General features: G+C 34.1%; 16 protein-coding genes and 2 long non-coding RNA genes across 33 annotated transcripts; 4 read left to right on the forward strand and 14 right to left on the reverse strand.

Moving 5' to 3' along the window:
* The first annotated feature begins 18,390 nt into the window (after positions 1–18,390).
* Positions 18,391–19,397, forward strand: LOC120261810 (protein DMP6-like). The gene has a single exon (XM_039269804.1). It carries the CDS (start codon positions 18,569–18,571, stop codon positions 19,202–19,204), a length of 636 nt encoding a protein of 211 aa, XP_039125738.1. The 5' UTR covers positions 18,391–18,568; the 3' UTR covers positions 19,205–19,397.
* A 353-nt stretch (positions 19,398–19,750) lies between these two features.
* LOC120262166 (PP2A regulatory subunit TAP46) lies at positions 19,751–26,331 on the reverse strand. Its single transcript, XM_039270239.1, has 9 exons — positions 26,099–26,331; positions 25,886–26,008; positions 24,381–24,467; positions 24,171–24,275; positions 23,180–23,341; positions 21,972–22,007; positions 21,797–21,868; positions 21,019–21,299; positions 19,751–20,205 (listed from the first exon to the last, which is right to left on the reverse strand). Exons 1-9 carry the CDS (start codon positions 26,189–26,191, stop codon positions 19,971–19,973), a joined length of 1,194 nt encoding a protein of 397 aa, XP_039126173.1. The 5' UTR covers positions 26,192–26,331; the 3' UTR covers positions 19,751–19,970.
* A 945-nt stretch (positions 26,332–27,276) lies between these two features.
* LOC120260691 lies at positions 27,277–30,422 on the reverse strand. 4 transcript variants are annotated; one of them, XM_039268234.1, is made up of 5 exons: positions 30,303–30,422; positions 29,761–29,840; positions 27,844–27,916; positions 27,709–27,764; positions 27,277–27,617 (listed from the first exon to the last, which is right to left on the reverse strand). In XM_039268234.1, the coding sequence occupies exons 2-5, from the start codon at positions 29,829–29,831 to the stop codon at positions 27,509–27,511; spliced, it is 309 nt and encodes a 102-aa protein (XP_039124168.1). In that variant the 5' UTR covers positions 29,832–29,840; positions 30,303–30,422; the 3' UTR covers positions 27,277–27,508. The 4 variants fall into 4 exon arrangements, with proteins under 4 accessions (XP_039124168.1, XP_039124166.1, XP_039124167.1 ...); XM_039268232.1 differs by having other exon boundaries at positions 27,844–27,919; XM_039268233.1 differs by having other exon boundaries at positions 27,844–27,919; positions 29,761–29,867; positions 30,303–30,408.
* Positions 30,423–31,253: 831 nt separating this feature from the next.
* On the reverse strand, positions 31,254–34,234 carry LOC120260477 (protein kish-A-like). The gene is made up of 4 exons (XM_039267959.1): positions 34,064–34,234; positions 33,860–33,966; positions 32,252–32,286; positions 31,254–31,562 (listed from the first exon to the last, which is right to left on the reverse strand). Exons 1-4 carry the CDS (start codon positions 34,064–34,066, stop codon positions 31,489–31,491), a joined length of 219 nt encoding a protein of 72 aa, XP_039123893.1. The 5' UTR covers positions 34,067–34,234; the 3' UTR covers positions 31,254–31,488.
* A 987-nt stretch (positions 34,235–35,221) lies between these two features.
* LOC120260958 (protein KINESIN LIGHT CHAIN-RELATED 1) lies at positions 35,222–40,382 on the reverse strand. The gene is made up of 4 exons (XM_039268561.1): positions 40,289–40,382; positions 39,349–40,129; positions 37,770–38,678; positions 35,222–35,696 (listed from the first exon to the last, which is right to left on the reverse strand). The coding sequence occupies exons 1-4, from the start codon at positions 40,329–40,331 to the stop codon at positions 35,462–35,464; spliced, it is 1,968 nt and encodes a 655-aa protein (XP_039124495.1). The 5' UTR covers positions 40,332–40,382; the 3' UTR covers positions 35,222–35,461.
* Positions 40,383–44,787: 4,405 nt separating this feature from the next.
* On the reverse strand, positions 44,788–46,737 carry LOC120262507. 2 transcript variants are annotated; one of them, XM_039270643.1, is made up of 3 exons: positions 46,597–46,737; positions 46,439–46,500; positions 44,788–45,214 (listed from the first exon to the last, which is right to left on the reverse strand). In XM_039270643.1, the coding sequence occupies exons 1-3, from the start codon at positions 46,667–46,669 to the stop codon at positions 45,101–45,103; spliced, it is 249 nt and encodes an 82-aa protein (XP_039126577.1). In that variant the 5' UTR covers positions 46,670–46,737; the 3' UTR covers positions 44,788–45,100. The 2 variants fall into 2 exon arrangements, with proteins under 2 accessions (XP_039126577.1, XP_039126575.1); XM_039270641.1 differs by having other exon boundaries at positions 46,439–46,503; positions 46,597–46,695.
* A 2,062-nt stretch (positions 46,738–48,799) lies between these two features.
* LOC120260730 (probable 2-carboxy-D-arabinitol-1-phosphatase) lies at positions 48,800–52,833 on the reverse strand. Its single transcript, XM_039268288.1, has 7 exons — positions 52,707–52,833; positions 51,366–51,577; positions 49,953–50,072; positions 49,771–49,870; positions 49,545–49,684; positions 49,380–49,459; positions 48,800–49,225 (listed from the first exon to the last, which is right to left on the reverse strand). Exons 1-7 carry the CDS (start codon positions 52,828–52,830, stop codon positions 49,099–49,101), a joined length of 903 nt encoding a protein of 300 aa, XP_039124222.1. The 5' UTR covers positions 52,831–52,833; the 3' UTR covers positions 48,800–49,098.
* Positions 52,834–60,998: 8,165 nt separating this feature from the next.
* Positions 60,999–62,982, reverse strand: LOC120260748 (protein CUP-SHAPED COTYLEDON 2). The gene is made up of 3 exons (XM_039268306.1): positions 62,416–62,982; positions 62,021–62,304; positions 60,999–61,680 (listed from the first exon to the last, which is right to left on the reverse strand). The coding sequence occupies exons 1-3, from the start codon at positions 62,606–62,608 to the stop codon at positions 61,144–61,146; spliced, it is 1,014 nt and encodes a 337-aa protein (XP_039124240.1). The 5' UTR covers positions 62,609–62,982; the 3' UTR covers positions 60,999–61,143.
* Positions 62,983–69,279: 6,297 nt separating this feature from the next.
* Positions 69,280–70,133, reverse strand: LOC120262494. Its single transcript, XR_005536784.1, has 3 exons — positions 70,071–70,133; positions 69,719–69,857; positions 69,280–69,584 (listed from the first exon to the last, which is right to left on the reverse strand). It is a non-coding gene; the product is annotated as an uncharacterized LOC120262494 (long non-coding RNA).
* A 1,606-nt stretch (positions 70,134–71,739) lies between these two features.
* On the forward strand, positions 71,740–75,043 carry LOC120262493 (uncharacterized protein At4g28440-like). Its single transcript, XM_039270624.1, has 2 exons — positions 71,740–72,020; positions 74,554–75,043. The coding sequence occupies exons 1-2, from the start codon at positions 71,795–71,797 to the stop codon at positions 74,742–74,744; spliced, it is 417 nt and encodes a 138-aa protein (XP_039126558.1). The 5' UTR covers positions 71,740–71,794; the 3' UTR covers positions 74,745–75,043.
* Positions 75,044–75,384: 341 nt separating this feature from the next.
* LOC120262088 (trafficking protein particle complex subunit 5) lies at positions 75,385–81,517 on the reverse strand. The gene is made up of 8 exons (XM_039270143.1): positions 81,369–81,517; positions 81,186–81,274; positions 79,530–79,593; positions 77,562–77,639; positions 77,192–77,268; positions 77,038–77,104; positions 76,846–76,953; positions 75,385–75,800 (listed from the first exon to the last, which is right to left on the reverse strand). Exons 1-8 carry the CDS (start codon positions 81,438–81,440, stop codon positions 75,771–75,773), a joined length of 585 nt encoding a protein of 194 aa, XP_039126077.1. The 5' UTR covers positions 81,441–81,517; the 3' UTR covers positions 75,385–75,770.
* Positions 81,518–82,094: 577 nt separating this feature from the next.
* LOC120260911 (nuclear cap-binding protein subunit 2) lies at positions 82,095–88,332 on the reverse strand. Its single transcript, XM_039268496.1, has 8 exons — positions 88,197–88,332; positions 87,871–88,094; positions 85,934–86,072; positions 85,791–85,824; positions 84,248–84,346; positions 82,781–82,834; positions 82,493–82,623; positions 82,095–82,409 (listed from the first exon to the last, which is right to left on the reverse strand). The coding sequence occupies exons 1-8, from the start codon at positions 88,212–88,214 to the stop codon at positions 82,335–82,337; spliced, it is 774 nt and encodes a 257-aa protein (XP_039124430.1). The 5' UTR covers positions 88,215–88,332; the 3' UTR covers positions 82,095–82,334.
* Positions 88,333–89,991: 1,659 nt separating this feature from the next.
* Positions 89,992–91,483, forward strand: LOC120260910 (protein E6-like). The gene has a single exon (XM_039268495.1). The coding sequence runs from the start codon at positions 90,398–90,400 to the stop codon at positions 91,307–91,309; it is 912 nt and encodes a 303-aa protein (XP_039124429.1). The 5' UTR covers positions 89,992–90,397; the 3' UTR covers positions 91,310–91,483.
* Positions 91,484–98,722: 7,239 nt separating this feature from the next.
* On the forward strand, positions 98,723–99,597 carry LOC120261659 (protein E6-like). The gene has a single exon (XM_039269632.1). The coding sequence runs from the start codon at positions 98,753–98,755 to the stop codon at positions 99,515–99,517; it is 765 nt and encodes a 254-aa protein (XP_039125566.1). The 5' UTR covers positions 98,723–98,752; the 3' UTR covers positions 99,518–99,597.
* Positions 99,598–101,832: 2,235 nt separating this feature from the next.
* On the reverse strand, positions 101,833–102,382 carry LOC120262146 (signaling peptide TAXIMIN 2). The gene is made up of 2 exons (XM_039270212.1): positions 102,213–102,382; positions 101,833–102,085 (listed from the first exon to the last, which is right to left on the reverse strand). Exons 1-2 carry the CDS (start codon positions 102,308–102,310, stop codon positions 101,962–101,964), a joined length of 222 nt encoding a protein of 73 aa, XP_039126146.1. The 5' UTR covers positions 102,311–102,382; the 3' UTR covers positions 101,833–101,961.
* Positions 102,383–107,724: 5,342 nt separating this feature from the next.
* On the reverse strand, positions 107,725–110,936 carry LOC120262406 (probable transcription factor GLK1). Of its 2 annotated transcripts, XM_039270507.1 has the most exons (6): positions 110,232–110,934; positions 109,956–110,096; positions 109,537–109,860; positions 109,373–109,417; positions 109,186–109,284; positions 107,726–108,133 (listed from the first exon to the last, which is right to left on the reverse strand). In XM_039270507.1, exons 1-6 carry the CDS (start codon positions 110,646–110,648, stop codon positions 107,984–107,986), a joined length of 1,176 nt encoding a protein of 391 aa, XP_039126441.1. In that variant the 5' UTR covers positions 110,649–110,934; the 3' UTR covers positions 107,726–107,983. The 2 variants fall into 2 exon arrangements, with proteins under 2 accessions (XP_039126442.1, XP_039126441.1); XM_039270508.1 differs by lacking the exon at positions 109,373–109,417 and having other exon boundaries at positions 107,725–108,133; positions 110,232–110,936.
* A 2,166-nt stretch (positions 110,937–113,102) lies between these two features.
* Positions 113,103–117,307, reverse strand: LOC120262037 (protein TIC 62, chloroplastic-like). 11 transcript variants are annotated; one of them, XM_039270086.1, is made up of 12 exons: positions 117,289–117,307; positions 116,367–116,503; positions 116,044–116,147; positions 115,543–115,662; positions 114,942–115,010; positions 114,788–114,864; positions 114,505–114,637; positions 114,251–114,345; positions 114,049–114,171; positions 113,867–113,979; positions 113,495–113,577; positions 113,103–113,361 (listed from the first exon to the last, which is right to left on the reverse strand). In XM_039270086.1, the coding sequence occupies exons 7-12, from the start codon at positions 114,517–114,519 to the stop codon at positions 113,311–113,313; spliced, it is 480 nt and encodes a 159-aa protein (XP_039126020.1). In that variant the 5' UTR covers positions 114,520–114,637; positions 114,788–114,864; positions 114,942–115,010; positions 115,543–115,662; positions 116,044–116,147; positions 116,367–116,503; positions 117,289–117,307; the 3' UTR covers positions 113,103–113,310. The 11 variants fall into 11 exon arrangements, with proteins under 11 accessions (XP_039126020.1, XP_039126014.1, XP_039126019.1 ...); XM_039270080.1 differs by having other exon boundaries at positions 114,738–114,864; XM_039270085.1 differs by lacking the exon at positions 114,942–115,010.
* A 1,740-nt stretch (positions 117,308–119,047) lies between these two features.
* LOC120261874 lies at positions 119,048–119,698 on the reverse strand. Its single transcript, XR_005536653.1, has 4 exons — positions 119,595–119,698; positions 119,401–119,468; positions 119,241–119,317; positions 119,048–119,140 (listed from the first exon to the last, which is right to left on the reverse strand). It is a non-coding gene; the product is annotated as an uncharacterized LOC120261874 (long non-coding RNA).
* Between the last annotated feature and the right edge of the window lie 12,994 nt (positions 119,699–132,692).

The following is a 132,692-nucleotide window of genomic DNA, read 5'->3' on the forward strand; positions in this document are numbered from 1 at the left end:
ATCCGTTTGGTATTTAAATCGGTATTCTAATCTCGACTTGCATATCTCGACAGTAGGAATCTATTCGACCTTTGTGTCGATATGGAGTTAGGCGAGTCGGCGACGCAACAAAGTACCCGCTGCGTGCACGACACGCAAAACCCCACGCCAAAAAACAAGGAAGCGCCGATCTACCGCGTCACGTCATGCGGTTTATCGAGCAATTACGTGGGGTGAGAAGTTACGGCTACTGCAGACAGACGTTCCTTACCTCGGATTACGGTATGTTACCCGCATACTTAAGGAGGGAGGAGGTAGCGTCCCATGACAAAGGGGTCGCCATGCGAGGTTAAATTGCTTTTTTGAATAACATGTCTTGTATATCCGATTGTCGATTTTGTTTTCAAATGTAAATCTGGACAAATTCAATTCATTGTTTTCGTGTTCGAAGAACATGACTTGTATACCTTAATGTAAATTTTGTTTGTTTTGAATTGTAAAGCGGGTTAAATTCCATTCGGTTTTTATTTCATTGTTTAATTTTACGTTGTGCTTGTGTACATTTCACTTTCATTGTTTAAATATAGTATATATCGTTTAAACATCAGTTTTAAATATTTCAAATTACGGTGTACCCGTTTAAAATAACACTTTCTCTGTTTAAATGAATGCACTTATTGTTTAACTAAATATGGAAAGTTGCCCATCAATACACAATTCAATTCATCGTTTAAACATCGAGTTGAAATATTTCAAATTACGATCAGATCCGCTTTAAAAATAACAATGTCTCCGTGTAAATACATTCAATTCGTTATAAATACACAATGTTTCCGTCATCGCTTTGGGCTTTATTAACAATGCCTAGTCGGCGATAGCTTTCATTGCAAGATCGCCGATCGCGACCGGATCCTCGGCAGATGGTCGCAGATGTAACTCGCGGACATCAAACGCTGAGACTCGATCCTCTTTTCGTCTCAGGCCGCCCGGTCGCCTTTCTAGTCACGAAAGGATCGCGAACGAGCTCACGATTTCCGTCCCCGAAGGCCCTCGTCATCGTCGGGTATGGGGAATATAGCTTCCTTGTACGCCGCTTTGTAATTGTCGACGTGAAGTACCCGCTCATAAATCGATGTACGCTGGTGTCTGCTCGCATTACTTTGCCGCAAGCATGCTTTGCAAAGGGATACCATAAACTTGCCACCTTCGATACGAACAAGTTCTCGATGGCGAGATCCACGGAGTTCGTCGCATTGGTCGATCACTTGTAACGATCATCGACACAACGACCAACACGAAGATTTCGGCTCGTCCCTCAACAATGATCTCTAACTTCGAATGTATGTCCGGGCATAAGTAGGTCTCCCATTTGGTCGCTGCTCACGCCGTTACATAACATGCGCATCAACTCGAACACGGCAAATAAGGTTAAACAAAGAGCGTGATGGTTAAATAATTCATCAACATGTTTAAACATTATTGTAATTAAATAAACGAAATGATTAATATTTAAAAATCGTAAAAGTGTAATTAAACAAAGATTGAGAATGTTTAAAGGGTAATACAAAAATGTTAAGTGTAAATCAACATTCGCAGACCTTATGGAGTCGACCATTTTCGCCACCCGTAAATGACGAGCTTCCTTGATCCAAGCATTGAACGACTCGCGACGCTCGAATACATCTCACCCCAACGATCACCTCCCGAATGATAATTCGACCAATGTGCCATATCCGATTTATTAATCAACCCGAAATGATGAGCTTGGGGTGATACTGGCTGCAGCTCATTCACGGTATCATCGAAATCTTTTAGCCGTGGATGCCCACGCAATCGTGAAGCATATAGACCAGCACTCCTCCCTCAATCGCCTTCCCAAGTCCGACATCGCTTTCATAAAAATTGGCCTCCAAATGTCGAAGACGATGACGCATGTGGCGAAGAAGGAAGACTCTGCAATTGCGCTCACAAGGCCCTCGACCTCGTCTCGACACGAAGGTAATTATCTCATGATAATCTCCACCCCTCGTATAAGGCATCGCCCTAACTTAGATACTGAACCAGTCCAATCGCATCGGGTCTCGTTGTCGACTATACCAAGGCGACGTGGAAAAACCATTATACTATCTTTCCCCTGCACCCAGAGAGTGTACCCGATATTTTCCAAGGAGGTGGGTACCATCGAGAAAAAGCAGCCGCCTCGCAAGCCCTCTGAATCCCACAATACACGCTACCGAAAGAAAAGAATGCACGCTTTAAAACGATCACCGTCTCTCTCCACGATCGCAACGCCGCCGGATTTGTCTCGACCCACCTTATCCACATACCAAAAGCAAACAATCATAGTCGGAGATGTCACCGCCGTCGAGGACCACCCGGGCATGCTCTTTTCCCAACCAAGCTCGCTTGTATGGTATGTGGACACCATGTTCCCCGCAACATGTCCTTCCGAATGTCGATGGCCTCTGCATAAGGGACGGTCCTCGAGCTTTCGAATCACTCGCGCTAACCCATTTTTCGACGCTTTCGGATGCGAGCCGAACCTACGCCACCACCGCAAGTGTGTGACGGGTTGATTGTCTTGATTCAGAAAGTATTTTTGTTATACTCTTTTGATGCACGAAGGCGCTTAACGACAACCATCGCAGCAGATTCCACTACCACCCGATGTCGCTCTTTATGAATTTGAAGTCAAAAATTCCTTTTGATTGCGACGATTTCAAGCACATCCCCGAAAATGTTCGACACTCGCCAAAACGCTGACCAATATCCAACGACAACACTTCAGAATGATCCGGACGAGGAAGCGAAGACATCCCACACCGTCGGTGGTCACCATGGGGATGAATGGGAGCACTCGCAGAATCCGAATTCCCGCCAACACTTCACCAAAATGAAAAGATCAATATGTTAAGCGGAGAATACAATGTTTAAGCGATAATGACAATAGTTAAACGTTAAATTAAATACTTAAACAATTAACTAATAACGTAAAGGACTAGTACAATATGTTAACCAGATGATTTTGACATATTTAAACAATAACGACCCTGCATAACCCGGAATAATTAAAAAGAAAAAGGAACTTACAACGAGTAAACCTCGCTTTTCATTAGGATTCGAGCAATAGCACATTTTTCCGCCTCGACGACAAGATCAACTACTAAAGACATTTGAAGATGGAGTGGACGTGACACATCCTACGGAAGTCAACATCGCTTTCTATCAGGGCAAAACCGCTTTTATATCCATCTCGGTGTGATGAACTTAACCCTCGATAGAGAAACTTGAGACCCCATCGCTCACATATCTCGACTAACACCAATTCCCAAGAAGTTCGAGTCAGTGAACATTAGCACTCTTCCCTCCCCGTTGAATCTAGCAATACCACAAAAACTCTCCATAATATATCGGTCGAAAACCAAATCGTATGAAAACCAAATGAAATGAAGAACAAAACGAAGACGACGTAAGAAGAAGTAGAAGATGTAAAGAACAAAGCGAAAGTCAAATGAATCGCAAACAAAAAAAGCGCACTAGCTTGTACGTACAGAGGTTAGACTAGACGTGATGTGATTGGGCGGTATTTTTCCCTCCATCCCAAGGGCAAAAGGGAAATATATGTCATTGTCGCGAGGAAGACATGTTGTCATCGTTCGAATGAAAGTTCTCAACTCAACACGAGTCTCTGTGTAAACGCCAAGCTTTTTATGTTTAAACAGATACATATAGTGTTTAAAATAACGGTTAAGTGTTTAACTAAAGTCTATATCATGTAAATAATATGTTATTGTTTAAATTGAATGCTTTTCATCGACATCGCGTTGCTAGATGGGTACCTCCCGGGTCACTCGCTTTAAACATATTTACGTATTTTTCTTAAACACCGTTGTCATTGTTTAAAGAGTAACTTGAGTATTGTTTAACTTTTTCTATTGTTTACAATGACGCTTTTTGTTTCCCACATTGTTTTTACTAGGTCTCCGCTTTAAATTTCGTAAGTTCACAAATCAAATCGATTGTTTCGCTTTTATTTATAAAATATTTACAACATTTACAACATTTACAAAAGATTTACAACATTTACTAACATTTACAACGTCCCGCTCGGGACTTTGGACACTCACGACTCGACCCTCGATAACGAAAACAAGTGTCCATGACATTCGAACGCTCACGACGGCTGCATAAGAAGCGCATCAACTCGAACCCGCAAAACGTATCAACATTAAAAAAAGGTTAAACAACACACATTCATGAAAAACGACTATTAATCAATGTGTCGCGGTAGGACTTAAACGACGATCCCGATAGTTAAACACGTAAGCTAATAGTTGTACAATCGACGTAATTTTCTTAAACGCTAACGTAGAAAGTCTCAGTGGTAAATGTCAACCTCGTCTTAAAGGATGTTTCACGATCTCCCTCCTCTAGAATCCTCCGCAATCACGCAATACGTGAAAAACTTTCTTTTCATACCCAAGTCGAAATGCTCTCTTAATTGCTTTCCCGCTCATCCACATCACTGGAGAATCCTCCGCATTCGAGCAATTATGAGAGGACTTCGACTGGGCAGAAAAAGATAGTTTAACTAGTTCGATGATTACGGCTAATCGATTCTCAAGATAAGGGAAGAAGGCTCACGAAAACATCCTTTCGAGATAGAGTGGTCAGTCTACGGGAAGAGGGAGGAAGAGGAGGAGGAGGAGGAGGAGGATGATGAGGACGACGAGGAGTGGTCTGTCCATGGGGAGTGGTTCTTCCCGGTTATTTATGGTGCGAAGTCCACAAGCAGTCGACTCTTCGTATCCGAGAAAAAGTTAAACGCGACAAAGTGCCGACATCGATCGATGAGAACGAACTCTGTTCGGAAATTTATGTTATCGCGATAAGAATTAATGCCGCCATTAATCTTACGCACGGATACCATAACCTCCACCGCCACGCCACATGCCAACAATTCGGATCAAACGAAAAAGATCACCGCTTTACGCAGAGACTTTGAGAATTTACACGCTATGAATAGTTATACATGTAAAGATAATGTTAAACTGAGATGGGAAGTATTAAACGGATATGATAATTATTAAACATATTAGTAAAAATATTTAAACGGATAATAGAAAAATAGTTAAACATTATTTAAAAATATACAAATAGATAACCATAAATCGAGAAGAACTTTTACAACGAAATAAACTCGTCAGAATTATCGTTCTTCTCGCCGTAATACAACTTTACAACCATAAACGAGAAGACTGATCAACGGCACATGCTCGCCTCGACAATAAAAATCGACTACGACTCATTTGAAGATGAAGTGCACTTGACCAATCCGATGGAAATCAATTTCATTTTCCGCTCGAAACCGATTTATATATTTCTGTATGATAATGAGGAGAACAACAAGATGTAATGTAACTCCTTGCCATTTTCTATCAGAAACCAAGCAGAAAAGTCCTTCAAAAGGCCGAATACGATGTGATTTGGCGCTTTCCTTTCCCACCATTTTTCGTGGCCAAAAATGGGATTTCACAACACTGGACCCATTTGAAGTGAAATCGTAGGGGGTAAAAGGGAAGTTAAACACTAACGGAAGGGCTGTCCGTGGTGTGTAAAAGTAGGAGGGGGTTTTTGGGAAGTTTTGAAAATTACGAGGGGTGAACAGTAATTTCCCTTATTTATATTACTAAAACATATACTAATAATGACCATTCATGTCCATTTACATAGTATTTAAAAATCATTCAAGTTATAAATAAAGGTAAATTTTAATAGTTCTTAATCCATGCATGTTTTAATGATGTAAATAAGTGCAAAAAGATAAACTCATGTTTATATTAAGGAAGTCAATCATTTTGGCCTTCTTTTTTTTTGTAAATAGTTTAAATTATAGGGAACTAAAATATTACAACTCAACTCACAAGTCCCCAGTTGATAAAGAGACAAACCACAATATACTTTAATAAATATTTTCTTATTATTTATTATTTGATCTTTCACCCAAAAAATTCTATACTAAAATATTTTTTTAAAAAAATAAAAAATCTAACCCTCAAATTTCACTTTGCAATTTCTAGAGTGAAATTTTTACTATGAAATGAAGGGAGTCCATCCTTTAATTTTTAACTCAGAAAAAAAAATTAAATAAACCACTACTATTTTATTGCAAAAATGACTGAATTAACTTTATTATTTATAAATATAAGAACTTATGCATCATAATTATCAATATATTTTTTATAAAAATTATATTTATTTATAAAAGCCAACAAAATATTTACTTGCAATTTTTACAAAAAATATCATTTTTTCAGTGTCTCAATAATAAATGAAAAGAAAAAATTAGTTTTGTTTTGTACATAATTTTTAATGAATTTTCATATTAAAGTTATTAAAATGAAATATACAAATAAATGTTATATATATATTGAATTTTTTACAAGGTTATTCAAGGAAAAGAAAAGAAAAATAACCTGGTTAAATAGATGAAGTTGATAGAGAGAATCCATGATATAATCAACCCATCTTTTTTTTCTAGTCCTTGAAATTTGAAAACTGATGTCAAGTCTACTAGTCATGTGGAAACTAAAATTTAATGGAGGAGAATACCAGTCAGGTCCACTCCATTGTATGTGACTTTGAAAGCTCTTAGTCTGCACATGTTTTATAGATTTTGGTGACTCCCACTGTTGAGTTGATTTTTATATTTGACTCTTGGGCCAATGTTTGTAACTTTGTGTGGGGTCACTCTTATCCCAACTTATTCCAAACACCACGTTTTTTCACAGCAATTGTTTTTTATTTTTATTTTTTTCTATTTCTAATTTAATTAATTAATATTTTATTTTTATGTAGAATGTTTATGTGTTTACTGTAAATATAGATTTATATAGAGTGATGGCATATATTTATTAAGATAGTATGATTATACTTGTGTAATATCTTAACACAATTTATCCATATTTTTATCAAAATAATAATTATTAATATTTTAAATAATATTTATAAAAAAAAATTTAGCAATTTATATAATAAAAATTTCCATACAAAATATAATTATATTAATAAACCTCCATCAATTTGGAGGATTTCATATAAAGGTGTTAATAAACATAGATAGAAGTGCTCAAACTCTTTATCATGGTAATGACATATTACCATGTAACAGGATTACTATAATAATATGAGTGAGAATGTTATATGATTGAGAATATTGTGGTAATTTGATATAATTATATTTGGTTGGGAACTCTTATTACCGAGAATAGTTCATTGTTGTGTTTGGTTGTCATGGTAATATAAAAAGTTATGAGATTACCACGGTAATCCAAGATAGAGACCAAATTTGGTGATAATAAGATTACCAACTTTCTTGATAATATTCTTAGGTTGATAATGTGATATTACCATCTAGATTACCATTTGTGCAATGCTAAATGTGGTCATATTTTCAGATTACCACGTAAGATGTGATAATCTTTCTATATTACCATAAATCAAACAACCCCTTATTATTTGAGGTCGACTCAATTAAATAATTACAAAATTTTAATGAATTATTCATTCAAAGTTCAAGGTGGAGATTGAGTTTAAATAATCACTTTCAAGCTCAAATCGAAGCTTGAGCTTAGGCAAAATTAATTTTATCAATCTTGTGCTAAATTTTGAGTTAAAAAATTATGCTCTTCTTTTAAATATTTTTCTCAATAACACAGATTGAAGTATGCTAAAATAGTGCTATATATATATATATATGCTAATTGGAAGAACATCAAACTATAAAATAAATATAAAAACAAAGTTTATATTTGATCTCAATAAACTCTAATAATTTTCACAATCCAAGCAGGGAAAGACTTTGCATGCAATTACTTTACCTGCAAAATAATATTCCAACGTTTGGTTATCCCAATCAAAATTGTAATTACTTTGCATGCAAACTTAATTCCCACGTTTGGTATGAACTTGTTTTCAATGTAAAATTAGGTTTATTCTCATTTTTGCCCTTAGTTGTTATAGTTACTAAATTTGGGTTTTTATTTAACTCTAATAATATTATTAACTTAGTTCAAATAATAATTAACCTATTCTTCATAAATTAAAAAAAAATCAAATGATATATTTTCATCAATGATTTGGTTGTGAAAAAAATTAAGGACTGAATATAATATCAAGATTTTACAAGGGTTTATACATAAAAAAACCCTCCAAAAATCAATCAAAAACAAAGTCCACCCAGTTTTATTATCCGACACTAGCGTTTTATTATCCATACTAGTTCACATTACTTTTGTTTTCAAAGTAGTTTTATTATCTACATCATATCTATTACTCAAGATTTTCTATTACAACAACATAAATCTTAAAAAAAAAAGAAGATATATATGAAGTTCAATAAAACCAATTTTTCAAAAGAATGTATGAAATTGCGTAAAGTAAAACCCTAAAATGTTGATGAATTACATTGAATTTCATCAACTTTTTAAATATCAAAAAGGCATCTTTTTCATTTACATAAATTTTACCAAGTTAACACAAATTAGCAAAATATGGAATTTATGAACATAAGAAAAAGGTTTGCACCATTATATCTACAATAAAATCTCATAAAAATAAAAATATATATTATGCAAAACATGATAAAAGAGACAAGAAATAATATTGTTAAACTAAGGAATTAATATTTTGATTTGAATGCTTCTACTTAATATTTATTTATATATCTCATATATTTTAAAAACTTTGATTCACTAAAAATACAGAACAATTTTTCGTGGGAATTAAAAAAAAAAAACAATCGTGGACAAGTAAAATATTTATGTCTCAAGTTCTTATCTTATCATGTTGGATTATTATTTCAACATAGATTTGATTTAATCAAAACAAAAATTCTCCAATAAAAATTTTATCCAAACAAATATGAAATTTATTTATCTTTGATCCATTTAAAATATGAATTTTACACCAAGAAAAATTTAACACAAAATAATCTAACAAACTTGAGAAAAAAATATTACCAGGATTTCTCCGATTCAGAAGAAGCGACAACTCTCTGCCGAATTGGAAATATGATTGCGTTAGGGTTTTTTCAAAGACAAAACAAACGAGAAAGAGTTTTATGTAATAAAAGGTAGTTTGGCAATTTGACAATTACCAAACTTTCCCATCCAACGGTGTAAATATTTTCACACCACCCCTCCTGTGAATCACTTTCCCTATTTAAGTGGAAAGTGATTACAGGAGACCATATTATTTTTAAGAACCAAACGCTTGAAATAGATTCACCCCTCTTACTTTGCAGGGAAAGTAACAACTTTACATCATACCAAACGGGCCCTTTGTGCAATGCTAAATGTGGTCATATTTTCAGATTACCACGTAAGATGTGATAATCTTTCTATATTACCATAAATCAAACAACCCCTTATTATTTGAGGTCGACTCAATTAAATAATTACCAAATTTTAATGAATTATTCATTCAAAGTTCAAGGTGGAGATTGAGTTTAAATAATCACTTTCAAGCTCAAATCGAAGCTTGAGCTTAGGCAAAATTAATTTTATCAATCTTGTGCTAAATTTTGAGTTAAAAAATTATGCTCTTCTTTTAAATATTTTTCTCAATAACACAGATTGAAGTATGCTAAAATAGTGCTATATATATATATATATATGCTAATTGGAAGAACATCAAACTATAAAATAAATATAAAAACAAAGTTTATATTTGATCTCAATAAACTCTAATAATTTTCACAATCCAAGCATTAAAAAAGATAATTAATGCACTACCATTAATAATTAATCCTAATTAATTAACATGTCCTTTCTTTATCAATAATACAGCGACGTGCAAGACTGCAAGTGTGTGTGAACGACATTGGTCTTCTTTTTCAAACATTGTGTGCTGATTTAGAACCATGCTTTGCTTTCAAAACTCGCTTTGGCTTTTTGTGACACAATGGCACAAATCAACATCAGAGACATGATCATAAATTGGCATTAAAAAATCATGTTTGTCTTCTAAGATTCTTTTCCTTGGTTTATATTTTTTTTTCTTTTTAACTTTTATTGGAAATTTTATCTCGAATAAATTTTTTTATCTTTTTTTTATAAGAAGAAAAATGTACATGATTTTGCATTCATGGTGGTTGGGCAAGCAATGTGTTGGATGGTTCTTTACTTTGTGTTAAAGTGTGGGGACATTACATTATATGGATTTACTATTTTTTGACAGTGCTTTTAATAGTGCAATAAATTTTGGTTAGATGGATGCTTGTGTGGAGAATATAAGTATTTATTTAATTTAAATTTAAATTTTATATTTACACTTTTAAGACAAGGAAACCTTTTTTCTTGTTTCACTTGTTGCTCTTCCTTGTGGGCAACTTAAAGTGTAATTTTAGACATTTTTTCTTCATTGGTATTTGATTAAAAATAAACACTGATTTTTATTTATATTGCATATAACTCCCCAATTAGAGGGTCTTCACTAACAATTGAATATATGAAGGGTATTTTTTTTTAGTTTTATAATAATGCATTGATTGTTATTTTTAAATAATCAAACTATTTATTTTTTCAAGAAAAATTCACATCCTTTGTAGCCCAAGCTAATTTCTATGGCAGACGCCATACACTACTAACTCTTATGTAAAATATAATAAAATATATATTTCTTTTAATGACTCAGTCACCCCTGATGACTAAAATCAACCATCGGTCACTGTGTTGTCTATAATTCATCATTGTAAACAATTTTTTATAAAAAAAAACACTATATTGATTAATTATAAAATAAATTTAACAAACCAACCTTCAAGCTTCCTAAAAGATAGTCAGCTCTCTCAACTTCTTGAACACCAAGTTTACAAAAGATATCGGTGATCCAGAGATTGACCTTCCTCAGGAGTAATCCACTCTTTTCTGTAGCTTAGACAGGTATATGTCTCCAGACGGTAATCTTCGTCTGTCCAACTTTTTTTTTCTTACTCTTTTTAAGTTTTGTAAACCTCATCTTTGGTGAGATTTTAGTCTGTTTTTGTAATTTTGTACTGTTTTTTTTTCTTTCAATGTTTGTTATGTCTCATTTTTTTTTATTTCAATAAAGCTATGATTAATCATATTTATTTAAAAAGAAAAAATAAATTTAACAATAGAACACAAACATGATTAAAAACGTTATACGAAAATAATAGTATTCCAAGTTCTAGAAGGTGATGCAAGTTGGGCGTTAAGTGGATTCAACTTCCATTAATAATTTTGTTCTAGATGAAGTCATCATTTTCCTAGTCAAAGAACCTGTGAACATGATTAGTGCTCTTGTTGGTCATTCCTAATCACATCTTTTATTACAAAGCAAAAGGAAAAAAACAACTTAAAAAAAAGAATGATATATAATAATAAAAAAATTCAATAATAATAATAATAATAAATATATATATATATATATATAGCCATTCAAAAGCTAGAGGAGACTCATGGGCCGGTGCTTGAGCTTTATTCAAAAGATGGAGGAAACTCAAGAGAACCTTTCCAATGTCATCATCCCATCACATGTAGAAACTTAAATAGAATATATATATATTGCAAAGTGGAACATCATTACACTATCCCAAATATTTCCCTATTATCTTATTTATATATATCGTATAAAATTAAATTATTTTAAGCATCCTCAAGCCTTATATATATATATATATATATATTGTGTCATTGATCCATTAATTTCATGTGAGAAGCATCTACTAAGAGTCAGTCAGGGAAATAATCTCTCCAACTAAAGCTTTTTTATACATTAAAAAAAAACCTACTTATTTAAACTATCTAAATTTTTACCACTTAAATCAATTTTGATGGGTAATTTTTTTTTCATAAACCATTCCAAACGTGTACATATGTATAAAGTTAATATCTCAAAATATCTATCTCCTCATTTTACATAAACTGATATTCTAATTAGGGATAAAGATATAAATATTATATACAAAAGATCATGTATCACTAGATAAAAAAATTATTAGCAGATAAATTTTTTTATGTTTATTTTATTTTAAAAAAGTAAGATGGATATAAAAAATATTATGCACTAATTAACATAAATTTACAATATATTTCTCATATGCTTGTAGACTGGTGTTTTGCAGCTAAAGACTCGACACATCTAATCTCCAGTGATTCCATCTAGTCCATTAAGCACCCAACAGCTCGATTACACCAAGCTCCACAAGTGACCCTCTTTTGTTTTACTGAGTTGATTTTTGTGTCTTACGTCAATGTGCTTTTGATGTTGCTGGTGTTATATTCTTTGTTTCTTGTTGGTTTTAGTTGTTTTTTGTTTTATGTACTGTTTTGATTTTTTTAATAAGTTTATGGTTTATCACTTTTATTAAAAAAAGAGGCAAATAGTAACGTATGGGGCCATTAAGAAAAGTGGTGTGATATTGATACATTCAATGCTTGATGATAAACAAAAGTCTCCAAAGTCCAAACAAGATGAACAAGAGTAAAAGCTACTCACTTACTCTTTTGAACTAAATCATGATGATGATGATAACGATGATGATGATGATGATAACGATGTGTTCTTTTGATAAGAGAGATCCACCAAAATGTCCCCACAAAGTTAATGCTGTATTAATTACTTCCCATGAGATTGGGGCCTAATAAAAAGTGAGCAAGCATCCATCCCATCCCTATCTTTAGATCTAATCGTATCCTAACAATAACCAAACCGTACTCCTTTTTTTTCTCTCTCTCTTTTTTTTTTCTCCTGTGCTAGCTCAATCATACACACAACTCACTTCATTTCATCCATTATACATATATATAATTTAGTAGATTAATTAACAATTCTAGTTTTTAAATATTTTATCATTGATAAAAAAAAATAGTTTTGGATTAAATTTAGTAGATTAATTGGATTTCGCAAGGTGTAAGATTACTTGTTATATGTAGATTTATTAAACATGGCAAATAAAATTTAAAATCAATTGTTCATCAACAAATTTGTTTATATATAATATTTGATAATATCTGCGGTATCTAGTAGAAATTAGTTTTGTTTTTAATTTTAAAAAATTAAAATATGAAATGAGTCCTTTATTATGTTTTTTTTTTCTAATAAATATGTACAAGAGACTAATCTCTAATCATTAAATCGAGAAAATTCGTCGGTGCATATTTCACTCGGGAGTCAAATAAAATAAAAGCTTTTTATTATAAGGGTGGTCCCACTATATTTAGTGAGCAAGTGGTAAGGACAAACTTTTGCCCCTAAGATAGATTATATAATATTAATATTTTCATACAGAGAGCAATAATTACATCCAATATGCCATAAAATGATTTTCATTTAATTTAAAATTTTTTTTATCAAAGTAAAAAATAATAGAATCCATTTCCCTCAAAATAAACATCAATAATATATATTTACACAAATCAATCAAATATATATATATATATATGCTAAAAAGTAATCTGCCTACATAGAAATGTCCTAGATAATTAAAAAATTGAGAGAATTGAGTGGAGAAAGACAGAAAGGAACAACCCAGTAAATAGTAAATATAACAGTATTAAAATATTGTACTACATTTCATTAGATTAGTGTGGTGTTCAGTGGATATAATTGCTCTCCGCTGTAGCTCTAGTAGAAATCAATTTTGACTGATTATTACGATGGTGATTTACGGCTCTAGTAGAAATCAATTTTGACTGATTATTATGATGGTGATTTACGGTTCAATCTAAAACAATCAATTTTGACGGATTATTATGTTTGTGATCTACTGGTCAGATCAAAATATTGTACATCCCATTTTTTTATTGTGCTACTATTTATAAGTATAGTTAAATTATTTATGGATATGATCGTGGCCGTTGATTTATAATCCAAGGACTAACAATCAACATGTATAGATTACATTTCTAATTCCATTATTAGAAGATTGAGCCTCTCTCTCTCTCTCTCTCTCTATATATATATATATATATATATATATCAATGCGGTTTCTTTCCGGCCTTACATTTGCCATAAAAAAAAGTGGGTAATTAAATTTTGTTTTGATTAGTAGACAGTTCAATCTGACTTATTTGACTAAGTGTTAATGTACCAACTGTTTCCAATTATGCGTATTAAATGACATGCCAACGTACGTGTGTTACTTAAAATTATAATTATTAAGCTTCAAATGAAAGTTTTGAAGGAGTACTAACATGAGCATTGATCATTGAATTAAAGAGCAGTCAATGCATTTCATGTAGGTAAATTTTTAATTAAAAGAATATTTTTAATGTCAAACAAATTAGGAAGATGATAAACCAAACAACCAAAAACAGCAATAGATTAATATGGAGTTGCGTGGAAGCAGAGCATATGGAAACCTCTAAATTCAACTTATGAACTAACTCTTAAATTAGAAGAAAAACAAAATTGATTGATTAATTTGCAGGCTAACAACTATTTCATTTGACAAACATTGTTTGTCATGTTCTGATTATTTTAAAATGATTAGCAATGATGATGTTTTTTTTAAAGACATGTTCCACTCAATTTAAAATTTTATATCAATCAAGATATGATATTTTGTTAATGTTGTTGTTATTTACGTTTCAAGTGTACATCATTTGAAGAAATTAAAAATTATAAAACAAGCTTTGATCTAGTAGCATTGGCTTTCTGGTAAAAAAATATTTTATAAAATATTTTATTGTTTGAAGTTCAAAATGTGTTAGATACAATGACGTCAAAAAAGATTTGAGACTATAAAATTATACTTATAACTAAATCTCCGCATCCGTTAGGTAAGTGTGTATGAGCCAGATAATCAACTTCTGATGATATGCATATTCATGACACGTGACTTGTCGATTATAAAATAAATTAATAAATAAATAATTTTCCTATATTTACCCTTTAAATTTATTTAAGAAATATTTATTGACATGTACCATGGATTTATATTCATTGTGTTCTCATAAAATTTTAACCACCACCATCTGTGAATTGCTTGATACGGTGACTTTTTTCCCATTGGGATCGGTAATGACAGAATTAAAAAAAATTATTTTAAAAGATAAAAACAAACAATTATTATTGAAAAATTATTGGTGCTTTTTATTTTAAAAAATTGATTTTTTTAATATAAATGTATATATATACATGTATAGCTAAGTTTGATCAAACAAAAGACCTATAATTAATTATTCATACTATAGTTCATATAATTAATTAATAATAATGAAAGAACTTGATTTCACTCGTACTGATATATTGATTTGTTTATTATCAAAAGAGGTGCTTGCAAAAGATGGCATATATTAAAAATCAACAAAGGCTTTATTATCAACTTCCAAATGGCTATAAATTATGTGCAATTTTGTAAGGTTGTTATTTTTTAGTAAGATCTTGAATCTCAAGTGACTTGGATGGGTCACTTAAAATGAGATGATTAGGGTGTATTCTAATTAAACCATACATCCTAGAGACATAATCTTCACTCAAGAACAAAAGTATTGTATCATTTTCACAATTAAAAGCATCTAATATTATAGATTAATAATGTGTATTATTTATAATACAGGAAGATGCTCCTTTATAAAATTATTTAGAAGAGTATGGCTTAGTGATATGTATTATGTTCTTAAACTTTAGATGATACTTGAAGTTATATTTTAGATATAGCAATTTGGAATTTGGCATTTAGACCAAGTCAAGTCAAAATCAATTAAGTCCTAAAGTCGCTCTCCAACAACCATTAACCAAATCTTAGGACAAACACAATAACAAATTATGGCTATTCATCAACACTTCATCATGAATTAATTTTATTATAAATAATTTTAGAGTTATAAGTAACTATATAAAATAAATATGTAAATTGAGGGCTAATTTAACATTGATCTAATATAACTCTAAGCTTAAAAGAGATGTTTATGGTAATACAAACATCTTCATTTTATTTATTTATTTATTTTTAATAAAATAAATAAGCCATGTCAGGGATGTGCATAAAAGTAAAATTAATACCTTAACATACATATGAGGGCGCATTTCGAGTGAGTTGAGATTTGATCCCGTCTTCTTAACAAAAATACCAACACCCCTACACTGGAGATCCAATGTCAATAGACTAGAGATCATTGGTAACATTTTTATTTTATACTATATCAATTAATATTATAAATATTAGTCTTTTAAAAGTTATTTTTATGTCCTTCGCGGTAGTAAAAGGTTTTTTTTTTTTTTTGTTATTTTTTTTGTTTTATATTTCATAATTATGTTCCTATTACAAAGAAAATTAAATATGTGACTTTTGTTTTTTTGACAAGATATGCCTTGGTTGTGTTGCTTGTGGGTTTGGATGGCTCTATAACATTTACTTGTGGGCTTCTTTATGGGTTTTTTGTTTTGATGCCTCCCATAACATTATATTTTATAAATTATTTTTTTATAACAAAAACTAGACTTATGTTTTTTCAACAAAAAAAATTATCTGATAAAAACACAAGAAAATAATATTTTTGAAAAATACAAATTAAATATTTATTTCCATAAGTACACCCTTCTTAATGTTTGCTTTGAAGAAATGATGATCAAATTGGTTTGATTTGTAGCCATGTTTGGGCAGTGATTAGAATAGTAGATTGAATAATTTATATTAAAAGTCAAAAATTAAATGATCTAGAAATAATTTAGTTTTGAATTATGTGTATAAAATTCTGAATAATTCTATTTTTAATCTTAATCCATACTTAATGGTTATCCGAACATAAAAATATTCTACATCTTCGTCTCTATAGTCTCAATCATCAAACTTATTTGTATTCTAATATTTACTAATGATATTTTGATCATATATGGATATATTTATTCAATAAAATATAGCTAAATGTTTAATTAAGGGCTAAAGCAAAATTAAGATTAAAGGATTTTTTTTTGTATTTTAATTTTAATCCAAGAAGAAATTAGTCCATACAAGGAAATTTATTTATTTTGGATTAACATCACTAATTCCACTATAAAATCTTTAATCCTAAATAAGCTATTCCTCAACTAGCAAATGAATTGGTTTAAGTTTCATGGTTGAGGAATTAGTCCATGAATAACAAGCTTATTTCCTTAAAATGGAACAAATCTAAAATATTCAATTCAATTGGTTTAAGTCATCACATTTTTGGCCTGTGTTAAATTACTATTAGCAATTATTTATATTTTGTGGTTTTGAAATATTAAATTAAAAGGTTCCCTTGGTCAATTAGCGCTGGGTCCTTTGCGTAGAACTTTCGTCGTGGGTAGAGTGTGGTTCCCCGAGTTCGATCCTCGCCCAACGCAAGGTGAGGGCATTGTGGTATAGAGTGTAGTTCCCTCATGTGTCCGCTCTTTAATTAGGCATTTGTCGTTCTTTTTAAAAAAATAATATAATTAATAATATTAAATTAGGTGGACTCAACCAAATATGCTATATTTTGTATATAAACATTTATAATTCTTGTTTTATTTATGAATGAAATTATATATAAATATATACCCAAGCTTCAAGCCTAAATGGCTAAATCCTTATTTATTTTTTTTTAAAATATATAAGGTCGTTGAATTAAATTATTAAAGACTGATATAAACAAAATATAAACATAAAATAAATTTTATGCCCCCATTCAATTCAACACACATCACATTCAACAGGAAATGCAGACAAAAGTTCTAATCAAAACTCTTATTTTGAAATTAACAAACTAAATTGTAATTTTAAAACTTATTAATCTTAATTTATACATTGACCTTATAGTATTTTTATAATCCACTTAATCTCAAAATCATTTATGGATATTATAATTGCCCTCTTGATATTTTCAAAAATAAAAATTCCCCTTAAAAATTGTGTCCACAAAAACAAAATCACACGCATGTTTTTAAACCCAATCCTTAAAGTTGAATAAAGACCAACTGGATCAATTGGGTTATCAAATTTATCATATAAAAATCGTCAAAATGCACATTAGTAAGACTAAATCTTATTTTGTTCGATGATAATAACCAAACATTCACATTTATTTTTTTATTGACAAAGTGGATAAATTACGTGTTAGATACATATACACCACCATCAAGAATTAATTATCCGACTCATACATTCACATTACTAATAAGAAGACTGACTTGTAAACTTATTTCCACAGTTGAATTTTTTTTTTTTTTTGGCATCATTGTATCTTTTGAACCGTAAACAATAAAAGTCTCTATAAAACATCTTTCGCAAAGTAACCGATACCATCACCCCAGGACTTAATCAATTTTATTTAAAGAAAGACTTGATCACAATAGTAAACTACATGTGGTCCCAATCCCTCATTCCTTCCCGCCATTTTTAAAATCCGGTTACACCGGACCATGTCTTGATAAAAAACGCGGAACTCCACTTCCTTCGCTTCCAAACACAATAAACGTTACTTGCCACCACTTCCCGTTTTCCTTGTTCTTTCTTGCAAGTCATCCACTTCCAATTCACAATCCACAACTCCTTTATAAACAAGAGCACACAACAGAAAGCAATCCTCAAGAATTAATCCAGCAGCAGCATCAACAATGGCGATGAACAATCAGAAGAACATCACTACTGATGCAGAATCCCAAGCAAAACAGCCTCTCTTACCTTCTTCAAATCCTCCAGAAGATGAATTAACTCTAATGGAGAAAGCCATCAGACAAACATTCAAGAGCACATCACATCTAGCAAACCTTTTGCCAACCGGAACCGTACTCGCTTTCCAACTTCTAGCTCCCATCTTCACAAACCAAGGTCATTGTGACTATGCAAACCGGTGGATGACGGCGTTACTCGTGATTCTATGCAGCTTCACTTGCTTCATCCTTAGTTTCTCAGATAGTTTTCAAGATGATGGTGGGAAAGTTCGGTATGGGTTCGCGACGTTTAGTGGTTTTTATGTTGTTGATGGTGCTGCAGTGTTGCCGCAAACTAAGCGATTGGAATACAAGATTAAGTTGATGGATTTTGTTCATGCGTTTTTGTCGGTGTTGGTGTTTGTTGCTGTGGCTTTGTTTGATAAGAATGTTGTGTCTTGCTTTTTCCCGGAGCCGTCGGAGGAGATGAACCAGTTGTTGACAATGTTGCCTGTTGGGATTGGGGTTGTTACTAGTGGTCTCTTTGTTACTTTCCCTCCTACCAGGCATGGCATTGGCTTCCCTCTTTCTCCAAACTGAAACCGTCTTCCTGTTTTATAGAAAGGTGCTTGTTATGTTTATGATTTATTTGTTTTTCACTTTTTTTTAGATGATTGAACTTACATCGTCCTTAGTATGTTGATTGGGAAAAAAATATTCTAGCTTATCAGAATAATATTTACTTGTAAATATAAACTATGATGTAAGAAATAACGTGTTTGTTAATGTCAATATCAAGTTGTTAAAATTGCTTTTAACTTCTCCGTTTACTTTAAGAGAGAATTTGTGTTTGACGAGCCTTTTTGTGATTTATATTGATAGTGATGAGAGCTGACAAATCTATTGCGAGAAAAAAAATAGAAACTAACAAGACAAGCACGCAATAAATAAATTTGACAATATTTGAATACCAATATATAATATAGAAAAACATCCTCATACTCTGGCGATCAATATAAAACTATCCAGAATAACACGGTGTGAACCTTAATATGCAGGCAAGTCTAACTTGTCACATTAAATTAACCATGCCGATAAAATTCTACAGAAACATCAACAATCTTATCATATAGCACACAAAAACAAAAACGATCAAAGCACATGGATGGATTATTTGCGCAAAAACTCTGATGAACACTTGCAAAACAGATTCAGTGATAATAAAAACAAAATTCTTGATACATGTATAGTCACACAGATATTGAATGAGTCTCTGACCACAAATTTTTTAAGTCATACATTATAGCAAGTTGAACATGCTGAGTTCATTTTGCATAAATATAGCAAGTTGGATAGCATTTTGCAACTACCCACATGGTGTGAGCTTCTTGTTGCCTGCTCCCCGAGGATTGTCGTCCTTCCAATCATCCCATGCCCTTGCCTTTTCCTCGGCAGCCTCCTCATCATCACTGGCTGTTATTGGACCATCTTTATGCCATGACGAATTAGATTCTTCAATTAATTTCTTATTCATTTCTTGCCATTTATTCATTATCTCCATTTCACGTAAACCGGCTTGTTCTATGCTCATAGTGGGTAACCTGTCAATGAACAAGTTCAAAATAATGAGGTTACTACATTCAGTGTTCAATTAAAAGAAAAAAAAAAGGGACAGTAAGGAGCTGTCCCAAAATCTTCATTCATACCAATAGGACAAAAAGTCTATCAAGCATTGAAGTTCAAAGCAAATAAAGAAAGAGGAATTATAAAATAAAGATTGTTCATAGCATGTAGTCAACTTCTTCAACAGAATAAGTCCTAATATCTCAACACAAATATTTACATAGCAGGTTCAAAATTAGAAACAAAGAAAAGGAACAAAGCACAACAGTTACTGCTGAAAATAAACGACCAAAGTGAAATATGCATGAACAAGTCTAGAGAAGAGGAATTATAAAATAAGAATTGTTCACAGCATGTAGTCAACTTCTTCAACAGAATAAGTCCTAATATCTCAACACAAATATTTACATAGTAGGTTCAAAATTAAAAACAACGAAAAGGAACAAAGCACAACAGTTACTGCTGAAAATAAACGACCAAAGTGAAATATGGATGGACAAGTCTAGGGAAGGAACAAATCAGGCTTTAATAATTATAAATAAAAAGCAAATATTGACAAGACAATTCCTAAACTAACAACTCTTGACATTGTCTGTGAGTTTGTTATGGCAGAAATTAGACACACTGTGTAAATGATACTCTATTCCTATGCTCAAGACAACACTAACCGTTTCAATAGAAATTGAAGAAGGAAACACCAGACAAGCCTTTTATTTTCAGTATACCCTCCAATTATGTACAACCATGAGTGCCAGCCTTGTGCCAACAATTTTTAAAGAAGGACAACATACCTGTGACCAGGCTGGAATACTCGTGCTGCCATCATTTCTCTTTCACTGGCTAATCTTCCACCCACAAGACTTGCTGGGCCAAATATCATAGGTTGATGTTTATGCTCATGAAATTCTGTAGCCTTTGCTCGACCTTCAATTACATCTTGTGCAAAAGTTGCACATGTAATGGGTTGCATTGGTCTTATAAGTGGTGCTCGACTTGCAGCCTTCTGGTGCCAAGATTCAGCTTTTTTGGCACGCTCATCCAGAATCTCACGAGAAAATTCGTGCTCCCCTTCCTGCAATTGCAGATGGGTCAGATTCACAAAGCTGTACGACAACTAACCCAAAAAAGAAAAGGCTAAATTACATCGCACAAAATTATTTCACTAATCCTTTCAGTTGATACCACAGTTTATAAAACAATCCTCTAATGAATCCTACTCCTAGACATGTCTCTAACCAATCAACTTGAGTTCATCACATTCACAACAGAGATCTGCGTCTGAAGTATGCTAGGAATCGAGGAAGTCATTAATTCTTGATCACATTTGTTTTTTTGCTCAACAATACAGTGAAATATTAAAGAACCAGAAGCACATAAAAACTTGAAGCCATCATATGGCATACCACAATACCCATCAGTTAAAAATTAGATCAATTTCTGTCATCTATATTTGTATATCTTTCCATGTTACTGGATGCAAGCAATAAACTATCTAATATAAAACAATAGTATATCCACAAGGACAGAGATATAACTAACTATACAGAAGTGAATGAAGAATGGGAAAACCTGTGATTGTTTTTCCTTTACTGCAAGTAGCATCTGTTCCTCTTTTTTCAACATGTCAAGGAGATCAAATGCCTACAAAAGAGAAAATTAGGTAAGTCACATCGCCAAACATGATTTATTTAATGTTACTTCTCACATACACAAACTGGTACAACCCAAAGTTTGGTGAACTAACCTTACAAACAGCCAAGGATATTGTAGTTAGCCAAGCCTGCAAGGAAAATATCATACATGTTTATATCAGAGAAAAAGGACAGAATTCAAGAAATGTAACAGTACAACTGGTAGCTAAGACTTTTAACTACATAAAAGCAACCCGATTTATGTCTACCTCACTGTAATATCTCCAACAGAAATTTCAAAAACAATGAGAGAAATTGCACAGATGGAAACCCTAGGCAAATTCCCTAACACCTTGTTTGGTTGGAGGTTTTTAGAGGGGTGGGGGGGAGTTAGGAGGGGTGAAAGTTGTTTGGTTGAGGGAGTGAGGAGGAGGAGGAGGAGTTTGGAGGGGTGTTTCACCCCTCCAAACCCCTTATATCCCACCCCTCCAAATCGGGGTCTTTTGGAGCGGTGAGATTATTAAAACAAATTTTGATGTTTAAATTTTTATGAAAAGACCAAAGTATCCTTTGTCAATTTGAGAAATTACGATAATATCCTTTTTAAATCTAATTTCATAATAACAATTAAAATAATAATAATAATAATAATATAAGAATGATAAACAAATATATAAAATTGAGTTATACAAATAATATTATTACTAATATTAATCTTAATTTTAATTTTAACAAAGTTTGTACAAAATAATCTTTTAGATATGTATAAAAAAGTATTATGATCAATTTTATATAAAAGGGCAAATTAGTAAAATACACATCAGATCTCTCCTCACTTCTCCTCACCTCTTCTTCTAACCAAACAAAAAAAATAGATTACCCCTCCACACCCCTCCATTGAACCAAACATAAAATTTTTTCAAACCCTCCATACTCCTCCCCTTCTTACTCCCCCTCACACCTCCCCTCCCCCCTCCCCCACGGAACCAAACGAAGCCAAACATCACCAAGGCTCGTTTAGATGAAAAGTTGTTGTTGCTATGTCCACAAGTGGATTGAAGTCCATATTCAATGCTTTCATCCTTTGCCATATTATGTCATCTATATTCGATGCTTTCATCCTTTGCCATCTTATGTCATCTTTCAATCTATGGACTCAAATTATATTCATGCCATTAAATTCTAAGCCTAACTATAATGTCATCTACACTTAATTCTTAATAAGATGTTAAATTACAACAAAAGATAATATATGTTTTGGATTTGATCTACTTGCATGCAGATTTATTTAATTTTCCAACATTCAAAGATGAAGCCAAACCTCCCGTTCTTCCTCTCCATCGTCATCCTGCGCATCTTCCTCCCCAACCTCAATTGGTGTTGACAGAGCTGCTGCTCGCAATGACCTGTCACGTCTCTCCTTCCGTTCTCTAATTTCTTGTAATTTTGCTTCAGCAGCTCGTTGGCGTCTGAACCGAGCGATCTTAGATTTGTCAAAGCAAGAAAAAGGAATTTTATGTCAGAGCTACTAATAACAAACCAAGCAAGAACTCATAACAGTTTCAAGCCTGAAACATTGCAATTCCTAGTATGTTATTACATGATAGGTATCAAGGTTATAGCACTCCACTAAATTACCAAAAATAAAGCCTGGGAAATCTGTAAGACACTCATTCATAACCATTCTCTATCACACATATAAGACTGGCATGTGGAACAGAAGGGGTTCAAGTACAAGATCAACACTAATATGGAAGAAAATTTTAACCAAAGATATTAATCTCCATAAATATAAAATTAGGAGTCCTTGAAGAAAGAAATACAAAAAAAAATACCATGTTATCATCATGTGTCATCAGACATCCATGGCCAAAACTAAGTAAAATTAAAGCTATCAAAATTTAGCTATTCTGATATACTACAGGCAACACCTTTCATGCCCCAATAATGCAAACATTAGTAATCGGTGTAATTTATTCAGATGGTCGACTCAAAAACAATTAGGTGGTAATTTATCAAAAGTTCAATAGGGCATGAAAGGTGGTTGCGGATCAGTGATTGATCCTGGACTGCTATATAGTGTAATTGAGATGAAATAAAAATGATAAAGAAATCAACAAATTAGAAATTAGAATATACTGTGGAACCAGACACCAACAAACCGATATTTCAACAGCAAAGACAAGGAAAAAAACACTATACATATTTATATAAGTCGTCATAATATTAGGAAGCATGTTGAACAGACACAAGCAAAAAAAAAAACAAAACAAAACAAAACATAACATACAAAATAAATCTCCTTTACCAACCTTTTTCGCCCTTTGAACAGCTAAAGTATCAGTAGCTCCAAGTGCAGAATTTCCTATCTCTTCTTCAGGAACAAGCTCCAAAGCTTCACAAATGGAAATGAACTCCTGCAAGGCAAAATAAGAAATGGAGACAAAATGCGAATATGTTCAGTCAACAGAATCAAAAGCAATTAATATTTCACATAACTTGCATAAAAACCTAATGCCCACCTTCAATTGGTCCTGGGATTTCTTTAGAACTGGTATCCTGTCATCTTGTGCAACTTTTTCTATCAATTCTCCAAGATAAAATGGAACCTAAAGATAAGAAAATAACAATAGTGACCAAACAATACATAAGAAGAGCAAGGAATGTGAACAGCTCATAGCTATATAGTCACATGGAAGTGATAAGCAATCCTTTGATGACAAAGTCTATAAGTGGTGAGCAATCAGATGTTTGAAGGCTTTAATGCAAATTAAATACTCCCTCCGTTCATTTTAGTTGTCAACTTTATCTAATTCACACCGATTAAAAAAAATTGATCAAAGGTAGTTTGTTACCTATATTTTATAAAAAATTCCATTACTTTCCAAAACTACCCCTATTTAAAACTCCACTAAGTAGAGTATATGATTTAATACTTAGTTGAATATGATTTATTGAAAATTGTACAAGTAAATTAAATTAAAGGGTAAATTTGGGAAAAAAAATTTAATGTTGCACAAAATTTATAATGTGACAAGTAAAAAAAAGAACGGAGGGAGTAAAAAATTACAAAAATAGCATCAGTGGCTAACATTTGCAAGAAGTTGATAGATCACAAATAGTATTGCGGATATGCCAATTAAAAAGAAAAACAAAGGCAACATTAAGTGCACATGATCAAGTGGATATAGCTTTCAGAAAAGAAAGGCATAGTGTTCTATAAAATTTACTAGTTTTATGTATACTTGAGCAACACAATTCAGAAAAATAAAATAAAAGGGTCACTTGCAAATGTAAATACAATCATCCCAAAAAATTCCAAATCTTAATTTTGTGAGAATCAGCATGATCCTAAGGAGATGACTAGAAAAAGTTAGCCTCATTCAATCTCCCCAAAGAATTTCAAGGTCACACCACCATCCAAGTCTTATAAATATGAATGATTGGGTTGAGTATAATGGCAGCAGACAAAATGTGTGTAGAGAAAAAGAAGGTAATTTGACTAAAAGAAATAGATGCAAGATCAAAAAGTGAAACAGTAATAGAAGAGCAAAGAGAGTAAAACATAAGTTGATAATGCCATGTGAATTCCTGGAAAGAGTGGATTTTTAGCTATAGTCTCTGTGAGCATGCCTCTTTTCCTCTCACACCTAATGTAAAAACCTCCTCTTTTTTTCTCAATCTCCTCATCAGTTTTTCTGTCACAAATTTTGTCCATATGCTTTCTAAACTTCATTTTCATTTATTCCGTTTCTCCTTACAGAGTCAAAGACCGTTCATCACTACATCTTGATGCAACCTATGAAAACTTGTCCAACACCATGCTTAAATTTTTACCATGCTATTATTAGATTATCTCTTACTTCAAATAAATGAAAAACATCTTCAACATTAAAAAGGAAAGAAACAACAAATCAATGTCTACAGCTCAAATTCTCATAAAAAATAAAATCACAAAATCGCAAACTCAAATCCCAAAGTTTTCCATCCAAAGATCAAATCTTTTTCCAGGGTAACGAAGACTTACGAGAAGGTACTTAAGATTGGCAGTGCTGACATCGTCTTTGGACTCGTTCGCCGAGAACAAGCCCAGCTTGCTCACCCGATCATCACAGATCCGCAGCGCCTCAATCCCCTTCGTAAGCGTCTCCTGACACCATAACCAAAGAAGCCAATAACCCAAACTCACAGGAGAACAAATACCCATGAACATGTCAAGAGAGATGAAGAAGAAGGATACCTGATCGACGGCGGAATCGGAGGCCGAATGGATTTTGCGGGCGTGCTCGAAGAGCGCCGGGAGAGCCATGTCCTCCATCTTGAATTCAACCATCCTAGACGAATACAGAGCTAGATCCAGGAATTGAGAAACCCTAGAAGAAGTTCTTGGAACAAACGCAGAGAGGCAGAGATAGTTCCAGAAAATTAACGAACAAAAACGAACAGAAATGGGCAACGGAGCCGGGGAGCCGCTTTTTTATACCAACGATTGGGGCGAGTTTCGTCTGCGATGCACGTGATGCCTTTTTCTTATTTATTATTACATATATATATATATATCCTTGAAAATTTAATTATGCAAATGCTAATGATGCCCTAAACCCTCTAAAAATTAAAGAATTTAATTACATCTTTTTAAAACATACCATTCCTTATTTGTGCATCTATGGACCTACACAGATGACCAATCTAAATAGGAGGGGAGTGTAAATAAAAAAGAATTGATAAAATTTATGTTTTTTTTTTACTGTTATGATGAAAATTGAATAGTTGAAATGGAAATCATTTTTTTTAACCCCTCTAAAAATTATAGAATTTAATTACATTTTTTTTAAAAACACACACACATATATATATATAAACCATTCGTCAACTACACATCTATAAGCCTATGTAGATGACCAATTTAAATAGGAGAGGATTTTAAATAAAGGTGGATAGATAAAATTTATTTATTTACACTGTTGCGATAAAAATCCAATGATTGAGATAAAAATATTATATATCACATTTTTTGTTGTGCTATTGTTCATAAGAGCGCACATCACACGGTTTTAAAATCACCATTTACACCAGTCCCTCATACATATATATATATAGACACCATATGTTAAATTTTAGTTGAGGAATGCGTCGCTTTTGTTGTATTTTTTTTAATAAAATATAAATAAACCATGTGTTAGGAACATAAATTAAAATTTAAACTTGCCTCATTAACAAGACACAAATGCTCCACCTGAGATTGTACCAATAGATTAAAAGATCATTAACATTTTTGTCAAAATTTGAATCGCTTCAATAAAGACGTCATTCTATTAAAAAAAAATTCAACATGTGAATAAATTGGCATTTGTAAGGTCTTCATAATTTATAGATCGATTGGTGGTAATTTCTTGCCACAGAGTACCCAATGGCTTCTCAATTAAAGCATTAAAAAAATGTTTCACCATCTGAACAGATACTGTAATTGTCATGGCACAATGATGAATGCAAATATATATACCATAAGTAAAATTTTTACTTGATCCATAATCACAAACAGTAACAATGGGCACAACACAATAAAGGATAATAAGATCTTGCCACTTCTCTTGATTTGTTAGAGAAATTGAAGACTTGTCACTCTGATGGACAGTCTCCTTGCTGAAGGTTAATTTTGAGGACTAAATTCTTCAATGAGTTTTGTTGCTAAGACGACGAGATCTATAAATGAACTGAATGATGCCCGAAGAAATCTAGCCTCCACTGCTTCAAAGCGTCTGATTTGTATTGCAAAAATCAGATAAAAATATATAGCACAGAGAATATATAATGCAGATAGCATGGCGAGGATAAGAATCACAAACTCACACAATAAGTTTGCCATCAGAAACAGATGTATGCCTGCGAACCTTGTCCGGTTGCAACTGAAAACGAGAACGAACATAAATAAGTTATTTTGATTTGATGGAAAAAACAAATAAAAAATAGTGTTTTTCCTCAAACCTCTTGATCAACTGCTAATGCTTCATGGACAATGGTTGCATGTTCTTCCGAACCATAATCCACTTCGAAGTCACTGCTGATATAATTTTAATAAGAGACTAATAGCAACTTGATTTCCAATGTGCAGCATATTACCAATACATTGTTCTTATAGTGCTTAGCCAAATGCATGTCAGAGACTTGTAACAAGTAGAACTCTGGGTTTTGATGTCTAATCATTTTCAACTGGGTCAATAGCAACAGAATTTCCAAAATGCAAGAAATATATTCTTGACTGGCAAATCGTTTCTAAGCTAAATAGGCAAATAGTTTCCAATATGCAGCTTTTTACTGCTTAGAAGTGGTTAGCAGAAAGCATAATCATGGTATTATCAAGAATAGTTACTGCAAGCTTTGATGGGTTGTTACTTCCATGTGCCTAAACCCTCAAGCAGGAAACTACACCAACAGCTCAGCAATTGCTCACTTCCATGGTAATGAAAGTGCCTCTCTAAAAGGAAAGCTTGCGATATTGATAATAACTTCTTAAAATTTTGAAACTTGTCTCTAGAAGATGAGACAATGACAAAAGATGGCTCCAAGAAGATTTCACAAAATATGAAAATAATTTAAAGGATTTTAGTGAAGATCCACAACTTCAATAACAGTTCAACATTTGAAGAACACATCAAAAAATCAAACCCCATTACTTCACATGCTATTAGTCTTTACGAACCAAATATGTCCATTTTAAAATGTGTAAAACCACAAAGTAGAATATTTAAACTATACTAAGCAAAAGCATTTTAGTAAACAACCAATCTACTGTCCATATCAGATAGCAATATGCATTGTGACTTCAATCTATGGAAATAAAGTGTTGTAACTTGTAACTTGAAAGACACTTCTATAACTCCCATAAAACTAGTGAAACAAACAAGCAAATGTAGAACAATGCCAGATACTACATTGAGTCTATGACCTCTTCTACAAAATATCAACAATTTAAAATTAGAAAGAATGTGAAAGGAAGTGATTTCTCAACATAATTACAATAGAAAATCTCTGGAAGGAAATTCCATTAAATTCTGCATCCAAGGTGTATGCTGTATATTATGTTATTTCCAATTTATCATCTACATTTCATTTACTCATTTAATTGTGTTCTTAATTATCTTCATGGAAATGCCAAAACCAAAGCTAAAATCATTTAAACTGAAACTCAAATTTTGTGATAGGGGAGGGGTGAGTATAACAAACATGAAAGGATTGCCTGATGGCATTGTTCAGTATATATAACCAAAATCAATAAGCAAACAATCTATTACAAAGCATTCCTTTGAGGATCACGGATTTACAACAACAACAACAACAACAACAACCAAAAAAAAAAAAACCCAATTAAGAAGCAAATTTTACAATCAGTCAAGGAGGCTCATCTATCACACTTTCATCCCTTAAGTAAGAAGCAATCAATGAAAACAACATGATGTCATCTAAAAAAAAATCATAACCTAAATGTTCAGTGCCACATGTAAACATGGATAGCATGATAGCGTGTATCTATTTGGTTTAGGCTAAAAACTCACCCACATTCTATAGATCTGATTTGCATTAAAAACAGAAGCTTGCAAGATATAGACTAGATATCATTGCAAATCAAAGCTAACCTTTCAGCTTTCTGATCGTAAAATATTATTACGATGCATAGGACAGCATAAATAATGCTTGAACAACCTCCAAAGTTATTAGTATACCACATTATTCTATTATCTCCTCTAAATGGTAGTGGATTTAACAACATATAAAGCCCTTTATACACACTTTGGAAACCTGTACTATTAAAAACACTAAGACAATCATCATTGTCCAATTATAAATTAATTCATTAACCATGTAAAGATGAAAAGGTAAATGGGAAAAGAATCAACAACTAACCAGCTGAAGTCCCAACCAGATGATGCTATGGATGCAACATCTTTGCAAGCTTCAGACACCACAGCTGCCATTATCACCTCCTTCAAGAGAATGAAAAATTAAATAGCCTGGAAATTAAACTAAATATTATTAAAAAAAAGGAGAAAAAAAAAACCACTACTAATTGCATATTGGTTCATTATATATATATCTATATATATATAGGGAAAAAACCAACTTTGAACAAAGAAAAAAAAAAGAAGCAAAAAATTAGTTCACTAAATTAAAATCTCATTTAATTACACAATACATAAGAAGACAAATAGTTCACAAAAGTTCAAACAATTGCATTTTTTTTTAATATGGCAAAAACAAATTGGAGAAATTGAAGATTTAGAAGAACAAATCATTTGAGTGTGTTTTGCTGGAGCTCGGCTCGTTTAAGCTCGAAAGCCCATACTAAACGAGGCAACTCAAGCTCGGATACTTCAATGGTCCTTTGGGGAAGGAGAGGAGAAGTGAAAGAAAGGGCGAATGGAGAGGGGTTGAGAGGGAAAGCATACCTGAGATGACGGAGAAGAAAAGGAGTCACAAGTGCTCACCAACACCGACTTTGTGTGGAAGACGAGAGGAGGTAGGAATGAAGCAAATAGGGCAACGAAGCAGGGAAATTTTCACAGAACCCCTCAGTTTTCTTTTTATTTTAAACCCCTAGATTTATAAATATATATAAAAATGTAAACTACGGACGTTTATAGATACATGAATAATACCAGAACCATTGTACTAGGTGGTTGTTCAATTTATATTTTTTTTGTGTGTGTGTGTGTGGGTGGGGGGTTGCATATGCAGAAGTTGAATTTAAATCCAATGACTGTGCTATGTTTGTAAATGACTCTCCCCCATACATATACATATATATCTATCTATCTATCTTCAACTATATCTAATTGTTTTAATTCGTGACAAAAACTCAAAAGGATTTTCAAATAAATTATAAATAAATTAGCTTCACGCTAGAGGGAATAGTAACTTTTTTTTTTCATCCAGTGAGAGTTTGAGTGATCAATTTTTTATCACAATATTGATTTAGATGAGTGATTTATCTATTTTATTAAAAAAATAAATCTAAATTATTTAAAAATATAATTTGAATAGAGATTTTACATAAAATTAGGACCTAATTTTCCTTTTTCTTTCACAAACTTTTTACCTGTACGTACTTTTCTCTTAGCAATGTTTGTTTGCTTATATGCACCAGCAAAAATGATCAATTGCTATCGCTGCTTATATTTAATACTGTATAAATAAAAAAGCAATGTTTATTTGCTTACATATACTTTTCTCTTCAAGAAAACATTTGAAACTTTACCCAGAAGTTTAAATAATCTTCAGCTCCTTCTCTGCCTGTTGATAGCACTAGTTTGAACTAGTAATTATCTCTCAGGCTAACACTCCTTGTCCCACAAAAGAACAAAAAAAAATTTAAACAATGATGTTTGAATGACAGTGAGTTGGTGATCAAGTAATTCACAAAAATATCATTAATATTTGCTGCCAATTTTCTAACATTACAGTGCTTAAGGATGGGATGTACTTTGCCCTACCAAAACAATAAGCAAAGAGGAATCAAACACCAACAATGAACAAGAAAAAAAATCCCAATTACATTCTGAGGACCAGGCTGAATAACAGTCAAAACAAGGCACTTGATCTGGGATGGGTACATCAGCAGCAAACCGGATCAACTCAAAATGAGGAAAAGATCATAGATGCACCCATAGCAAAGCATCCGAAGGCCACCCATGGACTTAATCTCTCACCTGAATCAACATTATAGTCTTAGTACCAATCCAGAAGTGATGGTGTCCCAAATGACAGATGATGAAAAATCAATAACAGTAAACACGGCATTCAAATATTGCTAGATGTAGCATCAAACTTAAAAAGAGTGTCAAACTATCTGACACTTCTTACCATGTTAAACTTGAATCTATGAAAATCACAAGCACTTAACAGTATTGTATTATGTGGATCCTTTAAGATCGCAAAGTTTAGGTTAATATTTTAGTATTGCTTTGTTTCAATGAATCATTATCATACTCTCTGCCACAAAAACAATTACAGTAGGGCCAAAAGGAAATTAACCATCACTTGGAACAATCAACATGGTTACTTGTGTCAAGAGTAATCTGACATGTTTTGCACAGGGCTAAGTATCAATGGGTTACTGGTCTTGCAATAACTAAATGGCGGAACTTGGAATGAATTAGCCTTGAGCAAAGATCTGTTCAACAATTTGAGGTAGAATAATTAGCTAAAGATCTGCATGTTGAAGAAATGATGCAGATCATGTGTATGGAACACTGTAACATACGTTGTCCAGTGATATGAGAATGGTTGGAAAACCGATTTTTAATCCTTCAAATTAACAAATGGAGTATTTCTGAATTAGTTATGAAAAAGTTATAAATTAACCAATGGAGTATTTCAAATTAACCAAATAACATACCTATTCTAGCTGCCTTCCAGAAGAAGCCACGAAACCTGCAAAAAGGTGAATTTTATTTTCTTTCTTGAAAAAAAGTAATAAATTCGAAATTTAGAGTGCTGCATAGACTATGATCATCTGCCACACTACATAGTATAAGGCATTAAGGATATCAATACACCATAACAATTTACCTAGATCTTACTCATAAGGGGTTGTGGCTCAACTAGGTTATAGTTTGACTAATTTCACAAAGATTTGCGATGCACATAGGTTTAGACTTTTTTACCAAATTCAAATGTGTAACTTCACACAATCAGGAATCGAATCAAGCCTTTACAATATTATAAGGGCAAATGATGGCTGTTATGGGAAATAAGTATAATGCCTGGACAGCTAAATGGTATTTTTCTTGCTGTGTTAGGATTAATATTAAGAACCAATCAAAGCAGGGACAAGCAAGGTCAGGAAAACACCATATTTCCAAACTTCACGTAAATTAATTCAAGGAAAGTCCTTAAATCTGAAATGGACTTCTTTATTTAAATTTACAATTTTACAGCCAAAAGAAAGTGTGTTAGTTGCAGAATATCCACTTAAGTAATGTTACACAAAAAGAATTTTACTTCTAAAACATCAATACTATAAGCAAATATTGAGGCTTGCTTTTTTTAAGGTCTAATGACCTCAAGGATGGATGTAATAAATCCTCTTTAACCTTAACATCAGTGCATTTGCTTTAATAATCAACATCATGTCTTTGACAATCCAAAATCTAAATATAAGGAAGTGGTGAAAAATATCTGAATGCAAATTATGTTTATTAAGTCCAAATTCTACAAGCCCATCAAATCTTAATAGTGGGATAGAAAAGGACACGCAAAATCCTCAAATTGTGAGAAAGAGTTATTGGACCGATCAGATCTGAACTATGAAGTGTCACAAGTATAATAGTGAAAAGCCAAATTGAACAAGGAGAATTATCATGAATAGTTTCTTAGAAATCATATCTGATAGAGCACAAAACATAATACCTCATGTTTAAAGGAAATATCATCAATCATATTTTCTATTATCATGAAAAATATTTGAACCCATAAATTAATCCAAACCATTACAAAAAGCTAAATTCAACCATTATTATCTAACAAAGTAAAAGGCTAGACAAAACACTGCAAATAGAATGCTGTTGTATCCTGCTGAACAACAATACAATAGAATACCAGAGGCTGAAAAACTCAATCCAACTCCCAGGGGAATCCCCTTCATAGAATTGTATATGAATCGACTTCACAGTCATCCCACTAAGTCCATGCCACTGATCAATGAGTCTTTTTCCTTTGAACTTTAAGCAGCTAATATCTAATTTTGCATCCGAACTTGAGCCTTGAACATCTCATCATCTATCTAACCAATTTTCACACTCAAAACCTAAAATTCTTGGCTACCAGGAATCAAACAAATCAAAAGGACAAATTTTGCATGGACTCTCTGGGAAAAAATACACCTTTATGCAAAGCCCAAGGCCAATCTACGGTTATAAGACTAAAAGACCTAGAATCAGCCACAGATCATGAAAAAACCCTAACACAATTGAGGTGATCATTGAAATGATTCTAAGAACATTACCCAGTTCGATGCTCAAGGATGGCAGGGAACTGCATCTTGATGTAGGAGCAGGTGCAGATCACCAGCAGCACCACCGTCAAGAACGAATGGAAATTGAACAGCGCCGACTGCCACCATGAAAGCACACATCAAACTCCAATCAAATGCTCAAAATTAAACAAAATACTGCACAAAATGAACAAAATTTTGGATCTGATTCGTTACCATAACTCGATTCTTCTCCTGATTGATGAATCAATGCAGCGGGAGGAGCAGTGAGAGATCAGATTGGGTCGGAGATTTGAGGGTTCTAAGCTTCCCGAGTTCTGAAACTTGTTTTCATCTTCCTACTTTACAACAGAGGGCGGTGGAAGAGGAAGGGGCTTCTGTGGAAATATTTTCCATTTTTTTAATAACTAATATAATTATGAAATTTTGGATATAAATATTAAACCTTCACGCAATAATGCTTTTATGAAATTTTATAAAGCTTAAATTTTTTTTTTCACTTAATAAAATTATTTAAAATTTTGGCTTTTTTTTTGTTTTATCTAATTTAGATAGATTGATATATCGATAGTAATTTAAATAATAATAATAATACTGTTCCTAAACAACAACAATAATAATATTATTATTAAAAGGTTGAGATTGCAATGAATTTGAAGATATAAAAATCAATAAAAAAAAGTAAAATTCAATAAATTATCCTTGAATTGATATGATAGCAAATGGAAAAAAGTTTTTTTTTTTTTATTAACAATTTTTCTTTAAAAAAATAGGAATAAAACATAAATTCAAATTACTTTTAATTTATAAAGAGAATGAAAAACTAATCCTTCAATTGCAGAAATTGTTATATTAAAAACATTTATTTTTTTATATTAATAAATTCAATGGTAGTTTTTTCTCACTTAACAATAGGCAGGAATTTGGAAACTGTAACTGATCCTCATAGTATACAAGTGACTAGAAGGCACATCTCTATGAACCATACACCACTTAGTCTGCATCTTGTAAAATAGTGGCAGGAATGTTTTGATATTTTAAACCCATTAAAATTTTCAATAAACCAATTTCTTTGAGATCATTCCAACTGGAATAACCAGTTTAAAAAAAAAAAAAAAAAAATCTAATTAATTCAATTTGAGAAGTGATCAGTGTTGTGTTCCTTTGGTCTTCACCTTTCCAGATGTTGTTTCTGGATTATATCCTAAATGATGTGTGATAAGTACTCAAAATATTTACTATTTGATCTAGTTTAGTTTGTATTAAATTTGACTTTAATTGTCTGTCACACATGCCACAGCTGAAAACACATTTAAGCATGTTATTTTCATGCTTGGATTAGATTTAGTTAAAAAAAATTGCAGACAATTCAGATGCTCAACCATAAATATTTATTCATCAAGAATCACAGAATTTTACACATTTATGGGCTTTTTCTCACAACACACAAACATAGAATATAAAAAAAAATGAACAAGAGAGCAGAAATCAGAAGATTATAGAGAAAATAAATGATTAGAAGTGCAAGCAAGAACAGTCCCATCAGATTCCTAACCTCAACTTCACACATGGTTTTTTATCTTACATAGGTGGTGGGGTTGATTTTGCATCTTTTTAACTCTTGAAACTCAATCCTGCCCACCTTTTGGTTCCTTCCTTCTTCACCTTCTGTGTGTTGTTAACAAGAAGGTTTTCAAGGGACTTCGCCTTCCGGTTTCTAGCTCGGCCAGCTTCTTTTAAGAGCTCGGCGAGCCTCTTCTTCTCATCATCTACATCTGGATTTGCTGTGCCAAGTTTTTCTTCTCTCACCTTCAACACGTATTCCAAGATTTCGATTGCATCTTCAACCCTGTTATAATGTAAGGTGAATTTATAATGCATGAGAAAAATATAAATCGGCATCTTTGTTTGAAAGTTAAGAAAGATGCCTCAGTGTTATCATCGTCTAAAAATAGACAATTTCATTTGTTTGATAAGGTTAAATGATCCATCAATTGCAAGGAGGTCACAGGAGTGATTGCACTCATAAAGGTATTTAAAATTAGATAAGAGGCTGCATAAAATTAAGCATGATACCAAAAAAATCACAGGTTTAAAAGAATCACACCAGATCAAAGGCGTTTATTTGTTTATCCTAATACTGTATTGAAGATATAATGCACTCAAAATAGTGGCAGTTTTGCTAAACTAGTCACTTTTTTGGTATAGCCAGTGCTCAACATACATGACTATACATTAATAAGGCTAGTTCATCAAAATATCACTCACATAATAAGGACTCAAGTTAAATTGTACAGTTTTATGAGAAAAACCCATCTAGCATCCAAGTTGGCAATTTACTCTTAAAAAAAAAAAACCTATTCATCACAAGGTCACACAATAGAACAAAATGATAAAGGCCTACCCAAAGAATGAGTAATGGATCCCATAAATAGAAGCAAACCTAGCTACATGAAAGGACAAAATATTATTCAGAAATGCTTCAGTTGGGGAGACGTTTTTCACTTTGCTGAAGTTCTAGGATTTAACATAAATTCAGGACCACATGGATCACAGAAGCTTATATCAAGATGCAACCTTGGATTTGCAGCTCTAATATGCAGACATGCTGTATCCCATAAGCTATAGTTTCATAAAATATTTAAAAAATTGGCATAGTTAGCATAAGCAAAGAATACAACTAAGCCGAATTACTGGTATTTAGAGAACTTTACTGAAATCTATGTGAGGATGGTTGACGATGGTGGATGGCATTTTGCTCCAACAAAAAAATGGGGATGTTATGAATTAGCATGATCATGTACTACTTGACTGGGTGTGGGTGTAGTTAAATGACAATTCTAGTTGCAATTAGCATTTCATCTGCAAACCAGGTGAACTGAATGCTAAATCGAGATAACGAGTTTGTAATGTGATGAATTAAATTTGTGTTAGTTGAGACATATCTCTTATTGCACATTCCTAGAGAAAGTTCATTTCATCTAACAATCAAACCCTTCTCATTGCACAAACAGTATTCAAAATCATAAAGTTGACAAAGTATTCCTTCATCCATGGTATATGATATATATCATTTACAGAAAACATTGCAGAAGAAACTTGCAAGTGATTTGAAGTATCCCACTATTGATTATCTGTGGAGAGGTTAAAAAATTTCAAAATAAATATAGTTGCCAACCAAAGTTTAGCCAATATTTAATGGTAGGGATTATGTGAAATCAAAAACAAAGTTTCCCAGAATAAAGTGATCTAGAACCATAACAGGACCCCACCACCTCAGATGCTTTAATAAGTAATGATACTGGTGCAGTTGAGAGTGGTCATGAAATTGAACAAGCATCATTCAGGTAAAGAATTTGAAAGCAAAAAGAAGGGTGCTAGTGCACTTAGGCACATTCTAATGAGAACTTGCAGCAAACTAAAATGTTAAAATATTGAGATGCAGTTTGTAGAATATACCTTCATGATTGAAGAATTTGATAAAGCAGATGTTATGTTGTCATGAACCAAACTACGTTACCAAAAGGTTAGTCTAATAATATATTCAATGATACGAGTAAAAACAGGAAATGGGTGCTAATATTAGCATTTAACTGTGAAATAGTTCAGGAACATGCTATTGAGTCTAAATGGACTCCTAAGAGAAATCAAAGAGATTAAGCAGAGATTCGGAGCCTATTAAGACCCTTCTTTCACCCCAGGGAGGTTGATAGATAAGAATATAAGAATTATTAACCTGAGGTGATCAACTAAGTCCACTGGATTAGGTATTTAGATGACTAGCTGTTATAAGTTTCATCTTAAATCTAAATATTGCATTACACTGTCTCTCCAGCAAAGACTGGCATACACAAGGGCAAGCACAAACAGGGCAGAGCAAGAATTTTTATTCTGATGAAAAGAGTTCACAAGAGGTGCTTACCTGCCCATAGCATCGTAAGTTGCAGCAAGATTGCTGTACACCCCCAGAGTGTCTTGATGGTATGAACCACACTCCTGCTCCAAGATTCCTCGGGCTTCCTCAAAAAGTTCAGCTGCTTCATCAATCTTAAACAGCTGCACACATGCCAACCCCATCTGGTTCAGCAAGACACCAAAAAAAGCCGACTTCCTCTCCCCGCTAGCTCTCAGTTTGGCCACAGAATTTCCAAATGAGCTTCTTGACTCCGCATACCTCCCAACCATGTAATACATGACTCCCATCTGAGCCTCAATCCCAGCCACCATGCTCCACTGCCCTGGTGAGTCTTCCAAAAGCTTCAGAGCCTTCTGCAACAACTTCAAAGCCTCTTCAGGCTCATTCACAGCCTCATAAATAGCGGATATCTCCATCAAACCTCCAGCTATCTCCTCAGCAGTGGTACCAGGGACAGGCTTGGCATAAATCCTAAGGGCATTCTCGCAGTATGACTTGGATTCACGGAGCTTGCCAGTCTTCAAATAGAGATCAGCAAGGCGGACAAAGACAGAAGCAACAGAAGGGTGGGAATCACCACGGGTGGACTTGAATACGGTAAGAGCCTTCTGATACGAAAAGACGGCCTCGTCAAAGCGGCCAAGGGAAAGGTAGGTGTTGCCAATGCTGACATCGATGGCGGCAACCTCTGCCTCCTGGCCATTGGCGATCATAGCCATTGAGGCAAGCACAAGGTGCTCCAGGGCAGCCTCTGAGTCTCCTTTGGCCTCACAGATGAGAGCCATCAGGCGGCGATCGGCAGCCTCTTCAACGGAAGCCGGAGCACTGTGTTCCCGGTGTATCTCGAGTGTTTTCCGGCAGAGCTCCTCCGCCGCGTCAAATTGCATGGCCTGGACATGGGCTTCCGCAAGGTACCTGCCATTTTTCAGAAGCCAAACTTGATCACCAACATGCAAGTTAAAAGAAAAAAAACATTTTTTTTATAAATAAGGAAAAAAAATATATGAAAATTAAAGTAATATAAAAAATACTTATTTTCCGTGAAATATATATATTTTTTAATAATGCAATATATATTTTTTTTTATCCGGACATTTTATTTGTTTCTTGTATATAAAAATCACAAATTTCAGTATTTATCTGGAATAAAATCTCTAATTTCCCAACCCAAGGACAACCTGCCACGTCCTATATGAAATATAAATATAGCTAATATTGAATATTTAAATCAATATCAAAATAATTTTAGATAAAATAAAAAAAATCTAAAAAAAAAACTAGATTTTTCAGTTCATTCCCGCTGTTAACAAATACTGATAAACCAGAAAACGATTAGTGAGTGGTCCCTAAACAAACAAACAAATCAAGTGAATAATTCCCCCGGCAGGACGCACTCCAACAAGCACACTGATTGCATTGCATCTCAACGACTAAAAGAGGACAAGGAGAAGCGCAAGTTAGCCTCCGTAGACTCATTCAAGCGCAGGTTAGCACTCAACAAACTCACTCCACCACTATCTAGACCCCACCATAAACGATGATGGAACAGGATAAGCGAAAAAAAAAGAGCGAAAGAACACCATACCTGCAAGTCTCGGCGACGCGGGGGTCGGCATCTCCGAGAGCCTGGATCTGGATCTCCAGGCCCTTCGTATATGCACCGATGGACTGATCCAGCCTCCCGAGCATCGAGTACGTGTCTCCGAGCTGCATGTGGCCGGAGAACGCCGCGAGGGCGTGGTCCGCACCGCGCGCAGGGTCCGGCACGCCCACAGCCTTCTCCAGCACCGGCACCGCCTCCTCAAACCTCCCCAGGCTACAGTATATAGCGGCTGTGACATGAAAGCTCATCGCCAGTTCCAGTCTCATCCCATCATCATCGCCCGCGCACATCTCCAACGACCTCGATGCTCGGATCGCGAACTCCAGCGCCTTCGCCGGGCTCTCCCCCGACGCGATTGTATCCCTCGCTTGCTTCAATAAGAACGGCCCCAGATCCGGGTTATCCAGAGCCGCCTCCTCCACTCTCGGCATGGGGCGCTTTGGGGAGGGTTTGACTCGGGATGATGACGGCGAGGGGTTTCTCCGCGGCACTGGGGATCTGGCGATCTTGTTGTCAGGGGCATCGGGATCGGGGCGGATCTGGGGATCGGCGCCGTCAGGGAGGGAGATCCGAAGAGGCGGGGCTTCTGGAGGGGTGACAAGGCCCGGCATGGCGGTGGATTCGAGGGGTTCCCTAGCTTTGGCGATGAGCGCAGAGACGAAGAAGAAGAAGAAGAAGAGAAGCGGAGTTATCAATAAGGAAGCGCACAACTCGTCACCATTCGAGCCTTTGTTGCTTAGAAGGTACTTCTCTACTTTCTTCCCTGTTTTGCGTTAAATTACGAATGTGCCATTTCATTTATTTTTATTATTTTTTATTTTTTTTAATTATTATTATTTTACCAAATAAGTGGTTAGACCGCTTAAAAAAAAATAGAAACATACACAAATATCAACAGAATAAGTGAAAGTAGGGTCTATACATATATGAGTGTTGAAACCGGCAGATCGCTTAGCCCTGTTCATCTTCGGCGCAAGAGCGCTCGATCAGTGAGCTATTACGCACTCTTTCAAAAGTGACCACATATGATATAATAACTATTCATATTTTTATAAATGTGCTCTCATCCTAAATTCAAACTGGGCTCTAACGTCCCCGGATATTTTAAATTTTAATATCTTGAAACAATCCGAAATAATAGCGGGATGGTGGGGGCGCTGCCTCTGCGTTGCTGTGTTGTAACTGCAGTGGCGCGAGTTGCACGTGACTTCCAACGCGTCGTTTTATTGCGGTTTTTTTACTTTACGGTTTAAAAAATTAGAAAAATATATTTGTTTAAAAAAGAAGGTTATGTAATTTGACAGGCATTAGATGAGAGGATTAGAGCTGTGGTATATTAAAATAGGAAAAGAAAAGACTGAGATTTGTTCTCTTTATTATCTGCTGGTGATTTATGATTTGTTGATGGATTGCTGCAGTCGGACAAGGCTAGTATTTGATAATTCATATCAACCATAACTTTGTACCTATTATATTATTATTATAAAATAAAATTAGGTTTATAATAGTGTATGAGGTCCAAAATCATGGTCAATAAGATAGAGGGAGGTTGGACGGACCAATGACGCTTGAACTAGTTCTCCATTTTTTCAATCCAATTATTGATGTTAAATTTTATTTTATATCATATATATATATATATATATAATACACACACTACTTTATTTTGTGTTTAAAAAAAAATCTATTTTTTAAAATATTTTTTTTTGTTAATTAAGGCAAAGTCTATAATCAAAATACAAATTTTTCTGCTCATGAGTGTATAAAAACTTACTAATAATTAACGGTTTCGTATCGAGTGTATTTCGAAGAAAACTTAAAATCAAGTCAAAACCCATATAAACAGAAGGCATAAATATATTGAAATATTAATTCCACATATGTACATTTTTTGCTCTTCTTTAAATGAAAGTTGAAGTACTTGTCGCTTATTTGTCAAAAAAAATAAAATAACTTAAAAAGATTGAAAAAAAAATACTTTCCTTTTTCTCCCAGAGACAAAAGATAACCACACATTTTATTGAAAAATCACCAGAATTAATTTATATTGATTTTTTTATATAGCTAATTCATTTAAAAAATAACTAATAACGAATATCCTTTTATTAAAAACAAAAAAAAAAACAAAAAACAAGAAGTTTCATGTATATTTCCCAAGCTCCAGAACAAGTGAATCTCAGCTTGTCAGGCTGAAACCTAAAAAGCAAAGTACTAAAAGACAAGTATTCAACGTATGGTTTGCAGGTAAGTCCTCAACTCTGAATTCTAGCAAGGTTGCTTTATATGATCATAAAAGTTTTGTTATTTATTTAATTTTTTTTCTAAAGATAAAGCACTAATTCATCCTAATTAGACTGCCATTAAACTTGTTGATTTTTGTTACTGAAAATGACTCTCAATGAGTATTGTTTTTTTTCTAAAGATAAAGCATTAATTCATCCTAATCAGACTGGCATGAAAACTAGTTGACTTTGTTACTGAAAATGACTCTTACCAATAAACCATTGCTATGTGTTTGATTAGAGATACATAGGAGCGATTAATTTAATGTTAAACTTAATGTTGAAATACAACTATCATACTATAAATACATGCTATCAAATGCATTATTAAATATTTTGAAATAAAGATCCAAAGTTGCTATTGATTCTGGACAAAAAAATCATTATAGTGAGTGAAATGGGTGACCTGACAATATATATCCATATATTATAGTGGAGAGAGACATAGAGGCGTGACGTAGAAGAGAAGTACCCTTTGAACTGAACCAGATTGGATTGGACCAGGAAATGGTTCACAGGCTTGATGATCAACCAGGAAAGACCTTTATTCAGCCTTTTGTTTTAAAGCTCCTCACACGTCAAAAAGGGAAAATGTGGTTATTCGTCACAGTTATCAAATTTAATTTGATGCATTTTATTTGTTATATGTGCAAAAATTAAGACAAGATGCATGTTTATAAAAAAATATTTAACTAAAAGTTTTTTTAGTTAGTGACATTAATTTACGGGAAATTAATGCATAAGTTCAAAACTGAGCTGGATGTAGTGGTAACAAAAATAGATTTGTAATAGAATTCTTGTGCCGATTGAGTAAGGGTTGTTTATGGACGAAACCTCAATGCTGCTGGCATGTTTGCTGCAATTGAGTATATGCATCTTTTAATATATATATATATATATATTAATATCAATTTGGTTCACCATACAATTTTATATGCAAAGCTTTTTTAATTCAATTATTTTATTATAGGACTTATTTTTAGAGCACAGTTAATGTGCTAGCCTTGCAATTTCATTTATTACATGACGCTAAGTATATTTTTAAATTATAAGTTAGTTGTTAACATGTTCTTAATTTTTTTAAGAAGCAATTGATAAACCAATATGGTATATAAAGTACATATATCATACATGAACGTCAAATATACAAGACATGTAGAGAAAAAGTTGAATAAATATACAAAAGATAATAAACTTCCCAATAAAATGAGAGGAGAGGTGAGAAAGTAAAATAAAATTTGCAAAAAATAATCAAAAATGCTCTCTCAAATTCACAATCATTGAAAAAGAGTTTCCACCAGCATCAAAGAATGTAAAGAAAATCATAACTATATTTGATGGTTGCCATAAAATTTTTTAATTATTTTTTTTTAATTTTAAATCACAGATGACAAAAACAGAAACCAATGAAGTGTGCTTTGTATGACTTCTTAACACATGATGTTGATGGTGACTCCTCTTACGGTTTTACTTTATTTTATTATTATTTTTATTTTTTTGAGAATTAGAGTTTAGTTATGAAATCAGAAAGGAAATTTAAATGATCATTTGCCTTGTTTAATTAAAAAAAAATTTCTCTCTATTCTTTTTAATTTGATAATCAAATTAATCCCTTGACACCAAATTAAATGATTAAAAAAAAACTAATTAATGACCAATTAATCATGTAGTTTAATCAAACAATAATCTTCTAAACAACACGTACCGCTAAAAAGTCAAAATAAGAACCAATATTGAATGTATCCGTACAATAACAGGTGATTTCTCTTGAGTTACAAACAAGGCCTTGGCCAATACAAATTTTTATTTTATTTATTTTTATTTTTAAAAAACATGGACCAACGAAGCTGGTTAGGTGGGTACCTAGGTCGCTTACTGATCTGTGGGGCGCATGGATGAAAAACATCAAAAACCCACTTATTATCCTCTGGGATTTGATTGTGCAATCAATCACTTGGAATATTTAGCTTAAAAGAAATGCATGCATCTTCAAATCTACTTGTTGTACAACTGTTTTCATTATTGCTAAAATTGAACATATGCCTCTTCTCTGGTTATTTGCAGCCCCTGATCCGAAGAAGGCAAAATTGGAGAAGCCTTTGGCGAAGGTCAAGCGTAGCCTTGAGATTCTCTCCTCTGCGGACCCGACTCCGAGCGTTCCCCCTAAGGGCCTACCGAACACTGGCGCAGTTTAGCTTTTGTTAGTCGGGGTTTTCCCTAGAGGGCTCCTCCTCTAGGGCTTTCTGTTGGTCTGTCTTTTGTTTTTTTGATCACCCCTGGTGGTTCTTTGTATCTTTGTGTCTCCTCTTCTCTCTCTACTTTGTGCGGGTAATGTGTTTGTGTTTCTCTTGTGCTTCTGGTTTGTACTTCTGTTTTCTTTTAATGCATGTGGTTTATCCATTTTTTCAAAAAAAAAAAAATGGTTAGGAAATCTTGACTCTCCATCCACTAATGAAAGGAATGAAATATTAACTTTGAATTATTAACAATAACCAAAATATTATTTTCATAGTTATTATCATATATCCACTTTATTAAAAAAAATTATTGTCATATGAAAAATGAAATAATAACATTGATTCCCTCATTGGCATTAAGTTTATATTACTTTTTATAATATTTTATTCTTTTAAGAGTTTGATTCTGTTTCATTTCAAAGTGATTTCTTCATATTTTTAATAATAATAATAATAATAATAATAATAATAATTGTTATTATTATTAAAATCTTTCACCTTCATCTTTAAATATACCATGAGAATTTACTTATATAGAAACTTGTTTTTGTACATGCAGAAAAAACTCAATTCAATAATCCACAAATCTTGATATTTTACAATATATTTACAATATATATATATGAATAATATATCTATAAAATTAATATGGATTGAAGCATATTGTAGTTTAACAGACCTTTTCTATGGGGATAAATCTTTTTTTTTTTTCTTTTGATCATGTCTTTGCTAATATAAAGGAACTTGGAGATTTATAAGCTCTATTAAGGATTAAGGTAATTAATTACACAATAATAAAGGTTTTCACCAAAATAAAAGCTTTGATATGTGTTTGTGTATATATATATATATATATAAAAAGAACATTGAGGCATGCATGATGGATAAGATATCCAACTGATCATCTTAATTATTTATCATCCTTTTAAAAAAAAAATAGAAAAGTTCACCTCACCAACATTAAATTTAGCTGATTTTCATCAAAAATTAAATTCGGACGAAAACTTATGATTAAAGTTAATACAAATGTTGAAGATGAGAACAAGTATACATAATAATGAAAAGAAAGGTGAACTTAATTTGATATGAACCTTTTATTTATATGGAGGTTGTTATTAGAAGTCTATCACAATAAAATTTAGTGTTATTTAATTATTAATTATATAGGAGTTTGAAATGGGACCATATATATATATATATATATGAAGTAGTAAATCAGTTGTTCCTGCCAGCCATTCCTGGCCTTGCTCTTCTTGGGTCATGCTTTGAGTTTGGTCCTCCATACTCATAGTCCATTATCATGTCCATCAACACCTTTCTCCCATGCATCTGTAATTTTAAAAAATATTAATAATTTATTTATTATGATGAATCTTGATATTATATTTCAAGAGTTAGACTGAAATTTAAAGTTAAGAAGATAACACCCAAAAATAAATAAATAAATAAATAAAGGACTAATTAAGACGTTATATTCAGCCTAGCATATATTTAATCAGTTAATATACACATCATGCATTATTGAAGTTGTAAATTGGTTCACTTTTTCTTATATATATATATATATATATCAATGACTAGAGTTTTGAGATGAATTAAAAACATAATTTTATGATAAATAGATTGATTTTTTTCATAATTGAGAGTCATATGTTACTTTGATGATATGACGGTAAAGGTTATTGTTCTCCATTGTTCTACCTTCAAAATGGGTTGTCCAAAATTTTAAAATTAAAATAAATATAATAATTTTTGAAAAAAATTGATTAGGATTTAAAAAAGAGTTTTAAAGATGTATTTATATGCTAGATTTCAAAAAAAAAAAAATGCAAGGTTGTATTTCTGGAAGAATGAAAAAATAATTCTATATTATATTTGATATTATGAAAGTGTTTTTTAAATAAGAAAAAAAACACAAAAAGTAAAAAGATCAACTATTAGCCAAAAAAATGCATAGTTTAGTGGTATTAGGCCACTATGAAAATCTTGATATGAGATTTAAGAGTCCTGAGTTCGTTCAAATTTTATTAGATACAATGATGATCACAAATTTTATTTGTTGATTTGAGCTATAGTTTTTAAGATGTATTTATACGTTAGAGTTTTTATTATTTGAATTTATAAAGCTATAAAAAATTGCAAGGTTGCATTTTGTGGAAAGATAAAGGAATAATTCTACATCATATCTTAAGTTATAAAATGGTTTTTTTTAATAAAAAATAAATAAAAAGTAAAAAAATCAACTGCTAGCCAAAGAGTTTATAGTCTAGTGGTATTAGTTTATTGTGAAAATCTTAGTAAAAGAATTTAAGAGGCTTGAGTTTAAATCTGCTAGATGCAATGATAGTAACGAATCCCTGATTATGGGTTTGGACTTACAGTCCAAACCTCATGTCATTAAGTGAAGCTACACAGATTAGATAATCAATTCTCGATCCGTACACACACCTCTCACTATCTTGAGATCGGGCATTTGTATTAAAAAAAAAATCAACCAGTAGGATTTAGGCTATATTATAACGAAACCTTACTAAAATAATAAATTAACATTACCTTGATAACTTTGTTCTCCATCTTTAACAGAGAAATAATTTCCTCTTTATTCTCAACAATCCCTGCTTCAATATCAAAACAACACCTTCCAATTACTTAAACACAATAGATCATAAGCAAAACAAACAAACAAATAAATAAATAAAAATCAATTTCACCATAAGATGTTTGTGATGAGAAAGAGACAAACAAGTAAAGGATGAGAATGAACATGATAATGAGCCTTGACATTTTTGGAGAAACTCGCTCTTTGAACTTTGGTGAAGCCTGTGGTTACACAAGCTCCTTTTTATGCTTTTAAGTGATGGCTGGTAGAAAGCCAGTGAAAAACGTTACACCATTAATTTTGGACAATGGCATTGCATGATCCACCAACATCCAAGTCAACTTCACTAAAGCCATCAGTGCTGTTTATTTTCCTCATTTCTTATTATTTTCCCTTTTTCTCCACTGAGACTAGCAATTTAGTCTTCAAGCTAAATTATTTTTATAAAAACTGTGGGCTAGCCCATTAATAATTACTCATGGTTGTGATTAAGAGGTTTCGAGTTTGAGCCTATCATATTACAATTCACTTTTCTGGGCCCCTGTGAGAGTTTTGTATTAGGAACACCTCTCGTTCTCCACTCTATGGTTGTATGGCGAGAGATGTATTCCTGGAGGTCAGTCAAACTATCGTAAGTAATACATCTCCATACTCATTTGTCTTTTACTTTGTCGTGTATCGATTTTATCAATATATATATATATAAACTAATTTTATCAAATATATTTTTCTTAAAAAGAGAAAAAGAAAAAGAAAAACTTTGCAATGATGTTTATAGTAGTCTAAGGGAAAGTGTATATATATATATATAATATAATATTTTTGTTAGTTAAGGATGCGATCTAGTAATTTAAGTTGGTTAATGTAGTCTTGTTGGTTGAAATAATTAAAATGATTTTTTATCAATTTAGTCAATAAACATAAATATATGTCACTATAGTTTTTAAACTAAAAGAAATATGAAAAAATAATCTTTAAATTAATAGCAAAATCAGTAATTTTTGCCTTTTTTTTTCCTGTACAATTTTCAGTTTATGGATTAAGCTGATATTTTTGAGTTTATGAATAGAAATACTTAGAGTTTGATTCAAGGATCTATACTTAAATTTAATATGCATTAGATTTACCGTAAAGGGAAAAGTTTTTTAAGTTAATTTAGTTCATATTTAAGGTATATAAAAGTTAATAAAAAATAGGTAGTGGGCTACTACCAAAAGATGCTTATGCTTAAACTGTTTTCAATCCCCTCAATAGGTTTCCCTAGGTCTCCAAAAGTCACACAAATAAATTAGGTCAAATATGTCAGTATGTAAAGTTGGAAAAAAAAATATTCCTAATTTGATGGTAGGAAAAAAGATGTGAAAACATAATAAAGTTAAGAAACATTAGTGGAGGAAATTGTTAAATTTTTTTCATGAATTGAATATTTTTCACTTTTATACGTAGTAAATATCAATAGCGGTTACGTGAGTTACTGTTTATTAGAAATATTAGATGATAATCTAACAATTATTATTTATACATGAACTGAATTAATTACTATTGTTTATTGTATATAATTAAAGATTTAAATATTATTTAATATTATACATAAAATGAGTGGCAATTCGATATATCTAATGACACTATAAAACATTTGTAGAGTACGTGCCCTCGCGCGCATACGTGCGTGGGTATCGCTGTATCGCTGTTTGAACACATGAGAAACAATGGGTGCCCTCGCGCGCATACGTGCGTGGGTATCGCGGTATCGCTGTTTGAACACATGGGAAACAATGGGTGCCGTTGGCCACCCACCACCACCATGACCACCAATGTAATCTTTAGCAGTATCAACGCCTAGATATGCTCGCTTCCCATCTTTATCATCACCAAATGTAACAAACCCTAATTTAGTTGACCATATGTTCATATATATTATACATAAAACTCGGCTTTATGGAAGTTCAAAATTCAATAGTAGGTGTGGAACACCACCATCTTTACATCAAGACTATATAATATGTATTATAGCCTAGAAATATATATTAATTTTATTTTAAGCCTGTTTAGCATGTAATTAAATACAATTTCTTGAAATTAATTTAAATTAATTTAACAAAACTAAGTATTGAAACCACACCAAAATAATTCCACACAAACAATTGCATAAAAAGAAGAAAAAAAAATAAGTCCAATAATTCATCATTTTTTTTAAATTTTTTTAATTTTTTATTTTTTGCTTACTTTATAGAGTACGATTGAGTACAAGAGGATCTTGCTTCACTATCTGGAAATCAAGGAAAAAGAGGAATACAATGAACCACCACAACTTTCCTAATTTAACTTCCAATAAAATTGATAGTAAATTGGGCTCCACATTTGACCCAATTGCACCACTTTGAGATAACAACAAACTTAAAGATCTAGATACTCCAACTTGTGCCACATTGACAAAAGAATATCACTTAGAGAGGCCAGTAATAATCAAGACAAAAATAAAAATAAAGGCTAAAGCAAATAACTACAGATTGAAAACTTTTATAATGAAACTTACAACAATCTCACATCAAATAGGAGATATTTTAAAAATACAAAAAAATGTGTTATGTTGTATGAGCATGTATGTTTAAACTCAGTAGTTATATATGTGATCAGTGTACATGTGTGCAGTCATATTCAAGCATTGTAGCATTGCCTCACCCTGTTTGCTGAATTTAAATACTGAAATACCGCCATTGTTCACATCAATTGCGCGAAACCTGAACCATGAAAATTATTTATGTAATGAATGACAATGAGGATATAATAATAGAAACCGATAAAGCTCGTAAACAAATGAGACATCAAGCATGGGATCCAAAGACAATAATGTTGTAGTATGGTACCTCGACTACACAGTGAGAAAAACAATACCTCTCCGGGGTAAGACCAAGAGCTGTGCATATGAGTGCCCGCAAAATAGATTTGTGGGTGACAACCAAAAAGTTCTCTCCCTGATTAAGAAAATGGATATAAGGTGCACCAGCGAAGCATGTCGGAAATGAGGATCATGCTGAGAAAAGTTTGTAAATCACTCACCGGAGTCAACAATATTTCTTTCCAAGCTTCCCTTGCTGTTCCCCAAAGCTTCCGAATAGGATAAATTCCGGCAACATGGAAATTAGCTGGATCTTCTCTCCATGAAGTATATAACTCAGGGTATTGCTTTTTAGCATCCGCTGTGTCAAAAATTTGAATGAGCATGTACATGATTAAACCATAGAAACAAAGCACAAGAAGAAAAGCGGAAAGGCAGGAAGCACACCATTTGTCATGCCCTCTAAAAAGAACAGGTGAGCCTCTTTCAATGAGTCCAGGAAAATAAGTGGTTCTTGCTTCCCTTGCCATAAGATCTCTGCAGTTGACTGTTTAACACTAACTGTTTTAGAATGAATGGTTCATAAATTAAACGTCTAACGGGGGTGATATAAGACCTAAAGTTTAAACCTTTGCACGCGAGATAGGACTGGAAAAGCATGCATCAAAGGTCATGTTCACCAAGGAGTTCCGGCACCTTTCAGCTTGCTTAATTCCAGTCTCTGTCAATACGGACAAGTTTGAACTCCCCTGAGTATCAACAACAATGAGATTAGCTATTTTATATGAATATAAATCAAAATATAAGGTTCATCCATACAACAAACATACTGCCTTAGCTTTTGAGCCATCTTAGCTGAACACATATATCCAAACAGTTAGAGAACATAGTTAACCGTAGTAACATCTTTTCAAATCTCTTACCTTATGGCAATACCTAAAAGCCTTGCAGCTAACCTTATAGCATATTAGTTCTATGTTATAATTCTACTGTCTACCAATTTCAAGACAATTCAAAGCTGTCACAGAAAGCATGTTCTGAAAAGCTTGGTTCAAATTTGACATCTGAAAAGCACACCAGAACTATGTCCTATGTAGGTAAAACTACATAGAGATAAAGGTTATAATCCTAGTTCTGGGACATGTGTTATAGTATCCATAAATGCCTGTGTTATGGTATCCAAAATTCAGCAGTGTTAACACCAGAAGAATGGTTATTATAGCAAAATAGCTGTAGTTACCAATATCCACACTTTTTCACTTCAAGTGGGGGCATTAAAGTCTTGTCGGTTTCAGGGTATAGGAAACTAATTCTTTAAATACTTTTTAACGACTGTCCCTAATTTAAGACATTCTAGTTTCTAAAAATTTCAAGTTTTTAAGCCAAATTTTTACAGCAAAAAATCTGCAAAAATTTCTAAAAATGATTTATGACAAAAGTTCCACAAAATGCAAAGAGCAGCAAGAGCAATTTAACTTGGTTCAAAATTTATACAGATAAATTGAATTTTATCTGGCAAACTTAAAAAATTTAACCAACAAAGAAGGAAAGAATATAAGCTCAATTCACTAGAGTAAAGCAAATTTTTAAAGCACTCTTCGGAGTAAATTTCCTTACCATAGAAAGTAAATCAGTTAAACTTAACAAAGCAGGCCATACTCAATGGAGTTAGTTACAGATGACAATGCAAATATAAATAAATAACCCATGTCATAGGCACTTCTTAGGGTGATGGCCATTTTAACAAGACTTGAGTGACAAATATAACTGTGTAAATGGCAGAGAAGAAAAAACTTGTGCTTATCTATAAGAACCAAAAAAAGAAATATTCAAAGTTGTAAAGGAATCAAAAATTATAAGCAATGCCATGGGTTTGTAGGAGAGTGCTTGAGCATAAATTAAGACAACAAAAAAATCCTTTTAGGTTTTTGTTTCCATTATAACTTGCCACCAGACTTAACTTCTTTATGTGCTAATGTTCATTAGGGGAAAAGAGAAAAATACAATGTGTATTTGTGTTCACAAAGAAAGGAAGAACAAACCTGAACTCGACTTTGTTCATTCCAAGCGCTTAGGCCATGTCTAATCAAAGTTACCCTTTTCGAAGAAGGCATGAGCTCATTAGTAAGAGATGTGGTTGCACCTTCAAATCCATAAGCACCACCGGTAGTGAGAGCATTATTGGAAACTTGGTCTTCTGTGGGTGTCTGGTTTATAACAACTCCAGCTTGACATTGGTGACTATCAAGTTTGCCTGCACAAATACTACACAAAATGTAAAACAAGGATCAATGGAGCATCCTCATTACATAAAAGTTTTTATGATCTTGAACTTTAAGAAAAGCTAACAATGAAGCAGATCCAGAATTACTAATACATAAGAAAATTACTTAGTAATGCAACTCTTATGCATACATACTGAGGAAACTAAAATCAGTAGAAGAGAGTATACATTTAATCAACACCGTTTCTTTCTATTACAATTGTGTTATGCATTTGACATAATGCTCCTTCGATGGTTACACAAAGGGCATTTAATGGTATCGTGATACCCACCCAAATAGTCCAGTAGTTTGATAGTTACAATTAAGCATAACAAAAAATTACTCAGGAGAAGTCTTAGCATTAGTAAGGAATGAAATTCATAAATTTGCATAAATTATTGAAAGAACAGAAATTATTCAACTGAGATAGCAACAAAAGTCAAAATGAAGACAACTACTAGATATTTTATTGAAAAGATACAGCTATCTAATGATTTTGCCACACACAAGGTGATATAAGTTGATGCTATGTCTACATACAAGAAAATATTCATGATGAGACCAAAAAAATGTGCCAAGCTCCTTTCTTGAAATCTCAAGGGAAGATAAAATGAGAGTTCAAAAACCAAAACCATAAACCAGGACAGCAGAAGACACATTCTAGCTCCACAACAATATGATCAATATACAATACAACATTTTGCTTTCAGAACTTAAATTCCTTATACAAGAGTAAAAGGCTTCACCTAAAATTCTTGAAAAATGATAGGACAATATAGACACAAAAGACATGCCTAAAGTTACATGCTTGCCATATATCGTTCATAAAGCAGGCGTCCAAGTAAATTCAAGCCATTTAAAAATGGCACCTTGAAAGCTAAGAAGGAAATCCTATCAAACAAAACAGAGGAAGCGAATAGATAATAAACAAACACCAATCGTCAATCCATTCACAATAATCAGAACATAGAAACCAAAAAAATCCAACCCGCCATAAATGCATCTTGGATTCAATAACCAAGAAAAAAAGCATGGTTTTTAGCGTTTCAAACTGAATATAAAAAAACACACAAAATCCGGAGGAAAAGAGCGAGAATGAGAGAAACAGAGAGGGATTACCGGAGTTTTGCTTGGCTTCGGGGACGAAAAAGGAGAATCCGAAGGACGGCGAGCGAAGGGATGGGCAACGGTGAGGAGAGAGGAAGCCCGGCGAGGCGCGGAGGGAAGGAGCAAGCAAAGCCATTCATTTTTGTAGCCATTGGTGGACACCGAACTGTAAAACAGTGTTACATTTGCTCTTCATCACGTGATTCCCACGTGCTTCTTTTTTTTAATTAAGTATTTCATATTTTGTTACTTTGTTTATGAAAATAATAATAATAATAATAATAATAATAATAATAATAATAAGTGGAAATTGCCAAAAAAACCCTACAACTTTTGCTAAATTGCCAAACAAACCCCCATAGTTTGAATACCCAAAAACCCCTTCCTTTTCAACTCCACGATTTTTGAAACCCCAAAGTACGATATGACGATTAAACGGAGTGTATTTAAAATTTTATGGATGAAAATGCCCTCTGACGGAAGTCGTGGGTCGCACTCCATTTCGCGGTGTGAGAGGAAGTGGGTGGGTTTTTTTCTTAGCATTACAAATTGCTTGTCTTCTCAACTCGCGACTCGACTCAACTCGCGTCTCCAGTCTCTTCTCTTCCCACCCAGCACTCTTCCCTTTCCATCGGCGTCTCGAAGAAGAAGTCCGTGCAAGTATTCGGCATTTAGTCACTTTGCGGTCTAAGGTATTCATTATGGTTTTTGTTAACTATTACATTACGAAGAGACATTTTTCGATTTTGGTTTGTGATTTTGTTTTTTTGTTGGAAGACATTGAAGCTTTCAGAGGGATTAATCTCGGGGTTTTGTTAGTCTGCAGGAGATGTCTCGGGTAGGGTTTTTGTTTTTGTTTTACATTTTACATGCTGTATCACGATCAAAAATGGTTTTCCGATTGTTGTGCTTTGTGTAATGTTTATAATCTACGTTTACTCCTTTTCGATTGATATGGTTGCGAGTTGTAAAAATGAGGGTCTCCGTTTAAATAATGAGCTTTACCGTTTAAGTTAGTTCGTCTCCGTTTAATTATTTGTATCTCACGTTTTAATAGTATACGTCATCGCTTAAAAAAATGATATCGGTGTTTAAGAGCCGAGTGTTTACCGCTTAACAAATTACATTTCCGCTTAACAATGTCTTTCGTTATTGTCGCGAGGCTTGTGATTATGGCGGTCGATCTAGTTAATGGGCGATGCTACTTGACACCTGTAGTGGAGACCGTGGGTCGAATTGAAAGTTCACATGATCCCTCGACACCGGGAAATCATCCAAAGGACACCGTTCACGAGATTTCATCGAGTTGGAAGTCGTATACCAAGAGCGGGCCCTTCTTGACTCTCATTGCGAGATACGATAACCGCACTCAATAAATTCGGGATCGGGAAAGCATGCTCGACTTTCGAGCCCTCGAAGATGTGGCATCGTTCTTGGCTGCGTTGCGATGGGGGAGGCGATCGTGTTTCGAAGAAGAAAACACGGTCGACTTTCGAAGAGGTATTTATCGAAGACGATCGAGAGACAGCGAGACTCCATCGGGAGCACTCTTCGACGAACTCGTTGGACGAGGGGGAAGAGGAGAATTTTGCCAAACTATCGATGGTGTACTCTCACAGGTACAATCCTCTTCCCAAATACCTCTTGCTCGGTTCCTAACTGGATCGTTGATTATGTCGATGATCTACCTGGAATGGGGCGCTACGCATGGGCGCAAGCGACGCACTGAGTGGCTTATGGAGGACATACCACAAGCCGCTACCCGAGTGCAATCTAGATGCTGCGGGGAAGAAGACCAACACCGGGTATGTTAAGGGTCTGACGGTGAGCGCTTAACATCCGGTTTTACTGAGTGACGGAACCGGAAAGAAAGTCCGTTCTGCGAGATCCCAAGGATGCTCGTACTACGGTGAAAAATACTTACCGGAAGCAAGCGACGATAGAGACGAGTTTGTCATCTCTCGAAGGAAAAGAGGTAATAATTCAAAAATATTTTGTTTACTGTAGACGTTAACGTTTAACCATATCATTTACCGTTTAACTTTATTCATCTATCGTTTAACATTATAACTTACCGTTTAACTTTGTTCAACTACCGCTTTAAACTTTTTAGTTTAATGTTTAATTTGTTTGTTTCTCTGTTTAACACAATAGGTTATAACGTTTAAATATACTGAGTTACATGTGTAAATATAGTTTTAATTGTTTAAACTAAATAATTTCGCTAAGATTGTTTGCTTTTACACATGCTAGTTTCTGAAATCGGTTCCGGCGAATCTTCGATGAAGAAGTATTTGTTCGAGCCAACCGTCGGTCGGATGCTATTGCTCGGGAACCGCTTGCTCAAAGGCGAAGATGAGAGGCAACCTCTTCCTTGCGCTACCTGGGACGCCGCTTCTCCCGCTTCCAGGCAAAACGCATTCGTCGAGGGCCGAGAAGCCCTTCCCCACCCCGCCCGACCGTGGCTTCCCCGACCGTGTCGGCCCACCCCGAACGTGGCGGCTCCCTGCGGCACTAGGGCGAGGATGTCACCGCAACTCTCATGCAGGCTTGCCCGATTTTTGATGACCGAGTTCCCTCGACTGTCGCTCGGGTGGAGGCATTGGAAGGCGGTCACGATCACAATCGATCGCGCCTTCCCTTCAAACAAATGAAGCACTCGGGACGGATACGCCGTCGGAGTTCGACGACGAGGACATCATCGGGGTGGCCCTTCAAAGACGGCCTCATTCAAGAAGCTTGCAAAAAGAGGAAAAAAATAATGCCTCCGTCTCCACCCGCTGCGGTCGACGATGAAATAATAGCGGCACCATCGGCAGCGAGCACCATCGGCGGCTGATGTTGTTAACGTTGATGACATGCCCATCACGGTGGAGGAGATTGAAGATGGCGCTGAGTTTGCCGCGGTGGAAAAGATCATCGACTCTGTTGTTGACGACATCATGCATACGGTGGAACCGGGCGCCCTAACGATCGCGGCATCAAAAGATGGACACAATCCATGAAGAAGAACAACCGGACAACGCTGTGTGTCTCCCATCGATCTGTCGCCGGTGGAACTCACGGTTGAGAAGGTCGTTGAGTCTATCCTCAGCGAAGTGGAATTCACGGTGGAACCAGCGGCTGACCGTGCCGCATCGGCGCGCACACAATCCCACAAGAACAAGAAGCATGTAGGAAGTGTCTCCGTTGATCTCTGCCGTCGTGCCCGTTAAAGGAAGCGATAAAAAGTAGAAGAACTTCGAAAGTCTTCATTCGAAGAAAAACTCGTTAGATCAGCGCCTCAATAAGTACGAGCGAGGAGTTGATAAGGATCTTCCTCAGACGCCCTATGGACAAGTAAGTTTGAAGTTTTTATAATATTGTCTAAACTGTTTTAGTTACCATTTTAAGTAGGGAGCGTTAACGTTTAAAAATTCTGAGATAACATTTAACTTATAAGTGATACCCTTTAAATATTACCGTTACTGGTTTAAACATTCAATATAGAATTTAAAGTTTATACTTTAACGTTTAATTTTATACTTACAACATTGTTTACATGTCTTTGTTCCGATTCGACCACAGACTGTCTCGTGTGGAAGAATGACTCTGTCGACACCACACGGGCCAATCTATTCGACCGCTCGGGGAAGGAGATGGTCATGCAGCGATGTGATGGGACGCATTCGTATGTATCTTGCAAAAGACGATGAGCGTAGTGCCATATCGTTATAAGAGGCGCCTCCATCACACGGCCAGCTGGCCTTGTTCATGTCAAAGCGAGGCGACGGCGCATGAATCCACGATGGCTATGATTGGAGATCTGCCGCAGACTGCATGAAGTGGACATCGTCATCCTCCCGATAATTATGAGTGGCCACTTCCATGTCGTCGTCCCTGACAATGAAAAAACAAGAATACGAGGCATTATTCTTCATGCCAGCGAAGAATACGATAAAAACACGCTAGAAATGGTAAGTGCTTTAATAATTTGTGTTTGTGTAATATTGTTCGGTAAATAATCGGCATTCTAATATGAACTTGTATATCTCGACAGCGGAACCTATTCGACCTCTGTATCGACATGGAGTTAGGGCGAGTCGGCGACCATGAAAGTACCCAGCTTGTTCACGACACTGAAGCCCCACTGACGTGAAAAAGGAAGTGTCGATGCAGCGTCTATGTCATGCGGTTTTATCGAGCGATTGCTACTCGCGGTGAGAAGCTACGGGTACCGCAGATCGACGTCCCTTATCTGCGATTAAGGTATGTTTCCCGCATACTTAGGGAGGGGAGGGCAGCCGGCATCACAGCCAGAGGGGAGTCTTCGTAAGCGGGTTCTTAGTCATTCTTTTCTATATTTGTATACACGATTCTTTCTTTAATAATCCGATTCATTGTTTAACATACACTTTCGGTGTTTAAGTATATAGTTCATTGTGTAAATATCAATGTAATTGTTTAAACTCCGTTTCTGATGTAAAAACAAAACCGGAGGGGAGTGTACTGAGCGGGGTCATAGTCATTGTATAGGTGTAATAGTTTCAAATGTAAAACCCGGTTTTAAATTCAATTCATTTTTTTCCGAAGAACATGACAAATTTTTGTCAATGTAAATGTACATGTATCTAAATTCAATTAAATTCATTCTGTTTCGTTTTGAGGTTCTCGTTCTTGTTGGATGATATTGTAGTCCGAGGGTACATTATCGAGTGGGGTTCTGTTTCATTTTCATTTTTCATTATCGGCTAATATCAACATTCATTTTAACTGTATAATGATAACTTTTGCCCTTTAACTTTCGTTTTCTCCGTTTAAGTTTAGGTTTCTCTGCTTAAATTTAATATTTTTACGTTTAAAAATATCCTTATTATTTAATAATATCAATGTAATTACAACAAAAATATACTTAATATTTTCTGTTTAAAATATCCTTATTACTTAATAATCTCTTATAGAGTGTAATGTAATGTTCCGATTTTTATGTGCGACGGAGTGGAAACGCTTGGGGAACCGAGCGTGTTTTAATCAGCTGGGGAACCGCTAGCACCATCCCGTTAGTACATTTTAAGCGGATACAAATTTATTTTAAACGATAAAAAAATAACAGTTAAACAGAGAATAACATATTTAAAACGTAAGAGATATATTTAAATATAAAGTTCAATATTTAAACAATAATAAGAAGTATATACACAATGCCTAGTCGGCAATGATTCATTCCACGATCCGCGATTGTGACACTGAAGCGTGTAATGGCTACAACGCAACTTGCGGACCTCGGGACGCTACGACTCGATCCTCTTCGCTCAGGGACACCCAGGTTGCCTTCCGTCAAAAGCGGTCGCATAAACGCAGTTCACGATTTTCATCCATCGACCTGTCATTGTCCCAGTATGGGGAATATAGCTTCCTTATACGCCATTTTTGAAGTCGAAGCTTCCTTCCACAGATCACTCCGTGTTTCTCGTTCTTTAGTAATTTGAAGTCGAAAAATTCCTTTTGATTGCAAAAATTCTAAGTGCGTCTCTCGAAATGTTCAACGCCTTCAAAACATTGTCCAATATCCAACGACAACACTTCACTTGATCGGATGAGGAAGGAAGGCACGCCACACACTCGAGCTCGCCATGATGTGGAGCAAGTGGTTACGCCAGATTCGAATTCCCCGCCAACACTTTAGTTTAAATGAACACGATCAATATTTAAACAGAGACACAAAATATTTAAACGATAAACATAAATCTTAAACGTTAAAACAAAAAAGTTAAATAATAAGTTAATAAGTTAATCGGAGACAATAGTGTTTTAAATGGAAACTTGATAAATGTAAACGAGTGATGGGGATAATAAACAATAATTAACTTCTACAACTATATAAACATAAACGAGAAGAAACTTACAACGAGAAGAACTCGTTTTCAGTAGGATACGATGCCACATCATCTGCCCTCAACAACAAGATCAACAACGTAACATTTGAAGATGGAGTGCAGCGTGACACATGCGCTGGAAGTCAACCTCGCTTTTATATGAGACATACTGCTTTTATGTCCATCGGGTGTGATAAACTTCACCCTGACACGGGAAATATCGAGACCTCATCGCTCACATATTTCAGCTAACACTGATTCCCAAGAAGTCGTGCCAGTGAACATTAGCACTGCCCCTCCCCGTCTGTATCTAGCAATAGCACAAAAAACTCTCCATAATTTAATCGGAAGAGCTAAAATTGAATACACCAAATGAGAAGAAGAAAAAGAAGAAGAACAAGAACAAGAACAAGAACAAGAAGAACAAGAACAAGAAGAACAAGATATGAGCCTTCTAAACTTTGTTTGAGAAAAAGCAAGCAGGAGGCATTGAAAAACTATGCATAAAGAAAGTTATGATTGGGCGCCATTTTTTCCACCTTTTGCAAGGGCAAAAAAGGAATTTCATATCGTGGACCCACTTCAACTTACCGGCGGGGGGTTAAAAGGAATGTAAAATATAACGAGAGTCGTCCAGGGTGTGCAAAAAGTTGGAGGGTTTTTGGGAAGTTTTTGAAAAATTACTGAGGGTGACATGTAATTTTCCCTAATAATAATAATAATAATAGCTACTATAACAAATCATATTATTTAGAGTAGATTGATGTTGTGTTTAGCGAGATACTATTTTATGTACGGACGCAACATGCTTATGTGAATGTACTTTGGTTGACCAATATATTTATATTTTTAAAAATAATTAAAAGAATTTTGTATGTAATTCTATGCATTATATATTTTTAAGAAACATCCTTTTTTATCATCAAATGACTTGTGGCATGATAAAATAACCAAAGTATTTGTTTTTTTTTTTTAGATAAATATGGATAAACTACATATTTAATTGAAAAGAAAAGAAACAACAGTACAAAGATAAAATCCTCTCACTAGAAGTGAGGGGAACAACATACATAATAAAAAAATACAAAAAAAGCTAAAAATGATAAGAGGTCTAGAAAGGCGGAAGACACCAACAAACATCTCAGGCCTAACTAAACGAGAGAAGGAGCAACTACTCCTGAGCTTTTTCTTATTTAAATAAAATATATCAATTCTGGATATCAAATGACTTGCTTTTACTTTTTTTATAAAAAAATAACTAGTTATAAACTTTCAAACACCACAAAAATCAAATGGAACAAGAGGAAACCATCGATTCAGTTGATGCGAAGATTGTTTAAATATTGTGTTGGTAATTTTATATATTAACATCAGATTAAAATCAATAAAAGATTATTTATGTTGATGTTTTTTTTCTGATTTATTGAAGTGGAAAATCATAGACTTAATAAAAGAGGGGAAAAACAAAACAAAATAGTGTGTCCCGAGAAGATTCTTCGTTTAAAAAAAAAATTTGGTTTCAGAAAAGTCTTTACAAATTAATTGATAAACATATTTAGTTTTAAATTAAAACTTTTATAAAAATCAAGCTAATTAAATAAATTAACATTTATTACAGAATAATTATTACTTCATTCTCCTCTCCTTGCTCCTTGAGAGTAATCACTAATCAGAGGTCAAGAATTGTTATTCTATTCTCCCCGTTATCCGAAAGGCGATAGTTTAAACTTTATTAATGATTTGTCCACAAATTCTTAAAATCAAAAAGTGTTTAATTTGTTCATGTAGAACAACAAGTCACATTTTTTTTTTTTGTTTGAATAAAACAGCAAGTCACATTCTTCTGCTATCTTTCCAACATGTGAATTTCTCGTTTACCAAATAATTAATATACATATAATAATATTCTCTATAGATATTAGATAAAGAACATATATAGAATAAAAAAAACATAGATATAAATCAGAGTTAAATAAGGAGTATAAAACAAAAGGTAATAAACAGGCATGGCCGAAGTAGCAGTTGGAATCTGTGCTGTGGTATGCTGTGGCAGCACCAACTCACATCATGCAATGTCATGCAAGCTCAGGATCAATCTGAAGACACAAAAACCAATACAATAAATTTCTTCAACCAGTCCTCTAGCTCCTCATCCTTCTCCTCTCTAATCCCCCCATTCACCCAAATCAAACTATATTATCTTCACCAAATCCCAACATACATATAACCACTAAAAACTACAAACAAAACCAAGATATATATATATGATATATATATCCATTAAAAAAAGAAAAACACAACTACCCAACTGTTAGAACACGGTTGAGTGAAGGCACAGCCAAAGCCAACTCCAACTGACACAGACTGACTAGACTTCCCAGCATGCCATTTCCCATCGCTACAGCACCAAGAAAAATACAAGTACAAACAACTCTTTTAACTCCCAATATTTCGAAACCCACATTCTCATTCATTCATTCATTCATTTCATTAATAACAAAACCCACACAACATCAAAGTTTCAATCTCCATCACAAGCACAAACACAAACACATACGCAGCAAAACATCAGAAACATAATAAAGAAAGAAACTTCAGAAAGACCAAAGACAGTCCAGTTCAGTGCCACCAAGAGACCTTCCAATATCAACCTTCCTTTCAATCTCCACCCATCCTAATCCACCTTGCTGCTGGTGCTGGTCAGCATTGTCACACACCATTGCAGCTGTGACTTGAGGAGCTAAGAAAAATGGCAGCTGGATGTTACCTTGTTGCATAGAAGAAGGAATCAGGCTTGCATTTCCATTTCCACGACGATAGATGGCAGGTTGTGGTGGCGGTGGTGGTGCAGGTGGTGGAGCTTGAAAGGTAGTAGCTGCAAAGGTGGTGGAGAAGCAGGGCACGTTGTTTCTATCACTGCTATCATAAGAGCAGCTCTCCCGGTCAGCTGCTGCATTGCCAGTGGCGTACGGTGAGTCAAGAAGTGGTGGCAATGAGGTTGAAGATGGTGAACCAGAGATAGCTATTGCTGATGATGATGAATCTATGTATGAGAAACCAGTAGCCACACTTATCCTTGCTTTCTTTCCACCACCTATCTTCTGAAACACTCTGGACACCACCCATTCATCCTACGTGCATGGATTTTATGATATTCAGTAATAATACATATTCAGAAATAAATAAAGCATGGAAGGAAAACAAAGGAGTACTAGCAGGAGATCATTAAGACAGCTGGTTAAAGTTCAACAGATTTGTCTCTAGTTCCTATTTTTCTTGCTAGAATCTTTTCTTGAGCCAAGAGATACTTCAGTAAAGAAGATACATCTCTTTCAACCAAAAGATGTTAGTGAATCTACATGCTTCATGATTACAAATTCCAAATAAATGTTAAAGATAAGCTATTCCAAATAAATGTTAAAGATAAGCTGACAAGAAAAATAGAGGAAATTAAAAAAAAAAAGCAAGTACCTTGGAAGATCTAGAGAGGAAATGGTAAGCAAACTTGCCCTCTAGTCTATACTCATGCATGACCCAGTTACTCTTTTCCCCCTTGGGAGCTCTCCCTTTGTAAAACACCAGTGTTTTCTTCATCCCCACAAGAGACCCAGTCTTTGTGCTATAAATCTCTCTATCTTTCCCAGTTGCTTTCCAGTAACCAGCATCAGTTGCTCTGTTAGTCCTCAACCCAGTTGGATACTTCCTGTCTCTCAAGCTAAAGAAGTACCATTCCTTCTCTCCCATCTTCGCTTTCTCTACAACAACAAAACCCAAACCATGTATTAATATATATATATATATATATATATATATATAAATATACACATGCATGACTACAACTTAAAGACTGATAAGTTTGAGTTTACCTGGAAGTTCCCAAGGCTCACATTTGTTGAGATCAATCTCAGCAATGGCTCTACCAGTAAAACCACTATCAAGAACTTTCTTGAGCAGATAGTAAGTGATGAGCTCTTCATCAGTGGGATGAAACCTGAACCCAGGAGGGAGCTGAGCTTCAGCATCACTACCATGAAGACCATGCATTCCATAGAACTCCATCAGAGAACAAAAAACAGAAAGAGAAAAAAAAACAACAAAGAAAACACAAGAGATGAGGAGAAGTCTAAGAATGAGGAAATGCAATGGTGTTTTGTAGTAGAAGTAAGAGAAGCATGGAGGGTTGTTCTGATGCTGTTCCTGCTGCTGTTGCTGCAATGACAGGAAGAGCAGCAGCAGCAGCAGCGTCTTATGATATCCATGAGTGAGCTGGGAAGGGAGAGAAAGAGAAGGGTGAGGTGGGGAAGTGGCTGGCAATGCGTGCGTGCGTGAGAAATTGTGCAGGTATTTTCTCTGTCAGTGAAGAAAGCGAGAGGGAGGGGAACAGAAAGTAGTTTTAAGAAGAGAGAGAGATATAGATGATGAGAGAAAGAGAGAAAGAGAGTAGAGTAGTAGAGTAGTAGTAGTAGTAGTAGTAGTAGTAGAGAGTAGAGAGAAGGATTTGAGGTGATCTCCCATCAGATAAAGCTGCACAATATCTCAATCTGTCAGAAAAATAGTACATTAATAAATAAATCATGCGACAGATTCCATCACATCACTACCCTCTTCTCCACTGCTCATCTCTTTTTTCTTTTATTTATTTATTTATTTTATGTTTTTTTTTTTTTATTTTTTTATTTTCTCTCGCTGTGGAGTGTGGATGAACTTTCTTGGGGGGTTTACTTTTTGCTACTAGTGTTTGTCGTTTATTCTGGGGTGGAAATAGTGTGTGTTTTTATTGTGGGAAATATTTGTGTGTGTGTGTGTTTTTTTTTTCTGTGGGAAATGTTTTATTGTGTTTTATTTAGCAGGTTTTTGGTTAATGGGTTTGGAATTTGGAGATGAAAGATGATTGAAAGATGTTTGTTTCTTATCTGTGTATATATATATACTTATATATATTAATTTTAAATAAAAAACTAAATTATAACTTTTATTTGTTTTTATGTTTTGCTCATTTTATTTAGCTTTTGGTTAGATAATTTTAAACAATTTTATTTGATAACTAGTTTTGTTTTAATGAGAGTGATATTTTTCATGTTTCTAATTTGTTTTTTTTATTTATTGATAAATTATGTGTTAGGACGGATACATGAAAGGGTGTGCTTTCTTTTTATACGAGATAAAGTTTTAATGTAAATAATTTCATATCAGTGAACCAAACAGCGTATGAAAGAATAATTTTAGATTGAAAATTTTATTTTTTAAAAAATAAAAACACGATAAAATTTTCCCTATATATCTCTCCATGCTGTCACTAAAATTATTACTCTCTCGATACTAAAGAGAGTAATAAGTTGATTTGAATAATGTGACGAGATCCTGGATTTTGAACAGTTACTGAATATTTTTACTTTAAATAAGAGTGGTAATTTCCCCACAACTTACCACAATATCTTTCCTTTCAGATTCACAATAACTACTTTGATTAAAGTGGCAAACACCTCATTTTCTGAACCACCAATATCAAATATTTAAATAAATTAAAAAGATTTATCATTAGCTTAATATATATTACACATTTATACAAAAAAATAAAAATAAAAATAAATAATAAGCAAACAAGAGACAAATGCATGCAGATTGATGGACAACTGATATGTTGTTATTATTGTGCATTATTATCTTATGTCAAATTAAGGGTTTATAAATTATGTATTGATGTTGATGGATGGATGGGTGGATGGATAGATGGACGCATGCATGGCAAGGAAAGAAAGCATATGATGGCAGTGAAAGCAGTGAAAGAGGTTAACTAGTTTTGATGTGAGCCCTTTGATGATATATCAAGTCACTCATCCCTTTCCTTTACAAACCCCATCCATCTTATCCATACCATATATTTCCCTTCTTTTGTGTGAAGTCAAGCATGAAGGATCATCCACACATGTAGAATATTTTCCATGTCATGGACTTTCATATCCTTGATTTATGGTTTTTAATTTTCTCTTTCAGTTTATCTTGTATTTTATTATGCAATTTTTCCCTTTGTAAATTTGTGTAGAATTAATGATGAAGATGTTTGTAGACACACCAATATCAAAAGTTCATACAAGTTTTTCATCGAGTAATCAATTAGTCTTAAGTAATAGAACTAAAAACAAAAGATAATTTATCAACTTCTTAGTACTCATCCTCACTTCATGCATGAACTTCTAATTGAAAAGAATTGTGATATAATGTCAAATGATTACAAGAGATATAAATTATTTAATTAAATAAAAGAAAGTAAATTAACAAATGACATCTGAAAATAATTAGTAAAAGAATTATTTACACAAAGTATACAATTAAGAATGAAACTAGAATTTAATCCTCTCAAAATTAAACATCTTATTTCCAAAATTATTGATTGGATTTAAGATAAAAAAAAAAACTCAATGCTTTGATTTAGGGTGGATACCAAATGTGCAAGGATAGGATTATTTATTTTTTAGATTTGTGGGTATGTAAAGAACAAAAATATGATTAATTGGTATCAGAAAATTAAACATTGTTTCACATATATATTAATACACAATACTTTTCTTTGATTTAAAAAATATTAAACAACTGCAAAAACTAATGAATATTGAGAGTAATTTCTGTAGGAAAATAAAGGGCACAGAAAGCCGGAAACATGCAAAAGGAAACTATAAAGTACGGCGTTGTGTCATCCACGTCAGCATTGGTTTTTGGGTGGCCGCTATTTACGTATTGTCACATCATAACAAAACCCAAAGCTCAAATTATAATACATCTATTTTCATTAGTATTTATTATTAATAAATATTAGTAATGAATATTCAAAAAGTATTATATTTATAATAAAATGAAATTATATTATTATTATTTTTATATGGGAAGTAGGTTTGCATAAAGATGATGAAATGATTAGGTAAGACCAGCGGCGGTGTTTTATGATCACTTGTCCCACTTCACTTGAGATTTTTTGATTTGATTGCTAGGTCTTGTCTTGTCTCTGTGTTTCTGATTTAATTATTATCTCTATTCAACTCAAAACATCCCTTAAATCCTGATTCAGAGGATGTTTTAAATATCTTTAATTTGTATATATATATATATATTGAATGTTAAAGTAAATGGTTAAAGTATATTATATTACTTATTAAAATTAAAATAAAAACTACCATGATTAATATTGTAAAAATATAACAAACTTTACATTAGATTAACCTTATGTATATATATTAATGAAATTATGATTTATACATATTCATAATATTTTGTAATATTAAAAAAATATAATTAAACCTGTTTTTTTATTTTCTTTTTGTAAATTTATGTATTTGTTCCAAAATTGCAGGTGTCTTTTATGTTCATTTTCTTTTCACTGATTGTAAAATATAATAAAAAAATCATTATGAAATTTCAAAAAAAAAATTAATATAGAGATTTATATAGGATTTTTACAAAATTTAAGAAGTTCTTTATTAAAAAAAATTCCATTGATGGAGTTGAATGTTTGGTGATCCATTAAACATGTAAAAAATTATTTATTATGAAAAGGATAAATTTTAAGTACCATGTGTTGCAAAGGAGAAAAAAATACAATTGAAAAATCAAGAGATAATGGGAGAGTGTAAATTATTATTATTATTATTATTATTATTATTATTATTATTATTATTATTTTTGACGAATAGAGACAAGTATCTCTCATTTAACGAATTGTTAAAGAAATAAATATGGATAAAAATACATCAGTTATTGTGGCAACCCTTAAAAACTTTTCTACTATGCCATCACAGAAAAGTGAAATTACTGTTTCTCTCATAAATGACTTACATTAAAATTCAATAAATAATACTTATACCAAATAAACAATACATGAACAATAATATTGCAAGGGAAAAGATTAAAATCTTTTGTTATCTCTCCTTATATCTGTAGATCATACCGTTGTGTTATCCAATGGTTCACCTAAAAATGTAACATAAATATATAATTGTAAGAATGAATATCTCATTTAAATAATAAGATATAAATCAAGATGGATCTTTCATCAATATCAATTATTAATTGGCATGAAAACTGGTGTTAATTACTTCATCCAAGTCTCTCATCCAATTAAGAACAACTAGGATATATAACTTGGAGAAAAGCCAGCAAAGGTCATGTAGGATCTTTTTTTATTGGGAGGTAAATATTGAAATAAGAGAAATTGGTAATTCATGTTGCAATTGCACTGCATTGGGACTTTTCCTTACTGGTTTCATGTATGCATATCATGTTTATATTGCACGTGATTCCTGGTGTGATGTGCCTTATTTTTATATATATACATAATAATTAAGGAGACTTAATTATATATTATGAAGTTATACTGGCTGAATGAAATGGTTTCTACATTTCATGTTTATATTGCAAGTGATTCCTGTGTGGTGTGCCTTATATATTAACACACATAATAAGGAGACTTAATTATTATGAGGTTATGCTGGCAGCTGGTTGAATGAAAGGGTTTCTACATTTAACTTTGTTGTGAATGAGGCATGTTCAAGCTTGTGTATCATTTGGTATCTTGGTTTTAAGGAGCACAGTACTGAACACAACCCCCAACATGGGCATATTCAAACTTATAAATTGGGGATCTTAACACACTCTTAGCATTAGATGAACAAGTAGAGCAAAGGAAAATTAAAGGAGTGAGGAGAGGAAGGCTTGGGATCAACCGAAAAACTACCAGAAGCTTGGTTCATTCCCTCAAGGCTCAAGCTACTGAAAAAAAAGGAGTGAGTTTAATTGTTTTCATGCTTTCAAGTCATTGGCAGTTTTGAAAATATGGATAAACCACTTACTATTATAAAAGAACAGTACAACATCCCCGACCCAAGTCGGGCCGACAACAAAGATCAAAGAAACACAAGCAACAAACCATTAGATGTGGTCACAAAAAAAACAACAAGATAGGGAACACAAAATAACAAAAAGAACAACATCAGAAACAAGATAACAAGAGGATGAACAACATCCTTGGAGACAAACGTCAGTGGTCCCTACTATGCGCTCTGACCCTGCACCTCCTCAGCCGCCAATGTCCCCAAAGACTCCTCGGCCTAAGGTCCAAGTAACTCCAAGCTGCGACAGATGCAAGCCATAGAAATAATAGAATCATCAAGCTTCGCATGTCCACTATCTAACACTGAAGAGAACCAGAAGAGAACCATACAATCAATTTTCAGAATAATATCATGCACAGGACACACATTGGCATTAAAAATGCAATCATTCCTATCAAGCCAAACATTACACACAAGTGCTTTCACCACTAAGTCACACATAATCCTTAAAGGAGGTCGCACAGACGATCTCCACAAGCCCCAGATATGGAACATAGAATCAGGCTAATCATGGATCCGCAACAACCTAATGAAGTAATCCCATATTGGTCAAACAAATGCACAATGGATGAACATGTGATCTATTGTCTCAACCCCACAGTGGCACAGGACACATGTAGATGTGGGAAGCTTGTTGCATTGTCGATTCTCAAGATTCTCCAGAGAGAGAACCTTATTTTTCCAAACCAACTAGTTGAACAAATGAACCTTCCTAGGGCAGCAGCTACGACAATAGAATCTTGGAATCGGACAACGCAAGCCCCCGTCCTGGATAAAATTATAAAAGGATTTCACCGAGAAAGCCCCATTCCCAGAAAGCTTCCAACGATCAGAATGAAACCCCGAGTTGATCTCCAGAAGAACGCAGTCCCGAAAAGCTGGCAAGCAAGCAAGTACTCATTTCCAAAAGTAGGAGATACGACTCAAAATCCTAGGGAGCAAATTCCATCTTGATATATTATAATTGAACTGAATCACATTAGATCCTAACCAACCTTCGTCCGTCATGAACTTCCACCACCACTTTCCAAGCAACACTGGAATGAAGGAGAACAAGTTCAAGATCCCCCAACCCCTTTGATCACGAGACCGACATAAGTTTTTCCAACATACCAACCTACAGGTTGGTTGGTCAATGTCCAGACCAGACCACAAGAAATCTCTTCTAATCTGATCAATCTTCTTAATCACCCAAGCCGGGATCCGGTAAATGGAAAGTCAGTAAGTTGGTAACACCAATAAACTGAGTTAATTAAAGTAAAGCGACCACCTAAGGAGAGAAAACGTTCTTTCCAAGTCGACAGCCTCTTCCTCACTTTGAGGATAACACTTTCCCAATCATTGGCAGTTTCTCCTCTTGAATGTAAAGTTCTTGGTAAATCTTAAGTTTTGTAAAAGCTTGTATTTTATTTTATTTTTATTTTTATCTTTATCATTATAGTACACAAAAGCCAAACCATATTAAATATCTGTCCTTGATGGATTGTTTGTTACTTCGTGTGCTGTCTTATATCAATTTTCTAATCTATTTTTTTCCTGTTCTTACATTGTTGAAAATTAAATTTATTAATTGTTGATAAAAATAAAAAAGCTAACGGAGTTTGGCCTAGTGATAGTGATTTAAATCACCTAAATAAATGATTTGGAATTCTAATTTGTCATATAACAATATTAAAAGAGAGCTACCCATTTATAAGACTTTCAGTAGTACCTCAGCTTTAACTGGTGTAGAGTTTATGATTTTTAGAAAACTAATTGATTAAAAGATTAAAAGAAAACAAACATTTGCACCGAGAATTCAAAAAGGATTTGGTCTAGTTTTGTATGAATCATACAGTTTATCAAATGGATATTTCCGGACCAAGTTACAGTAAAAACTCAGAAAAGTTGATCTTTTTGAGCTTTTATTTCTTTTGGAGCATTTGTAGCCTCATGTAAACAATATTAATGTATGTAATTTAAACATGCATGTGTTCAAGCTTTGTCATATAATTTTTTTTTAAGCTGTGAACTACACTCCTCTCTTTCTAGCTCTCTTTCCTTCCCTTCTTTGTTCTACAAAGGAGTTGCCAACCTTCTTCAAACCATAATGCCCCTTGCATGATATGAACCAATTGTCTCAAACATTTTATATGCTGGCCAAAGATAAGCACCTGCATGAAAATCAAAATACAAAACAATTGGCAGCAGAAGAATCCATTTGATCAATTCAAGATTTTTAGAATTTTAAAGTTGACTGAGACAAAAACTCATTAGAATCTTAAAATTAACTGAGACAAATACTCACATGCCATGGATCTGTCTCTTTAATTATCACCATTGTATCCTTTTCGAATGATCAGCATATTGAACATCATATTTATGTTCAGTGTTCATGAAATGATTTACTTTGAAATGTCTAGCTTCTCACAAGTGAATGACACAGCCTTGCATATATAAAATGGAAAAGTGGCATCAATTATACATATACATTAAAAATAATTCAATCCTTAAACAAACAAGAAACACATTAGCAAACAACCACTTAATTTATTGGCAATGAGCCTCTATATAAGATGTTTATATGTTTGGAGAAGAGACGAATTGGAACCTCATCTCACACGGGACGAAGGCACAAATATATTAAAGTAGTAACTTACCATAATTTTTTCTTGACTTTATAGCCTACTTCTGAAAACTCACACCTTCTTCACTTTCTTACATTTTTGGGGAAATGAATAGAAGACAATGAGGAAAAGGCTGGAACCTAGAGCTGTTATATATATTGAGAAATTCATGATTAACAATAAGATCATTAAAAGAGCATGGGAACACACTTCTCTTGCTCTTAACCTAAACTCTATTTGAAACTTAAACTTTTGAATAAATATGGAAAACTCCATCAAATCCCAGATAACAACATCATGATAAAAAATGCATGGGAGCACACTTCCTGGCTTTTTACCTAACAGTCTTGAATTTATACTTATAAGTCTTAACTTTTTTGCTTTTTATAAATAACTTTATGAAATCTCATTTAACAAAAACTACTGGTTTTAATTTTTTTTTTAAATATAGTTTTTTTTTGAGTTTTTATTTGAACCATGATGAAGTAATGTATTAGTAAAGATATTTAGAGATTATTGGTTCTTAAACCATGAGGGACTTTAAATCCACTAGGTGGTAAATTACCTAAAGTGTTTTATAAGAAAATAGGTCTCTTTTTATTAGGTGTTTTTTAAGATGTATAAGTATTTAGACTTAAAACTATTAGATTAAAATGTGCTTTTACTTGGACTAACTCCAGGTAATAATGGGAAATATCGTCTGCTTGATAACTGGCAGTAATCTTGAAATGTATTCTTACCGTTTGATACGCACGATTTCAAGGGACAAGACAACTTCTATTGTTATGTGTTTGATTTACAAATAGGGCCGAAGTACAGCACAAACTACCCAATCGGTACAGCACAATTTTTCAATTTTTTTTACCTCCAAGATCACAGTACAAAAATTTCGGTGAAGTACAGGACAACTAATGACAAAATTGTCTCTATTTAAAATTAAAATTTACACTACTCATTAGTAACATGATTTATTTTATTTTATTTTATTTTATTTATTTATCTATTTAAAAATTTATTTATTTATTTATCTATTTAAAAATTTACATATTTATTTATCTATTTATTTATCTATCAATTTATTTGTTTTTTAAGATTAAGATATTTACATGATTAATGAAAGTTTGTTTGTTTTGGATTAAATATTTTTAAAATTATATTGATTTTTTAATTTGTTGTTATGTTTAGAATAGTAAAAAAGTATTATTGTAATTTATTCTTTGTGTTCTATATTTATGCAAATCAAACATTAATCAACACAAAAAATTTTGTACTGTTCGATGAAAATCAAACATAGAACAACACAAGTAGAACAGCATAAACACTTGTGTTGTACTCTAACTGCTTGTATTGTACTGTTTATGATGTTCTCCTTTAATGAATCAAACTGACCATTTTTTAGTTATTCATTTTAACTAATTCACATAGATTAAGAAAGTCAGTTAAGGTTGAATGATAATTTAAAGTTTATGAAATATTATATTAACATTCCATGATGATTATCCTTACTATCAGATTTATTTATATTTAAAATTTTTTAAAAAATAATAATACAGTATAATAATTTTTTAATTAAAAAATGGTACAAAACTTAATTAGCCCTAACCCTAGAAAACTTGAAAGTCTGGTTCCCGGTTTTCACGGTGCCGTTTTAAAAACTTAAACCCTCTCGCTGTGTGTATTTATATATATATATATATATAACCGTCTGCAACTGCGCTTCATTTTCATCCATTTCTAGGGTTTCCGTCGGGGGCGACATGGCGACGGCTTCGGGGCAAGGTCCAGCGACGAAGAGGAAGCCCGTGTTCGTCAAGGTGGATCAGCTGAAGCCCGGCACCAATGGCCACACGCTGACGTTGAAGGTGCTCAGTTCGAAGGCCGTTTCTCAGCAAGGCCGCCAAGCTCCCCGCCAAGGCAGAATCGCTGAGTGCGTCGTCGGTGATGAGACTGGAACTATCATCTTTACTGCCCGCAACGACCAAGGTTTGATCTTTCTGTTTCGTGTACCCTATTTGGATTGGTACTAGTTGCTGTTTGGATCTTGACGTTGTGTTGGTAGATTAGAATTGTCTGAATATTGGTTTTATTGCGTTTTTGATGGTTGGATTTTTTTGATCTGGAGATTTTGAACTTATATAGGTAACATTGGTTGAATGATTTAGACCGTATTCTATCTTTTTGGTAACTGAGTTGTCTTCAAATGGATAACATGTAGAGATGAGTCCTGGAAATTTTGAAATTTCAGGCCTTTTCACTTCTTAATATGTAGCCAGTGATAATTGGGATCGTCTAATTAATATGATGTGTGTTTTGCTTCATGAGTAATTACTAAATGAGTTATATTTATAGACTTTTTCTTTTTTCTGGCTAAATTGACCTCCATGATGTCAGCTATTTGCTTTGTTTTATTATTCAAAGAATGCATAATAATGAATTCTGTATTTGGGTCATATAATACGCATGCATCAATCTTTTATTCCATCTTATTATATTACTAGAATCATTCGCTACCTGTTGAAACCAACTCTCCATCTAAAGGTTGGCAATTAGTGAAGGAAACAAATATGTTGCTTTGTAAAACTTCACAGTAACTTGCCCGCTGTTTCTTTCTTCCAATGTTTCCTGAGTGGCACAATAAATCTTTATTAGTTTTTCAGATTATGCAACCATATTTGTCATCTGCTTTTCCATTTCCCCCCTTTCAAAGTAGATGCTGAGTGTTATTCCTGGATTGAGGTGAAAGGATCATCTGAAATATTTTTTTGCCATTGGCTTTATGGGTTCACTTCAATCATAGTTCACAAATCATATCATAAATCTCTTGTGAATAGCTCAGTTTTGTTCAATGCCTCACACATATAGAAAAACTTGAGATGATTACTGTTTATATTGCTCAAAGAAGCTAGGATATGCAAGTATGCAACCATAATTTGTAGTTTGTGTTATAGTCAAGATTCATGATTGTTTTGGTGAATTTTCTTTGAAAGCATTGAATGTATCATTGAAACTACTTGGAAAACCGCTGCAATTTGTAATGCAGGTTATCTAGAAGTTGGTGTGAGTTGTGTGACATACAAAGGTGTGAAGAGAATTGGTTATCTGGTGGAGGAATGAAAGTGTTTTTTGTTTGAGTTGTTTCATGCGAAGTGAACCTATATGACCATTTTCCTATTTGGCATGGTGGAAAAAACCATATTTTAAATTGTTGATTTGCTGTTAAAACTTAAAACTCTTTGTAAAGGCACTACAATTTTTTAAGAAGATGATCTATATAGAATTAAAAGGAGACATGTCAAAGTATGTAGAGCATAGACAAAGCATTGTTTAAACAATGAGATTTTATTGATATTGTACATTTTGATGAAGAAGTCGTATGCATATTTATGACCATACCTTTGAAAAATAAGGTGATGGAGCAAGAGAACAAATTTTATTCCCCCCCTAATGCCTGCGGTCATGGCATGATACAAACATTAAAGGATATCTTTTTTGATGGATGCGTTGATTACACCAGTAAGATCTTCAACCAAGCAAGCTTGTATAGTTAGATGACTTGAATTACAGACTTATATCATTGTCTATTAATATATGACTTGCACTGGTTGGATAAAATGTAATGTTTATTGCCTGACCTTATAGTAATGTAAGCTTTCACCAAATATGAATGATACGTGTTTCTTTATTATGGATAGTTAGAAAAGAGTTTTTCTTTTTCTTTTCTTAAATATTTATGCGCATGTTAACATGACTATTATAGCCAAAGCGAATGCCCACACTAGAGGAAAACCTTAAATTCTGTGGTTTTTTTGGTTAAAGAAAACTGAAAGAATGAGTGAAATACAAATCTGTAAGACAGCCTGCATCTTGTTTTTGTTTGTATACTTGTTCTGGGTAAAGCAAATGTGACACTATCAGCATCTGTTGGGGCTCTAGTATTAATCTATTAAAATGGTTCATTCATTACTCGTTTTCATATTCTCATCTTTATTGTTGAACCAAAGCCATGTTTCACATCAAACTTCTTCTGTAATTTTGTCCATGACAACCACTTCTCTAACATATCAGCATCTGTTAGGGCTCCAGTATCCAAGTATGGAATAATATCAACGACCTGCGGGTCTATTGGTACACGGGTCGCCGATAGAGCTCTCACCGAGTGGTGAGAGTTCGATTCTCGGCTGAGGGCACATTTCTGGGAGTTGTGAATAGTGGTTGTGTACGAGTGGTTCCAGCGCCCACGTGAGCGCGGCCTCGTTCCCACTTGTTCCACCGAGGCTTGTGCACGTTCCTGGGGTCTCTAGTGGGTTCGCCCGCTCCTCTTCCCCCACCCCCAAAAAAAAAAAAATCATTATTTCTACTTCAGTGATTTCATACAATGTTCAGTCGGGAATTCCAGTAAATGTCTAATATGCTCTAGTAATGAAAGGATTTTTTTAACTCAATTTATTCATATCATTATTTCTACATCTCTTTGAAGTATATAACTAACACAATAAACTTTGTATATGTTTTCCAGTTGACTTGTTGAAGCCGGACACTACTGTGATCGTTCGCAATGCAAAGATCGATATGTTTAAGGGATCAATGAGGTTGGCAGTTGACAAATGGGGTCGTGTCGAGGTTACTGAACCTGCTAATTTTACAGTGAAAGAAGATAATAATTTGTCTCTGGTGGAGTATGAGTTAGTGAATGTAGTGGAAGAATGAGTAGGAGTTATTGATGGTGTCTTTAAAGGAAGACTTAAGAGTCCTTTTGGTAGGTTTTAGTTTCTTTTTAATCCTAGTGAATATCCATATTCCATCAAGGCTGAGTCTCATCATAACATTATTGTGGATTTTATACAAAGTTTCTATGAAGCTGACTGTGTTTGTCTTTTGTCTTTTTTCTTGTTATATGATGGTCTAGGGGGTGGTTAATTATGAAAGTTGAATGTCAATTGATCTCTGCTTAACTCGGTGTTGGAGAATCAAAATATAGATTTCAAGCACTGGTAGTGATTTTTTGTCAAATGTTTGTGTATATAAAGTTTATGGTTCCATCCTTGCTCTTGTAAGTGTGTGTTCAAGCCTTACAAAATCCCATATCTTTCAAATTTACTCTTAAATTGAGGTTGAGTTTCTTATGAATCAGCTTGTTAAATATTACCAAGAAAAGAATCTTAAGATGAAATATTTTCTATTATATTTTACTGTATTTGGGGGCACAGCCAATTATGCATTATATATTTAAGAAGCTTATATTTTCCATAAAAACACTTCAAGATAAAAATTTGCTTCAGTCCCCACTACTTGCACAAGTATAGATGCAGTACATACTGCTTACAAGTAACATCACAAACAATACGGAGAAAAAAAAAGATTGATACTGTTTCTTATGATTCTTCACAAGTTAAGATACAAACCCTAGAAAACAATAGTTTTGAGAATTCTGATTCACAAGTGGCAATTGATCAACTAAGTACGACAAGGCTTGATCAATCGAGAGCATTAGGTATAACAATTGTTCTTGTTTTAGCTCAACTAAAGGTGTGGTACAATGAGATTTTTCAGAGCATCAAATAAACCTTGTCAGTGCCAGCGAGCATGCAAAGTATGCAGGGAGATGAAAGAGGATGGGGTAGAAGCATCTTCCGAAAACAATGCAGAATGATTTCCATCTACACACTGAACTTAATAATAAATGGCTCTTGATGTCATGCATGCACCTTGGCAATGTGATCTCCAACAGGATGGTTAGCCAAGTCTTGCTTCTCTCTTGATCACCTGAAACACAGTTTTTGCTGAAATATCTAAATATAAGAAAATACTATTTACCAAAAATCAGACACGAATTTGTCAGAATCCTTATCAGAAATCATGGATGTGTGCTCCAACAGAAACCGATTTTGAGTCGGGATGGCAAAGTAAATGACGTCTTGAGTTAATAAGCAAACTGTGCAGAACTAAGCTTCATTGATCTGATGCCCCTCTCGTTCAAGTTTGAGGGGGATTATGAAGTTATATAACCTTAAAATTATGAACAAAGACATGCTATGAACCTATTTCACATGGTAACTTCTAAAGGCTGCACATGTTCATTGTGTGGACTTGAGAAGCCAAAACAGCTTATATGACGTGCAAGCAATCATCTGGATAAAAAAAAACACTCATGTGTTACTTGACATGAAAATAATAACGATTTGATGATTGCAAAGGTCATGCGTTAGTTGCTGTAGGGATATCAGAACACATTACAATTCTGGAACACATGGAACACCTGATGGTGCATATCTGGAAGCATTGCAACTCCTAATTCATTATGAAACAAAGAATAAACACACTCATGATAGATACATCTGAGAGGACACGCAAGGGGATGGCTGGCTGAGTTGTGCCAGAAGAGTATGGATAGTTTTCAGCAGTCTCCCGAGGGATGGCTGAGTGAGAACAGATGCATATCAGATGTTTCACGCAAAAATTAAATAAACATCTCTGCAGATAGAGATATTCCTAAAATGTCAAATCTTAATTCAATTTCTTCAGCAAATCTACAGTTGCCATTGTGAGCAAAACACCTGAAGGGCCCAGTATGACTATAATGCACAAGTTCTGCTTCTCTTCTGATATCTTACATCTGAATGATGAAATATTTATGATCATTCTTATATAATTTTGAATTTTTAATGTACTGGATTGAAGATGCTTTCTGATTATTAGCAGTCATTTCTGAGCAACAAGTTCTCGTTTCAAAAGGTTTTTTCCACAGTTTTGTAAGGATTGGTCTCAAGGACAATGACAATAACATATAACACAGTGAAGTTATACTCACCTCTTCAGCAAATTTTATAAGAATGGTAGTTCGCGGCCGTTGCAAGCCCTCCATGGGTACAAAATGTGCTGTTACAACAGCTGGAAATCCTGCGCTATCCAAGACACCCTTCAAAGAAAAGGCGTACATGCAATCACCACCAAACAGATTGTGTTAAAACTGAATAAAGCTCAAATAATACTGTCTGCTCACCCTGACAATACCAGCAACAAATGCCCCACAATTGAATGTTCCCATATCTTTAGGTATGGATATAAATCTGGAAGATAAGTATATATAAAGTAAATTTTAACACAAATGTTGTATGTTATAACCCTGCAAAAAATGCAATACTTTACTGCCTTACCGGTTCACAAGAAGTTCCTTTTCACTGATCATGTACTCATCTTCATGCTCAGTTCCTTTTTCAAGTGAATCAGCTACCTGCAACATCAGAGATGTCATACAATCTTACAGTAAAAGCATTTATTAAATAATTACTGAAGCATTTATGTGGTAAATAGGGAATAATTGTGACCAGATAAATTGGAAACAGATGAAGCAGCAGGAGGCGGCCAATAGATAAACAAGGAATTACCAAGTGAAAAAATTTATCAAATAGAGACAAATACAATAGAGATCATAAACCAGGAAGAGCAACTGTTGGAACTAATAGAATTAAGGAAAAAAAAGGGAATAAACTTAGATAAAGGAGAAAAAATTAAGGGAGAAATTACCTTCCCAAAGAGAACTTTCCAAACTGTGCTGTGTACAAAAGATAAAATCCCAAGTAATCGCGTCTCCCTTCTGTTTCCCTACATTACAAAAGTAACTCAAGTACACCAGTGGTGCAGGAAGAGATAACAAACACGTTGATGATGAATGATAATGACAACAATAGGGTTAACAAATGCTGAAGTACAACTTGAGCTTTTTTTTTGCCCTTTCTTGGGTCAAGAAAACACTATCCAAGAGTCATCACATTTTATCACTATGTTTAAAGTACTAGTCGGTATTTGACTATTTTTGTCAGCACATCACAAAAAGTTGAATGATCCACGATCATCTGGCATTTATCAATAAAAAACTATAGTCAAAGGATACCAAACAAACACAATGAAATATAATACTCTCTGCAAATGAAGAAAAAGGACCTATCCCCAGGACCCCAACTTTAATCCTTCGTATAGGTTTAATTGATCTCTTACCAAAGCTAGGCATGCATGAGAAAAAAACTGCTATGCAGCCCTTCTAATTTTTTTTATTTTTTCTTATTGATTACTTTTTTTTTTAATGGAAAGCACAATATGTTTCGAATTCAGTAGGGTAAAGCTAGCCAATACATGTGGAAAGGAAAATTTTACCTCAGAACCAAAGATTACTATGGAATATATTCTTATTGGAATGTGGAGTATCTAACCAGCAGTCTGAGAAATCATGTGTTGACATTGGCTCCATCAACCAATGTAGGTGCTAATTATTATATTATTTTGATTTCAACTCTAAGGCATGTTCAAATATGGTATACTTGTTTTCATATTATAATCTTTTCTCCTACAAATATTTAAACCAAGACAATATAGGTGCTCTTACAAGCTTAAAATAATTTCATTGCTACTTTGAAACTTGTTGATCATTTTTGAAAGCTAGAATTATCTTAAGGAAGGTGGTTGGGCCCAGGATTTCCTTCACGGAAGTTCATTTAACCCTTCACAGTTTTCCCTGAACCTGATATATTTTGTAGACTGAAGACCAATTTAGTCCAACTGATCAAACATTTCCCAATGTACACTACACAGCACTTGAGAGAATCCCAAAAACCACTTGAGCTGTATAGTCTTTAATTTAATGTACTACATTATATTTATTCTCATGTGTAAAACATACTTAAATTATATCCTTTAGACTTTTCAGTTCAATGTAGGATTTATCACTGTCAGTAGTAGAAAGGGCCACCCAAGAGGTAGAATCTAAAAGTTACTAACTGTATAGTCTAAATTTTTTATAACTTGGGAGGGAAGAATAGAACAATGACCAGAATACACCAATGATTTGGGTGAGACTTACGATTGAGTCATGTCAGCATGTATTGACACCTCTAATTATGGTTTTCTAAAAATATTGAAGAAATAAAGATGAATTGAATATAAACCATTTGTTAGTGCATCCTTGTCTTTGTAAATAAGACAAACATTTCGATCTTGACTTTGAAGCGCATACTTCAGAGAACACCTTAAGTAGTAAGAAATCTCTAAACCAAGTAGACTTTATACTGATCTTAGAGTGCTTTGACGGACCACTTTGAAATGAATTTCTTCATTTTAGGATCTTCATGTCCAGAAGTTATTATGAAAGAATTAAAAATAACATTTGGTCAAACACATGCATGTGGTACCCAAACATAAGCTCCATAACCATATCTTGATTTCAAAATTTTGCCATATCTAATGATCATTTCTTCATTGAACAAGACTAAGAATAACCTTGCCTATAAACAACAGGAACAGACAACAACAAATACCCTAATTTATGTTATACGTTAAACAACTGTGTATCCTAAAACCAAACAGTCGGAAGAAGATATTTATTGTTAGAAATAGCTTCCTTCGAATTAAGAAAAACAATCTTTTTTCCAAACACATAGGGAAATATTAACACTAAATGGTCCATGAATGCAGCTCGAGAATATTGAATGGATATTATACCTTCTCTCTATGACAGAGAAGTTCAAGAACTCTTGCTCCAACAGCATAGCCAGCATCCTCTAGTCTGTTCCATATTCAACATACATTTTTTAATTTAAAAGTAAAATATCTAAAAGCACCATCCCATAAAGCGAATTATCTACAACCAAATTTTTTAGAACAAAGTAAACAAAAATAACACACAGAAGAAAATTTTCATACTAAGCAACAATTACATGGAGCCAAGAGAAGGATCACAGCTGCTCTCCCAAAAACAAGCAGGAAAAGGAAACAACCAACTAGGCACAGCTTCAATATAAAACCGTCTCGTTATTGAAATAAACATATAAAAGTAGATAATTTGTGCTTTACTTGTGCATATTGATTCAATCCCCAGAGACCACAATTTAACTTGCATATAACACCTAAAAACCACGAAAAACCTACCCAGATGCATTACACCTTGGATCAATATGTGAAAATTGGGAAAATGTCTAAACAACATCAAGAACTTAATCAGGTTTAGCGTACCAAGGAAAAAGAAAGAAAGAAAGGAATCATGACAACAATTAGATTATATGGCAACAATTATGTCCTAATAAAGAAAAGAATGTTGTCTAAACTACAACTTCTAACCCAATCCAAGCTTCTCCTCCCTTCTTTCCTATTACTCAACTGTAGTATGTGAAACTTCCGTAATTAGGTCACTCCCTATCAATGCATAATTCAATTTCACTCATAGATTTTCTTTTGTCTTTTTTTTAAACATTAAACCAAACACATATTGGCAAAAACTAAAAGTCAAAAAGTATAGGCATAATCACCAGGTAAAAAGAATGATAGAAGGGTATCAGATTTTGGAAAGGAAATTATCAACGCAAAATATGAGAAAGTAAAAGCTTGCATGGTTCATATATTACTTATCATCCAGTAAATTGCAAGTACAAATTTACACCGATAGTACTAGAATCTGGAAACAAAAAGAAAAGGGGGATAAATGAGGCTAGAAATGACCATTTAAAAGTAGAGCTCCAATAATCAAGTAAATGAGTTGAATAGATTGCCTGAAGTACACAAGTAACTAGGAATTATCAACCTTCAACAGAATGACTATTAAAATTGTCTTTGATAGAGGATTGCAGTGGTAATTTTACAGAAATTGAATTCATTGGCTCTGACATAAGTTATATTGAGCATATGAAAATTTTTGATGCAGAGTTTTTTTTTTTAACCAAATTTAATCCCATAAAAATGGTGAATGCATTATTGAACAAGTGAAAAGAATAAAGAAGCCATACACCTATTACTTCAGCAAAGACAAATTAAGGAGATAATTAGCATATAACCTCCCAACCAACAAATGGCATTCTCAGGCACTAGTCTATCATTACTAATCAAATCCTATAATATAATGGTAATTGTTGGTCAGTAACCAAGTCCTAGCGTACAAAAGTTTTCAGATCGTTTCTTTCCAATTTTTTCAACTTGATGAATTATGCATATCATTCATGTAACCAAAATTCAGAATAAATTATATTCACCTCACTGTAATTCAAAAGAGCCTATCCAGATGCCAAAATAATTCTAAAGACTTCATCGACGAAAATCAAACATACTAACATCTCTAAACATGAAATCAAAGACAAAAACACACACGAAGATCAGCAAGGATCGCACCTCCGCTCAAGCTCAGCGATGTTGTCGACCTGCGTCTGGTTGTACTGCACTAACTCCGAGAACAGGAAAGCAAAGGCGCTCAAGCTAACCTGTGATCGAGAATGAAGAATGAGGAATTGGAGGAGAGTATAGAAGTGGATCTCGATCGAGAAGTAGAAAAGGGATCGGAAATCGTAGTACTACCTCATGGCGGCCCTTGCTGAGGGGTTTCTCGAGGACGTTCCCGTACTGCTTCATCTTGCCCGCCCCGATCATCGCTGCTGCTCAGAGAAAGAGAAAGAGAGAGAAAGAGAGAGAGCACCAAGGTTCGGTCTATAGACGAACAAGACGATGAGGGCCGGATCCTTTTTATTTATATCGGGATTCGGGAATGGAAATGCCAACGGGTCGGGTTGAGCTCTTGTACTCTACCCGAACCCGATAGAATAAATTTTCAATAAAATTTATAAAACCGCTAATTTCAAATCAGGGCCGGTCTATTAGTCTGTGGGCTTGATAATTTTTTTTTTTAAATTCTTTTTATTAAATAATACATTACATAATAAAAATATAAATATAAATTATTATTAAACATTACAATAAAAAAATATTTATCCAAAAAAATATTACAAATACCATAAAATTAAAAAAAATATTTATCACCTGCACAAGTGTTCAATGTTTAATTATTTTAAAACCTATCGTTTCCAAATTCTTGAAAAACCTTCACATATTACTCATTTTACTGGAAACAAATAATTAAAAAAAAATCATAAAACCAGAATTTGGATTAAGCTTTACTTGATCTATATAATAATTTTGAAACAATACAAAAACCATTGTGCGTGAATGGGAAAATGCTGCCAACCTGAGGATGCTGAGAAGTGAAAACCTCAAACACTTACAAAGCTATTCCAAATTACAAGCACATGCCAAACATACTCTAATTGAAGGAATCAACAGTCAAATATAACTGAAAATTTGTACATGCCATTCCAAATTGTATAAAGGGCACTTTGCCACCACATTTAAGCAGTAAGTTATTAAATTACATCATAGATTCCCATAGAAAACCTAGTTTGATTGAAGTATGCAAGCTGTGAGCTGTAAGGAGAAAAACTTATGATATCAATTTCCTTTCTCCTACATTAAAAGATGTATTCAGAATTCCTATCGGCGCCTCTTCCTGTCATCGTCTTCATCCTCTTCAGAGTCACCACTGTCTCGGAACCGTGGGTTCTTCTCCTACAGAAGGACATGAATGAGGATAAGTGACAAAATTCACGGCGAACATACCATATTTCAGTGGAAATAGTTTGTTAATTCACCTGTCTAGAATCTTGATCAGAGGGTCTCCTGGAATCATAGTCAGAGGTTCTCCTTGATGTCTCGTGACCTGAATGTTCATTCTCCCGATGGCGCTTCCGATGATGATGATGGTGGTGGTGATGGTGATGATCTTCAAACATTTAAATGTTTTAATGCAAGTCATAAATGCTAAATTATTTGATTCGAAAGGATGAGCAGCATAAGCATGGAAAAGATCATGTTCCCATTATGAAACTAGAAAGAACCAAAACATGAATCAACAAGGGCACCAATATATAAGAACAAACCTCTCTCATATCTGTTGTTTGGACGCCCTCGTCGGTCACCATCATGTCTGCTATCTGCATATTATGCGAGGACACAGGACAGAATGAAAATATGACTCATTCTAGAAAATATTTTCTCACTTTATTGCCAGTCAAGCACTAAAGCAAAGCTTAATTAAGTAAATGTGCTTATACATAAGATGGCATGCTACATAGCACCACACAGGGATATTAAATTGTGCTCCTGAATGGAAACAAGGAATTTTCCATCTCTAGCCTTGTCATAATGTCTCTACTTAGAATTTGAAGCAAATCACACAAGACAAATAAAATTACCACTTAAATAGAAAATAGAATGCTGTCTAGCCTCATCTAGAAGGCATTTCATATTCTTTATAAAGAGGTAATTGCGCTCCAAAAATTATACTTTTAAGTTTCACAATAGAAGATTACAAGAACATGGCTTTGGCATGGGAGGTTGATCAATTCATGGACAAGGTCAAGCCAACACTTAAGATCAGCACTTCTAGTTGGCCACTAGTCCCCCATGTATATATGAAACCCTTTAAGATGAAATAGGAACTTTTGACAGGCTACAGCCAGTGATGGTCACTTCATGTAAAAAATTATCCCTTCTTTAAACAAAATGCAAGCACCGTCCAATGTATAGTGTTTCATGAAAGCAAAAGCTACCAACTAAATTCAACAATAAGTCTTAACATTTTCATGTAGAGTGATGTGTTTTTATCAATCCACTAGAATTGCAATTCTAGGGTAAATATCTTGAGTGGGTACCATATTATAGTTATTTTTTATTTTGAGCATCGAACTTCAATTTGTATCATTTTGGCCATTCAATTTTGATTTGTATTCATCACGAGGGTACCAAGGGAATTCCAAAGAGAATTTGATGTCATATACGTCACATTTACCATGTCAACATCAATTTGCCACGTCATCAATATACGCGGACGTGATTTGTGACCAAAATAGACAACGTAACCACTCTTATTGACACAACACTTGCCAACGAACTGGTCAATAAGAGTGTCATCGTGGCTTTCTTTGATGATGTGGCATGTCCGCATATGCAAATGACACGGCAAACTAGTGTTGATGTAGCAAATCTGTTGTATATGTCATCAAATTCTCCCCGAAATCCTTTTAGTACCCTCTCAGTGAACACAAATTAAAATTGGATGACCAAAATGATACAAATTGAAATTTGATTCTCAAAATGAAAAATGACCATAGTATGGTACCCACCCAAAAATATTATCCTGCAATTCTACCATAGAAACTACAATTTACCTTCTCCAAAAGAAAAAATATGTATATTTTGCTCAACTTGTATGCTAATATATGCAATAGGTGCTCAAAACAAAATTATATGCACTTATATAGGGAGTACGAATCATCATCAAAATTAATGGCCACAGTTCAAAACCAACAAATGCAATATAAAGTAATACAGTTCTGGTAACTCACAACTTGGCTGAAAAGCCCCCAGTGAACCTGCACCATAATCCACCAACTGTCTCTGTGCTTCAAGTTCTCTCTGCACTAGTTTTCCGTAACCGCCTCTATGTGCATTGTATTAAGGAATCAAAGGGAATATACAAAGCTATGCTACATAAAAGTAGACATTATAAAAAGGTAGACAGCATTTGGAGAAAAAGGCAAAGCACTTCACATTTTTACATTTTAAATGTTTATATAGATATCTGCATCAGTCAAATGTTTGCAAAATGTGCTCGAGACAGTGAGATATATGCTACATTCATGTTGGTATCTACATTCCAAAGAAAGCAAAGTGGAATATAGATGTTAATCAGATAATATGAAAGTTAATGTAAACAAATTCACACAATTTCCATATGGATTACAGAAGGGAGCATAAATTGAAGCAGGTTTTAACCAGAGAACTGGTTTTTAAGACCATTGTGGAATAACTAGCTTAATGTTAAAAAGGTGCCATTGTTTATTAATTCTTAAGTGGGTCAGATCACAAACTGAATAATGAATCTTAAGAATCTCTTTCATTAAATAGAGAAAAAAAAAAATGTAAGGATGGGAGCATATTCATGAATATTATGGAAAAACAAAATGGATGTAACTTCAAGAACCTAAAAGCATAGCATGGCTTTAATATCATAGGTCAACCAAGGAGACTGATAATATTATAAACAAAGGTTGTCGTCTCCTAAGAATACCCATTTTATAGAATTTGATCACAACAGGGTACGAACAAGAAATAACTATATAACTATATAAATCTTTAAATATAATATCACTATGGAAAATATTCAGTTTCACAGACCAACATTTAAACAAAAAAATAATAGTTATCTACCATACTGTTGTCTATGCCAACGTAATACAAGACTCAAAAATAGTGAATCACAACCCAAGAAAACAGACAAAAAATTGTCCTTGAAGAACAGAAGTATGGATGCAAAAGAAGCCAATCAATGGCTCACACAATAATATTTTATTACCAACATGTGACAACTACTACATTAGTAGCATTCATATAACCACTCACTTTTTACAATCAGACTGACATAATGGATCAGCAGATCAATAATCAAAGTCATTAATCAAGATTTATATTCTAATTATCTAGGATAATAGCCCAAAAATCATCGAATTTAAACCCTTTAGTTTTCTAATTAAGACAAATCACAGATATGAAAATTCTAAACCACCAGACTGTGTTTACAGCACCATATGTCGCCCTGTTAGACCCAAAAAATAATTATGACAATCTGACGTGATCATTGAAGGCTTCAATAACTGTTTCATACTTCTATTAATATATTTCTCTAAAACTTAGCAGACAATTATAAGTTAAATGAAGTTACCGAATATTTGAATACTACTGAGGGGTAATACTTGTCCCTTTAGTGATTTATAATTTGTCTTTTTATTTCCAAGCCATATCATATAGGTCTCTGGTAGAGAAACATCAAAGTAGTAGCATTTCAAATATTTTACTTTAAAAAAAAAAAAAAAAAACCTAAAAGGATATCAGGATCATAATCAGTTCGGTACTCATCTCTCACCTGTTAGAGAAAGGACATATTACATTAGAAAAACAAAATCACCATATAAAAAGTTAAAAACCAATATAATTCTTAATAAAGGAAGACTGCAAAAATAAAGGAAACTAACTTGACCACCACTTCGACCACGACCCCATTGCCTGCCTTCTTCAAATCCCCAGTCAAAATCCACACGAATTGGACGATCATCTAGGATAGTTCCACTTATATATTTTACTGCATCCTCAGTATCTTCACGAGAATAGTACCTAAGTAAAAAAGCAACAGAAGAAATAATTTAAATACCACAGGAAGCAGGCATGATGATAAAAATGCACTTCCTGACTCTTATGATGTCATGCACTATGTAATCGGCCTTCAAACCTATAACCTCAAAATTATCAGGTTGAAGTAGATAATGGGACAAAAAATTTGTAGAAAAATTTGAAGATCTAGTATGCATGCTATATTAACAAAATAATGGAAAAAAAATTAAGAGCCTTATATCTTCCTTATCATGTTCAAATCGTGATTAAAATAATTGGGACAAATTTGATTCTTTTAACATTTGATATTTCATTTATGTGGCACTAAAAATGTCTGCGAGAAGAAGATATAACCAATGGCACGTCCCAGACTACAAAAACAGATCAATGCTGAAATTGTGGGCATTGAAAGAAGAGATTTATTTTAATGGTACTCAGTAGATATATCAAGGCATAAAAGAAAGCACAAAACTGATTGTCTATGAGTACCACTGATTTATCTTTGGTTTCATATTCAGCAGCCTTAATGTCTCTATGTAAAACTAAAACTCATAAGAAGAATTTTAAAAATAAACAAAGAATTTTTCCTGCAATAAAGATCAATATGTGAAAATATTAACAATTTGATACCAGTACTTATTATTTATCAAGACTAATGATCAGGGGACTCTTTGGAACAGCATAATTGCCAGCTTCTAATTTCTATTTTGAAACACTAGAATCCACCATCAATTTTGAAATGGACACCCTTTTGCAGAGCAGTAGCAGGCAACCAAAAAACAATGAAAAAATAATATCATTCCCACAATGTCCACTAATTCCCATGTCCAAGGCCTCAATGGTCAGGAGTACTTGAGCATCAGATACCCTTGTTTCTACTAGGAGAGGAGCTTAAAAAAAACTAGAAGTTCTGGTTTTGAAGAACTATAATTCATTATGAAAACAATTTATGCACAGAATAGAGACTTCAGGCAAGCATATAGTCATCTAAATGGTATGTGATGTAAACATAGTTAATAGTGTATCTTTATATGCCAGACATAAGAATTCTTTTAGATCTAACTGCAGTATCTACTGCTCATTGATAATGGATTAAGCACAAATAGCTCAATCCAGCTCCTACATATCAATTATAGAAATTAAAGAACACAAACTCCCTTAACCAAGCCATGTTCAGCATTAGGCATTATGACTTTTGAAACATCTAAAGATAGCTTGAGACAAAAGAAATGGACTTGGATGGATATCAGAGTTTCAACCAATCCAACAGACAGCAAGCAAGACAAAAGATAAAGTTCCCAGAGAGGCCACTCGCACATTAAGGCCATCGTCCTGCATAACATATTGGCTAACTCTAAATGTTTTCCTTCCATATTTGTGAAAAATGGCGAGTAGGTTTTCAACATGACACCAATTTCCCAAGTTTGCAAAGACATGTCTAAATCAAAACTCGTGCAGGGTTTAGCATCACAAGGCATTTTACAATGGAGTAACTAGCAACCACTCACATTCTCCAAATGGAACCAAAATGCTAGCCATAGGCACACTACCAGTTCCAAAGAAATACAACAATGTACTTTGATTAATTTAAAAATCTCAAATTAGGGGGGCTAAACTTTTAGCTCCGAGTTCAACTACCAAATTAAACACAAGATGATATCCAGCTCCAACCAGTCCCACTATCAATCCAAGGAATCAAAACCCTTCCATCTCACACACCAAAATTATATTTTTAACCCTGTTAGTTCAAAACTAAACCACAAGCAAAGATCATGAAATCGTAGCAAATGAAAATACTCACAGGATGAAGCAAAAGCCACAAGGTGTCTTGGAGTTTTTGTCAAGACCCATGATGATCTTCTTGATCTCTCCGGCACGGGAGAAGAGCTCGTAAACCTGCTCCTCGGTGGAGTAAAAGGACATATTCCCCACGTAAAGCGTCGTCGAGGTCCGCAGCGCGTGCTCGTACTCCTCCTGTGTGCCCGAGAACCTCCGGTCCCTGTAAGCCGAAAGCTTGTTCGGATCCTATGAAAAAAACACAAATCCTACAATTAGGCCGAAGCAAAATGATCCATAGATTGGATTGGAGGAAATCGACGAACGGGGAGTGGAGAAGAAAGAAGGAACCTTGAAAAGAGAAGCCATTGCTCCTCCCCTCTTGAGGATCCGAAGTTTGATCCTGGAGAGTGATTAGGCTTTGGGGGAGAATGAGCTCGTACCTCGTTAGGGTTTTCCAATGGTCCAAACAACGAGAAGTATAGTTCTGCCCTAATTTCAATTATAATTTTAATATTATTATCAATAATTCTTATAAAACTGAAAATTTGCTGTACTCCTATTATATGGAGTAGTACTGATAACAATTCTATATTTTAATTTTAATTTTAATTTTTTTTATTATTATATTTATTTATTTATTGCTTTTAACCTGTGAAAGAGTATCATGCCTCCTATTCGGTATGTTATATATATATATATATATATATATATATTGACTCAAAACTATCTCTGTAAACAACTCAAATTTTTATAAATTGATTCTGTTAAAAAATATTTTTATTTAAAATTTAAAATTTAAAATTTTAATTGGGACATGGAATAACGACTTTTTAATCTCACAGTTCTTAATATATACACATATAATAATATCACACACTTAGTTGTTAAAAATAGTTCCATATAATGGTATGTACTTCATATAAACATAATATTATAATATAAAATTTAATTTTATGTCAAAAGATACTAAAACGTGCAAGAGGGAGAGCAAGGGTTTAAACCCCTCCCCCGACAGTATTATTCATGTATTGTTCATGCACTGCATACCTGGGCCAAGTAACTGAGTGTGTAGGAAAACAGTGATTTCACCCCTCTAAAATTACAGACCAGGAGAATTTTTCTAGAATATTTGTAAACCACCGTAATTGATGCACTTCCGTACCTGACTGTCTCTTTGACAATCCCTTAAATTAGAGGCGCTTGTCACCTATTTAATAAAATAATAATAATAATAATAAAATAAAATAATTTCATGTGATGTTTGATTAACAAGTAGCAAAATTTTGAAAATTTATATTAAAACACAATAACAACTTAGCTTTTTACATAAATAGGGAAATATTGAACTATGGATATACATATTTATGATCTTTAATTTTAGGAAACTAAAGTGAAGAAATTGAGTCCATACCCAAGGAACAGTAAGTGGTAGATTTTATGGATACCAAATTTCTTATAATCTTGTCCGTTTAATCTTATGTTGTACAATGACATAAACAACAATAAAGAATGCTAGAGTCAATATTAAATACATTAGTCCCTTTTTAATTATTCTCAATCAAATTTCGCACCCGAAGTTAAAGAGTTGATTTAACTGCTTCTACTTCAATTGTTTTAGAATATTTAATAAGTGTCATTTTTTTAATTTCTCAGTGCATGACTTATTGTCAAGTTATGTTATTTTAAATTGAGAGAATTAAGTAGCAATTATTTCTCTTACTCTCATATCTAATTAATATATTTGTTTCAAATAAATATGTGGACATGCCACAATCCCTCAATATCTAAATTGTATGGCAGAGGTGGCACGCCAAAACTTTTAAATTATAAACTTTTTTTTATTAAATAATAAAAATTATAATAACACTTTTACTTTTATTTTTATTTTGCATGAGTGAGAATACAGCCTTTTATACCCGCCAAAAGTTACTCTAAAATTAACATGCTCTCAACTATATTTAATTATTATTAATTTATTATAACTCTCATATTTCTTAAATATTATGTTCCACACCTTTCTAATCCAGCAAGCATATATATGTAAAACCTCAATTGCCATTTTCACAGTTTCCTTCAATCAAAACACAAAGCGGATGCATGCAGTACTCCAATAAGCCACAGAAACTTTACCAAAACTCATATTACTTGACCATTTAAAAAAAAAAAAAAATCAGAAATGGTACTGAGAAGTCAAACAAAAATCACTCCGGCATTCATGCTAATCTCAACTAAACCAACAATTTCCATTGAAAACAAGAACCTTCATCACTTTAACTCCCTGCACTCCAAACCACTGCAACAACCAATAAAAGTTATAAAACCCTTTCTTCTTTCCATGCATAAACCCTAGTCAAGTCTATTTCCTATTCAAAGAGGACTTTACATGAACTCTACTGCACATGCAGCATGCCAGCTTTCCATCATCCTTCTCATTGGCCCGCCCACATACTCCCCCAATCTCCACATCATCTCATTGATCATCTCTCTTCTATATATTCTACTACTTGTAGTGGTACACTAGTAGGCTTACAAGCTCACAAGCTCCATCAATGGCTTCATCTTTGAAACAACTATCCACTGCCATCATCTTCATCTTCTTTTCCATTTCCCTTCTCCCTACCCATGCAAGGGACAGTATGTTCTTCAGCAAAATGCAGAGGAATGAGACTAATGAAGTCCCCAGAGAACCTCCGCCCAACGAAAAAGAAGAGCCGAAGAGTTTGCCACCCCCATCCCAAGCTTGGGGAGAAACTCCAGCTAACGAAAAAGAACCGATGAGTTTCCCGCCGTCATCCCAACAAGGTTATGACCTCTATGCCCATGGCACTACTGAGTTAATAATAATCAACAACAACAACAACAATAACAACAACAACAACAATGATGCTAAGAAGTGCGATAACAACTCTGGTGGTCATGAAGCTCCTTCAAAGTACGATAACAACGAGTATGTGAACAAAGGATATGGTATGAGTGACACTAGGTTAATTAACAACAACGACGACAACAACAACCACCACAACATTGGTGATGCTGAGAAGTATGATAACTACTATAGTGGTCATGAAGCTTCTTCAAGGTATGTTAACAATGAGTATGTGAACAAAGGATACGGTAAGAGTGACAATAAATTTTCAGAAAATGGGAAATATCATTATGATGCGCAGGCTGAAAGGTATCAGAATGGATATGATCCACTGAGTGAGAACTCAGCAGGATATGTTTCTTATAATGGTAATGGTAAGAGAGGTGGTAACTATGGTTATGGGAGTTATAGGTCTGGCTCTACTACTAATGGGAATGCTTACAAGGAGTACAGTGAAAGAGTTGAGAACCAAAACAATGATGAAAGGTTTGGAAATCAATACAACAATGAAAGGTTTGGGAATCAATACAACAATGAAAGGTTTGGGGATCAGTACAGCAATGAAGGCCAAGAAAATCAGTTTAATACTCCATGAGAAGTTGATTTATGTTATTTTTATGTTGAAATAAGTTATGTTTGTCCTATCATTGTTATGTGCTTTGGAATTTCATTATGGAGTCTGAGTCTGTAGTATTTGAAATATATATGTGTGTGTGTCTGTGTGTGTGTCATATCAGTATATGAAATCTATGCATCTCATTAAGTGATCTACAGTGGATTCTTAACCACATCAAATATTTATTATAATGAGCTTCTATTAATAGATTTCTCTGAACCTTACAAGACAATTATAAAGTTAAATGAAGTTACCAACTTACCATATATTTGAATACTATTGAGGGGTAATACTTGTCCCTTTAGTGGTTTATAGTTTTTCTTTTTATATCCATGCTATATCATATAGTTCCCTGGCAGAGAAACATCAAAGTAGTAGCATTTCAAATATTTTACTTAAAAAATAAAATAACCCAAATAAATATCAGGATCATAATCAGTTCGGTACTCATCTCTCACCTGTTAGAGAAAGGAGATATTATATTAGAGAAACAAAATTGTCAGATAAAAACCAATATAATTCTTAATAAAGGAAGAGCGCAAAATAAAGGAGACTAACTTGACCACCACTTCGACCATGATCCCATTGCCTGCCTTTCTTCAAATCCCCAGTCAAAATCAACACGAATTGGACGATCATCTAGAATAGTTCCACTTATATATTTGACTGCATCCTCAGTATCTTCACAAGAATAGTACCCAAGTAAATAGCAACAGAAAAGGAAAAAAATTTAAAAACCACAGGAAGCAAGCATGATGACAAAAATGCACTTCCTGACTTTTATGATGTCATTATCATACACTATGTAATCAGCCTTCAAACCTGTAACCTTAAAGTTCTCAGGTTGAAGTACATAATGGGATAAAAGAAATGTAGAAAAATTTAAAGATCTACGCATGCTATATTAACAAAATAATAAAAAAATTAAGAGCCTTACATATTCATTATCATGTTCGAAATTCGAATCATAATCAATTATCAATATAATTGGGACAAATTAGATGCTTTCAATATTTGAGATTTCATTTACATGGCACTAAAAATGTCCATAAAAAGAAGATATAGCTGATGGCACATCTCAGACTACAAAAAGGGATCAATGCTGAAATTGTGAGCATTGAAAGAACAGATTAATTGTGATGGTATTCAGTATATTTATATCAAGCATAAAAGAAAGCATTAAACTAATAGTCTATAAGTACCACTGATTTATCTTTGGTTTCATATTCAGCAGCCTTAAAACCTCTTTGCAAAACTCATAAGAAGAATTTTAAAATAAACAAAGAATTATATCCATGTTAAAGATCAATATACCAGAAAAATAAACGTTTAGATAGTATTACGTATTGAGACTAATGATCAGGAGACTCTTTGGAACAGAATAATTGCCAACTTATAATATTTATGTTGAAAACATTAGGATCCACCATCAATATTGAAATGGACACCATTTTCCAGAGCAGTAACAGGCATCGGAAAAAAAAATGAAAGAAGAACATCATCCCCACAATGTCCAGCTTGACTAATTCCCATGTTCTTGGCCTCAATGGTTAGGGGAACTTGGGCGTCAGATACCCTTGTTTCTACTAGGAGAGGAACTTAAAAAAAACTAGAAGTTCTAATTTTAAATAACTATAATTAATTATCAAACAGTCATGCACAGAATAGAGACTTCAGACTAGCACATAGTCATCTAAATGGAATATGATGTAAACATAGTTAATAGCACATCACTGTATGCCAGACATAAGAATTCTTTCAAGATCTAACTGCAGTATCTACTGCAGTTAGATAATGGATTAAGCACAAATAGCTTAATCCAGCTCCTGAATATCAATCATAGAAATTAAAGAACACGAACTCCCTTAACCAAGCCATGTTCAGCATTAGGCATTATAACTTTTAAAACATCCAAAGATAGCTTGAGACACAACACAAGAAATGGACTTGGATGGATATCAGAGATTCAATCAATCCAACAGAACAGCAAGCAAGATAAAAGATGGAGTTCCCAGAGAGGCCACTCGCACATGAATGCCATCGTCCTATATAACATATTGATTTACTCTAAATGTTTTCCCTTCACAATTTTGTAAAAAAATGGCGAGTAAGTTTTCGACAGGACACCAATTTCCCCAAGTATTCAAAGACATGTCAAAATCAAAACTTGTGTGGGTTTTTAGCATCACCAGGCATTTAGCAGTGGAGTAACTAGTAACCACTTAAATTCTACCAATAATACTAAAATGCTAGCCACAGGCACGCTACCAACCCCAAAGAAATACAATGACGTACTTCCATTGATTCAAAAATCTCAAATTTGGGGGCTAAACATATAGCTCTGACTCTGAGTTCAACTGCCAATATAACACAGGATGATATCCAGCTCCAACCAGTCCTACTACCAAACTAAAGAATCAAAACCCTTCCTTCTCATACACCAAAACTATATTTTTAACCCTGTTAGTTCAAAACCAGTCCTACAAGCAAAGATCACGAAATCGCAGCACATGAAAGAAAAAACTCACAGGAGTCCGAAACAAAAGCCGCAAGGTGTACATATTGACTACGTAGAGCGTCGTCGTCGAGGTCCGCAGCGCGTGCTCATACTCCTCCTGGGTACCCAAGAACCTCCAGTCCAGGATTAAGCAAAATGATCCATAGATTGGATTGAAGGAACTCGAAAGGGAAAATCGACGAATGGAGAGTGGAGAAGAAAGAAAGAACCTTGAAACTAGATGCCATTGCTCCTCCTCTCTTGAAAATCCCAAGTTTGATCCTGGAGAATGGGTTCCCAATTCGTGATGGTTTCCATTGTTCGAATTGGGGACGAAGCATGGGTTTGCCGTTAATTCAATTATAATTTTAATACTATGTTTAATTTTCTAAAAAGTGCCGCCAAAAAAGATTTTAGTTTGCTGTATTATGTATTACTGATAATAATTATATATTTTAATATTTAATTTTCCTTTTAACTGTGATTTATGTGGTGAGAGGGGATGGTGATGTAAAATTATTTATTTCTTCCAGAAACATTGGGACCTTATTCAGGAAGGCTTTATTAAACTTTGCGATGATTTTTACAACGGCTCAATCAATTTTGAGCGCCTGAACTGGGTCCATATTGCTCTTATTGCCAAAAAAAAGCTCTCCAACTGAAGTCTCTGATTATCGACCTATCAGTCTAATTAACTCTACCTGCAAAATCATTTCCAAAATTCTTGCTACTAGACTAAGCCTAGTTATTAATAACCTAGTTGAAGATTTTCAATCTGGATTTATTAAGGGCAGATGTATTGCTGATAATATTGTTGCTGCCCAAGAACTTATTTTTAATCTTCAGAAAAGGAAACTTCTTGGCTTTGCTTTCAAAGTGGACTTTGCCAAAGCTTTTGACACTCTAGACTGGAACTTCCTCCTTGATATCCTTGCAGCTAGAGGATTTGGCTCAAAATGGCTATCTTGGATCCATACCATACTTAAGTCCGCAAAGGCTCAAATCCTTATAAACGGAACCACCCAAGGATTTATTCCTTGCAAAAGAGGATTAAGGCAAGGAGACCCCTTTTTCCCTCTTCTGTTTGCTTTAGCTGCGGATGCTCTCAGCGCTATGTTTAAACATGCCATCAACTCGAAAGTGCTAATTGGAGTCCAATTAGATCACTCAAACAGTATAAGCCATTTGCAATACGCAGATGACTTATTAATATTCTCGGAAGGAAGTCACGAAGATCTTTACATAATCAAATTAATTCTCTATCTTTTTGAAGGATCCTCGGGTCTATCTATAAACTTCTCGAAAAGTTGCCTTTATTCCACCAACTTTGGGTTCCAACCAAACTTCGCTTCCGCATCAATCCTAAACTGGAGCAGGGACTGCCTCCATATCACATACATTGGAGTCCCACTCTCGGGAAGAAGACCAAAACGCCAAGATTGGACAAAACTCATTGGAATGGTTCAATCAAGACTCTCTCCCTGGAAAGCAATTTATTTATCTTTAGGGGGACGTTTAACTCTTCTCAACTCTGTTTTATCCTCTATTCCAGTTTACTGGATGTCTGTTTTCAAACTCCCAGCTTGGGTGATTCAAGAAATTGATAAAATAAGAAGAGACTTTCTTTGGAAAGGTCCTGATCTTGGATCTAAGGATATCCACCTGGTTGTCTGGAAAAGATTATGCAGACCTCGTAATTTGGGAGGTTGGGGAATTCTCAATCTTCAAGAATTCAACAGTGCCTTACTCGGAAAATGGTGGTGGAAGATCATTAACAACCCAAACAGCTGTTGGGCCAAAATCTTAAGTGTCAATTATTCCATCAAAAAATCTCCCGAAACTCTTTTCCAAACTCCCCCTCGAAAAAAAACTTTTTTCTGGGTAGGGATCAATCCCATCCTTCCTTCCTTTCGAGCTTGTATCTCCAAACATATAAGAAATGGAGCTAGCACATCTTTATGGCACGATCGATGGTTTAGAGGGCGAACTCTTAAAGATATTTGGCCTGATCTTTTCACTGGCTGCCCTGATCCTTGGATAACCTTAAGACAATTCATTCAACTAGACTCCCCAGAGTTCCTTTTTCCAACAGGCTCATTAAACGACATCTCAACATTACTGAATTCAATCCCGGACTGTTCCAATATCCAAGAGGATACATATACTTGGAATTTAGAGAAAAGTGGTAACTTCTCCATTAAATCCTTTTACAAATTCTTAATTGACGGAGGGACTAGATGTCCAATTTATTCCCAATTCTGGAAACTCAAATGCCCAAGCAAAATCAATTTATTTTGCTGGTTAGTTCGGGAGGACAAAATTCTCACCTTGTCCAACCTTTTCAAGAGAGGATGTAATATAATTGCCACCGATACCTGCATTCTCTGCAATAAAAACTCAGAAACAGTGGATTATCTATTTCTCGAATGTGATTACTCAGAGAGAATTTGGTCTTTCTTCAAACAAAGCATTAACTCCCATCTTTCCCCTCACTCAATTTCCAATATTTGGACCTCTTGGATACCTTCTTTAAATTCTAATTTACGAAATATCTGGGATTTTATTTCTAGAGCAATTATTTGGAATATTTGGTTGGAGCGTAACAACCGAATTTTTCAATCTAACTGCTTGCCCTTACATTTTACCTTACTCAAAATTGCTAATACACTTTTAACTTGGCTTTCTGCAGCTCCAGACTCTTCTCATCCGCTCAATCTTAAAGCTTCCCAGAGAATCAAGAGATCCATCAACTTCTTAAGCAGTAGACCCACAGATCACACGGGCGACCCTGAGAGCAACTTACCTCGGGAGTAATCTCATCTCTTCAGTAGCTTGGGCAGACCTGTGTCTCCAGGAGGATGACTTAGCCCGCCCAGCTTCCTCTCTACTTGTTTCTTCCGTATTTACTTTATTGTACCCTCACCTCTGGTGAGACTTTCGTCTCTTTTCTGATGTTTCGTTTTCCTGTTATCCTTTCTTTTCTTTATCGTGTCTGTCTTGTTCTCTTGCCTTTTTATTTTAATAAAGCTGTGGTTTATCCACATTTATTAAAAAAAAAATTATTTATTTTAGTAGTTCAAATTTTTACTATTTTTTGTGTTAGTAATACTGTTAATAATATTTTTTTATTAATATTTCAAGTTTAATTGGGAAATGGGGGAGCGTGACACTTTGACTTAAGTTGACACAATTCCAAATACATGCATGATGTCAAGTGTTGAACAGTCAAAAACTAGAAATTTTTTTTTTTTTTTATTAACTCAAGGGCTTGCACGCATTCCGCAATGAGATTCATTTATACGTTCTCACTCAGCTAGCACAAAAATTGGGTTATAAATTCATATTTACCGTAGAGGTTTTTGACACTCACTTGCTGGCATCATAGTTTAACATTTCACTAACTTATCTAAAATCTAATTGTTATTAAGTTTTAATATAAAGTTTTAAAATTTTTCTATTAAAAATATTAGGATTTTCGTAAAAATACAAATCTATTTTTATATGTTACAAGGTAACTTCGTGCATTTACACATGTAATTAAAAATATTTTTATAATATCATGTATATATGATATATGTATTTTTATTGGAGTCAAAAGGTCTTTGGTCAATGGCATTGACTCGACATACTTATTATCTTTAATTTTAGGAAATAAAATAAAAAAAATTAAGTTCATATCCTAGGAACAAGAAATGGTAGATTTTATGAATATGAAGATCCTTGTGATCTTGTCCCTTGTCCGTTTAAAAGCTTGAGTAGTACAATGACATCTTTTATAATCTTGTATATTTAATTTTTGAGTTGTACAATGACATAATCAGCAATGAAGATCCAGCTAGTGAATCAATATTAAACCCATTAGCTCTTTTTATTCTTCTCCATCAAAATTTTTAAGAAGTTAAAAATTTATTTAATCTGCTTCAATTGGTTTAGAAAATTTAGTAAAGTGTCAAATATTTTTTTTTATTTTTTTAAATGCATGTTCTATTTCAGATTATTTTATTTTAAATTGAGGGAAGTAGCAACTATTTTTCTTACTTTATATCTAATTAATACCAAAATTATTTTTTAAATAAATATAAATAAATCACAAATTTATTAATATATATATATATATATATAAATGACCGAAACAAAAGGGTAGAAACAAACAAATACTACATAAAACAAATAAAAAAAAATTGTTTTTCTATATAAATATATATGAATCATAAATTTAAATCTAACAAAAAAAATACACTATACTAAAACTTTTAGATTATGAACTTTTGTTTAAAAATCAGAAATGATTATAACATTTCCATATTTCTTATTTTGCTTGGGTGAAGTGAAACTCTAAATTTTTATACCTGTCAAGTTAAAGTTTCTCATAAAACTAACACACACTCAACTATATGTAATTATTATTAATTTATTATAACTCTCGTATTTTCTAAATATTATATTCCGCATTTTTTTAAAATCCAGCAAACAATAAATTAACCAAATAAATAAATACATACAGCAGTGGTACTTCAAAGTCAAACAAAGATCAATCAAGCAACTAAAATCACTCCGGCATTCATGCTCTTCCTTCACCCTGCTCCCCACCCTACTCTCAACTAAACCAACAATTTCCATTGAAAACAAGAACCATTATCCCTTAACTTCCTACACTCCAAACCACTCCAACAACCACATAAAACCCTTTCTTATTCTCATACATAAACCCTAATCAAGTATATATCTTTCCAATTCAAAGAGGACTTTACATGCACTCTACTGCACATGCAGCATGCCAACTTTCCATTATACTTCTCATGGCCCACCCACATCCCTCCCACAATCTCCGCATCATCTCACTCTCATGATCTCATCCCTCTTCTATATATTCCACTACTTGTAGTAGTATATTAGTAGGCTTACAAACTCCACAAGCTCCACTAATGGCTTCATCTTTGAAACAACTCTCCATTGTTATCACCTTCATCTTCTTCTCCATTTCCTTGCTTCTCCCTATCCATGCAAGGGACAGTATGTTCTTCAGCAAAATGCAGAGGAATGAGACCAGTCATGATGAAGTCCCCGGAGAAACTCAAGCCGTCGAAAAAGAAGAACCGATGAGTTTCCCGCCGTCGTCCCGACATGGTCATGGCCTTTATGGCCATGGCACTAATGAGTTTACCACCACCACCACCACTAACAACAACAACCATGATGATGATGCTGAGAAGTATGATAATTATTATAGTGGTCATGAAGCTTCTTCAAGGAATGTTAACAATGAGTATGTGAACAAAGGATATGGTATGAGTGACACTAGGTTTTTAGAGAATGGGAAATATTATTATGATGTGCAGGGTGAAAAGTATCAGAATGGATATGATCCATTGAGTGATCAGAACTCAGCAGGATATGTTTCTTATTATGGTAATGGTAATAGAGATGGTAACAATGGCTATGGAGGTTATAGGTCTGGTTCTTCTACTAATGGGAATGCTTACAAGGAGTACAATGAAAGAGTGGAGAATCAATACAACAATGAGAGGTTTGGGAATCAATACAACAATGAAAGGTTTGGGAAACAATACAACAATGAAAGAGTTGAGAATCAATACAACAATGAAAGGTTTGGAAGTCAATACAACAGTGAAAGGTTTGAGGATCAATACAGCAATGAAGGTCAAGAGGATCAGTTTAATACCCCATGAGAAGTTGATTTATGTGATTTTCATGTTAAAAATAAGTTATGGTTGTTAATTATATCATCGGTATGTGTTTTGGAATTTCATTGTGGAGTCTGAGTCTGTTGTATTAGACAATATTAGAAGAATATATATATATATATATCATATTTGTGTATGAAATCCATGTATCTCATTAAGTGATATACAGTGGATTCTTAATTAACCACATGAGAAATGATTTAAATTTTAATTTGAGCATCTCTGAAACTGATTATTTTTATAGATCTCACTTGTGTTCTTCAAGAAATCTATGTAAAAAAATAATAATAATAATAATAATAATAATAATAATAAAGAGTGCAGAAACAGGGAAGACATATATTACCTCAGAAATTTCTAGTTATATTATATACAAGCATGTCCTTAATTTACATCCTTCAAAACATAATTAAACTAAATTCTCATCTGAAGTGTATTACTCTATATAAGAGAGCTCAATATAAAAAAATTTGAAGAGGAACTTCTCTTTCAATTTCTGTTTACCTATATATGAATTAATTGAGATGCTCAATTAATCAGAGTAGATCTGAAAAATGATTATAAGAAAAACTTAATTAAGATAAAATTATTGTTAAATTTCTGGCACTTAACTTTTACAAGGCATGAATTTCAAGCATGGGAATGGAGGAGACAAAGAAAGTATTGCCAACTTGCCATGTTTGAACATCAATGAAGAATGGCTAGGCAACATGAATTCACACATAAGCAATTGCACCAGCCTTTTAACGCCAGAATGATGAATCCATGCACACTTGTTATGATGCTCAAGAATGGCTGTCATCAATTTGTCTCCATTGTTTTTGATGAAGCCTTTTCTACTGCCTGCTAGATTAAGAACAATTGGAACATTATTAATTCCTTTTTTTTATTTTTCTTATCTTTTGTTATTTCTTCAGGTCAATTATTAGAGGAACAATGGTTTACAACTGGGAAAGCAAAATGGCTGAAAATGATTCCCACTCACCCACTTGTTTTATTTAGGTTTTGTCATTGACTTACACAAAAATAGTCATGACTTGTGATGATGTTCACATTCTGAAAACTTAGCTTTGTTTTGGTTGTGTAATAAAAAATGGAGCTTATTAACTAGGGTTGGTTTAGTGGTTTCCAGTTTAAATTTATATATATAAATATATACATTAAAAGAAAACCTACAAGAGATCTTTCTTTTGGTACTTTAAGCTCATGTCTATCAATTTTTATGTATATCAAGCACATAGGATAAATATTATTAAATATATATATATTTAAAATTTATTTTTTATATTTAATATATATCTATAACTTTTAATAAATTATATTCAATTACATATTTTTTAAAATATATTTTATATAAACATAATGTTTTTGAAGTTAATATAATTTTTATAAATTTTAGAATACAACTAATTTTAAACAAATTTTTTAATCCATGTAATTTAATTAAAATGTATAAATTAACAGAGGTTACTTAAATATTATTCAAGCATTGGTTTATGTACTTATTAAATTTTAAACTTTAACTATGTTTTTTTTTATTATTATTAAAATTGAGTTGAGATTTGCTTGAGATAATTTTGAACAAAATTTTTGAAGTTTGAATTTATATCAGCCTCATGAAAACTTTATATTCCTTGAAGAGCTTTTATCATGTAAGGAGTGGATTGGGCATAAAACATCTGTTTTTTTTTATAAATATTATAAAAATCTCAATTTTAATTTAAATTCTCATGAAAAATAGGATTAAATTAATTCCAATAAAAATAAAATTTCATCAAACCATCTCTTCATCAACATCAACCAATAAAAAAAACATTCATACTCTCCAAGGTCTTCCCTTTGATTGGAAAACTAAATCAGGACACATGACTTATCATCACCAAGTCATGTCCAAACAACTTTATAAATTATTTTTTTCTATTTTTAAAAAACAGTTATTTATTTTAAAATTAATATATTTATTATAATAATAATAATAATAATAATAATAATAATAATAATAATATCAACCATTGGATAGCCCAATAGTATGACATCAAAGTGTAAAGGAGAGATTATGGGTTCAAATCTCTCCCCCAACAGTACTGTCAGTATTTATACTGTTTATATACTGTTTATCCGGGATTCTTATATTATTTTCATATTGTTTAGTATTGTTTATATTCAAAAACGCTTATAATCTATTATTAAAATAATAATAATAATAATAATACGTAAGCATGAGTGCAAAAAAAAACATTGGTTACCAAACCCACCAATAAAACAAAAAGACAACCTTGAAATCTAAATCTCAAGAACAGTGATTAACGTGGCAGTCAAACCCACCTTTAATTTCTATTAATTTCAAAAATTAAAAATAAAAATAAAAATAAAATCACAAGAACAGTAGCATTGACGGATCAACAAGAAGAGAAATCAGATATCAGAAATCAGCAAGGGATCTGGTGAATGAACCATCTGATAACTTTGACAGGGAGTTTGATCAGATCTACAGCAAGATTGGCAAGACCCGCAAAGCAAGCGCAACAAGGGCACAAACAACTCAAGATGGAACTGCACACAAATTATCCCAAAACACAACAAAAAAACAAACCAATTTAAGAAATCCTTGAATTGAACCCTAATTACTTCTCATTTTCAGAAAATCAGAGAAAAAAAAAATCAAAAAGAAAGAACTGACCCTAAAATCCAGATCACGGCGCCGACGAGGGAGATCAACACAGCAACGAGAGCGAATGGGAGGCCGATCAAGAACCCCAAAGGCCTGCAATCCTCCATCGTCGTTGCTTCCGAAATTTCTCTCTCTCTCTCTCTCTTTTTCTTTCTTTCTTTTTTGGTTTGAATAGTATTTGGAGGACGCGAAGGAGGTTTATCTTTTATAATAACTGATGATGCGGATGCCCCGTTGGAGAGGCTAATTGACATAAATACCCTTTTGATAGATGTGGCGGCAGGGGCTTGGCTTGGTGGGTAGTTTGGGTATTTCATGTGTCAACTGGGGATTGGTTGACTCGGACCCGATGTTGTGCATTTGGTTTGGTAGTGGGATGAGGAACTTCACTTTTGATTCAGGGACCGCCAAATATATTATTTAAATCTATCATTTGCTATTTATTTAATATTTTTATCTATTTATTTATTTATTTATTTATTTATTTTTAACGAAACGCGGATAAATGAAATGTGAGACACGTAAACGACATATGTAATATTAATACATCAACATAACTGTAATTTCACCTTAAAATTTGAAATTATATCTTATAGAAACATCTTGCGAGAAGTCTCAATGTAAATAGATCATGATATAATATGATTGGCTATTTTTATTTTTATAATTTAAAAATATTTTTTAATACAATAGTTATATTATTTAAAATAAACAGTTGATTAAACTAACCACACTGGATGCATTTATTTAAACCTTTCATTTGAATGAAAATCAAATTATAGCTCGTACCGGATGGGCTTGATTTCCATGTCCCATGGGCTTGTCCATTGAAAAGGTTGGAAAATTTGGGCCGATATTGATAGGCCAGTAATCTAAATTCAAATACATCATCTGATTTTTTTTTTTTTTAAACTATATATTGTGATTTTTATTTATATAAAATTATATATATATATATATATTATTAATATGTATATTTGTGTTATATTGAGTAAAAATTAAGCAATATCAAATTATTACTTATGTTATTTATATTAAATTTTGAAAACTTAAATTAATTTTGTCTTATTTGGCCTTTACTTGTCACTAAGATTTTGTGGAATTGTATTTAAAATTTCATAATCCATTATTTCTAATCAAGAACGAAAATGTTTCCTGGATATAAAGATGTTGATAGTTGTTGAATATATGCACATCATGATCTTGCGCTTGAGATGCAATTGATTATGTATAATTGATATATTTTACTAGCACAATAAAAGGCATATAATAATCATAAATTATAACATTTTAAGAAAACCACCTTTGATTTAAAAAATAAATAAATTCTTTTTTAATAGAATATATTTAAAAAAATCCCTGACAATAATAATGAATATGATGGTATCACTAAAAGTTGAAGAATTTATTTATGTGAAATATTACTTCTCTAGACATTGCATGGTCACCATTATTGGTGCATGGTTGAATATTTGTGTCATAGTATTATATAGTATACACTAAAAATATATTATAAAAATATTATATCAATACTATTCTTTCACTGTTTATATAGTCTTTTATAATTAAGAGTTATATTCTCCATTTTCTTAAGAGTTATAAGGTAAAAAAATTTACCATTGTGAGATTATAATTAATGATATATCATTTTGGACACATGTAATAGGTCTTAATTACTTCATATATTAATTTGCCATATACAATAAATTTTTAAAAAAATCATTAAATTATTGTAATGAATGCATCACTGTACATGTATATTCATTAACGGTCTTTGGGGCAGGGGTGCTCGTCACCTTCGTTAAAAATAAAAAAATAAAAAAATAATAATAATAATGGCATTGGATCTTCTTTCAGTCATTGCTTTTTCTTCCCTGAGTACAAGAATATACACTTTTAAGTCATTGATTACTTCGTGCATGAACATGCATAATTATTTTTTCCTTTCTCATATATCCCATCACACTGATCATGCACACCATTATTGAATTATTTTTATTGAATCTCCACTCTCTTTCTAGCAATAAAATAGTTTCTGAGAATATTACATGCTCTTTACTTACTGGCTCATTTCTGGTTCATGTCTCATTGGCCATGGTCCACTAGGTAGCAATGTCACAAGACTGCAAATTGTTCTTTTTTTATGCTCCTTTTTTTCCTAATAAGTGCTTCTTGTCAACCCATGGACCATCTTGTAAAGAGACTTTGGAAAATAACAACGTGTAAAAAATAATATATCCATTATCTTATTTCAAAAAATATTTTTTCTTTTTCACGCTAATGACTTTTTTTTATCGATTATTATTAAATTTTTATTTAAAATATTCATGTCTTGTTAAAAAAATATATTAAAATATAATTAGCTCACGCAGGATACAGGAGAGTACGTATGTTTTTGACGAATAACTCTATATTTGTGTATGTTCATAAGACAACTTTGTACATTTTGTTAATATATATATATATATAATAGTTTTTTTTATAACAAAAAAGATTATTTTCACCTAGTGTATTATATGAAGAATTTACGCTGAATGAATTTAAGGAAAGATACATGGGATCTGTGATTCTTTGTAGATATGAGACAAAAGAGTGCAACAGAGATGGGAGATGGGGACCTCTAAGTTAGTGGATATAGGTGCTCTATACGGCTTGTCTAACAGGGTGGTGGTCTAATAATTGATCAAAGAGAAAGAATAGTGTTGATCATCTCTATCTGTTTGTGAGACATCTCACTTTGGTGGGGTACATTATCATAGGGTTTGCAAAGGTCATAGTCTTTTCTATAAGTCTTATAAAAGTAGAGAAAATTACAAATAATAAATATTAAATAATAATAATAACAAAAGAGAAGTAAGTAAATCAGTGATATGTGAAGTGAAAATAATGAGAGAAGGAAGTAGTTGTCTTTATTATGGTTTTGAAATTTGTTTTTCTTCTTTATTTTTTTACTATTGTCCTTCGCTTGTTTCTTTTGGGTTGTTTACAATTCATGGCTTTGTGGTTGTGTTGTACTATGATTGAAAGTTTTGTTTGGATGGAGAGAAATTTGATCTTTTAAGAGAAATATAAAAAATAATTTTATTTATTACTTTTGATATTTTACTAAACTAATTTAATTCGATGCTAGTTTTATGTAAATCATAACTCAAATGGGGCAGTAAATTAAACTATTATGAAAAAATAAATACAGCTGGAGGTTTGGGGTAATAAATAATCAGTGATCTAGGGTTTTAGTGGGTGTGCCCCTGGGGGTTTGGGGTAATAAATGTCACCTTCACTATGCGGATGATTTGCTTGTCATTACAACTGGGGGTCTTCAAGACTTGCGCATAGTCAAGCTAATTTTGCTAATTTTCGAAGGTCTGTCGGGGTTAGCTGTTAATTTTTCAAAAACTTGCCTTTACTCGACTGAGCTGGATGTGCTACCAGATAGGGAGGCGGCGGAAACCCTATGCTGTGCTAGGGGTTCGTTACCTGTTACCTATTTGGGTATTCCTATTGCGGGCAGGAGGCCTAGGAAGCAAGACTGGGAGGGTCTTATCACTAAAATTCGTAGAAGATTATCCACCTGGAAAGCGAGACAGCTATCCATGGGGGGGGCGACTTACGCTCGTTAATTCGGTCCTATCTGCGATCCCTACATATTGGATGTCGTTGTTTCGTTTACCTGGTTGGGTTATCAAAGAGATTAACAGAATTAGAAGGGATTTTCTTTGGTCTGGACCGGACATTGAGCACCCGCGGTGGAGATTAGCAAGTTGGGGTACTCTTTGTCGTCCTAGGGAACAAGGTGGTTGGGGTATTCTTGAGTTATCAAATTTTAATCTCGCGCTCTTGGGCAAATGGTGGTGAAAGTTATTGACGGATGATACGTGGTGTGGTGCTGATATCTTACAATTTAACTACGGTGTTACTCGTTGGAATATGTTCCCCAGGAAAACGGGTAGGATTTTCTACTTCTGGAAAGGCGTTTTGAGCTGTCTGCCGGCTTTTAGGGGATGCGTGCTGCACGAGGTTAACTCTGGAACTGAAACATTATTCTGGAAGGATAGTTGGTTCGCGGGGCGGGCACCTATGTTCATTTGGCCGGAGGAATTCAAAAGGGCTAAAGAGCCCAACGGAACGGTGCGCGAGATGTGTTCCCTCCTAAATCAGGCCCCTTTCTCTGGGGAGGATGAGTGTCGGAACTACAGGGATAGACTAATGGAATTTGATGGGGTTGAAGGAGATAAAAAAAGGTGGAGGATGAATGGTAATGGTATATTCACGGTCAAATCTTTCTACTTGTTTCTAATTGATGGTGGTGTGCGTTGCCCTATTGCTCGGTTCTTCTGGAGGAAGCCATGTCCGAAAAAAGTTAGCCTGTTTAACTGGTTAGCTGAGAAGTATAAGATTCTCACCATGGATGTCCTCACGAAAAGGGGTTGTAATTGCCTCCCTACTACGACCTGCGTCCTATGCAATTCGGATATAGAGACGGCGGATCATCTCTTCTTACATTGTTCGGTTGCTAGAGAGGTGTGGGGGTATTTCGTGCACTTACTGCATCCCCCAGATCCTCCTGGGTCTATGCAGGAGATCTGGCGAGGTTGGAGAACTTCGATTCCGGCTAACTTTAGGGAGTTTGGGGGCTTAGCTGCTAAGGCTATTGTGTGGAATATTTGGCTTGTTAGAAATGATTGTATATTTAATGCCAACTGTTTGTCTACGCATGCCCTTGTTTTGAAAATTGATCGTATGTTGATATCTTGGCTCTCTTCAGTTGTCGAAGGTTCGCGAGAGACGATGGAGGATCCTATTGCCATGCTGCGGCAGAGCACGGAGGCCCTAGGGACCAGTGGAGTGGAGTCTGGCGGTGATCCACTCCCCGGGGTTGATCTTGTGTCTTTTTCGGGCTAGTCTGTTATTGTATTTTGTTGGGCTGAGAATCCTACGTTGAGTCTCACCCGACGTCGTTTGGTCTTCCACTTCTCGTGGAGTTTTGTTGGTCTTTGGTTGGCGCTATGCCTGGGTTTATATCCCTTTTTATTTAATGGTAGTGGTTTATCCACCTTTTCAAAAAAAAAAAATAATAAAAAAATAAAAATAAATAAATACCATAAAATGTTGAATCCATATAATTCTTTTATACATATCAAAGTATAAATTGAGCAATTACTTTCTTGGTTAAACGATCTAAATAATAACATTTTTTAAAAAATAATTTTACTAGATTATAAAAAAAAAAGAAATAGGCAATATATTTTGTCATGCTACCGTACGTCATTACCTATAAATAATTAGATCTTTGTCACAATAAAAATAAAACATAAAAACATAGATATATAATGAAACCATAATTTCTAGCACTCAGAAAGGAACAAGTCTGCTGATTTATTCATGTTAAGTGTCCAGCAAAACATGTTATTGATTAATTGAATTGACAACATGAAAAAGGAATTAGGAATGCCTTGTTAATATATATATATATATATATATATATATATATATATATATATATATATGAAGAAAGAAAGAAACATCTCTCTCTCACTTAAGTGTCCAGCAAAACATGTTATTGATTAATTGAATTGACAACATGAAAAAGGAATTAGGAATGCCTTGTTAATATATATATATATATATATATGAAGAAAGAAAGAAACATCTCTCTCTCACTCTCTGGTTCTTACTCTCTTTCTAATGCATGCAAAATCTATAAATATATGTCGACAAGTTTCTTGATTGTGATTAGCATCCTGGTTTTACTTCTTTAATGAAGCAAATTCCAAGACTAATTAACCACAAGTTGGAGGGACTTTTGATATCCCTTGCCTTTGAAGTTCCACCAAAACACTGTCCAGTGAAGGAGGCTTCAATCCAAGAGGAAGTGGCAACCATGGCTTTGTTAACACATCTCCAATTGCAGCATCTATGCTCTCTTTTGACTGTAATAATTAATCCATCATTTTAATCAATAACTTTTAATATATAATTAAATTCACAAGCTCAAAATACTTTTTCCAAATTTATCAAACTTTATAGCTTTCATGCTTGTTTTTATATAGAGTTACATGAACTATAAATCCTTTATTTTCTATTTAAAACAATGACTTCAGTTAATATATATACATGGAATTATCATTCAACTTGCTATGTTACTTTTTTTTTTTTTTTGAAAAGGAACTTGCTATGATACTAGTTTTGAAAGAGTATTACTAATAAGGTTTGGAAGGCCCAAACTTTAGTCAAACTAATTTAAATCTGTACTCACTTGCCAAATAATTACATAGAATTGAACCTCAAAGACAATCCAAAGATTCTCTAAGTTAAAATCAGGGTTTAGATATCCATCATCTTCTTTAATTACAGTAACCATCTTTCAAATCTACATATAAACTATATGATCGATCACAATTATACTTAAAAAAATGGATAGTAAAACATTTACAACCTATATGATCGAACTTAAAATCCTAAACCTTCCAATTAATGTTCTCCATCTTTAATTCAAGAAAGTAAATATTAAATTCATTTCTAAGCAATCATATCATATTAAAAGTTAATTACTTCTCTATATTATGTCTCCTCTCTATAACTATTTTTCTTTTTCTCTCTCTCTCTACTGCTCTGACAAATCTTGACCTATATATAAAAGTGTTTGTGCAACCCCACAAAAGCTCAACAGTTCCCAGCTCTGCATTTTGTACAAATGTCACAGTAACCTTTCTTTCAATCCATGAATGAAAATGCCAAAACTCTGGATAAAAGCTATTCAAAACCTAGTAATATTAAATGCTAAACATCCCTCTCCCACACTCTCTCTCTTTCATCCTCTTCTTCATATTGGCCACATCTAGCTGCATACTATTAACTCCGTGAGTAACAAATACATTAAAAGTTTACAGTACTCCTAATAATAATGCTCACACTTAATTTAGTCTGCTTTTTTAAACACTTCAAATCAAAATAATTCAATAGTAAAAAAGAAAACACTTACAGGATGAGTCTGTGAGCCTGATTGTTGTTTGCCAGCCGGTGCAATCACATTCAGAGGTCTATACAAGCCTGGCAGTGCTGGTGCAGCTGCTGCAAATCTCTGCAAACAGTACCCATAGATTACCACCTGCATTATCATGCTTTAATATGCACATGTATAAAATTAAGCAGTGCCAATAAGTGAGTACAATTGGTTGAGGAGGATAACATGGAGTTCCTTGCGTCATTGCATTCTGAAAAAAAATTATAATAATAATAATAAATGATAAGATATAGATATTCATTGAAAGTGGCAAAGATTAATTAAAAAGAGTATATATATATATATATATAAGATTTGGATGATGCAAACCATGGGGAAGTGAGGGTGCCAAAAGGAAGGATCAGGTGGAGGATGGAGAAGAGGTTGAGGAGATGGAGTTCTCGGCCACACATGAAGCATTGGCTGATCCATTGTAGGATGTCCCCACACGTGTAATGGTCTGAAGAGTTGAACTGGTGGAGCTGGAGGGAATCCCATTGTTGGAGCTAACCATGGACTCATCTCCGGCCTTCTCGCCACTCCTCCTCCTCCTCCTCCTCCTCCTCCACCTCCGGTGTATATCTGCCTTCTTTGGCTCCAGCTTGCAGCTTCTGCTTCCCTTGCTAGCAAGTGCTTTCTATGTGACCTATATTTCTGCAAATATATATATATATATATATATTACTTGATTTTCTCTGGTAGTTTATATATATATATATATTAAGTTTATTTCTGTGAATAATTATTACTTGGAGATGACTTGCAATGTTATGCCGAGTCAAGCAGTCAATCCCCATAATCTCTAGTATCCTGGAAGGCACTGCTTTATCCACTCCAAGCTGCTCCACTGCCTGCACAAATCTCCGGTGAAGCTCCGGCGTCCAATCCACCTTCCAATAATTAACCAAACAAAAATACAAACCAATATCAGATCTAACAACTATATATATAAAATAAACCATTCCAAACTGTATATATATATATATATATATAAATATAGAAGTTTTAAGTACATATATATGTACCTTAACTTTTCTCTTGCCTTGAGATCCTTTTGTAGGAGAAGAAGAAGAAGAAGAAGAAAATTTCCTGTTTGATTTACAAGTAGTCCCAGCTGCAGGCTTAACTACATCATGATGATCTTTTACTTTGCTGTTACTGATGACTTCTGGCACCTCCTGCACAACTGGCACTTCTAGTTCGCTGCTGGCGCTTGGGTTTGGGGCTGTGTTGGCCGAGTCTTCCTCTCCGCTGGCCGAGAACTCTGCAAATATCTCCGCCGGGTCAACTTCCAAGTCTGGCAGAATGTCCTCCTCGTCAAACCCCATGAAAAGTTCATCAAAGTTGATGTCCTCCAACAAAGCACCATCACAAGTGAATCCCACCGTCTCCAACTCTCTTCCATCTCCATGAGAACTCCTCACTGGTGAGGCTGCAAGCATTAATTCCCACCTAAATAGATATCCTTTTCCTTTATCTATCTATCTATATATCTATTTATTTATATATGTTTTTGTTTGAAGATGAACAAGAAAAGGCAGGAATTATATTATAAATGAGTGCAAAATAAGGCAAAGCAAAGCAAAGCAAGGGAGAAGGCAAGGCAAAGAGCAAGATGGAATTGGAGAGGAGAGTATTTGCTATTTGGAATGGAGAGGGTGGGATATCCACCACAACTTCACTGGGATTTCTTTTATTGCATTTGTTTTCATTTGCAGGAATTATTTAGATGGGAGCTTGTGGACCGGTGTTTTTGTAATTCATGTATGTATATATATATAAATATTATATTATATAATATATATATATATATATATATGTGTGTGTGTATGTGTCAATGTGTGTGTGTGTGTGAATATTTTCAAGTTTCAAAAGAGAAGTAGAGTGTGTGTGTGTGTGTGATGGAGAAGGTAAATGAGAAGAAGATCCAAAGATGCTTGCTTGTGTCAGCTGTGCGACATTGCCTACATGCATGTCGCGTCGTGATAACGATTCTTAAAATAATTACAATCATCCACGCATCACAAAAATACACGGAATAATATATATATATATTCATATATTTATTTATTTTTACTTGTGAAATATATATTTTTACCTTATCATCTTTTTGCTCTCACTGTGCACATACTGAACTTCAAACTCATCTTTCTAACAAGTCGGAGAGACAAATGCCAATGACCATTTATATATATATATATATATATTTTTTTTTTTTAAAAAATAAAAAAACATGATAAAATAAAAATATGAAAGTGCACCGATATTATAACTCTAGGAATATATTTTATTCCTCTTTCAAGATCTTGAAAGAGGAATAAAATATATTTCTCACACAACATTGGGTTAAACTACAGTTTCTATTTAGATGTGTATATATATATATATATATATTTGACTAATGATTTGGTAAAATTTGAGAGAAATAAATTGGGAAATTTTTACTCGTGGGACGAGAATAATGTGAGAGATGAATGAAAGTCATGGGGTGGGTCTTTGTTGTGAGAATGACAATCAAATTAATGCAACTGGTGGGGAAGGCGAGTGTTTTAATTAATTACGGTAGATTTGTGTTGAGATTGTGCTCTGAGACTCATTTGGTTGATAGGACAATTAACACATTTTCCTCTCTTTTAATATGGCAGTGTATATTAATTAGTCATGTACCCTTTGACATTCAGTGATCGATTACAGTTATTTTCTAGTGTTAATATTTATGTGAAGCTATTATTTTGTGTGTCTGTGTGTGTGTGTAAATTTTCATGTATGTGAGTCATGCCAACACTTTAGATTTAAATTCCTCTGCCATTGTATCATTCTAGCTAATCCAATCAATTATCAAATGCAAACATTTTTTATATTTTCATTTAACTCATAGGATAAGGTACACTGTGTCGATATTGTAGAAACTAATTAAGTTTGCTGAAAACCCTTAAAATTATCACAAAATCATATTATATATTGATTAATTATTGGTAACAACTGTAATTTAGATAAATATTAATAACATTAACCCTCAATAATTAACCATAAGAGTAAGTGTCCACAAGATGGTACTTTTGTGATGGTGTTGGGTTAATGTGAAAAGAACGGTTCACCAGATCTTGAGAAGGGATCTCATTTGCAAATACAGATAAAAAAAGGTTCTAAGAAGGTGTTGAAATGATCCATTGATGTGATTTGTGATAGAGAAAACTAAGCAAGCCTCACCCACATTCTTTTCTGATTTAATTTAACACAGCTTGACATATTTGCCCAAGAACATACTGTAAATATCCCCCTTTTAATAATGATGTCTTTCTATCAAGGCATAAGAACTGGTATCTGGATTTGTGCACTGTTCTTAATGGTTTCACTACAAGAAAAATCATAAATCGGCACCGTAAAATTGGCACGGAAATGGAGTTAAAAACCATGCCAAACTGATTTTGGCACTGTATTTGGCACCAAAAATTAACCGTGCCTATAGCACCCGTCACAAATACATTTTGGCACCGTTTTTTTAATACCGTGCCGAACTTTGTCACTGTTTTCGGTACGGTTTTTTACTATTGTGCCAACCATTGCCATTGATGTTTGGCACGGACTTTGATTCTACATTTAGCACTATTTTGGCACTGTTTTTTTGGTTCAGTATTTGGCACGATTTTTAGCACGATTTTTTATACTATACTTTTTTTCACGGTATTTGGCACAGTTTTTAATAAAACTTTTTTGTTACGGCTTTCGACACGCTTTTGTTTAATCTGTGAAAAAAAATAATTTATATGAAATTAATTTTATTTAAGTTTTTTTAATTGCTTTAGTTAAAAATTTTGAATTACCAAACAAAAATCATCTTATTGAATTAACAATATATATAGATGTCCTATATATACATTGGAAATCATATAGTATAACTATACAAACACTTGTATCAAAACAACATTAAAACTCCATTCCACATGCAACATTAAAATTCAGTATTGCAGCCTTGTTGCTAGGAACAAACAAGATCTAGGCTGATAACATTTGTAGAACAAAAATTTTAATTAGATTATTTTGATCACCGAAAATAGGGTTTCTTCCCTGGAAATTCATATAATGAATATTAAGAGTGGCACTCTAGGTAGATGATTTCACGGTCGCGGATTTGATGATGTCGATGAACTCCGGCTGCGAGGAAAACAAAGAGAACAAAAATGAGACAAGTGAAAGTTAAACAAACTAATCTTGACAAGTAGAGTGTTGAAAGCTAGATCCTCTCCAATGGTTTTTGATGTAAATTAGATGAAAGGAAAAGTAGTACCTTCAGAGAAGCTCCACAGACGAGGAATCCATCTACGTCAGGCTTTGCTGCTAGTTCTTTGCAGTTTGCACCACTAACAGAACCTGAAATAACCATGTACACAACATTAATGAACTAATGCCCATAAAATCATCATATTAAAAAATAAAAAGCTAGTACTTAGGAAGAGATGGCATTGTAGATGTGGGAGGCTTCATATCTGCATACCTGTTAATATAAACATTTTTTTTGGATAAAATTATTAAGTAAATAAAAGATGGAAAATAGAATGATAAACAAAGAACTTGCATTGTGAATGGTGATAGAGGTTTTGTTTTCTGCTGCTGATTTTGTATTGTTTCATTCACAATGGTGGTAGTACTTTCAGCTTACCTTTGCCAGAGTTCAATCCTAATGACACGACACCATCTACGTTAATGTCCTTCAGACTTGAAGCAGTGCTAGGAGTTGGTGTAGGAGATTTCGGCGGTTTCAAATCTTCGTATCTGCAGCGAGTGATGGCACATTGCATTGAAGCAAATAAGGGAAGAACTAAAAGAGCATTGTTTGCTTACACAGTGTAAGGAGAAAGAGGTTGGTGTTTTTGAGGTGTGAATTTTGCTTGTTCCTTCTCTTGAAGATCAAGAGAACTGCTTGGTGTTGGAGTGGGGGATGTTGGTGGCTTCAAATCATCATACCTGCAAACATAATATTATTACTTTGTTTGGTTTTAGAAGAAGTGATTTTCAAAAGATGTTATCATTCATGATAGCTTACATAGAGTAAGGGGAAAGTGGCCTTGGCTTTGAAGCTTCTGATTGAGCAACATCCTCAGGTTTAGGAGCAGGAATGGGAGGTTCAGGAGGTAGCTCCTGACAAGGAAAAGGAAACATGGAATGAAAGTTTTAGAGAGTTATGGAATGATAAAACATTTAATAGTAATTAAGAACACAGGAGAAAATACGAAAAACAATGAAAAAAATTAGCAAGTTGAATATATGAAAGGAACAATGAATCATTGATGAACTAACCCTTTTTGAAGGCATCTTGGCAAGAAGCTCTTCTATAGGGAGTTAAAGGTGCAGTTGTTTCAGCGATTGCTTCCACAACTTTGCAGTAAGAAAGCCTTGTATTTTTTGCCATGCATGCCATGAGTTCGGCGACCTGCATAACAGAATTGAATAATTCTCAAACGAGTCTGATATTTAATATGTTTTTTGATCTTGAATACCATTGCTCAAAAACAAGCACTCGAGATCAGTACAAGTACTTAGGTCCAGCAAGGGTTGAGCTACACTTGAACAAACCACTTACTGGGCCCACAGCAACACCTCAACCAGTCGTAGCTTCCAAAAGAATAAATGCAATAATCATTTTGCACATGGAAGGCCCTAGAAGTCATTGAAGCTGAGTCAGGTAACTCTTAGAATTCCTTCAAATGTAATAATTAATGGAAAATATTACTAACCTAGGCGTGCATGCATAACAAATGGACACACACAACCCATCTGTGCATCCCAAATGGACGGAAGAAAACCTAATTTTAGAAGGTGACTGGAATATTGTAAGTTAAGGAATTCGTCAATATATTTAGAAAATATATCTTCCCACCCAAACCTGCTAATTCACGATAATAAATATTTCACTTTTCATATTTTGATTTTCCCTCAAATCCTACTTGCTGCCCTTTAGTTTTTTTATAAAGTAGTTACTGTGCAAACAGGAACCAATTAGTCAGATATAACACACACACATGGAAGTATGACTTCCAGCAGTCTACAAAAAAAATGTCTGACAGAAGCAATAGGAAGTTCAATGCTTCCTGGGATCTTTAGTTCATTACATGTGCTTCTAATGCAACATGGATGGTTAAAAGGGAATATAGTAACTAGTTTGCAACACAAAGATCTATGCAAAATAAGATCACAGAGCTGCCACAATAAAATCCATAGGTCATAAAGGACAGTGCATTTTGTGTTAGAAATGATTATCTAGTTTGTTTCTAAGAAATGATCTAGTTACAATAAAAATATAAATATGAACAAATACGAAAAAAAAAGAGACCATACTTATCCTGCAAATGAATAAGGAGGATATTAAGAACAAGTTCTGCGAGCTGAAGCAATAGCATAATTAGTTGATAACTATTCCCAGAAATTTGGCAGATTTCTACCATTGCAATGTACCTCCTGCAACATGAAATCTTAATGTAAGTGCAGTCACCAAAATTTACATAAATTTAGAGCCTGGGACCAGAAATCTTAAGTTACTTGTGTGAAATTAGCATTCCAGGCATCTTGTTTCCTTTTTCTTTTTCTTTGCCTTCTTTTTTTTTTTAATAATTTTTCCCAAAGCCGTCCTAGACATCTTAAGTTACTTGTAAAATTAGCATTCCAGGACTCTTGTTTTCTTTTTCTTTTTCTTTGCCTTCTTTTTAAAAATTTTTTTTCCCAAAGCCATCCTAGACATCTTGTTTGCTCACATAAACTTCCTACCACAAAACATTAGGAGACAAATTTAAATGCTCATTTAGATTGTCAAAGCAAACAAACATGAAAGTAAACCCCGACCTTTTTCAAATGTTGTCAGATGGAGTGATACAATCTTGTCTCATGTATATACTGATGATCATTTCGTCAACTTCCTGCCTTAATAGTTCATTGATATTTTGAATCTAGGACAAAACAAATAATAGATCAATACAATAGGACATGGAAAAACCAGTAGATTGACAAATTCTATATTTCTTTAAGAAAAATTTAACTAATGAAATTTACTGCTACGTTGCACCAGATCTTGGTCTGTTTGGCATAATTATGGGCTACTACCATAGATTTCACAACCACAGCTTGAAAGTTCAGAAAAAGGCAAAGTTACTTTTAATCCTTCTTACCTTATTAAGCAACATAAATCTCTCTTCACCAGCTTTTTCCAGAGCAACATTCACTGAATTAAGAAGGCTGGTAAGTAGAATAGTGTCGGTTGCTGCTGACTTCCAGATACACCAAGTTCACCAGAACTTTCCAAAATCTGCTTTAAAAAAAGTGTTGATGAGAAAAAAAAACCAAAACATGAAGAAAAACAGCGCTCAGGCATTAAATACATGTTGATATTTAAATTATGAGAATGCCAACCATCAAATAAATTTTAGTTAAGAAGGTGAAATAAATCAATAATGGTATTGCGTATTGAACAGAGGACCAATCAGTTGATTCTATAGAAAGTACAACAAAGGACTACCATCTGGAACATCAATAACACTATGCAAAGATACTAAGCAGATCAAGGTGAGAAAGGAAGAACCATAAAAAATTGCAATGGAAGACAGAACCATAAAAAATAAAAATAAAAATAAAAATAAAAAAAGGACTTGAAGTTAAGACAACATATATAAGCTCTTCTAAAAAAGTATAATATAGTCGCTAGCAACCGGAAATGGAAGTTTCCAAATAAACCCCTAGTAGAAGATTAAGATAATGCTGATTTGCCTGCTAGTTAAATTTAACAAAGTACTTGGAAAGTTTCAATAAATAATTGATGAAAATTCATTTGATGTTATAAATTTTATGGAATAATAGATGAAATTCTATTAGATGTTATAAAGTTTATGGAATGCTATTAAAAAAAGGAATTAGTTCACTCTTGAAACTTGGAAACTATCTGATTGCTAAGCTACTGGTCATATGGGCTTTTCCTTGGACTAGATGACCAAAATATAAATATTCAATCACAAACTAACTATTTGCTTAATCCGCATTTGCTTGACCTGCCATTTTTTCATGACTCATAATAAAGAAAAAAACAACAGAGCATACACTTCAATCAATTGCTTCATACCAGGGACCACCATCTTCCAGATGCTTCAATGTTGATAAAAGCTCAATAGTATCCCGCCATTTGTTTGTCTTCATAAATGCATGAGATCCCCTGACAATATCAATTAACAGTAAGAATAATTATATTAATGTCCATATCAAATGTCTCAAAAACTACCTAACAAGTACAATACGAAGCATCAAGAGGGAGAAGAGTATGCTCATCAATTATAATTAAATAAGTCACAAACATGGCAAAATCAAAGGCTGGGAAACTATTAAACCCTAGCATGTGTTTATTGTGAGGGTTTATATATATGTGAATTGTTGCTCATCAATTAGAATGAATTGTTCTTTATAAGTTCATATACATCCAAAAGGATAAAGGAATATTTTCATGTATGAAAGCATTCAAAATGAACATTAAAAATGCACCATATAGATAATACTAAGCTAATCTTGAACAATAGAATAATTTAAGGAATATTGATAAGGAACCTAGCATAATTCCAACTTCACAGATTTCAAATTCCACAAAAACAACGGGAATAATCCAAAGACTAGGTGTAAGAAAAATTATTAGTTAGAGCTACTACCTAATTTGATAAAAATTACTAGATTACCTCTATAAAAGCGAGTAATGGAAACTATGGTTTTATAAAAACCATATTTATTCACATACCCTCCAAAGATAATTTTATTTGCTTATAATGAATATAAAATTAAATTAATTAGTTATTTATAAATTCATCCTTATGGATAATAATCAATTTAAGCACTCTGTTAAGAGATGACCAAATTTCAACTCAGTAAAGATGCATTTTTGGCACTTTTTCGCTCATCCTCATTTTTGTTCAATAGTATATTTGTAGCTACACATGACCCAATAGGTACGTAACAGATCTTTTAACTCAATGTACACTAAGATACTTTTAGGACATCCAACTCCCTTCAATCAAACAAATAAAAGAAAGTCCCACCAAAGCTCCAACCAGTGAAAAGCACATAAATGAATAAATAATGAAAGACTTCGACATAAATGACCTAAACTTACTACTAAAATGAAACATCACAACCTGGCTCAGACATTTGAATACTAACAGTCTCATAAGTTTCACAACAATTGATAATTAAAACAATTTTTGCTTTCACTTAGCAAATAATTGTTTCTTTTAATTTTTTTCCCCAACCAAACGAATCATCAAATGCTTGTTGCCTAGTTTTGAGCCCAAATTTTTATAGATCTATCCCAGTCAAGGGCAGCAGAAACAATTTTGTTCTCGGTCGGATGGCATGATACAGAGATGACAGCATCCTTGTGACCTTCCAGTTTTTGAACCAAATTTTTACCTTGCAGATCTCAAATTTTTACCAAATTTTTATAGATTAAGAAGGCAGTTTGCGATGAACAGCAGTAGCAGATATGAGCATGATAAAAGATTACATTGGACTATAAATCTAAGTTCCTTGATTCTCATGAACTATTTTACTGCACGCCACTGGAAAGTAGTAGTCCCTTCCCTCTTGCAAGAATTTTGATTTCATTTCATCAACAAAGTAAATCAAGTTATGGATAAACACACACAAAATATGCCAGGTATCAATACATAAACATCCCACTGCATCTCTCATTTCCCTGTCATTCTTTCGCAAAACAAATTGTTTAACGAACTCACACCAGTGGGTTGAATTGTTAGCAGTCTAATTTTGTGTGGACAAACTTTGGCAACATTTTGAAAGGAAAAAAAAATCATCATACCTGGCAACTTTCTTGGCTTTCTCAGTGGGACAAACTTTGCACCAATAGCTAGTGCAATGGGTGATCAAATTATGAAGCCTCTGGCCTCGATTCCTAAGAAACTCAAACCATCACCAAGTTAGTCATAGCAATAATAACATGAAATGAAATGAAATGAAATGAAGAAAAGATCTAGAGATCGCATAGAAAAAACCTTATAAGGAAGAGAGCTTCTCCACCACCATCATCTTCTCCTTTGAAAACAGTATTTGATACCTAAATCAATGAACCCTAACCCTAGAAAAAGTTAATTAATCACCAAACCAACAAAAATTTAGAAATAAATCAATCAAAAGGTTTATAGATCACAATACCACTTCGGAAGCACTCTAGGCCAAGATTGTCAACTTGCGATCAAAATTATAGTCATTCGTTAGCAGATCTAGAACCAAAACACCACAAAAATTAGGAAAACTAATAAGAAAATTAGGTAAAGAAATTGCAATACTTAGATAGATCTCCGGCGAGGTAGGCGTCGTCGAAGTTGAGGGCGTAAAGAGGATCATACCTGAAATCCTCGAAATGGCAACAATGGTGATGATTGTGGGACATCCGAGACACCAAGCGGAGAAGCAATAGCGGTCGCCGATCAGATCCAAGTGGAGGAGGAGAGGATGAAGGCGGCTCAGCGATCGTCGCCGTCACGATCGGCTGCGGAGATGGAGGTGGCTTATCGGAATCTCGGGAGAGGGAGATGATAAGACAAGTATAATAATTATATAATATAATTAATTATAATTAATTAATTATAATTATAATTCTAACCGAGGCATCAGGCAGATGGAATTATAATTATATAATATATTATATATAATATAATTATATATAATAATACAAGTATTAAAAATTATTGATTTCAGTATTTTTCAGACCAGATTCGATACGACATTAATCAATTTAAGACTTTTCTGTGATCAGATTTAAGTACTCAGATTAATAATTTATTATATTTATATTTTTCTAGACATTTTGATTTATGACGGTGCTAATATATTATTATATTTATATTTTCTAAGACTCATATTCTAAGACTCAGATTAATATATTATTATATTTATATTTTCATGACCCATGATTCGTAGACCATATTAATACATAAATATATTTCAGTATTTTCAGACCATGATTCTAGCATTAGTGTTAATATATTATTATATTTATATTTTTCTAAAGACCGTGATTCTATGACAATATTAAGATATTATTATATTTTATATCATTTAGCACGGCTTTTAAAGACGCCTTAAGATATTATTATATTTTATATCACAGATTTCGAGATGCAAGATATATAATATTATATTTTATATTTCTGGTATTTATATCTCGATCATCGCATCAATATACTATTATATTCAGATTTCTAAGACTCACATCTCTAAGCACAGATTAATATATTATTATATTCGAGTTTTCTGCACCTTTGATTCTGTAGACTATAATAATATAATTATGCTTTTAAAAAATACGTCGCTTAACGATTTGCTAAGATCAGAATGTAAAAATTATTAAATTTATATATTCTAGACCATGATTTCTAAGACCGAATTATTTTTGAAAATTCATATATTTACACATCGCTTTCAGCTCAGATTTCAAATGTCAGAATAAATTATCACGATTATATTTCTCGCTAATTTTCATCGTGCTAATTAGAAATTTTCTTAGAAGTGTTTTCTCCCCATTTGTTTAGTGCATTTGTTTTTAGAAATAAAAATTTGTTTGTATGGTATCAGAAAATAATATGATATCATTCATGTACTACTACAGATTCCATATTTAAATATGTCTGATCTCTAAATAAGAGATCAATTATGCATTCAGTATAACTCGCATCTACAGGTAGGACCATGCACGTGGGTTTGAAATTTCATTGTTCAGCTCATGCACTTTCCCCACTTAACTTGGTGACATAAGGATTAAGGTACATGCTCACGCGTGCAATTAAGGACATGTTACCATTATTTTGTCACATAAGTCTTGAACTCAGAATTTTAAAATCCCACCCCAAATATCTTATGCAGCGAGATAAAAAAAAAAAGGACAAAGTGAAAAGAGAGAAATTAGAGAAAAGAGAGAAATTAGAGAAACATCAAAAATCAGATGGAGATTCGACTCTTACTTAAAAAATGGAGATTTGACTCATTTTCTTTAGATAGTTGAGATATATAAATAAAACTAAGTGTGTTTGATGGTAGTTATCAATTTTTCTTTTTTTAGTTTAAATATTCAAAAGATTATACATAAATATAAAATTTAATTGCAACTATTTCTTTTGGTTTATTGCAACGGTGACACTGGCATGGGATATGATTGAAAACCTAGCTTGTGATAAGAGATTAATTTCGTCTCTACGCATGACTTGATGTATGTCTAATCTATATTTCATTAAAAAAAATAAAAAATAAAATTAAGTAAACAATAATTGATTGAAGTAACATAATTTATTTTTTTTTTAAAAAGCAAGCAAAATATAAGAATATAACTAAAAACAAAAAAAATGCTATAAGGATTTGAAAACATATATATATAATATACATAAAAAAAACTACGTAAGGGTTTTTTAGGAAACTATTTTAGGATGGTTTTTTCTCCCCTTTACTATAGTATAGATGGCCAGTTGGAAATACTAACTTCAAGATATAAATACTTAATAATAAATTCGCCACAATCTATACTATTTCTCAACCAGAACAAATCAGTGAGAACAAGAGCAGAAAATCAAGAAAATGACAAGGGTAAAAAACTTTACTATTATCTTTACTATGGAAACATAATGCCCTTCAATAAAATTAGGGAAAATTACTGTTCACCCCTCGTAATTTTCAAAACTTCCCAAAAACCCCCTTCTACTTTTACACACCACTGATCACCAAATTTCTTCCGCTATGTTTAACTTCCCTTTTACCCCCACTGCTCACTTCAAATGGGCTCCATGTTGTGAAATCCCATTTTTGGCCCCTGAAAATGCAGGGAAAGCGAAAAAGTCACCAAATCACATCACGTCTCAACCTCTTTAAGGTCGCTTTCTTGCTCGAGTAGAAATCGTGCAAAAGAGTTACATTACATCTCGTTGTTCCTCATTATCATACCCGAAATATATAAATCTGCTTTCTAATGTAAAATGAAATTGATTTCCACGGACGGGTCATGCACTTCATCTTCAAACGAGTCAGAGTCGATTTTTATCTGCGAGGTAGCAGCAGCATGTGCCATCATGCTCGTAGCTGACGCGTATTTACCAGAAGAACGAATTACGACTGAGTTCATTTCGTAGAAAAGTTCTTCCTCGCTTATGGTTATCTATTTGTATATTTTAAATAATGTTTAACTATTTGCTATTATCCGCTTAAATATTTTACTCAATATGTTTAATAATTATCATATCCGCTTATACTCCCATCTCCGCTTAACATTATCTTTACATGTATAACTATTCATAAACGCGTAAATTCTCAAAGTCTCCCAGAAACGCGTGATCTTTTCGCTGATCCGAATCGTCGGCAGTGCGCACGCGTGGCAAGGTTATGAGATCCCGCAAGACAGAATTAACGACTGCATTAATTCTACGACCAGAATATAAATTTCCGAACACCCGCTCGCTCATCTACCAACGCTTACCACCGCTGCTTAACTTTTTCTGATACGAAGAGTCACCGCCATGGGGACTTCTACACCATAACAACCAGGAAGAACCCTTCCCACGGACAACCACTCCCTCGCCGCCCTCATCATCCTCCTCCTCCTCCTCCTCCTCATCCTCCGCTTCCTCCACGTGATATATCCACTGAGTCCGAAAGCAAGATCAATCTATCCGAAAGGATGCTCTCTTCCTCTATCTCGAGAATCATCAGCCGTAATCACCGAACTAGTTAAACTATTTTTCTCGCCCAAGTCGAAATACCGTCATAATCGCCTCGAATGCAGAGGATTCTCCAAATGCTGGACGACGGGCAAAGCAATTAAGCGAGCATTTCGACTGGTAAGAAAAAGAAAGTTTTCACGTATCATGCGTGATCATGAGGATTCTCTAGAGGAGGGAGATCATGAAACATCCTTTAAGACGGGAGCCGATATTTACCACTGGAGACTTTTTCGTTAACGCTTAAGAAAATTCACGCCAGCAGACAACTATTACTGCCTCGTGTTTAACTATCGTGATCTTCGCTAAGTCGCACCACGACACATCGACTATCAGACGCTCACGAATGTGTCTGTTTAACCTTTTTTTAATGTCAGACGCTTTTGCGTGTTCAAGTCGATGCGCATGTTATGCAACCGTGAGCATCTCGAACGTACTGTACACTTGTTTCGCTTACGAGGGTCGAGTCGTGAGCGCCCAAAGTCCCGAGAAGACGCAGAATGTCAGTAAATGTTGTAAATGTTGTAAATCTTTTATAACATAAAACGAAAACAATCGTATTTCGACTCCGTGAACTTCCTGAAATTTAAACAGTAGACCTAGTAAAAACAATTTGGGAAACAAAAGAACGCCATCAGTAAACAATAGAAAAAGTTAAACAATACTCAAGTTTACTCTTTTAAACAACGACAACAGTGTTTAAGAAAAATACGTAAAGATGTTTAAACAAATGACTCAGGAGGTACCCATCTTCAACGCTGATGTCAAATGAAAGATTCAATTTAAATAATAACATATATTTTACAAAGTTTAAATCACTATATTTAAACGGTTTACGTATTATTTACATGATATAGACTTTTATTTAAATCAGTAATCGTTATTTTAAACATTATACGTATCTGCTTTAAACATAAAAAGCTCTGACGCTTAAATGAGACACTTCATCGTCGAGCGACGATAATATGTCTTCATCGCGACAAATGACATATATTTCCTTTTGCCCTTGGGATGGAGGGAAAAATACCGCCCAATCACATCACGCCTAGTCTAACCTCTACGCACTTTTTGTCTTCATCGCGACGTGATATATATATGCACTTTTTGTTTGCTCTATCCGACCGTTGTTTGTTGTTTACATCTTCTCTCTTCTTCTTCTTCGCCTTATTTTTGTTCTTCATTTCATTTCGTTTGCACGATCTGGTTTTCGCCGATATATTATGGAGAGTTTTTGTGGTATTGCTAGATTCAACTGGGAGGAAGAGTGCTAATGTTCACTACCGCACTCTTGGGAGTTGGTGTTAGCATGAGATATGCGAGCGATGGGGTCTCAAGTTTCTCTCGTCGTTAAGTTCATCACACCGTATGGATATAAAACGGTTTCGTCCAATAGAAAAACGATGTCGACTTCCAAATGATGCGTCACGTGCACTCCATCTTCAAATGTGCCAGTAGTTGATCTTGTTGTCGAGACGTAAGATGTGCCATTGCTCAATCCTAATGAAAAACGAGTTTTACTCTAGTAAAGTTCCTTTCTCTTTAATTTGTTCCACTGTTCGGGTTCATTAGTGCTTTAAATACGTCCGCATCGGGTTAACATCTTTCGTACTAGTCGCTTTACGTTATTCAGTTAATCGCTTAAGTATTTAATTTAACGCTTAACTATTGTCATTATCACTTAAACATTATATTCTCCGCTTAACATATTGATCTTTTCATTCGATCAAGTGTCTACAGTGAATTCGCATTCTCGCGAGTGCTCCCTGCTCATCCCCATGGCGCATCTCGACGGCTGGGATGTCTTCCTTCCTCGCCGATCATTCTCGGCGTCGTCGCTGATATTGGATCAACGCTTTTGACGGTGTTCAACATTTCAGTGGATGTACTTTCAAATCATGCAATCAAAACGGAATTTTGACTTCAAATTCATAAAGAACGAAAAACATCGAGCGATCGTGGAATGCGCCGATGGTTGCCGTCAGGGCGCCTTCATGCATCAAAAAGAGTATAACAAAAATACTTTTCTAATCAAGACAATCAACCCGCACACACACTTGCGTGGTGGCATAGGTTCAAGGCCACATCCGAAAAGCTGCCCAAAAACTGGGGTTAGCGCACGAGTGATTCGAAGCTCAGCGACCGCCCTCAGACAAGGCCATCGACATTCGTAGGACATGTCATGGGAACATGGTGTCCACATACCATACAAGCAGTGCTTGGTTGGGAAAAAGAGCACGCCCGGTGGTCCTCGACTGAGCAGTGACATCTCCAGCCATGACATCGCTTGCTTTTGGTATGTGGATAAGGTGGTCGAGACAACCCTAGCAGCTCATGATCGCGGGAAAGAGACGCTGATCGCTTTTAAACGCGCATTCTTTTTTCTTTCAACGCTGTATCAGGGATTCAAGAGGGCTTGCAGTGCACGCTGCTTTCTCGATGGTACCCACCTCCTGGAAAATATCCGGGTACACTCATCGGCGCCACATGGAAAGATGGAAACAATGGTTTTTTTCCATCGCCGCTTCGGTATAGTCGACAACGAGATCGACGCCAATCGACTTGGTTCATATCTAAGTTAGGGCGACGCTTTATACGAGGACGGAGATTATCATGAGATAATTACCTTCGTGCTCTGGACAGTCCAAGGGCCTCTGTGAGCTGAATCAGTAGAGTCTTCCCTTCTTCGCCACACTGCATACTGCCTTCGACATTCGAGGCCAATTTTACGAAAGCCAATGTCGACTTGGGAAGGCATCGAGGGAGGAGTGCCGGGTCTATATGCTTCCGCATTGCGTGGGCATCCACGGCTAAAGATTTCGATGATACCGTGAATGAACCGCAGCCACATCACCCAAGCTCATCACCGGGTCGATTAATAAATCGATATGGGCACATTGGTCGAATTATCTCGCTCGTAGGTGATCGCTGAGGGTGAGATGTATTCAAACGTCGCGGAGTCGCTCAACGCTTGATCAAGGAAGCTCGCCATTTACCGCTGACGTAAAAATGGTCGACTCCATAAGGTCTCGCGAATGTTGATTTACACTTAACATTTAGTGTTACCCTTTAAACATTCTCAATCTTTTGTTTAATTACACTTGTCTCGACTTTTAAATATTAATCCTTTCGTTTAAATATTTACAATAATGTTTTAAACATGTTTACGAATTATTTAACCATCACTGCCTTTTGTTTAACCTTATTTGCCGTGTTCAAGTCGATGCGCATGTTATGTAAATCCCAAGCGTGAGCAAAGTGTAACAAATCGGGGAGACCCACTTTACGCCCGACATACATTCGAGGTAGAGATCATTGTTGAGGATAGCCAAAATCTTCGTGGTTGGTCGTCAGTGTCGATGATCGCTACGGGCGATCGACCAAAGCAAAGAACTCTCAGAGATCTCGCCATCGTAACTTGTTCATGTCGAAGGTGGCAAGTTTATGGTATCCCTTGCAAACACGCTCATACCGCAATAACGCAGATGTCATACCAACGTCCATCGATTTATTAGCGGGTACTTCACCATCGACAATTACAAAACCCAGCAGATAAGGAAGTCTATATTCCCCATACCCGACGATGACATGCTTCGATCGAAATCGTGAGCTTCGCTCATGCACCGTCACGATGAGAAGGCACTCACGGCCTAGACGAAAAGAGGATCGAAGTCGCAGCGTTGATGTCCGCGAAGTTACATTGCAGCTCACCGCCATGGATCCGGGTCACAATCATAGATCTTGCAATGAAACTGTCGCCGACTAGGCATTGTAAATAAGCCGACGATGACAGGGAAACATTGTGTATTGATGGGAAACTTTCCATATTTAAACTCTTACCTTTTACAATGAATACATTTATTTAAACAGTAGACAAGTGTTATTTTTAAACGGATACATCTGTAATTTGAAATATTTTCAAACTCGATGTTTAAACGATATATGGTATATTTAAACAATGAAACGGAAATGTACACAATTACAACGTAAATTAAACAATGAAATGAAAACCGAATGGAATTTAACCTCGCTTTTACAATTGAAAAACAAACAAAATTTACATTGAGATATACAAGTCATGTTCTTCCGAAAACTGAAAAACAATGAATCGAATGTCCGTGTTTACATTCGAAAACAAAATTGACATTGAGATATACAAGACATGTTCTTCGGTCACAAAAATTTAACCCGCGTGACGCACCCCTTCTCATGGACGCCGCCGCCCTCCCTCCTTAAGTATGCGGGTAACATATCTTAACTGAGGTAAGGAACGCTCCCGTCTGCATGTAGTCAGAACTTCTCACCCCAAAGTAATTGCTCGATAAACCGCATGACGAGACTCGCGCAATCGACGCTTCCTTGTTTTTGCGGGGGTTTCCATGTCGCGCACGAGTGGGTACTTTGTCGTCGCCGACTGCCAACTCCATATCGACACAATTGTCTAATAGATTCACTGTCGAGATATGCAAGTTGAGATTAGAATACCGATTAAATACCAAACACTATTAATCGACATAATTAAAGAACTTACCATGTCCAACGCTGCCTTTATCGCATTCCCCGACATGAAGAATAATGCCTCAGATTCTTGTTTATCATTGTCAAGGACTGACGACATGGAAGTGGTCATTCATGATTATCGAGGATGACAATTTGAACTTCATGCAGTCGCAGACAAAGATCCCCGACCATAGCCATAATTGTTTCATGTGCGCCGTCCTGCTTTGACATAAACATAGGGTAAGCGGTCCCTGGTGACTGAGGCGCGCTTGTAAGGATATGGCTCTTCGTCACCGACTTTTGTATTATGCATACGAAAGCTGCCCATCACATCATCTCGCGACCATCTCCTTCCCCTCAAGGCAGCAGTGTACAATTTGTCTGCGTGAGGCCGACAACTGTCATTCTTCCACACGACAATGGCCGAGGTTAAACGATAATGTATATAATAAGACCATATCAGTAAATGTTTAAATGATATTATCAATTGTTAAATGATATTATATATAATTAAACGTTAAGTAGACAAATTAAATGATAACATAAAGACATTAAACACTATTAGAAAATCGTTAAACACTATAATAAAAACTTTAAACACTATCATAAAAACTTTAGACTTACTCCGCTCCATGTAAAGCACTTGAGGAAGATCCTCATCAACTCCCTCGCTCATATTTGTTAAGACGAGACAAAGCCAACCCATGGGGAATAAAAAGCTTTTTCGACCTGTCCCGTCCCATTGTTGATCGCCTCGATCATCTCTCTCGCCGCTCGGTCGGGGTCTTCATGGGCATCGCTGGTCGACCTTCACGCTGTTCAAGACCGGCAAAGATCTTCCTTCGATGCGAGGATCGACGCGACAAAGCATCAACCCGCAGTACACATCCTTACATGGTTGTTCTTGTTGTGGGATTGTGCCCGGCTCGATGCGGGACGACGCACGACAACATCAACCGCAGATACATCCTTACATGGTTCTAGTTGTGGTGGGATTGTGTCCCGCTCGATGCAGATCGCCGGGCCACGCTACGCCACGCAATGCATTCAACGATCTTCTCAACTGCGGCCACGACTGACAGAGATCATTGGGAGACACACCCTTAGCTTGTTCTTGATCCGCAAGGATTGTGTCCATCTTTGATGCCGCATCTCGTAAGCCCGGTTCCACCGGGTCCATCGATTCATTAAGAAGAGAGTTAATAACCTTCTCAACCGCGGCAACGCCCATATCATCTACGATGTCCTCCACCGTCATGGCCATGTCATCAACGACGACGTGACTCAAGAATAAACGATCACCGCCGATGGTGTTGCTATTGTTTCATCGTCAGCCGACGGTGGAGACAGAGGCAGTATTGTTCTCCTCTTTTTCGCAAGTCTCTTCGAATGTGGCCGTCTTAGAATGACCTTCCCGATGATGTCGTCGTCTTCAAATTCCGACGCCTCGCTCGTCCCGGTGCTTCAGCTTTGAGGGATGGCGCAGCGGTCGTGAACGCCCTTCCAGCGCCTCAACACGAGCGACATGCCGAGGAAACTCGGTCATCAATATTTCGGCACGCTGCATAAGAGTTGCGCGACATCTTCGCCTAATGTCGCCGGTTGGGCCGCCACGGCCTGGGAGGGCCGCCATGGTCGGGGGCCGCCACAATCGGGGGACCGCTGCTGTCGTGGTAGGGGGTTGTTGCAATCCCGCCGGGTGGCGGAGGGCTTCTCCGGGCCGAGGATGCGCGCGCGCATGGTGGGTCGGAAGTAGGGAGAATCACGGCCGAAAGCGCACGATAGAGGCTCGCCTCTCATCCCGCCTCGAGCAAGTGGTTCCCGAGCAATAGCATCCATCCGTCGGTTGGCCCCAATAAATATTTCTTCTTCAAAGATTCGCCGGAACCACTTTCAGAAACTAACATATGTAAACCAAACAATTTCAGATGAAATCATTCATTTTTAAACTATAAAAAAACTATATTTAAACAGAGTGGTTATATATTTAAACGTTATAGAATATATTTTAAACGGAGAACAAAAATATTTAAACCAAGATGAATAAGTTTTTAAACGGTAAATACTAAAGTTAAACGCTAAATAATATGTTTAAACATTAAAGACTTATGTTAAACATTGTCCATGATTTATTACCTCTTTTCCCATCGAGCTGATGACAAGTCGGTTTCTCACCGTCGCTTGCTTCCTGTAAGTACTTTCACCGTAGCACGAAAGATCCTTGGGATCTTGCCAAACGGACTTTCTTCCCCGCTCCGGTCACCGTAGAAAATCGCGACGTTAAGCGCGACCGAGCAACCCTTAATGTACCCTGTGTTGGTCTTCTTCCCGACGCATCTATCTTGCACTCTGGCGGCTTCTTGTGAAATATCCTCCATAAGCCACTTGTGCGTCACCTGCGCCCATACGTATCGCCCCATGGCTGGTAGATCATCGACATAATCAACGCATCCGAGTCGAACCGAGCATGATGTATTTGGGAAGAGGACTCGTACTCCATGAGGTACACCATCAGGAGTTTGACAAAATTATCTTCTACTCCCCTCTATCGAACAAGTTGCACCAGAATACTCTTGATGGAGTCTCTGTGTCTCTTGTAGGTTTTTGATAGATACCTTCCTTCGAACGCTGACCTGGTTTTCTTCTTCGAAAGATGATCGGTCGCTCATCGCAACGCAGACCAAGAACGAGGGCCACATCTTGAGGTCTCAAAACTCAAAGAAGCTTTCCCGATCCTCGAATATATTGGTGCGACCATCGTACCTTTGCAAAAAGAGAATCAAGAAGGGCCCTCTCTTGGTATATAGCTTCCACCAAATGAACGACGCAAACGGTGTCCTTTCGAATAATCTCCCAGATGTCGAGGGGTCATGTTATCTTTCAATTCACTAAGGTCTCCACTCACCGTGTCAAATAGCATCGCCCATTAACTAGGGTCGACCGCCATAATCACAAGCATGCGACATTAACAACACATTCAACATGCAGTATTGACAAAAGTTTAAGCGAAAATATAATGTTTTAAACAGTAACCTCTCAGTTATTAAACAGAGATATCAAATGTTAAACAAAGACCCATTTTATTAAACGAGAATATTTAAACGAGACAACAAAATTTTAAATCAGAATATCTCATTTCTTAAACGTCAACCTCATTTTGTAAAACTCGCAACCATATCAAACGAAGGGGAAATGTACATTATAAATATTACACAAATCATAACAATCGAAAAACTATTTCGATAGTGTATACATACTGAAAATGCAAAAACAAAAACAAAAACCCTAGCCGAGAAATCTCCTCTGCAGACTAACAAAACCCCCACTGAGAAATCCCTCCCTCAGACTTCAATATCTTCCAACAAAAACTAGAGCACAAAACAAAACCGAAAAATCTTTCTTTGTAACAGAACAGTTAACATAAAACCATACTCAATACCTTAGATTGCAGAATCGATGAAAATGCCAACTAGTTCAGCAGGGGGACTTCTCTTTTCGAGATACCCGGGTGGAAAGGGAAAAGTCGATGAAATGCCATTACAGAGGCTTTCACGGAGAGACAACTTCGAGACAACTTTCGAAATGGAAAAGTCAAGACGCGAGTTGAGAAAAAAAGCAAGTAAACGGCTCCAATAAATTGGTCTCTTGGGGTTACCCTACCGAAACCCACCCCACTTCCTCTCAAACCGCCGAGATGGCTGCAGCCCACGACTCCCCTCATGCAAGGGCATTTTTCATCCATAAAATTTGAAACTCAGTCCGTTCACATCCGTTACAGGCTTTGGGGGTTTGAAAAACATAGAGTTTAAAAGGAGGGGGTTTTTAGGGATTGCAAAACTAACGGGGTGTTTTTGATAATTTTACAAACTTAGAGGGTTTTTTTTTGGCAATTTCCACTATTATTTATAACACCAAAATATTAGTACCCACAACAATATACATGCTTGAAAAATTAATAATATATCTTTTGCCCTAATGTTAATATAATTTTTTTATGATTATGAATTATAAAATTAATAAGGTACACATTTTTTCCCTCAATGAATTTTTGTTTTTTTAACCAAAAACATATAGTTAATTAACTCTACTATCAATATATTTATTCACATAAAATCTGATTTAAATCAAAATATAATTCACCAATTATTAATACATATTTCATCAATTATTTTTATTAACAAATACCAAAAAAATAATTTTTGAATGTAATCATGTATCATACAGAGGTTAGGTTGGTTGTAGGGCTATATCGACAATAACCCTATTTTTATTGGATTTGATTTTTTAGGGTTCTCGAGTCCATTGCACTACTGTGGGGGTGTTGCTAATTGCTTTACTGCAGTTTTGAACATCAAGTTGGAGATAGTGTTGGGAATGAGGGCATAGAATATTGGTGAATTGAAGGAGGTTCAAGTAAACGAGTTTTGCTAGGGTTTGGATGGAAAAATATTTGGGTATAAAAGGAGATTAGTTAAGATGTTTGTTCTTTCTTGGTGTTTTGTTGGTTACTTGTAATATTTTGTTTTCAGTTTGTTACCATGAAAGGCGATTGTTTTGTGTTGGAAAAACTGCCGAATTTTTGGAAATAATGTTTTTGTTTGTTTGTAGAATGATTATGATGTTATTGTGATACATTTTCATATTAGAAATATTAAGTTATAGAAGAATAATAATATATTATGATCCGTCATGACTAATTATTTTATGGGTATAAGAATGCATATAAAAAAGCCTTTTTGGTATTAGAGAAAGATAAAAACACTCCAATTTTATTTATTACAATTTTTGTACTCTTTTTAATCTTCATGTACAACCAATAGTTGCCATTTGGCGTATAAAAAGCTTCCATGATGGAGGAAAAGGAAGAAAAAGAAAATGCACAAGCTATCATAGATTACTGTTACAATAATTTTATATTGATTTGTTTATGTCACTCAGTAAGAGGACAAATGACAACCAACTCTTTTTTATTTGCTATGTTAACCCAGTATGTAATTATCTTAGTTTTGTGATTCTTATTCCTTGAATTAAATAAAAATAGTGATTTAACTTGACACCTTAATAAGTGCTAAACAGTTCATATTTTTCATATCATTTATAGTGCAACTAGCATGGATTTTGACATGTTTAACATCTAATTAGTACGAAATTTCATTCTTTTTTATACCACGACCTTTATTTCGATTTTAGGGGAAAAAAGCTAATTCAAGGGAGTTTTGAAGTAAAATATGCCAAATTGCTAAATCA

This window comes from Dioscorea cayenensis, chromosome 5 (genome assembly GCF_009730915.1).
Source record: "Dioscorea cayenensis subsp. rotundata cultivar TDr96_F1 chromosome 5, TDr96_F1_v2_PseudoChromosome.rev07_lg8_w22 25.fasta, whole genome shotgun sequence".
NCBI classification, from domain to species: domain Eukaryota; kingdom Viridiplantae; phylum Streptophyta; class Magnoliopsida; order Dioscoreales; family Dioscoreaceae; genus Dioscorea; species Dioscorea cayenensis.

Coding starts and splice junctions, on each gene's coding strand:
- LOC120261810 (XM_039269804.1), top strand. CDS start 18,569: ATGGCGATGAACAATCAGAAGAACATCACTACTGATGCAGAATCCCAA.
- LOC120262166 (XM_039270239.1), bottom strand. CDS start 26,191: ATGGTTGAATTCAAGATGGAGGACATGGCTCTCCCGGCGCTCTTCGAG. Junction 23,342..24,170: donor CTGTTCAAAGGGCGAAAAAG/GTTGGTAAAGGA, acceptor GACAAATCTAAG/ATCGCTCGGTTCAGACGCCA. Junction 21,869..21,971: donor TATCCTTGGCTGTTTGTAAG/GTTAGTTCACCA, acceptor TCTCTTTTGTAG/GCATTTGATCTCCTTGACAT.
- LOC120260691 (XM_039268232.1), bottom strand. CDS start 29,831: ATGGCAGCTGTGGTGTCTGAAGCTTGCAAAGATGTTGCATCCATAGCA. Junction 27,920..29,760: donor TCTGGTTGGGACTTCAGCTG/GTTAGTTGTTGA, acceptor AAATTATATCAG/CAGTGACTTCGAAGTGGATT. Junction 27,765..27,843: donor CATTAGCAGTTGATCAAGAG/GTTTGAGGAAAA, acceptor TCTCGTTTTCAG/TTGCAACCGGACAAGGTTCG.
- LOC120260477 (XM_039267959.1), bottom strand. Junction 32,287..33,859: donor ATCCTTGAGCATCGAACTGG/GTAATGTTCTTA, acceptor ACCTTTTTGCAG/GTTTCGTGGCTTCTTCTGGA. Junction 31,563..32,251: donor CTGGAAGGCAGCTAGAATAG/GTATGTTATTTG, acceptor ATGTTGATTCAG/GTGAGAGATTAAGTCCATGG.
- LOC120260958 (XM_039268561.1), bottom strand. CDS start 40,331: ATGAACAGGGCTAAGCGATCTGCCGGTTTCAACACTCATATAT. Junction 40,130..40,288: donor CGGTTTCAACACTCATATAT/GTATAGACCCTA, acceptor AACGCAAAACAG/GGAAGAAAGTAGAGAAGTAC. Junction 38,679..39,348: donor CGCGTCGCCGAGACTTGCAG/GTATGGTGTTCT, acceptor GAAAAATGGCAG/GTACCTTGCGGAAGCCCATG.
- LOC120262507 (XM_039270641.1), bottom strand. CDS start 46,669: ATGTCAAGGCTCATTATCATGTTCATTCTCATCCTTTACTTGTTTGTC. Junction 46,504..46,596: donor CTCATCACAAACATCTTATG/GTGAAATTGATT, acceptor TTGATATTGAAG/CAGGGATTGTTGAGAATAAA. Junction 45,215..46,438: donor TGGAGAACAAAGTTATCAAG/GTAATGTTAATT, acceptor TTAAAATTACAG/ATGCATGGGAGAAAGGTGTT.
- LOC120260730 (XM_039268288.1), bottom strand. CDS start 52,830: ATGGCTTTGCTTGCTCCTTCCCTCCGCGCCTCGCCGGGCTTCCTCTCT. Junction 51,578..52,706: donor CGAAGCCAAGCAAAACTCCG/GTAATCCCTCTC, acceptor GTATTTGTGCAG/GCAAACTTGATAGTCACCAA. Junction 49,685..49,770: donor TTTAGAGGGCATGACAAATG/GTGTGCTTCCTG, acceptor TTTTTGACACAG/CGGATGCTAAAAAGCAATAC.
- LOC120260748 (XM_039268306.1), bottom strand. CDS start 62,608: ATGGAGTTCTATGGAATGCATGGTCTTCATGGTAGTGATGCTGAAGCT. Junction 62,305..62,415: donor TGAGCCTTGGGAACTTCCAG/GTAAACTCAAAC, acceptor TTGTTGTTGTAG/AGAAAGCGAAGATGGGAGAG. Junction 61,681..62,020: donor TCCTCTCTAGATCTTCCAAG/GTACTTGCTTTT, acceptor CCATGCACGTAG/GATGAATGGGTGGTGTCCAG.
- LOC120262493 (XM_039270624.1), top strand. CDS start 71,795: ATGGCGACGGCTTCGGGGCAAGGTCCAGCGACGAAGAGGAAGCCCGTG. Junction 72,021..74,553: donor TACTGCCCGCAACGACCAAG/GTTTGATCTTTC, acceptor TATGTTTTCCAG/TTGACTTGTTGAAGCCGGAC.
- LOC120262088 (XM_039270143.1), bottom strand. CDS start 81,440: ATGATCGGGGCGGGCAAGATGAAGCAGTACGGGAACGTCCTCGAGAAA. Junction 77,269..77,561: donor GGAAAGTTCTCTTTGGGAAG/GTAATTTCTCCC, acceptor CTGATGTTGCAG/GTAGCTGATTCACTTGAAAA. Junction 76,954..77,037: donor TTGTTGCTGGTATTGTCAGG/GTGAGCAGACAG, acceptor TTTTCTTTGAAG/GGTGTCTTGGATAGCGCAGG.
- LOC120260911 (XM_039268496.1), bottom strand. Junction 86,073..87,870: donor TGTGGCTTTTGCTTCATCCT/GTGAGTATTTTC, acceptor TTTTTTACTTAG/GTACTATTCTCGTGAAGATA. Junction 82,835..84,247: donor GGGGGCTTTTCAGCCAAGTT/GTGAGTTACCAG, acceptor CATAATATGCAG/ATAGCAGACATGATGGTGAC.
- LOC120260910 (XM_039268495.1), top strand. CDS start 90,398: ATGGCTTCATCTTTGAAACAACTATCCACTGCCATCATCTTCATCTTC.
- LOC120261659 (XM_039269632.1), top strand. CDS start 98,753: ATGGCTTCATCTTTGAAACAACTCTCCATTGTTATCACCTTCATCTTC.
- LOC120262146 (XM_039270212.1), bottom strand. CDS start 102,310: ATGGAGGATTGCAGGCCTTTGGGGTTCTTGATCGGCCTCCCATTCGCT. Junction 102,086..102,212: donor GCCGTGATCTGGATTTTAGG/GTCAGTTCTTTC, acceptor ATTTGTGTGCAG/TTCCATCTTGAGTTGTTTGT.
- LOC120262406 (XM_039270507.1), bottom strand. CDS start 110,648: ATGCTTGCAGCCTCACCAGTGAGGAGTTCTCATGGAGATGGAAGAGAG. Junction 110,097..110,231: donor AAGGCAAGAGAAAAGTTAAG/GTACATATATAT, acceptor AATTATTGGAAG/GTGGATTGGACGCCGGAGCT. Junction 109,418..109,536: donor GGCACCCTCACTTCCCCATG/GTTTGCATCATC, acceptor ATTTTTTTTCAG/AATGCAATGACGCAAGGAAC.
- LOC120262037 (XM_039270087.1), bottom strand. Junction 113,980..114,048: donor CCTCTTTCTCCTTACACTGT/GTAAGCAAACAA, acceptor CACTCGCTGCAG/ATACGAAGATTTGAAACCGC. Junction 113,362..113,494: donor TCTGTGGAGCTTCTCTGAAG/GTACTACTTTTC, acceptor TTTTCCTCGCAG/CCGGAGTTCATCGACATCAT.